Source organism: Ixodes scapularis, unplaced genomic scaffold (genome assembly GCF_016920785.2).
Source record: "Ixodes scapularis isolate PalLabHiFi unplaced genomic scaffold, ASM1692078v2 PGA_scaffold0__279_contigs__length_252992795, whole genome shotgun sequence".
NCBI lineage: Eukaryota > Metazoa > Arthropoda > Arachnida > Ixodida > Ixodidae > Ixodes > Ixodes scapularis.
Window position 1 is genome coordinate 249,948,928 of NW_024609835.1, and position 115,698 is coordinate 250,064,625.

The window sequence follows — 115,698 nt, forward strand, 5'->3', positions numbered from 1 at the left end:
AAAGTCGTCATGGTCGCACGTGATGCCGTCTGTTGCTTTCTGATCGGCCGGTCTGTGGTACTGCGACCTGCAGCACGCTGCCCAGCGATTTTTCTTCTTACACTTCGAGCAGACTTGTCCGTACGCGGGGCAGCGTCTTGGCTCGTGCTGCCGATTGCACCTCGGATTGTTCTGACACCATGCAACGCCAAATAATGAGAGACTCAGACGAGCAGCATTCCGTCTAACGAACGTGTTTAATAATGGCGTCGCTCTGGGCGCGTCCCAACGTGCTCCTGACCGACTGGCAGGCTCTGCCGTTACAGTAGTCACATGATGTCGATCGCTGTTGCTTGACGTGATGTTTGAAGAAAGCCAAGTCCGGGTGTAGCAGCGTCAAATCTATCGAAGAATGACTTGGCTACAAGTTGAAATCGCCGGGCATTTTTCGTCGTACCATGACTCGTCAGTCCAAAAGGGCGTGAACTCAGCGCCGCAAGAGACGGCTAGGGCCTGCATAAACTAAGAGCGAGAACCCGTAAGCATCCCGCCTCCATGACGGCACCGGAACCCCTATTTGTAGAAGTCCAGCCACGTAGAAGCAGCTGAAGATTCACCGTCGAACATATCTGGCGTTACGCTCTCTTCACGCCTACGTTCTTGCAGTCTCATAGTTTCTAACATGGTGGTCATGAACTGCCTCTGCTGTTCCATTTGAGATACTTGCATCTGTAGTAGCTGAGCAACAACCGATGTCATGTCTCCACCAGCCGAAATCACTTGACCAGAAGTAGTGGTCGGCTTCTGAAACTACTCCTGGAATCCCTGCACTCTGATGTTTAGTTTCACCGTCCGTTTTAGAAGAAGCTCTTTCGGCGACAATTTCGCTTTCCCGGCGATGAAGGAAATGAGTTCCATGTTGTTAGCTTCCCGGGCCTTTGCAACTGTTTCCTCACCGTCCAGCTGATAGCTCCCCAGTCTAAAATTCTCATTAGATTCCAATTGAAATTTCTAATAGACCGATCTCACCAGCCAGTTTGACTACGCCACCGCTGCCGCAAGGCATCGAGGGAACTTTAGTCTTTCTGCACGTGCGAGAACCTCGCTGGAGCTCTGCGCGTGTAGAGCACGAGACGGCACGAGCCGTCTCGTGCACTGCCGTCTGCCTCCTGTGAACTAAAGTTATGGTCACGCATGCGCCGAACTCTTGGTGAGATCGGTCTATTGGTACCAGCTAGGTTTTCGGACAACCAATTGGTCACTGTAATGGGAACCAATGGGAACCAACGGGAACCATTTGAAACCCATTAAGTTTCCAACTGGAAAATATTTTCCAACTGGTGAGACCCATTGGCCAGTGTGCTTCCAATTGGAACCCATTAAAACCGATTGGTTCCAATTAAAACCAGTTAGAATTCCAATTGGATCTAATGATAATTTTTAGCTGGGTCTCCAGTATTGGTTGTCCTTCTTCGCCAACCGTCAAAATTAAGTAAATTCACATCTTTCAAGTAATCCTGTCGATTGCGCCAAGTGTAACGATTCGTAATCGCGTCAAGATTAAAACGTGTTTTTATTCTATCCACCTCTTTATCCTCCTCTTCTTGATATATCCTGGCCTATCGTCGTCTTCCTTCTTGTCTGCCTCTTGGAACACTACATGTTTCACTAAGCATTTTTTTTCTTTTCTGTTATTATATGTTACGCCAACGTCATCTTTTTGTCACAAAGTGCACCTTTGTCTATTATTGCCCCCCCCCCCCCCCTACGTAATGCCCGAAAAGGTTTCTAGGGTAAATAAATAAAATAAATACATGCCACTACTAGAAGCTCGTTACATGGCACGTAAACAGCGTCTCGGTAAGCATCATGACCTGGGCCCGGGGAGGGGGGGGGGGGGGGGGGGGGGGGGGGCACGAGCCCCGATGCCCTTCCCCCGTAGTCTACGCCTATGCCAACACACACATGCTTCGGCATCTGTTTATCCCCCACTGTGGTTCCTCTCCCAACCCCCGGACAAGCTTTCAAAATACATGCCACTAAAAAAAAACGTAATGGCCGGTTTAGTCGGCTTTAGACCCATCGTAGACTTGAATGCAAGGCCCGTACCCGGCCCGGGCCCTTTGTTGTAATTAAAGGAAAATCCTCGTCGCCATAAATGTAGAAAATGCGGACACCCGAGAAAATAAAGAAGAGCAGGGCCTGCGTGGGCCTGCGGAAAACGAGGGGTCTTACATGCCGAAGAGGTGACTGGCGGGCCGGGCGCGGGAGCCCCGGACGGAGAGAGAGAGACGTCCGACGCAGTCGGTGGTTGAATCATAACTGTTTATTTAACGGTCAACAACGTGGGGTTGAGCGCCACGGGGACGAAACCCTGATAACACGGGCAATGGTGTAACACTGGCGCCATCTAGGTAGCGTGCGCGCAACAGACTGGCCTGGCCGGCGCGCGCGCTTCGGGATCTCGGGGCCATGTTCTCGTTAGCATTTCTACTCAGGGTTGCCAGGTTGGGCTATTAATAGCCAAATTGGGCTACTTTGTCATGCATTTGGCGTCGAAATTTGGCGGTTGGCTATTTCAAATCGTAACACGGCACGGTTTATTTTTTTTTTTTGCTTGGTTTAGAGTGGATGTACAAAAGACACTTCAGCATGGACACAAAGCGACAGTCCACTTCAACTCCACCTTTTCTGGGTTCCCGCTTTCAGGAATTTTCTGTGTGAAGATTCGTGAGCGTGATGCCAGAACCTATAAGCTCTAGTGAGCTACCGTGAAGTAGAATGAGCTCCGACGACTTCGCTTTTGTAGTAATTGTGGCTTATTTTATGCTCCCAAGTTCTTTCTGCTTCCTGCTGTAGTCTCTGATTTCCTCGAGTTTTCCACCATCCTCCTACAGGAAGCGCCTCATCCGTGGAAAAGTGATACCAAAGGCAACTCAAGACATCCTGCAGAATTTGATGTCGCCCGATAACGAGGGCTTTATTGGATATAGCAGAGGCTTTCCCACAAAACATGGAAGTTTCTTAAAGCACGATGAGCCATAACAAAAGACAACCGATTTGAGACAATGAATATTCCGAAGAAGGCCAAGATCAATGCGCAGGAACAGCCCTGTTTCCGTTACTATCTGAGCTTGGGGTCCATATATCACATGAGCGAATAACGTTTCAACGAACAGCGACATTTGAGCGATTAGACTTTGTAGCGAATAGCGGGGGCGCGCGTTAACACCCCCCCCCCCCCCCCCCTACGCCGCATCGCAGCGACAGTCTGCGGCGGCTCATTACAAAATTTGAACCTATTTGGACCACCCAAAAGCGCCGCTTCACGGTGTCTTACTCTTCGCTAAAGTGTCATTCAGTGAAACGTGGGCGTTCGCTAAAACGTCATTCGATCAAGTGAGTGCCTCCCCCGAGCTTGCCATCGCGCTCCCGACACTGTCCATGTTGAATGCCGCCGTGGAGAGAGTATTCAGGCACGTGCCCCTCACAAAGTCAGGCCTAGGGAAGAACATGTCCCTTCCGACTCTTCAAAACGACCTCTATGTAAAGTTTGCTTTCCTTGGGAAGAACGAGTTCTGTGAAGACATCGACCGTGCTGAAGAAGGTTTTGCCCGTTTTAACACGGAAATCATGTATGAGGCAAATAAGCCGGGCACGAACGAGTGCTTCATAAGTGTGTGACTGCAAAAATGCGTGTGGAAATCTTTTGTACTTTTGTGTTGGATATAAATTTGTTCGATACATTTCAAGATGTTCCAGATCTTGCAAGCTGCTCCAAAACCCTATCTATGCAGACGCAGTGCCTTCGAATTGAGCTCACACATCCGAGTGCACGATTTTTAGGGCTCTGCAGAATATGGCTACTTTTGGGCTACATAAATATTTTGCATTTGGCTACTTTTGGGCTACGCCGTCTGGCTTTTGGCGGTTTCCGCTAGAAAATACCTGGGAACCCTGTTTCTACTACCAACCACCAAGATCGCGACCTACAACCGCGTGACATTTCGACTTGTGTGACGTCATTTGTTGCCACTTCGGGACCAATTTGGATGTATGGGCAGCGCAGGACGCTAAACACACTATCCAAAAAAGCGCTCCAGGCACCATAGGAAGCGAGCAAGCCGACCGTGTCAGCCGTGTCGCGGCGTTCGCCTATTGTTCGCCGCGACCTGGCGGTAGCCGCCGCATGAGCATCGGGCAGCAATGGCGACGAACAGTACGGCGGACAGTGTCCCCGTCGTGATTACGACGGAATTGAAGGCAGTTACGAGTTCGGAAAGTTCCTTCGGAAGCCGGTGCCGCCGGCTCAGAATCGTCGCGAAGTAATAGCAACGAACAGCACAGAGGACAGTGGGCGACCAAGAATCCGGAAAGCTTCTTCGGTAGCCGGTGCAGAATCATCGGGGGGATCATAATGTAAAAACAGCGCAAACAAACACGGGCGAAGGAGAAGAAACACGCAGACGGTACTCTCTTCTCCTTCGTCCGTGTTTGTTTGCGCTGTTTTTACATTATGATCAACGAATACCAACTAGCCCAACTCTCGACATTAATTCATCGGGGGGAAGCAGTGGCGATTAGCAGCACAGCGGACAGTGTTCCCGGGGCGATTACGACGGGGTTTAAGGCGGTTACGAATCCAGAAAGCTTCTTCCGTGGTGCCAATTTGACGAAGAGAAAACTGTTTCATGAATCTGGCCGCATGTGCGGCGTGAAGCAGGTCCATTTCGACGGACAAGTGGATGTCACGGAGCGCCGTACTCTGCAAACAAAATTAAGCGCGCCCGCAAAAAAAAATTTTGTTGGCGTTCAGTGGACTGCGGTAATTATGTACGTTTATTTCTGAATCAGTTTGACCATAACTGGGCGCTTTTTTTTCGCGCCGTTCCGCGATTCTCTGTACTATCTTCCTGTAGGCTGATGGAAACATCCAACGGTAGGCTTAGGAGGGCGACCGCATTCCGCTTCTCGATTCCGGTGAAGTACAGGGTGTCACAAAAGAAAATTTACACGGTCTTTTTTACCGCAAAAATAAACTAGGCATCGGCGAACGCTCATTCTCCGCCCAAAGGTAGAGCTAGAGGTCACAACCAGATGCCAAAGTTTCAGCCCGATCCGATAACTTAATCAAAAGTTATAAGTGGTTTTCTGAAACTTTCAATGGGAAAATGGCGGCCGACGGAGTTTTCAAACACATGGGGCTCTATGGCACCAGAAACCGAAAACAGGCAAAAATGGGCTCCATTTTCCCATTGAACTTTTCAGAAAATCACTTATAACTTTTGATTAAGTTATCGGACCGGGCTGAAACTTTGGCATCTGGTTGTGACCTCTAGATCTACCTTTGGGCGGAGAATGAGCGTTCGGCGATGCCTAGTTTATTTTTGCGGTAAAAAAGACCGTGTAAATTTTCTTTTGTGACACCCTGTATTTGCTGCATACTTTAGAGTTTGCCTTCGGTATCAATGCTGTTTTTATCGTCGCTAGAAGAGAAAAAAAAGTTAATTGTATTATTCGTCAGCAGCTTAAACAAAGCGCGAACTGGAAGGTAAGAAACACCACTAACCTGTATGGACGCACAAGTCGTACCCAGGTCGCGCAGTACTCCGCCTCGTACGGCTTCGAAGGGACGATGTAGTACTTCGTGACGTGCGCGATCCTGCCGACCACGCAGCAATTGTTGCGGCTTTCTTTGTGAGGAATAGCTAACTCAGAAATTACAGCGCTAACCCACCTCAACGCACAACCAACACAGCGACTGGCAGAAGATGCCCGATGCAACGGACCCGTTTGCCGCTAGGGGCGCCCTGGTCGGGGCTTGAATTGGACCTATGAGAGCCTAACTAGGCTTTTTGCTCTAGAACTAGACAAAGTTAAGAGTAAACGAAAGGGGAAGCAAGGACATAGACCAAAAAGTTGGTGGGACAAAGAAGTGGAGCAAGCGATACAAAAACGTCAGGAAGCCTCTAGAGAACACAGGTATTCCAAGCGTAGTGGGGAGTCCGAAACGGAAGTAAAAAGAAAATGGGACAATTTTATAACATGTCGCCGAGAGGCATCCAGTTTGATCAATGCGAAAATTCAGAGAAAGGGTGAGGAATGGATGAGTAATGTAAGTAAGAAAGATAGAAACGCTGCCAGGAAGTTTTGGGAGCCCTTGAACTCACTCGGTGAAACAACGCAAGCTAGTCAGAGGTTCATACTCTCGCATCAGGGAAATCAATTAGAGGGAGATGATGCGATGCAATATATAGGAGCAGTGATGGAGGAGAAATTTCGGGAACGGGTACATGTGGAAGATAGGAGAACCGAAGGAAGTAGTAGTCCAGTTTGTGACATCGCGGATTTTGGACAAAGAGAATGGGAAAAGGCGGAACGAAGAGTCCCTAGTGGCACGTCGACAGGCACAGATGGTATCCCTATCAAGCTGGTGAAGAATTTGGGTCCTAAATCTAAGGCAAAACTAAGGGAGGTAGTGAGTACCATGATAACAAAAGGAACTATTTCAGATGAATGGAGGCTTAGTAGGATGAGTATGATATATAAGGGAAAGGGAGATAAGTCTGATATTAGGAATTATCGTCCCATAACCGTGACACCGGTTATTTACAGGTTGGTAATGCAGATTATAAAGAACAGACTGGAGGAAGGGGTAGATTGCGAGGGCATACTGGGCGAGTTACAGAACGGGTTTCGGAAACAAAGAAGGTTGGAGGACAATTTATTTTCTCTAACACAGTGTATAGAAATAGCGCAAAAAGAAAACAGACAGCTCTGGCTGGCATATCTGGATATCAAGGGTGCCTATGACAATGTGAACCAAAGAAACCTGTGGGACATAATGGAGAACTTAAACCTAGATGAAGGACTAACAGCACTAGTAAGGAACATTTACAAAGATAACAAGGTGATTATAACATGGGAAGGAAAGGCGACAGGGAAAATAGAGATAAGACGAGGCCTTAGGCAGGGGTGCCCGTTATCGCCTTTGCTGTTTATGTTGTATCTGAGAGGATTGGAGGATAGACTAGAGAAGAGTGGGCTTGGATTCAACCTTTCTTATAGTAAGCTAGGCCAAAAAATTCAGCAATCCTTACCGGGATTGATATATGCGGATGATATTGTACTAATGGCGAACAACAGGACAGAGTTGCAGGAATTAATGAGCATCTGTGGTAGGGAAGGAGAGGAATTAGGTTTAGTATTCAGTAGCGAAAAATCAGCAGTCATGATTTTTAACGAGGATGAAGTTGAAAGGCTGAAGATACAGAATATTACAGTTGAGAGAGCTAGTAAATACAAGTATCTAGGAGTATGGATATGTGATGGTGCAGAATATCTCAGAGAGCATGAAAAGTATATAATAGGTAAGGGCAACAGAAATGCAGCTGTAATGAAAAATAGAGCACTTTGGAGTTACAACAGGTACGAGGTGGTGAGAGAGATTTGGAAAGGGGTCATGGTGCCTGGCTTGACTTTTGGAAACGCAGTGCTATGCATGAAATCCGAAGTGCATGCGAGACTAGAAATAAAACAGCGCGCAGTAGGTAGACTGGCTTTGGGGGCACATTGCAAAACGCCAAACCAGGAAGTAGAAGGAGACATGGGATGGGCATCATTTGAGAGCAGGGAAGCGGTGAGCAAGATAGAATTTGAGGATAGGTTGAGGCAAATGGATGGGGAGCAATGGGCACGAAAGGTTTTCAGCTATTTATACATGAGGAGTGTAGACACAAAGTGGAGACAGCGCACTAGGAAATTAAGAGGAAAGTTTTTGGGCTATAGCGAAGATACGGAAGAGCAAGTCTCAGTTAAGAAGAAAGTTAAGGCCACAGAAAGAGATCGGTGGCTAGAGGGAATGCAGACAAAGACGGCTCTTGAAAGCTATAGATTAAACAAAAGAGTTATTGCCAAAGAAAAAATTTATGACAATTCTAGGGGAAGCTCATTGCTGTTTGAGGCGAGGACGGGTGTTCTGCGAACCAGAACATACAGAGTGAAGTACCAGGAAATTGATACAGTGTGCACTGCTTGTGGAGAGGAGGACGAGACGGCTGAGCACTTGATACTCTACTGTAAAGGGCTTCACCCTATGCCTACCGAAGACAACATAGATTTAGTAAAGTCATTGGGTTTTAGAGACAGCGAAGGGAGAGTGGATTTCAAGACTGTAGAGCTTACCAAGAATGGTGGCAGAAATCGAGAGAAAACTAGGTATTTTCTTATTCACTGATGGCAAGGGGGTTTCATAGCCTCACTTTCTTTGCACTGCGGAGTGAATATAGATTTCACAATAAAATATTCTAAGCTTAAATGGTAAAACAAAATGGCTAGGTGGCGTAAGCTACCGCCCGATCCAAAGGGCTCAGCCGTATTCATCCATCCATCCATCGAATTAGATCCGCACGGTTGAAGGCATGGTTGAAGGCCTTGGTTGAAGGACACGTCGTAGCTGATCGTAGCAGACGAACCCTCGCCGTCTGCTCCCGCTCCTCGCCGGAGTGTGGCATGACGTGATTGCATTTTGGCGCACGCTCGATTTTCTAGGTGCAGCGAGTGCATGCACGCGTGGCTGCCGGCGCTGAAACAAATTTGGAAAGTGCAACCACTCGTGGAGTGCCGGCCGACACCAACGTTATTGTATTAGCTCATTGCGAGTTCGTTTCACACGCACTGGCACCGTTCGAGTTCTCTCCCAGAATGCATCGCACTCGCAGAGTGTTGCACGGAGAACTGGACTCAAACGAACTCGCCAAATGCACCGAGTGCAGAAGACTGATGCTGCCGCCATCTATGTTGTAGAAAGAGTACCAACCTCAAACCGAAACTAGCGCTTTTCTGTTCGGAGCAACGAGGTTGGTTCGGAGTGATGTGTGGGAATGCGAGAGTGCAGTCACTACCAACGTTTATCTACAAACGTTGAACGCTGCAACCTGTAGTTTATAGTTGCGATGACTTCAAGCAACTCGGCTGCCGTATAGATAGTTACAGACAGCGTAAATTTCCGCACCCAGCTGTCTACAAAGCAGCATGGTTGCGATCTTTCAATTCTTATAACCGCTTACACTGAAGAAAACTGATGATGCTGTCCGAGCAGAAGCTTGATCTGCTTGAGCATGGTATTATACGTAAACTACTTAAAGGGTACGAATTAAAACTAGTCTGTTGGAATATCCAGCAAAACTTTCGTGGGACTTTTGATTTCGATCGTCATTACAGGTGTAATGATTTCGATTTCGATCGTCATTACAGGCCTTGGTGAGGACGTCGAGAGCGAGAGCTTTCTCGAAAAAAATACGACGGGGCAAGTTAGCTGACGTAGGTAAATGTTAAACATGATGATGTTGCCCAAGCGTCGGGTAAAGTCACTATGTTTAGCTTTCTTTGATGCTTACCGGGCAGTCAGAGGTTTCTGCTGGGGGAGTTTTGTCGACAAACGTTAAATTTTTCACCCGCACAGGGATGTTGATAAACATCTCGGGGGCCGCTGATGCGTTTCTTCTGAGCATTTCTTAAAATTCTGGTATATTTCAGCGTCAGTACGGCAACAGAGCGACTTAAAACCTGCAAATAAAGCACGGGTTGTCAATTGCTTCCTTCATGGAATAGCAGACGCTCACAATTCAAGCTCGCGTTTGATTTCGTTGCCCGCGGGACGCAATTTCTATCGGAAAATCTTTTTTTTTTTCTTTCGGTTCCGCGAAACATCGTAGCAGACGAACCCTCGTCGTCTGCTCCCGCTCCTCGACGGCCTCGTCGGAGCGAGGCATGACGGGATTGCATTTTGGCGCACGCCCGATTTTCTCGGTGCAGCGAGTGCATGCACGCGAGGGGTGCCAGCGATGAAACGAACTCGGAGGGTGCAACCACTCGTGGAGTGCCTGCCGAAACGAGCTCGCTTTACGCCGCGAGTGGGCACGCGTGGACACGAGTGCCGTGAAACGAACTCGCTATCAGTTACGAAACTGCTCGTAGACGCTGCGTGCGCGAGCAGTAACCTCCCCCATTCACTCACCACGACTCGCCTCCAGTCGTTCGACGCGCCAGTCGGCTGTTATGGTAACTGCAGTGTATTCTGTGGGATACGTACGTTTCGAAGCACGGCGTCTAGATGGCACTTCAGCTCTGCTCGATGCAGGCTCGATGGAACACACAGTTATGAAACAAAAATTTAGATGGCGCTTCCCACGACGGGAGGCGAAGGAAGTGAGTGAAGGGGGGGTACCCCCATAGTTTACCCCAACGTTAGTGTACCCCCTATCGTGCTATCGTGGGGGTTCCACAGTTGAAGTAATCTGGTAACGTGGGTGCCGAAACGAGCCCGCTCCACGCTGCGAGTGTGCACGCGTGGACACGCGTGCCGTGAAACGAACTCGCTATCAGCACCCTACATATCTTTTTTTATGCTACAGAAAATTGAAAAGTCGTAAGGCTTTTCGTAGGGCTTGCAAGATTTACAGGAATACTTTTACGAGCGCCATCCAGGGACGGCTACGCGAAGTAGTAAACGCGTCACGTTGGTTTTTTCGGTACCATACTCTCGGAATCACCCGACACCATCGCACTCTGCTGATTGGTTCCGGAATTCACCGAGGTCTTCCGAGCGCCCCTCGAGGATGACGTCGAGGTCAATGTCTGAGCGCCTGAGCTGCGCGAATAGTTAAAGCGGAGCCTCCGCAAAATTACCGGAAGCTCTTTATTAGCCTTTTATGGACCAGTGTTACTGTGGTGGTTCCTCGCGTTCTGGATTTAATTTTCGAGAAGATATTTTTGGTGTGCAAATTACGTGTGCTTGGATGTGATCGCTTGTGATTGGCGATGTAGCGGGAGAAACAAGTTCTATCTCTCCGTGGACTCTAAGCCTAAAACCTCACTGCCGTGCATCGCAGGAGCCTGATCGAGGATGTAGAAGAAAAAAAGAACATGTACATTTTGTGTTAAACCACCGAGTGAACTCTAGAATGAGTGGACGGCCCAGGACAACTTCCTTTGCAGAAGGAAACAAGCAACCCCAGCAGCCCAATTTTCTTGCGGGAGTTAAAGTCACCAGTAAGTTTCCCAACCCCGCTAGGCCTAGCAGCCGCTGGCTGCTTTGCAACATGGCCACTTGCATTCGCGTTGATGTTCCGTGCACGATGCCGCTTTGCTCCGCTGCTGTCTGCACCGGCAGGGGCCGCATTTAGGTTGGGCGAACTCGGGCGAACCCATCGGTGGCCGTGCTGTCCACCACTCCGCGCCGATCTCGAACCGGTGCTTGGCGGCCCGAGTGTGCGGTTTTTGCCTGGGCGGTGCATCACGATTTTTGAAGACACCAGCGACTAGCGCGAGAAAAAAGAGCCGTTCGAGCCCCCGCTAAGTCTCGCCATGTGTGCAGAACCAGGTCGACGTTCCCTCCCTGGCGTCGCAGTGCTAACGTAATAGCAGTTCTCTTCTGCGTCCGTCTTGTGCAACCGTCCGCTTAGCAACAGAACTGGGCGCTTGCTCAGCGACGCGCCTTGGAGGGACCATCGCTGGTCGAACCGACCGCTGTCGGCCCCTCGCGCGACGCAGCTGGCCGCCAATCTGCCAGATTGACGTCCTAGGGCGTCCTCGGGATCACTGGTGACGCGAGCAGGCGACTCCGAGGACGCTGTCTGACCTCCCTCTTTCACGGGCGCCTTGACCTCGCCTGGTCCCCTCGCTGCAGCCCGCCGTACGGCACCACTTTCGGAAGGCGTCCTCCAGAGCCGCGTGGCGTGGCGCCTGCTTTCACCAGTCATGGGCTTTGAAAAGGCGACCCAGCCTGGTGCGACTCGTGACATTTGCGAGGGGCCTGACTGCGAAGAGTGTGTCTCAACAGGGTGCGTGAAATGACAGACTGCCGTATCAACCTCCATGCGATGAGCATTGAGCCCATCTGGCAGCCAGGAGTGAGACAGGGTCTTGCCTTCCGCGCCTCGAGGACTACTTTGGGGCACACGCGTGGTTCCGACGTCTCTGGGCACGCGTGTGCTTGACGCAGACGTAAAGCCGCAGGCAATCTCCGTTTGGCAGCAGTGTTCCTCGCCACGTCGACTTGGAGGAGCCTCCGACACGGGATCCGTTCCGAAATGGTAGATTCCGTTGATGTACTTTGGAACTCTGGCCGTCACAAACTTGGCAGGGCTGCGCCGAGACTGCCCCAAGAGCAGCCCTTGGGGCGGCCTCCCGTCTGGGAGCAGCCGACAGTGAAGGCCACACTCTCTTGTCTCGCATGCCTTCCCACGCAAGACTCGGATCTGGAGCTCGCGACCAATATCATAAACGAGCTGGCCTCAGTTCCGGGTAAGTGGTCCACCAGGGCCCGGACCCGGCCACCAAGCCTGCTGTCGGAAAGAGCTGGCGGCCGCGTGGCACTTCGGTGCACTTCCCTTCTCTGTCGGGGGCCGACAGTCGTCGAGTCATAAGCTCCGGCCATCTAGCGAACGTGGGAGAGCAAATGCGACGTTGTCGAGAACCTAGTCGTTTTCTGCACTGTGTTCGGGTATTAACGCACACATGGAAGTGCCCACCTTTCTTGGCGGCTTCGGGCTGCGCTTGAACTGCGCTCGCATTTAGTGGCAGGCAATTGCCGTTCCATACGCTCCGCTTGGGGGACGCGCGTCGCAGAACCTTCCTCGTCGCTTGAGGACGTCTCCGCAAGCGAGACTCCTCGGAGGCTCTGCGCAGACGGCGTCGCCGGCCTCCCGCGGGGCCGCTGCACCAGCACCACAGCCCAACGAGCGGCGGTAGTCGTGCCGCTGCAGCCTTTAACGCGAGTGTGCCCCGAGCACCGGGGAGACCTTTTTCCCCCCACTCTGCAGCGTGCATTGCTCCGGCGTGGTCCTGAAGTGGCGTTGCTTTCTTGTGGCCCAGGGAGGCTCTTTCCCTAGGACCTGAGGGGAGCCCCCTCTGCCAGGCCATGGACACCCCTCTTGCTTCAGCGCACAGTAAGCGGCGTGTCGTGGTGCCCCTCGTTCCCCCGTCTGTGGCCGCTTCCCGCACCCTCCCCTCGGCACCGGTTGGCCGGCAGACGACTCGCTTGCACCCGTCGGTCTAACCGAGAATGTTTCGGCGTTGCACGCGACCACGTGTACTGCCGGAGTTTGCGTTGCTTACGATGGCCGCGGTACGCATTCTGAAAAGCGGGCGGTTTGGTCGTGCAGTTACCGGTCTCGCCGGCCCAGTGTGGGCTGGGGAGACTCCCGGTTGCTTGCAACATGCGGCGCCGGTGTCGTACGGCGGTGTTCCTCGGCTTCCCCGTGTTTCCCTGCCTTGGCACTCGTGGTTTCCCCTCTCCCGGCCAGCGTCTCGCGACCGTATCCCGCCGCGGCTGCACCACACTTCCCTCCCGTGCACTGTGGCCGGGGCAGCGTCTTCGCGGCGTGGAAAGGCTGTGGCAGACGTCCTTAGAAATGGATGCAGACGGTCGGCGACAGCCACTCGTTGAACTCGGCCAGGCTCTGACCGCACGTGCGACGTCGTCTAAGCCTGTCAATGGGAATCTGACGATAGTTGAAAAGCAGTGAAACAAAAGTTTGATGCCTCCCTTTTTTTCCCGTAAAACATTTTTTAAAACATGGTCCTCGTGCGTCGCAAAATAAATTTAGGTCGCAAAAAAAAAAAAAGATAGCGCAACATTTAGGTTGAGATATGTATTTGGAAAGCGAGAACATATTGCGCTTTTTGAATGGAAGGGGTGGAGAATGGGAGTGTCCAGGCACTCGGGAAAGTGTTCAGGGAGGTAACTGAACGGTAGCATATGTGACCTCTGTCATGGCAGCTCTTGGGTGGGGCGTGTGCGTAAGGTTGCATGCTCTTGGAGAGGGAGTGCCCCAGAGGCGTCCCTGAGCCCTGCCCTCTCTCCGCAAGGCAAGGATGGGGCCAAGGTGACGACGGTGCTGGCGACGCCCGGCCAGGGGCCCGACCGGCCGCAGGAGGTGTCCTACTCTGACACCAAGGTGATCGGCAACGGCTCCTTCGGGGTGGTGTACCAGGCGCGCCTGCTGGACACGGCTGAGCTGGTGGCCATCAAGAAGGTGCTCCAGGACAAGAGGTTCAAGGCAAGTCCCCCTGTCTCGAGGTTTACCTACGACGGTTGGAGGCCGCTTGTGCCCATGTCGTGGGCGGTATCTCGCAACTTTAGGGCGACGCCGGCCCAGGTGCCATCCACGGACGCTTTCTCTAGAAACGCCGGAGGTACGGTGGCATTGGAACATTCTTTGTCGTCTCGAACGTGAGACGTGTCCCGTCTCCCGTTGTGCCTGGTGGCAGAGGGTGGGAGCCCTCTGCTCTGCCGGGAGAGATTGTGCAGCCAAGGCACGTCTTTCCATGCTCGTGGGCTCTGCTGCTTTCTTTAAAGGCAGCGCCAAAATTAAACGAGCTGGCTCTTTCTCGACGAAAAATCTTCCCAAGTTACTGAAACATTGCGCGAGTAATCTTGCGTTAGGAACCTTTTCGGTTTTTGTGGCTATTCGTCTTGTTGCCGCTCAGGTCAGAATTATATCGCGCTAGAAACAATGGGATCACTTAGGTACAGCTGGAAATGCTGGATCTTTAATCGTACGACTGGAAGCTTCAGAATCCGCATCCGTGTAGGGTGGCCACATGTGAGATGCGGCAACGTCCGTAAGGCTCCTCTCATCGCTATTATTTTTTGAGGATCCGTAGGTGACATTTTTAGAACCCTCTGGAATTATCTTATCCGCTAAAATCCCCCGCGTCGTCATGCGAATCGCTAACATCTCTTCCGTAGAAACGCAAGAAAAAAAAAAGCTGCCTCAACAAATAATGTGCGAATGTGCGTGCAAAATTCTGCTTATCCAGACAAGAAGTAGAAAAAAGTTGCATTATGTGGGTTGTCTCGCGTAAAGGTACTGTACATGCTTACACTCTCGACGATAGAGATTGTCGGGCCACGCACAACAATTGATCGAAAGCAGAAAGGAGACTGTCGGGGCAGCCCCGACACTCGATGGAAAGTGGAATATATTTTGTCGGGTGACATGTGGCCTTAAAGGGTTAATGTTTCAGTATACAAGAGCACCATATTCCAGTATTAGTAGAGCTGGCCAGCGGGACAGAAATTTTTAGGTAATTTAGTATTTCCCGATGAATTGGGGAACTTTCGGGTAAATAGAATCAAGAAAGACTGCATCTGCCTGAGAATGGCAACCAAAGGCTACTTGGAGAATGTGTAAAACAAATCATTTGCGTTTTGCATGAATATGATTTCCTAAAGCTGTGTTGAGCTGGCGGACTAAGGGGAAGAGTCAGTTTAAGAAGCTGGCAGATGTTCAGAAAATCGGGTGTTGGTTGCTCTTTGCCTTTGCTATGGAAAGGAGAGCAAGTTGCAACCCATGCAGGCATGGTGGATGAAAAGGTGCAAAACGTCTCACACCCTCCCAACTCGTGTGCAAGTTTGAGGTCTCATATTTATCTGTTCACAGTATAGTTCAGATCCCTTAACCCCTTAAAGGCCGACGACCAGGCTCGGGATTCTGCAAGGCAGAAGATCCTCCTCACCCTAAGGGAGGAGGCAGCGGTGGTCAGGATAGAAGGGGGAGAGGAGGAAGCGAGGAAAAAGGGGAAAGAGCAAACTGGTCGTCGACCTTTAAGCTCTTTGGAAGAGCTGAGCTCGTTGGCGGCTGTCTGGTTAACCCTTTCATGGTCAGATATTCTGTCCAAAGACGCACCGAGTAAAAAAAAAACAACCACGGGTACGTGGTCCAGTTTTTTTACTCGGTGCAATAGCAAAGAGTATACAGTAGTTTATTGTCGCATAAAAAAAATGTAAGACATAAAATAAATAGCGCACATACTTCAAAACATCTGCGGCACACTCGCTAAAAACTGGACAAAACAAAAACGGCTAAAACTTCGATGCGCCCTCTCCGGAGACAGTCTAGCAGACGGTGCGGCTGTATGTCAGACTCCAGACTCCGAATCTAGCTGGTTTCCAGTTGCTCGTAGCATGTCGAGCTGTCATCCGACTCGGAGTCCGAGAAGGGTTCAAAGTCTGAACCCGAAGAGCCATCGCTCCAATCTCCGCAACGCTATCTCCGGAGCAGCCAGCACGTGCGGCCATCTCAAAAGCATCACTTGCGCAGTGCGTCCAGTTTCGCAATTTCAAAAAGGCTTGCTAAAACAAACACGACCGAAGTTATATGGTCGTAGTTCTCTACAAACCTACAAGATGGCAGCACGTCCCCGCGAACACACCCGTTCAAGCAGAGGCGCGAAGTTTTGAATAATAGTTGCGGACGTACAGGTACGTCAGAAACCACACGGGATGCTCTCGCGCTGATGTACAGGTACATCGGTGTCCATGAAAGGGCTAAAAGTGAATCAAACAAGCTTGGCTCAATCAGTGTTTTTTTTGGTAGCTCTCGATTTCACTGACAAGCTACGCTCGCCCAAGCGGTTGCGGCGTTGACCATAGATGGCAGCGCTTGTTTTATCTGGCGTCTTTCTTTTTCACCACCATTGGTAAGATAAATGAGAAGATACTCTGGCAACAGTCATTTAAAATAGGCGTCGCTAGCCAACAAAGCATGCAAAACTTCATCGCAAAAAAAAAAAAAAAAAGAAGCGATCGTTGAAGACAGCTTGAGTGACTTGGAAAAGGTTGGGTTTTGTTCGTCGAGTGAAGACAATGGTGACTTTGTCATTGAACTCGGCTCTTCGAGTGAATCCGATAACGACTACGACAACGATTTGGATGGTGGCAGCGACTTGGACTCCTCCAGGCAGTGGTGTAGAGTCAATGCAGACAGTCCTCCTCCATGCCTGCCTTGCTTCCAATTCCTGCCATCTCCTGGAAAAACGTTCCATGTTAAAGACTCAGAGGACTTACTTCAATGCTTCGAAGTTCTCCAGGACGATCAGCGTTTCGGTCCCTCCTGCTGCTGCAAGGAATTGTTCAGGAGCTAGAACAAAACATGTACTGGAGTCAAAACAACCTGGTGTGCACATCTGTATTTGGCGACACAATGAGTTGCGACCCTTTTTATCTCATTGCAAAGGTTCTGCGTTTTGTGAACAGTGAGACTCCAGTCGACCCTGAGAACCGCCGGCAACCCAAGCTTTGGAAGATATGGCCATTTCTTTGGTGCCTTAATAATTTGTTGAGCGAGACATATGGGTGGACGAGAGGTCGATGCTTTACATGGATTGTAAAGCATCGACCTCTCGTATTCTCATATGTTGTTCAATGTGCACTAGTTCCTATTGGAACGATTTATGTACCCCCCCTATGTAATACCCTCTCACGAGGGCCTTTAGGGGTAATATGAATAAATAAATAAATAAATGGATTCACCTGTGAAAAGAGGGAGCTCTTGTGGGAACCAGAGTACATCTGGAACCTTAGAGTGTATGCAGGCACAGACACAATTATTGCTCCACGACATGAGAGAGACTTTCACTTCCCAATGGGAATCCCAACGGGAATCGAGGTGGCTCTCAAACTGACGGAGCCTCTTGAGGGCAAAGGGCCTCGCAACTGACAATTTTTGCACATCCCCAGAATTCGTCGACATTCTGATGGAGCCGGTCATCTACGGAAGAGCCCAAGCAACAAGAAAGGACATTCCTTTCAAGAAGGCAATGCTAAAGAAAGGACAGGTGCATCCAGTGGAAGGACAAAAGGTTGATAACCCTCTAGAGCACTTGAGCACAGCGTCGGCATGGTGCGATTCCAAGATTCAAAAGGTCACTCTGTCGTAGAGTCTGCAACTACAACCACACAATAGGGGGGGTGGGCTTGCCAGATCAGATGCTCGCAACATATCCGGTTGCCCGAAAAGAGCAAAAAATTTACGAAACTTTCTTGGCAGTTTTTGGACGATGCTGAACTGAATGCATTTGTCCTGTACAAGAAGGATGGTGGCAAGATGTCTAATTTCAAGTTGAGGCTCTCACTCCTTGAGTGATTGATCACAAAGTACTGTGGCAGCAGCCAGGTGCTAAGGCCCGGTCGACCACCGACATCCGATGCGACCGGCACTTTCCTTTTTACCTGCCGCCAACAGAGAAGAAACAGAAGCCCACAAGGACCATGTGCAGCCAGAAGAATGCCACAGGTGGAGAGGTCTGCTGAGAAACGAGGACGTGGTGCGACGCCTGTAAAAGAGCACACTGCGTGATCCCCTGCTTTAAGGAGCTCCACACAGTCCGTAGCCTCAAATAAGGTGGCTGTACCATACTTGTTGCCAAAACATCAACGGGACTGCCCTAATTTACTGTTTTTCTTTACGCTCAACCCCAGAGGATGTAAGATGCTTAACACGTATGAGGAAAGGCAAGATGCTTTGCTGCGCATGTGCACAACTGTAACAAGGTTCATGTACACACAGAAATATACAGACTTTTGTGTAATGAATTTTAGAAATGCTACCTGTGATACTAAAGGAATGAAACCCTTCGATAAAAGAATATATGGAATTTTTAGGTCACTTAAAAAAAAAGTGGCACTTAAGGTGTTAAACGACGAGTGATCTGTTTTGAAGATGCTTTTCGATTCTCCACTGCCAAGTGCCCTTGCGACAGAGGGCGCTAAATTTATAGTGGCGCCGAAGAAAATGAATAATTCTCAAGTGCCATGACAACGCTGGCCATCAAAGGGTTAACAGAAACGTAAACCACAAGTTCGACGGTTATTTTTGTTGCCGAGGTATATGGCGTGCATGTTTGTTTGGTCTTGGTTCAAGTTGTGCATTTGTTTGCTGGCACATCAGAGGCATGCACTCGCATGCCAGCGAGTCGAATGCTCGTGCATCGCTCGTGTCTGGCACCGTGTTAGACCGTCCCCGCCGACGGGCAATCCTTGTTTGAACGTTACCATCCGCTTTGCGAAGGACAGGCCGGGAGACATAGTCCGCTTTTATCTTTGAATTTTCACCGTGGCAAAGGGTCCTGGCAGTGCCGTTATGCTGGCGTAAAGCGATAGACATTGTTGTCCAACTTTAGTGGGGACGTTCCGGGTGTTTATTATGCGGAAGGAATTTGGGGTGGGATTTGCGTGGACGGGGGACGAAGAGTGGGCCTGACATGTTGTTTCCTTCTCCCCACAGAACCGGGAGCTGCAAATCATGCGACGACTAGATCATTGTAACATAGTGAAGCTGAAGTACTTCTTCTACTCCAGTGGCGACAAGGCAAGTTGCACCTCTTCCCGCGTTCTTGGGTCGATCTCTGCCGACACTCGGTTTTTAGCCTCGCAGATGGGACTCGCTTTTGCGGTCGGCAGATGTAAGGTCGCCTTAGAGAACCTCTTTGAGGGGGTGTTTGGGCGTCAAGGTGTGGTCTCTGAAACTATGCGTTAGTCGTCCCCGTTGCCTATTGGGGCAAAACGGGCTCGCCAAGTCGTAAAGGGCCGCGGACGTGCCAGAAGATTATGGCGCATGATTGGCACCCCATTTGGGCAAGGACGGGAATCATGCACGCAGCTGTTCTTCTTCAGTCGTTGTTCCCTTTTCGTCCGACGGGCCATCCAAGCCCGTTCCAAGGACGAATTCTTTCCAAAAGGGAGGTCCCGTTCCCACCTTGCAAATGTCGTGTGCAGCACAGACCGTCTCCTGTGTGGACCCCCGAGATGAGCTTCCTATTTTTTTTCTGTACCGCCAAATGGGAGTTTGAACATAATAGGAATGTAAAGAGGTTTACTTTTTCTAGCTTCTAGAGTAAATAAGGTTAGATGAAAGTTCGAGCGAGGTTCAAGTTTTATGCCCGGAATTAGAAGATGAGCGGACGCCTGCTCGCTTAGTAGCGGGTGGAATATTTCTGGAATATATTGTTTTATATGAAACATACTGACTGCATCAGCAAAAATGTATATCTCTACTCTTACATCACGTAAATGCGAGTAATTTTTCCCTAAGAAGGAGCTGCGTGTACAAACTTTTTCTCTCAAAATGTTAAAATTTTTGGGTACAAGTGGAGGCAGTGAAACGTGGCCTAATTTTGCCTGAGGTTGTAGGCCATGTTTGGGCCGATGTGGTGGCGTCTGACTGGCTCTTGGTTTGCAGCCTAGCAGCGAGGAGGAAGAGGTTTTCACGCAAGCAGCCCTTTGCGGCGGTGCTGCGGCGTGCCGGCCCTCACCCCAGCTCCCTCTCTCTCTCCCCGCAGAAAGACGAAGTATATCTGAACCTGGTCTTAGAGTACATCCCGGAGACTGTGTACAGAGTAGCGAGGCACTATAGCAAGTCGAAGCAGACGATACCCATATCTTTTATCAAGGTGAGTTCCCCCGGCCATCCAGGCCGCTCTGCCCCATGACCTACCTTTTCAGCTGGTCGGAGTTTCCCTCCTTTCTGGCAGCACATAATTTGGAGTTTGTTCCGCAGTCTTTAAAGGGCAACTCCGCTTCATTTTTGATATTTAGAAAACTATGTAGCCCTCTTCAGTATCATATAGGAAGACCCCACGTCAAATATTACGATCTAATTCCGTTTATTTATTTAATAAACTGGCCGGCAAACCTTCAAGCGAGCCAAGTCGCCGAAATCTGCCAACTCTAGCGTGCGGCGCGAGGCGCAATCATCAGCGCAGTCAATGCCACGGAGTTGGAGCGGCCAACGTTGAGCCACTACGTCAGAGGCATGTACGTCATTCTCACGTTTTGCTTGTTTTTATTTCTCAGAGCGAAATGCAACGATGACGTCATGAGTTTCTCCTCCCGGTGTTGGCTGACCGGGCGTTCACGTGATCACCGTAACACGGATGCGCTACTTTGCGCTGCCCTGCGCGCTTATCGGTCTGTTTCTCCGCTCCACTTCTCTTTCGTCTTTTCCCTTCCCCCTCTCACCCAGGCCATCACCGTCCACGCCACGCGAAGCGACCTTCCCGCGTCCAATAAAAAAAAAAAAAAAAAAAAAAAAAAAACCTGCCCGCGTCGCGTGTCCTGTTTCTCGCTCCCTCCCGAACGTCGCAAGACCACGTGGTTCGACGTGACGCGCATGCCTTTGACGACCCGAGACCGATGTTGCCTGACGCAACCGAAGTTTCGGTTTCGGTATCTGCTGACGTTTAAATTAGGATTACACAAATAATATTCCACATTTCGCGAATCCGAAGACGTAGAGTTGTTTAGTAGTGCTTTGTGAATGTGAATCACATGGAAGCCTAAATTTTTCGGAATTGAGCGGAGTTGCCCTTTAAGCTTTCCCTCGCCGAAGAATGTCCCTCAAGTGGCAGCCAAGGACACGGCTTGGATGCGGTAAAGTGCTCTAGAAGCCTGTGGTCTGCGCAAAGACGTTAAATCTCAATCTAGCCAAGCTGAGGAGCTGCAAATCACTTATTTTAACTGAAAATGCCATTTTGCGGGCATTAAGCTCGATGTTTTAAAGTAACGACATCCAGAGATATACCGCGGTGCTCATGTGCCGAAAATGCGATTTACTTGCTTACGAATTTAGTTTGCCAAGACGACCCGCTAGTGCGTGAAGGAAGGCTTGGAACCCTCCAAGAAACAGGTTTTTTCTGACAATCGGTGCCCCTGTGAGAGCCAGCCGGGACATACCTCGCCTCAAAAAGAGCCTCGGATCCAGGTACCAATGATCTTGGAGGTTTTTCTCGGGGACCTGATTTGAGGGTGACGCAGAAGTAGCACGGCGTTTCTTTTTGATATCTAGCATCCCAGGTGTGCTTGCTGTATTCCCTTGTGCATATTATTTGCGCATGTACGCTCAGAGGTGACGCGTCAAGTAGAAAGCTGAACACCTCTCTGCCGTTGTTGTCTTGGCGGTGCACACTCTAGCGATACCCTGCCGTTAGGCCTAATGGGAGAGCGGGCTGCTACCGAACACAACCGGACCAAATGTCTGGTCAACTTCATCGGTGTCATTATTTTCACTGAACTGCATATTTAGTTTTTGTTTATCTCTTATAGACCGTTTTAAAGGATTTTGGTACAACTGAATACTGAATGAAATGCGGTGAAAGAGCTAGCGCCATCTGGTATAAACAACTAAAAGCCTAACCTTGTTTTTCCATAATAACGAAACTAGGGTCGCAAAATATTTACGCTGGCACACCAGCAACAGAGGCATTTTAAACCGTCCAAGTTATCCCTTTTTGCATCGATTATTTTAGGGGCAAAGCTCTTCAGGGTCTAGCCTTGTCCGGCGTCCGTGCTCACATCGATTGCCATCCCATCTGACTTCTTAAAAGAAGAAAAAATGTTTGCGCAGTCGACAGGATTCAAACCTGTGCGGGGAGACCCCAATGGATTTTTAGTCCATTGCCTTAACCACTCAGCCACGACTGGGGGACGAGGAGGGGGCTCTGAGATGTGGTAGTAACTCAAGAGCTGGGGATGTCATGGATGAAACGTTGCGTGTAGCCGCTTAACGTCTATACAGGAGAGGGCGCTGTGGTCAAATGCGTATATAATCGCGTTAAACTTTGCATGCTTTGGCTCAACGTTTATAGACGAGAGGGCGCTGCGGTCAAATGCTAAAAACAGTATCATCAGCACCACCAGAGCTTCACCCCAATCAACATCATTCACCACGTGGAGATGCGGTCATATTTTGGAAAATGCTTCCTTAGATTGGGTTGACGGCCAAATTTATTTTGTTATATCGAGCTCATAAATGCACGGAGCCCTATGCGAATCTGCGGGGAAGTTGGAATTCGTTTAATAAATGGGGAATGTTGTAAAATTGGGTTTCGTAAAATGGAGTTTCAACTGTATGTGTATGCTAGAGAGTGCCCCTCAGTGGAACGGATGGCTCTCTAAAATAGTTGGGGACAGCCGAGAGAGAAAATTTGGGTGCTCGAGGAAGCTCCGAGGGAGAGAACCCAGTTTGAGAACCCACGTTCATGGTTCCTTTCACCTTAAATAAACGCTAAAATGAAAAAAAGAAAAAAACTTCTTCTTAAAGGGCTTGATGAGAAGACATTTTTTTTTTTTTAATAACTTCTACAAAAAATATTTTTAGCAATATTTTTGTTCTTAGCCACAATATAAATGGAGGTAGCCCGTTTCAGGCCCCGGATGCGCTGTGTGGGTGCTTGTTTTCATAGCGGGACTGGCGTAAGCCCAGCATCCCGCGTCAACTATTTTGCTCAATCTGGCTCGATATGTTGGCTTTTGATGCCGAATAAATGTGTGGGTTACCGTCAAAGCAGCTTTGCTACTCTGAGAATGGTGCAGCTGTTGCGTTTGCAACCAGATGTAACTTACGCGAGTTAGAATTTGCGAGCCATTTGGCCGAAAAAAGTCAAGCGTTCGCCTCGCGTCAGGTTTGTCCAGGTATGTTTCCGTCATTTCCGAAGGCACTTATCTCTCAAGTTTTTAGCAATGCACCTGGCTTGCTGAAGGGAATATTTAATTATTCGTCGCGACGCTCACCCACCTCGCTCGCGATCGCTATGCAAAGCTGAAAGGCCGCTTTTTACTGCACGTCGACAAACGCTGACAGGCGCATGCATTAGAGTGTGGCTTGTGCACGATGCAACGTCAAGACGCCGTTTCACGATTCGGTCTGGCGATTGTCACGGGGGCGAAATAGTGGACAAACGCGACGGCAGACGCGGCCATGGCCACTTCTTGCGGACGTTTCGCGGGTGGTAGTGGAATGTGTTTATTCTAATGGCAGATGACGCCGTACGCTGCCACGTGTCTGCTCGTACGACTAGAAGACGGCTTAGACAGTGACTAGGGTTGTCTTTCAAATCTTACTCGAAGGGACTAGAGTTGCTCCGGTAAATTGCATCACGTGAAAAGACTGAGCAACGCTGGATGGGGTAAGGCTTTGGAATGGTACAAAACCTGTACCCTAGACTGAGATTCTAAAACGCACTGGACGTCACTATGGGGCGTCATTAGGCTTGTGAACACGATTAGCGAATGAAACGGCGAGGCTCGACTTAAATTGTTTTCCAACTAATGAAAAAACGGTTAAAGTACAGGCGAGCTGGTGGATTCTTTTGATGTTGCAACTTAACCCGAGACTGAGGTATGGAGTGGCAACTTGAGCGTAAAAGGGACGTCTCTTCTTCCGTGTCTCTGTCCCTTCGGTATTTAAGCTGAAAAAAAAACAAGAAAAATGTTTGTTTTCATTTTTGCGTTTTTTTAAGAGGATTTGCAGCAGGCGCCACGAGCTATTCTAGTCCATTCAGTGCCCCGAACAAACGACCCGAGAACGCACCTCCCGAAGGTGACGCAACGCTTGGGCGGCGTGGGATCGGCTCCTATCGCTCGTGGCATTGGTTGCAATCCGTCTCGGTGGTCAGCGTGGAGGCGAGCTTTGCCCGAAAAATGGCCTCGTACGTTTGTGCCATTATTTTGTGCGCCGAGAGGGGAGAACTCCGAGCTCCGGTTGGGACGGTGAGTGGGTAGACCTAGCGTCTCCACTGCAGCCGTTGAATGCTCGGGAACGCGAGAGCCCGAGAAAACGACCGAGCTGGGCGCGGAAGGGCGTGACGCTGGCAGCAGCAAGCGGGGCAGAGTCTGACGGTGGCCGGTTTGCCTTGCAGCTGTACATGTACCAACTGTTTAGGAGCCTAGCCTACATCCATTCCCTGGGAATCTGCCACCGGGACATCAAGCCCCAGAACCTGCTGCTGGACCCCGAGACGGGCGTCCTCAAGCTGTGTGACTTCGGAAGGTGAGGCCCTCGAGGGAGCTTTGAAACGTCCCGAGCAGGGGCATTTCGGGGAGTGTGGCGAGCGTGCACCTGCTCTGGCTTACACTCTGTGAGCCCTTTGGAAATGGCCCATTTCTTTGGGGGGGGCATTTATTCCGTTTATTGCATGCCCTTCCCTGCCGTGGCAAACGGTTCTTATCCAGACGAGAGGAAGCGGAGTGCTTCCTGGCGGTGCCGTGCAGCTCCTGTGCGTGTAGCACACGAGCAAGGCGGCTCTCAATAGTTGTCAGGATTCTTTCTTTCTTGCCAACGTTCAAGGAGGGTTTGGGAGGGGCTGGCTGCCGGTGTGGTTTCAACTAACCTATTGTCCGGAGGTTTGGGATGGACGACTCGTCCTAAAAATGAGTTTTACACCTGCTTGGAAACGTTTGTGTATGTTTTTTTGTTTTTTGCGGACCCAAAGATTTCTGCAGAGAGTGCGGTGTGCTCCTATGGAAGAGCTTTTATTTATAGAACCAGCATGGAGCGGAAATTGGAGAAAGAACCGGAAGCCTCTATTTGTCGGTCCGGGAATGTGCGAGGTCAGGTGAATTTTCTCATCTCCCTTAAGTGCAAGCTACAGTTTTGCACGGATCTTATCCATTGATGCTGGGGAAGAAACGTGCCACTGTGAAGTAATAACATTCACTGCAACCAGGCTGCACGATTGTTGGCCGGTCGCAGCATGCTAACCTTGGACGTCTGTGTGGGCAAGCTGCACGTAGCCGAGGCAGGTGTGCGGCGGTACACACTCTGGGGCTGCGAGGCAAATCTTTCCACGGGCCTCCATAAGCCCAGCAAAAGGAAAATGGCAGTGACTATGGAGCACCGCGCAGAAAGTGCCAATGCCGCGCAGCACTGTGGCATTTCATGCTGCGTACATTCCTAGGAGAGTGTCTTTCAACAGTGGCTTGGAGGTGTTGTCTTGCGGCGGAAAAACACAAACATGGTCCAGAAGCCAGGACTCGTCGCGATAAAACAAACTGCACCGGCATAAATAATGTAATTGGACGTCTCCCATACGGGGGATGCCAAGGTTGCAGAATTCCTGCCACCTTGACATTACTGGTCATGTTTACTGTATAGGAGACAATTAACTTGTTAGTCTTGTTGGGTCTATTGGTTTGTTTTACCGTTGAATAAAACACTATCGAAAACTAGCGATGGGGTGAAACTTTTTCCGAAATGGGTTTGGGGAATTTTTGGAAGAGTGGCAAGATCTCGAGTGTTACGGACAGATTTGGAGAGTTTGCTGCATGATATAGGTGCTTTTTGTAACTAGGAATCTTTTAAGGGGACACACCCCCTAGGGGGGTTAACTTTTGAACCCTTGGTTTAAAATTAATAAAATTTACAGGGTAGGCAGCTGGTCATGCTAGAGGGTGCAGAACAAAATTTCAGGCCTGTTAAATAAATGGGAAGGAAATTAGAGCAGATTATATCAATAACACGCCTACATAGTTTACTTAATCTATCTTCTGAAAACGATCAATATTTAAGGTCTTTATTCGATAGATATGCAGCAGAATGCCTAGAGGGTGCGGCTATGGAAAGTTTTTTTGTAAAAAGTCCTTTATTTCTTAAGACATTAGTAAAGTGACAAAAACATTCCATAGCCGCACTCCTTACTAAATTTCAGTCAGGAAAAGTGAAGAACGAGCCTTCCCTGTTTTGCCATAATCAAACGATAGAGTGACTAAAATGGAATTTATACCTAAAAAATGAAGCAGAGAAAAACATGTTCAAAGTTTTCATATCTATGCCTTTACTGTGGCACCTCTGTTAGGTCACTAGAACGGTCCAGCAGCGTACGTAGGACCTTCCTGCTGGAGGCGCTTCTGCTCAGAGGCCACTGCTTCCGATTTCCGTCGCTCGTGGGCCACTTTTGAAGACTCCAACGCTCTGGCTCGGGACCTGGCAAGTCGGTGCTAAGTTGCCTTCTTTGCCTGCGACTCGTGGTGTGTTCCAGCCTCCATCTTGATATTGAGCAGTGCCCTCTCAAAGCTCCTTGGTCCCAGATTGTATTCTAGAACTGCTAGTGCCACTGCAGTCTCAACAGTCTGGAGGGAGGCAAACTCCGTCTTCGGGCACTTCTTTCAGATCAGAGCATTGAAAGACTCGTTGGCGTTCTGGGTTGTCATGCGTGAGCACATGGCCAGCTAGTCCTTGTGTGTCAGCCGGTTGTACAATGGCACGAGCTCCTTGGCCCCATCTTTGGAGAATGCCGGCCGGTGAGGTTTTGCACCCGACGGCTTTGGAGCTGCTTGAAGCGCAAGGTGGCGGTTGTGGTGACAGCACGAATCCTCTCCCTTGGGGCACGCATTGAGGCTCTTCGTCGGTAGAATACCGTATTTATTCGAATATAAGGCAGTCACGATTATAAGGCGAGGGGAAGTTGAAGGACCCGAAGAAAAGAAAAAAAATCGTCATATTGCTATACTGAGCTTCGAATATAAGGCGGGGTATGACTTTGAGACTGCGGATTTTGGAAAAAAAACCTCTCCTTATGTTCGAATAAATACGGTACATGTGTAGCAGGGTTGCATACGCTGTCACATTGGGTGCATTCTGTTTTAGGGCACTGGCATAGTAGTTAGTCATTTTTTTCATTATGACATTTGTGAGCTTGCCTCGTCCCCCAAGTCCCTTCTTCGCCTTCTTCAATTTCTCCATACCTGCATATAGCCTCTTCGCGACGTGGTTCACGCAGTCTTCTTTGCTGGCGTCCTTGTCGTACAGCTGCAGCGCAGCAACATGGTGTTGTAGGCTTTGGAGTCGCCGTCGCAGGGCGTGGTCACGTATTGCAGCTTGTGGAGTTCCACTGACCGGCTGAAGATCGCACCTGCTGCCTGCACCTCCGTAGCGTTGGCCGAGCCGTCAAAATTCTTCTGCCATTTAGACTCGTGCCCTTTCATCCACTTTTCATGTCCGTCTGCGCCCTCCTTTGGTCCAATGCTGCAATCATGGCAGTAGTTACTCGCAACTTCGTAATTTAAAACTAGGCTCGTGTCTATCTCGATGGCAACACCAACACCCAAATGAGACATCTGGCCTCGTTTGTGCCAAGTTTCATCGTAACTTACGCGGACATCCTGTAGCTGGTCTTTGCCTTCCGAGGTCCTTAGCGTCTCCGCACAGTTCGTGCAGCCTCAGCCATCGCGTTTGCTGACGCCCATACGGCCGCGTCATGCGCCTTCGTTGCAATCTGATAAGATTTGAGGGTCATCGGCGGAGGTGCATTCAGTTCAGTAAAGAAACTAATCAGCTTCGTAAAGCCAATACCACAGTTCCGCGAAACAATTCCGAGCCGTGCGGCAAGTTCGTTCTGTTTGGTACCATCGATGGTCAACGAGAGCGGCGCGGACACTCAACGACGAATGTTAGGTGAGCTCCGGTACCGTTTTCTTGAAGTTCCAACTCACACGCTTGGCAAGTCGGGCAGAGCAGCACTTTAACCAGGCTTTGCAGACAAGCCATGTCCACCAAACGGTAGCAGGTCGCCCCTTCGCTGCAGGGCTCTCCGGGATCTTCGGTGCTACCGTCGCTTCCACCTGCCTCCAGAAAGCTAATCTTCCGCTCAAAAGTGGTAAGCGTATCCAAGTCGCAGAACGTACCACTCTTGGGTACTGCCACTGCTGCTGCAGGTACCAGTGGAACGGGCGATGATCTTGACGACTCGAGCACGTCGTCATTGGCGGCGGCAGCGATAGCATACTTTCCACCAAGCAGTCCTCGCGGTTTCTTGAACCGCGAGCGGCAGCCGAAGCTTTGACGCGTTCGCGACTTCATCACGGGCATCCTCGAAACGATCACCAAAAAGATCACCGAAAAGTAGATCGAATAGTTCACGAAGGAGACCGAGACTGAGACTGTTGAAGCAGTGAAGTAGGCTTCCACACGAGAACTATCATACGATGAGCGAGCCAGCGTGCGTGCGACTTGCACGGGCCAATAGGAGCTCGTGTTTCATTATTTTGGCCAATAGGGGTCCGTGTAGCATCTTTTTCTACCAAAATAGCATGAATTTCGACGGGGTTCAAGGCGTATTCCAGCGTGCTGGCTTACTCTCGAACAACGATTAGTATCAGCGCCGAAAATAGAAGAGTTCAGCTTTCTAACGAGACTACAATCGCCTAGCTAGGCCTAGCGTGCGCGGCGTTCTTCCCAGCTGAATAATGCAAACATTGCAACGCTCCGTGCTCTCGCTGCTCAACTCCCCACTCAGTCGCGTCACCGGCGCACTGAAAATAATTAATAACAAGATAACTATGTATCGGATACGAATGAAACTTTGTGGAAATACTCTTCAGGAGTTTGTGAACCTAATTAAAATATTTTTCAAAATCTACTTTTTTTTTTGTCAAAAATGAATTTTCTAGGCCGTGTCGCCCCTTAAACTGCTTGAAATAATTCAAATTTCAGGATGTATTTCATAAAATAAGCTTCTCTTAATTACTTCCCGACACTTGCGCAGCCAGCCGCGAGGGTAAAAGTGGTTTTCCGAGCTGGTGTGTTTTTATCTCGGTGGACGAGCCGCCCGACTAACGTCCTCCTCGCGCTCAAACAAGCTCCTCTTGGTAGGTGAGAACGGACCGTAACATGAATTAAAAGGTTACAAGGCGCGAACCAAACAAGACAAAAAGACATGTACGACACGGACAGACGCCAACTTCCAACTGATTTTAATAAAACACGAATCATCGTCAAACAGTCGATCCCAATTGCCTAAACACATGCAACTGATAAAGGTTCCTATCGCTCATTACACAAAGCCCTCAAGAAACACAATTTCTTTGTTTAGCACAGGGGTTCTCAAACTTTTTGGCCTCACGGAACCGCAGGAAGCCTCAAAAACTGCCGTGGAACACTCCCCCCCCCCCTCCATATTTGCCGACCGAGAAGCAACAGATGCACAATTGTAGGCAATTTTGCTTGTCTTGCTCCCCATATATCCCCACCATATCGATAGCAATGTCAGTGCAAAGTGAGATGAAGGCGCTTTGCATGGTCCTGCCGTGCAGCCTGCGGCGTGGGGGTTGCAATATGGGTGTTGGCAGAACCCATGAGACCAGCTCGTGGAACCCCTGTGTTCCCCGGAACCCAGTTTGAGAACCCCTGGTTTAGCGGATAAAGGGCTGGCATGCTTGTGCATCTGTCAGCCACTTTGTGTATACAGAAAGCATCGATTAATTCCCTTCTCATTCCCTCTCTTAATAAACCCTGTGTGCTTTAACAAAGGCTCGCACCCACATCGTTTGCAGTGCTCCGCAAGATGCCCACCCAAATTATTGCGTTCGCCTGGCTTGTGTTCTCACGCTCTTTCATTAAAGGAAACACAAGCTTGCCGTACGCAATAATTTGGGTGGGCATCTTACGGAGCACTGCAAATGATGTTTGTGCAAACCTTTGTTAGAGCACACAAGGTTTATTAAGAGAGGGAATGAGAAGGGAATTAATCGAAGCTTTCTGTATACACCAAGTGGCTGACAGATCCGTAAGCATGCCAGCCCTTTATCTGCTAAACAAAGAAATTGTGTTTCTTGAGGGCTGCGTGTAATGAGCGATAGGAATCCTTATCAGTTGCATGTGTTTAGGCGATTGGGATCGACTGTTTGACTATGATGCGTGTTTCATTAAATCAGAACTTGGTGCCTGTCCGTGTCGTACGTGTCTTTTTTCGTCTTGTTTGGTTCGCGCCTTGTAACCTTTTAATCATTATGTACCAGCTAGCCCCAACCAAAGTTTTATCGTAACATGGACATTCTTTCGGTCGTATCTGTTCATTGGTATTACATCCTAACCTGTGCGACGTCAAAAGAGAGGAAGTGACGAAGCACCGCGCCGTATCGTAACCAAAGTACTAGACCGAACCACATTCTGTGGCAGCTGCATTCTAATCCGGGACGGCCACCATCACGATACAAATGTATCCTATTTTAAAATACTCTTCGTATTTATAGTTTTCTACAATTTTTCAATTTTGTTCCTCTTTTTGGGGTTTATTCCTCGTATTGCGTTACTATGTATCTCATCGCAATTTTCGAGGACCTGGTAGGAAAACGTCAACGTTGAAATGTTGCAGCGAGTTAACAAAGAACGCATTTATATAGACAGTATTTTTTTTACACTAGCGAGCCCACCTAACCTGTCCTACAGAGTACAACCACATAGCTTTCTGGCCTCCACACTCACTACCTGTATTTCTACAAAATGTATTCCTGTCTTTTCAAATGCTTTTTTACGTGCTGCAAGTGTATTTCTGATATGGATTGCGATACCTTCTCATAAATGTATTTCGGTGTTCTAGATGTCCCATGTATCCCAGCGTTTGTATTTCCAAATACATTGTATGCCAAACCCCGATTGAATAGATGTGCCACACCATGATATTCTCTCTATCACATTCTGTGTAGGTTGTCTGGAATGTGTCTCGAAGCTAGCGAAACCCGTTTGGTGGGGGATCAGTGATGTCAGTTCTTCCTACATTGGAGGAACGAGAGGCTTTTATTTCCAGAAAGGTCTGGAGACGGAAAGGAGTCACGCTGTCACTGGTAGAAGATGCTGGCAACTGGCTCTTTTCTAGTTTTTAGAAGCATGAGATGGACTCGAAATCCCCCCAAAATTTAACGTTTGCATTCCAATCGATCGAGTTGGCCACTGTTGAAGCAAGAACTTCAAACACCGTAGTGATGTCGTAATGAAGCCTTCCGAAACTGCAACTTTAAAGGGGCACTGACACCCCAAAGGTCGTATTTATTTTTATTGTCTAAAACGATGCAAGTTGTAGTCATAGACATGCAAAAAAAACCGCATCGCGAAAAAAAATTTTCCCGCGCGCGCGCGCGCCTTTTTATTCTTGGCGTTTGATTTTCCCGCCTCTCGCCTCCTCGCTTCTTTTGATCGGTGACGTCAAAAATCACGAAATTTAGAAGCTTTGTAGGCGACATCTCTATAACATTTAATTACGGCAATCTTAAAACATGTTTTTTAACGCAATTGCGAACGCACTACGGCCCTTCTTTTTGAAATACCAAAAATCGGGAGTTCGTTGTGGTGCCGTCTCCTGGATTTGTATCCTCCAACGGAAAACAGGCGACACCGCTCAAAACCGGTCCGCCGCAACGCTACGCCGGCGCTAGCCGGCGTTCGCTCCTATCCTCCTCGCTTTGGGTCGCCATGGCAACAGCAGGGAGTGGTGACAGGAAAGTGGACTCTCAGGTCTCCTCAATTTTTGACGTCAAGGCACCGGCGCCGATCGCGCGGGAACTTCGAATTCGGCATTTGGAAATTGTTTTTTTACTTCACGAATACTGAATTCCCAAATCTCAAATTTTGAGGGTAATGTCCCGGCATCGTTTTCAATCGTTTCGGATAATAAAAAAAAATATGATTTTGATGTGTCAGTGCCCCTCTAAGAAACAACCCCAGCCTGTACCTCGGGTGTTTGGCCCCATCGCTAACGAAAATATGGCACTCAAATATTAAGAGTGGGCTAGTTAGATAAGCGTTATAAAGAGTAAATAGGGTGAAATAGCTAAATTGGTGGATGCTCAATTGTGGTTGTGGTGACCACTCTGTACGATTAACTAGCAAATGGAAGCCCACCTGCTACGTGACGAAAGAAGGCCTTTTGAACTCTTTTGAACATCCATAAGGAAAGGGGATAACCTCCCTCCTTCCTTTGGAATGTTGATCGGCTTTTCCCCAGCGCCCTTTGGTTAAAGATTGAGCTTTTGCGCACATTCCCTTGCCTGAGTTGCACCGACCGCAGGCACAAGATATCCACTCTGACCTCTGGAGTTTTGGTGGAGAGGGAAGCGTCCTATATGACAAATCTGTACAGACGTGCTTAATTCAGAGTCTGCTGCTGTTCCATTCCTTTAATGGGCAGCCGGTTGCTACAAAGCTTCCTGCCGAATCTTTCTGGGATTTATTGCCTCGGAGTTTTGTCCGTCTACAAGCTAGCAACACGAATGGCAAAGGCGCCCTCGGCATTGCCGAGGACTGTAATTCCAATCGATATCTTGCCTCGAGACAAGTGAGCGTATTCAATTCGGCGCGCTTATTTCCCTAAATTCATTAATATCCTAGAAAGCTCTTATTAGGTTGTCTACCAAAACTTGCGAAAGTTAGGGTCGTTCTCTACCAAGGCCGACGACACCAAACATCCTTAAAACTTAATTTTTGGGGACCTCTAAATACTTACAATTTAAGGTGAAAAATCCACCCCCTCAGATTGTGTCCAATACTAAACTCGGGGGAAACGCTACCAATAAAGAATCAAGAATGTTTGGGAATTGTAGAAGCCATTGAAATGTAAGAAAAAGAGAAATAACCCGAGTGGTTGGCTGTCTGGGCGTTCCTCAGAGAGGAGGTCTGCAAACTGAAGGCTCCGAAGGTGGCCGGATGCTGGGGCCCAAGTTTGTGAGAGCAGTCGCTGCTCTAGACGCAGGGTCAGGAACTGCAGGGTGAGAGGATGCATCCACCAAAAGGAAAAGGAACTGACTTCGTCCAGGTTCCAGGCTAACTGTCTCTGGCACACGCTTTTTTCTAAAGCCTGTCGTCTGCCACTCCTGGGTGTTTCACCTGGATGCACGGGGATCTTATTAGCGAAAGGAGAGAAGGAAACTGCACTAAAGGCATATAATTGCGCCGTATAACGAACCAAAAAGTATTTTATGATCGGTCGACCCTAATATTGGGAGGAAAGGAAAATGGTACGCATTTCACAGTGTCTCTACTTGCTGTTTCATCTTAGGTCAAAGCACAGTTGAAGGTTCCAACACATACAATCACACACTTTACGAAACACGGAACATTTGTTCGTTTTGGGTATGAAAGAACATGAATGTCGCAACGGCGCGCTCTGACGCTGTCTGTTTCTATTGGCTCACAGTCTCTTCGACGCTTAAAGTGAAGTATGAGGTTGCTCACCAAAAGAGCTGGGACAATGTCGGCGATGTCACGAGAAAAGTTTGCAAAATAGGGGGATGGCGGCTACTGTGGTAGTCCACAGCCAGGGTCTTTTACTCCCGATGAGATCACTTGACCGTCGTGTCTGGCAGATGCCTCCACGCCATGGCTACAGTGAGGCACTTTTTCCGCTCGCCACGACCTTCATCGCTTCTCGCCAGCAGGCTTACAGCAAGCTCCACCGCTTTGTACCAGAGTGCTAGGTGCAGCGGCTGGCACGATGAGCTCTGAAATGTTGCCTCTTACCTTCTTAGGCCTTGATCGAGGCTACGCCGAGTAGCAGAAAAATTGTTGGTCTACATCAAGTGTTGTGGAGAGGGGAGTGCAAGGAGCTTGCTTTTCCGTAAAGAAGTTCGACTGACCTAATAGCACGATGGTGGGAGGGAGGAATAGTTTTTTTCCCCTCGGGCAGATGGCGCCACTGAAGCTGAATATAGTGCAACTTTGTCGATGATTTGAGGTTTTCGACGCATTTACTTATGATTAGATTGAGTACATAATGGCACATCTTGCCAACCTATTACATTATAGCCACTGCGCGTCACGCCTTAGTTCCCATGGCCACCACCCCGCGGCCGCAAATCGCGAAATATTTGTTCTTTTCTGCGCTATTATGCGACGGTATAACAGTATTTCAAAAGAATGAGACGGTTTGTCCATTTCTTTTGGTAAGATAAATAATAAAAATTGAAAACTGACAATTCTTTCAAACTTTAAATTAGTGCATCGTCCCTTTAAAGATGGCTGGCTGACACATGGCTTGCCCATGCCGAAGACATGAAAGGTTCACCGCACAGATGGGGCTATGACGATACCCAACCACGATTTCAAATGAAACCACCCAGATGCCATTCTGGAGGTGTGGTGATGAGCAATTTTGCCCATGAATGATGTTGCGTCTGTATCAAACAGCCGCCAGCCAACCTTGGTAGTTAGCTACGGAGCGTGGTGCCGTCTCTCGCATGTCTATGGACAGCTTTGGCAGCCAAAGGCCCGAGGAGGGCAAAGCACTCGTTCTCCTTCAATGACAGTCTCTTTTCTGTTCTTTGTCTTTACCTACAGCATCAGCTGGGACTCTCCAACTTAGGGAAGGGACGGTGGTGTGTATGGGGGAACACTCCGTATAATTAGGATTGATAAAAATCGTAGATACAGCGGTCGGCAACCCGCAAAGCTGTTTTATGCGGTCCCCGGCTCGACAGCAGGAAAGCCCCCTACCACTTCACGTAAAATAGCTGCACCCTTAGTAGTTCAGGTGCGCTCTGGGAGTAGGGTGCTGTCCAAGGGTAGTTTTGGTTTCGCCGGTTTGTGCACCTTTCGTCTGCTTTCGTCTCTGCACCGCCGTTGCTCACTTCATCGGGGATTGCTCCACACAAGCACGATGCAACAAGTACCCTTTTCTTCTCATCGCTACATATCAGACACAGCAAATAACGAAACAATTACGATTTTGCCAGCTGGGGGAGTAAGTGAAAACACTGCAATGGTGCAAGTCAAGTGAACGCAGATAGACGTATGTCGAATGCCATGCCAGCTCACTGCATACATTTGTTTGCAACCTCGTGGACAGCCACTGAGACTGCTACTCCACTCTTATAAGACCCTCGCTCCCGTGGCCAATTACCTCGCTGCGACGTAGCAAGAGGCGCATGTTTGCGCTTGAACGAATCCTCGTACTAGGAGGTTCGTCATGTATTGCATTAGCCTCATTGAAAATAGCAGTCGGTGAAGCAAGGGTGTTATAAAACTGGCGTACTACTCTCAGTGGCTGTCCACGAGAATGCAAACAAATGCACGCAGTGAGCTGTCACGACGTTTGATGCACGCCAGTCTGCGTTGACTCGACTTGGCCGTTGCAGCGTTTTCTTTGTGTCTGATACGAAGTGACGAGAAGACGTACTGCATCGTGCGTAAGTGTGGAGATGATAGCAGACGACAGGTTGACAGTCTCCTGTGCCCAGAGTGCACCTGAACCATTAGGGGTGCTGCTGCTTTGCGTATTGCCCATTGGCGTCGTCCGGGTATTTGGGCAGAGTACCTCTTGACTTCCTTTTACTTCTTTGTCAGTTTGCGATTTGCCGTCCGGCCCCATCCGTGGCGCCTTCGTGACGACTGTGCCCGCCGCGGAAAAAGGTTGCCGACCGCTCATTTAACATGTTTAGACTTGTTGTTCTTAGTTTTGCACAAATTCAAAGTTGAGCATTTAAATAGCTCTTTTCAGACATTAGTCTAAAGCTTTCTTTTCTTCTTAAGAGCAGCTTATTGGCTGCATTTGGATGAATCATAATATGCTGAGTAGTGTCTAAAATAGAAAATGTTTGGCTCATCTCTCAAAAATGACCACTTTATCTCGTGGTACGAACAGAAAGAGTTCACCCGTGCCATTGAGCCCGTGGTTCGTGCCAGCCGCTTGAATGAGTTTCTAGCGTGTTTTCTCGCAAGTGGCAGTCGGTTAGCGGAAAAGGGCCCAAGCGGAGGACTGACCTGTGCCCTTTTCTTGCTTGCAGTGCCAAGCTTCTGATCAAGGGGGAGCCCAACGTGTCCTACATCTGTTCGCGTTACTACCGGGCGCCGGAGCTCATCTTCGGTGCGACCGACTACACGACCATGATAGGTGAGTGGCCGTCCTCTTTCGACCTCCTCTGTAACCCTTTTTCTTTGGCTTCTTTAGTAGTTTTCATGGTTGCCGCTTCATCCTCGCTCGGGCGGCCTGGTTTTGTTTTGCGTTATGTGCTGCCGAATGCCATGTCACGGGAGTGTATTGCTGCATTCTGCCGTGCAAGTCGGGCATTCGGACGTCGACAAGAGTCGCCTTCCACAAATTCCTGGTGACCAACGTACCAAACGAGTGGTTGCTGAACAAATTGGATCCTTTGAAATGAAATAGCGTCAGAACCATTGTGCTCCATTTTGCCCGAGGACATTCGGTGATCTTTATTTTTGCAGTGACAAACGCCCGGCTTTCTCCCAAATGTTTGTTTTTCCTCGTATATTTGATGTGTCAACGAAGCAATAAAGTTGCCGTTGAGCGAAAGGCGCAGCAACAATGTTACTCTCAAGCAGCTGCTTAGAAACTTTCTGTTGTTTTTTATTACGGGTAATAATACGGAGTTTTAGTAGACCGTGTTTCCCGCTCCACTAGCCCTCCGCTACGAAGAAACCGCCACTGCGCCTGCGCGCCGATGGTCTTGGCTGTAGAGTTCCGGGTAGCGGAGGGGCTTAGCGGAGCGGGAAACACGGTATACTAAAACTCGCTAATGTCTCAAAATGTTTTTGTCACGAAGCGTAGCAGATTTATTAGAAACATATGCTTGAGGTACTGCCACATTGTTCGCAAAGCATTTAAGAATTTGTTTAGTAAAGTGTCCACTATTCAATTATTAACCGACGCGACCAGACTATCTCCCAACTTTAGGCAGGTTCTGTTAAGTGTTAAAAATTAAACATCTTAATCGGTGCTTTGGCAAAAAATGGTGACTTTTAGAATAAGGATGTTTGGGAAAAGTTGTGCCAGCATTCCTCGTTTATTACCAACGATGGTCCCCAAGAAAAAAATAAGAAAAATGAAAGCCATTTACAACTCCCTGTAACGCCAAATTAGAGCACAGCTCTTGAGGAGGAGGAGGGAAGGGTACTGAGCGTCACGTGTTTTCGGGAAGGGGGGGGGGGGAGGGGAGGGGGAGGGAGGGAGGGAGGGAGGGAGGGAGGGAGGGAGGGAGGGAGGGAGGGAGGGAGGGAGGGAGGGAGGGGAGGAGGGAGGGGGGAGGGGAGGAGGAGGAGGGAGGGGGGAAGGAAGGGAAGGGAGGTCACGTGCATAGGTCGGCATTTTAGACCACCTTCATTCACCATCACATCACAAACAAAATCACGTCTCCGAATTCATTTGCCTTCACGTCACAAGGTACTCCGACCTCCCAAAGTCACACGGCCCTTCACATCCCGGCGTTCAACCGTGCCAAAACTTCATCCCCTTCACATCACGGCTTTCAAACTCCGCCGAGAATTCATCCCCTTCACATCATGGCGTTCAACCGCGCCAAGAATTCATCCCCATAACATCACCGCTGCCTCCGAATTCACGGAGTCATTCACCATCACATCACCAATTCACGAAATCACTCACTATCATTACGAATTCATCGGAATTCACTATCACAGTGATGTGATTGCTGCGCCAATTGCGCCAAACTGCACCTATGGGCTAACCTTGCTACATCCTGCCACATTTTGCCAAAATATCGGTAATCTGCGCCAAGCCTGCGCCAAAGGACCGATTTCGGTCATTTTTCAAAACCAAAACTAAACTGAGAACCGCAATTGGGCATGCGTGAGCTAGGTGGCGCAAGCGGCCTCCTGACACAAAGATACCCTGCGTCAATCGTCCATCCGGTTCCCCCTTGTATGGTTTTTCCCGCCGTCTCGCGTTTCGCGCCCTTGTCGTTTTGGGAATCTCGTCTCACGTCTTTTTTCTAATTTTTTCAACGATAGACGCGGGCGTGTGCGGACGCTCCGATGCTAGTGTGCCAGGTGCCAGCAATGCTGTCGTGCTGTGAAACAAAACCACGTTTTTGCGCTGCGAGAGTTACTTTGTGAGCTGAAATGCTCGCACTACCACAATCACCGTGGTCGCGCGACGTCGGGTGTTGCCGTCCCCATGTCACTGCAGATATGGCGCTTTCTAAACTTATTCATCGACATTCCTGTCTTTGTTTAAATCATAATCTAATACAAAAATCCTTCTTTAACTCAATGACTGCTTGTCGAAATATTGATTGCCTAGGTTTTTCTCGGTGGGCTTTCTTTCGAGAGAACTCTGGTACGTGAAAAATCTGCCACGATAGGAAAGTTGGTGAAGAGAAGTGAGCTAAAGCAAAGAAAGTAATGTCTGCACGCTGAACCCGCACAGCGCGCTTGTTTGTCTTGAGTTCAGTCGTTGCTCAAAGTGCTCCAAGAACTTTTTGACCCTGGCTGGCGATGTCATGCATCGATGCGCTCAGGTTCTTTTCTTTTTTTTCTGTGTTTAGTTTGTTCTCGCCTTCCGGCCTGGCAAGCACGCGCCGCTGGACTGTTTTTTTTATCGTATGCTAGACAGTTACATTTTGCATACTACGACTACGACAGATGCACCAGCCGGGACGCTTGCAATCCATTGTTTTACGTTTGCTTACTTTTGATGAAAATCTGGCACGTCAGGAACCAGTAAAACAGTAGCATGCATTCTTTTCGGAATTGCTCGGCAACGCCTACAATACACTTGTGGGATGTCTCAGCAGTAAAAACACAAACAGCGAGTTCCGACAGAACACAGCACAAAGTGCCTTTCGTTTGTCCACCACTTACAACAAATATTTGTATTTTTCTAGGAATATCTGCTCCAAAAGCCACTTTTGGTGCTCCGAAACACTGTTTTGGCTGCTCCAAAAGCCACTTTCGCTGCTCCAGAACACTGTTTTGGTTGCTCCAAAAGGTGCTCCAAAATGGCTTAGGCCAATCACATCACTGCTCTCACGTCATTAATTTCCTCCGAATTCACCATCACATCATGAATTCATCCTAATTCACCATCGCTTCACGTATTCATCCGAATTCACCATCACATCATGAATTCATCCGAATTCACCATCACCTCACGAAGTTATTCCGCATAATTCTCGAAATCATTCAGGTTCATTCTGACTAAATTCGACTTCACGGCTGGAAGCCTTTCCTGAGTTCGCTTCAACGTTCACTGAATGCCGAAAGGGCATTCGTTTTCGTCTCGGTTTATTAACTTCTACACAAAAAATTAATGAAATATCGACTTTTTCTTTCTTTCCAACTGACCGCAAAACAAGTTGCGGCGTAATTTCGACGGTCGTGATGTACCCTGGCATAGGAACCGGAAGTTCTCTCAGCAGTAAGAGAATGGGAGCGTTAGCGGCGGCGAGTTGGGGGTGCGCCGGTAGGTTTTACTGCGCTGATGTCACCGACGTATTTTCTGAATCGGCGCTTCTCATCGCCACGATAGCCATGGACACATCGCAGCTGAGCGAAATTCATTGAGATATGTTGCGCTACAGAGACAGCATGGGACTAGTCCCATACGCCGATACGCCTGTTGGGAAGTGCTGCGAGTTCTCCGGTGAACACTCCAGAAGCCAACCCAACTGTCATTGTTGGTAAAAGACGGCCCGCGCTAGTCATTTGCAAAGCGACGTAGATGAAAATAAATTGCCGCGGCGTTTTTCGCAGCCTCAGAGATGCAAGAGCGAGCTGACGTTAAAAAAGATACATTTGAACTACGACATTGTCAGCAAGAGCCACTAAAATACCTGTTCACACTCGGAGCGGACGCGCACGTTTGATTGAAGGGCTTTATTCGCGCTGTTGGTAAGCGCTTTGGGACCGTTCTTTTACGATTGCAACTCGATACTGATGTGACACTCGGCAAAGGAAAGTTGGACCGGCATTGCACGTAGCTCCCACGAACTGTTATAGCTTGACAGTGATGTGCAGTCGTGTCAGAATAAAAATGGCACACTAATAACAAAGTGTACATACCGTGTTACGAAGGTAATCCATACGGCAATTATTTGAGCTCCATATCACACAGAACATGGAGATAGAATCGATGAGAGTCCCTTTTCGACGGCAGTGTTCGTCACCACTGCCTCGGAAAACAAGGAGATGACAAGGGGAAGAGATTGACCTCACCTCTCAATCTAAAATTGAGGTCAGCAATCAAACTATAATACGGGAAGGGTCCACAAGGGTCACGCGGCCATATTCCATTCAGCACGCCTGCCAGTCGTGGGCAGACGGTCTTGGCCAAGTACCGTCGAAGCAACGCTGCGCTGGGTCAGAGTGCCTCCTAGGCCTAAATTTTGCCGAACTCGCTTGGTCGGGGTCGGTGGATTCGTGGCCGTTGTAGGTTTTCTCGGGTGTTTGTGGATCCAGCATTCTTGTTCGTCGTGGTCTGTTTCAAGTACTTTTTACTTTTAGGGGCGAAGCTCCTTGGGGGCTAGCCATATCCGTCCAATGTCTGGCGTCGGGTGCTCGTGCTCACGACCACGTGAGCACGTGCTCTTGTGCTTGTGTAGGGCAAAAAAAGAAACTACCGCATCTCCACGTGGTGAATGATGTTTATTGGAGTGAAGCTCTGGTGGTGCTTCTCTGCATAGACGCTGAGCGGCAGCATGCCAAGCCTTTCGTTTGTTTTCATTCATGTCAGAAAGAGAATGTGTGGTATGGAACGTGGTTATATACGCATTTGAGCATTTGACCGCAGCGTGACATGGATGAGAAAACAAACGAAAGGCTCGGCATACTGCGGCTCAGCGTCTACGCAGACAAGCACCTCCTGAGCTTCGCCCCAATCAACTTCATTCACCACGTGGAGATGCGTTTTTTTTTTTTTTCTTGCTGCTTGAAGTCGAGACGCGCGAGTAGAACAGGTAGAAAAATAAACTGTTCATTGGTCGTCGCGACACACGGCTCTGGTCGCGACCAAGTAACTGAGCGACGCTGTCGGACCTACTGTGCAGGCGCAGTAGGATCTTTTTCTTGCTTCGTTTGCCACACTATAGATGGTGCTTGGCTCTCAGCATTATCAAATTTGGCAATTTTCGTCATATCTCTAATTATGCTAAAAAATGTGGATCTGAATAATATTTAACAAAACTTTTAGGAAACATTCGCCGGCTATTTATTGTTTATGATTGCGGTGCTGGTCAGTTACCTCTTACCCAATAGGCGACGTGGATTTGGCTGACATGCTGCGGTTCCGCGGATGCATCGCAGTGAAAAGGCAGAGAGCTTTTGAAGGAAAGAAGGCACAAAAGAGTCCAGTTTTCTTTTAAAAGTTCTATAGCAAAGAATTTTTTTTGCTCCCTATTTTTGTGTTTTTGTGCTTCTTTTGACACCTTTTATGACGATTGGTGGATGAAATTCAATTTCAGAATCGTTCGATGGTCCTTTTAATCAGGGCCGTACCCAGAAAAAAATTTGGGGGGGGGGGGGGGAGAGAGGGAGGGGGAGGGGAGGAGGAGGAGAAGGTTTTCGGGGACAACGGCGGCCATTTTGAAAGTGTCTATTGTCTTATTTTCGCCTATGAATTATGTGCATCGGTGGCATATAATGGAGAGTTACAGCAAACCGGAGAACCGGTCCCGGTTTGGTACCCAGTAGCCGACCGGCGCCACTGCGTGTGCGCAGAGGTGGAGATTAAAATCGGCTGGCTGCCAGTGCACCGACCAGGGCCGTACCCAGAAAAAAAAATTTTGGGGGGGGGGGGGGGGGGGGGGTGAGAACCCCCTAACAACCCCCCTGGTTACGGCCCTGCTTTTAATAACTCTCAACAGATGCGGTTATACTCCGTCCGGCCTTACAACGAGGGCAATGCGAACGTTTTCTGGCGATGACGTTTCGGAAAGTAACAGGACGGTCGCGGGGCTTGGCTCGTGGCCTGCCCACGGACTGTTGCGAAGTGGAGTGTCGTCCCTTGGGTTGGCCGCCTGCACTCCAGGGGGCAGCGTGGACCCCCCCTTGCCCTCTCGCACTTTCTTCTCTGCTTGATACACTGCCGGTGACTTTGGCTGTGTCCTCACTCCAAAGGGGACTGGAGCGGGCCAGGTTAAGACTTGGTCTCGCGTAATAGGAGAACCAGAAACTGTTAGGTGCCAGCCATACGTTTTGCATTGAACACCATAACCCTGTTTGGAGCTTTGCAGTGTGCTTCTCTTTGGCACTTCTTTTGCGGACTCTCGGAATCGACGTTTTGAAATGGCTCCTAACTCGAGTGTGGCTCGCGAGCATTCTCGATGATGTGTTTGAATGTCGTGAATCCCCGTGAAGGGCCAAGCGTACAGTGGCGTAGGCAGAGTCCCTAACGTCCAAGCGTGGGGACCGTCTCGCAGACGTATGGTCGGCCGGCTGCGTGCTGGCGGAGCTGCTGCTGGGGCAGCCCATCTTCCCGGGCGACAGCGGGGTGGACCAGCTGGTGGAGATCATCAAGGTGCTGGGCACCCCGACCAAGGAGCAGATCCGCGAGATGAACCGCAACTACACGGAGTTCAAGTTCCCCCAGATCAAGGCGCACCCGTGGCAGAAGGTGTTCCGTGCCCGCACCCCGCCCGAGGCCATAGAGCTGGTGGCTCGCCTGCTCGAGTACACCCCCTCGGCCCGGGTGGGGCCCCTGCAGGCGTGCGCCCACGCCTTCTTCGACGAGCTCCGGGAGCCCGGCACGCGGCTGCCCAACGGCCGGGACCTGCCCCCGCTCTTCGACTTCACCGACCACGGTCAGTCTCCCTTTCCTCACCTGTCCGTCCGGGCTTCCACCCCAGTCTCGGCTTATGGTAACACACAAGCAATTGCAGTCGAATCCCGTTAATTCAAACTCAACGAGGACTGAAAATTAGTTTGAATTACCAGGAGTTTCCTTCCATAGAGACGCTTAGGATGGGACCTGCATGGTAGTTTGAATTAATGACAGTCGACTGTACTACAAAAGTAAGCATATTAAGGAATTTCATGTATTACAATAGTTGCATCATCTTGCTCCACCATCGATGGGCTTGCTAGATCATAGAACGAAAGGAACATCTTTAAGGGGAGACGCGGCAAATAGAATGTTGATTTTCGTCGAGACGTTTGATTTTTCTATAAATATATTCTGCGAGTTTTAGGTCTTTACTCTAACCACCTCGGAGACCAATACTGGAAAATCCCATGTGCACAGGCCCCTGGCAAGCTTGGAATCTCCGCTAGCAGACATACTTGTCGGAATCCATTGGCTTTGCCTATCTGCGCTCGAGGGAACCAACGAAAAAGCATAGTAGCATTTTTTTTTTCCTGCCTCGATTGTTAAAAACGATTTATCATTGCTTCGGTAAAGGATGTGTTCTTTCCACCAAATGGTTTTCTTGGCAGAAAGTTCTGTTTTTCTTTTTTTAGTCAGGAAAACATTGTGATGTCACAGTTTATGGAAGGCATGCAAGACGGTATCTATCTTTCCGGTGTTTCTTGAAATACTTAGACATCTATAACTCTCAGAACTTAGCTACAGCTACGGCTTGGCTCTAGTCTTCCAATCAATCAATACGTCTTACCTTTGGTGCTGACATTACCGCTTTCATGAATGTCTCGCTCATACCCGTCTTGCGGAGCTGTGACTAGAAGCTCCGCCTTCAGCTGGCTTCCGCAGCGCTTCAGCGGCGCGTGCCTGAGCGTTCACACTTGTGTTAGCAAGGGCCGAAAGCTCGCGCTGTAGGCGGAGGTTCTAGTGTCAGCTCGAGGGTGACCAAAGTATAAAGCGCGATACACATGCGCGTCCAAACTGTCCGATCCGACGTGCGAACTGCCGGAACGGCGTTCGGAGGTGAGGGTTTTCGTCGCGTCAGACGAGGGCTCCGTCCGGCGCCAGCGTGCGACCAACGTGCCAGATATCGCCACACCGTTGTCCGATTTTCGGAGGGCCGCAGCCAATGGCAGCACGGATGGTGCAAAGGTCATGTTGTCACATGACTTTCGGACCGATCGGGCGAGGAGGCGCTACGTGGCTCGGGGAAGCGGATGTGGTGGTGCGCGGTGCATCACGCGACGGCAGTCTTGGTTGTGAAGGAAACGGATGCCATTGAGTTTTCCCGCGCGCACAAAACGAGCTGCTGGTTTCGTGCGCTAAAGCAAGCCGGCCTTCTGGGACCGATCGAGACCGTCGAAACCCGAATATACTCCGTTTCGCCTTATGATGGACAGCAGGGGACGCTACGAGCCATTCCAATGTCATGTGAATGTCACGTGTACTTCGGGAGAGACACAGCAATGCGCGCGGTACGTAGTCACGTGATTTGTGCGCAGTGCTCGCTTCACTGGGATGGCTCCTAAGGTCCGCTGCAATCCATCGCGATTGCGTGATGTTGAGCAGAAAAGTAGCCTCACAGAAAATCTTTACACACGCCCACTTTAATAGAATGTAATAAAAATAATTTGTTTGTTTTAGAGTAAGAAAAACCAAGAAGGGCGAGAGAAGCATTTTAGTTTTCTAGGCTAGTTGGCGCGAGCTACCGCCCGTTATAAATATAGCCGTTAGCATCCATCCATCCATTTGGTAGAAGGATACCCGAAACTGGGGGGAGCTGAACGGAGCGACGCAACGACGCGTCGGAAACCATGTGTCGCGAACCGTCCTGTGCGGTGATTCGGAGCAGCCGTCTTCCCGACAGTTCGCACGCCAAATCGGACAGTCTTGACACGCATGTGTTTCGCGCTTAATCCTGCCGACACCGTCACGAACTACAACAATAAAAGGCAGCAGAAAATTTATTACAATATCTGCAATGTCAATATGCTGCGTAAAAACGATTGTACATATAAGATCCGAGGTCATTACAAAAATGAATGTACGCATACGCTTAATTGACCAGAAAAAAAGGAGTTTCTAAGATTCTCTGGCATTTCTCACTAATGCGACAGTAAGAGAGCATTATTGCGTGGATAAAATTGAAACTCGTTTCCAATTGTTCAGTTGATGGCTTACTTCCTTTACGTACGACAAATGCCAGCACTTGGAGGACAGTATTGCTACTCAGTCAGCCTTTCTAATTTTACTTCACCATTTTGTTAGGTTTATGCGCTGCTGTGTCTTTTCTTCGGTCTGCCGCCTTTCTGTTCGTCTTTTTTGTTCAGTTTATTTTCCCGCGGACACTGTGTTAGAGCCATTGGGCTGTTCATTTTTATTATTGCTTTGTTTTCTATGTTTTCGACTTTCTCTCAGCAGCTTCGTTGCTTATTAACATATGTCGTCTGCTATGTTATGCCCATACCCTTGATTTTGTGTCTTTGAACGCCGAGGCATTTGTGCCGTCCGCAATGTTCAGCGTACGCAGCAGATGAGCAGTTTTCCCCGAAAAACTGCTAATCTGCTGCGTAATCGCAAGGCAAAAAACAAATTATTTGTTGATCTCCAGCCGCCTGTGGCGGCTACGGGAACTAAAATGACGGCGTCTCTGGGGGTACGCGGAAGTCAACAAACCCTGTCTTCCTCCGCTGCTACACTCGCCGTCAGCCCCATGGTGAACCGACCTTTGTTTCCATCGCTCGCCGCTACCTTCGACGAGGCTAATCCTTTAGAAGTCGATAATCGCGGAGGAAGTGGCTGGTCTCTGAAGAGAGGACCCAAGGGGAAACTATGTGAACCCCCAGAGTATGTCACTCGAGAGTCGACGTGGAGAGTGGAGAGGCACTTTAACCTTAGATTTGTTTCTTTTTTTTTTTTTTTTTTTTTAAATAAAAATTAGCGCTTGCAAGAAAATGCGGTTTTCTGTTTTTCGTTCCATAGGTGACGCAGATTAATTTCCGCAGTTAATTGGCCAAAGTCTGAAAATCGTTGTACTGCCCCTTTAATGTGGGAAACTCGAGGAAGATTAGAAGTTTGTTCAACACCGAGGTACTGATAAACAGAAAAACAGCGATGATGGGTGAATTGTTGAGTGAATATGCAAAGTCTGAATTTGTGCGTTTACGTGTGAAGGAAACAAGTTTACATCTGTGTTAAGGGTTATTCACCATTTGTGGCACCAGTTAACTACCCGGTCAGTATCACTTTGGAGATGTAAGTGGTCGTCAGGGTTGTTCATCTTTCTGTACAGTACACAAGCGTCGACAAAGGGATGTTAGTGATTGCAGAAGACCATTAACCCCTTAAGTGCCGTGGACAGGCTCAGCTCGTCCAGTGGTTTTTTCGGTAGCCCTCAATTCCACGGAAGAGCTAGGCTCGTTCGAGTAGTTTTGCGACGCTGATCATAGATGGCAGCACTTGTTTTTGTTGCCAAATATTCTTTTCGCCTCTACTGATCTTTGTGTAATAAACTTTTCAAATTTTATGTGTAATATTAGAGCAGGGATGGGCAAAATACATGGAAATATGTATTGAAATACAAATACAAAATACTTCGTCAAAAATGTATTTAATTACAAATTTAATTACATTTCCAAAAAAGAATTTAAATACAAGATACAAATACAACCAAATGTATTTGGTCTCCTCCAAATACTTTTCCAAATACATTCCTCAAAATTTGCGTCAGCGACTTCAGGGCACCTGCAACGGGTTTCTGGGTATCTCATTTTAATTTTGCATCGCACACTCGGGAGTTAGTGTGCGAGGCTCTAGTAACGTAATAGAAATATAATCACAACAAAAATGTAATCAGCTTGGACGTAATAGGTGAAAAAAGTACAGAGCTTCAAGCGGCTTTTTTTGTCAATTACATTTTGTTATTGGCCTCGAGATCGACCTAGAGGTGGCGCTACCGTCGCGCTATCATCATCATCAAAGCGGGGATACGAGAACGGCCGCCCCATAGGCTCTCCACGTTCGCGCGCGAGACGGCGTAGATTCTTCCGTTTATTTTGTCGCATACTATCGGAGGGAAAACAATTCTTGCGGAAAAGGATGCAGTACTGTTCGGTGCTTCAGTGAAAATCGAATCGTGTTGCCAGCGTGCGGCCTAAATTTATATAATCGCTTCTGTGGGTGCGTCGTCTGTTCTACGCAGACGTTGGAAAGCATGGATCACCACAACTGATGCCTGTCTCCAGCTGAACTGTAATATTTATGTTAAATATTTGTTTCTTTTAAAATGAATGTATCGGTTCATCAACGTGCGAATTAAAAACAATAATAAATTCCAACCCAGATAACATAATCATAGAAGCTGTGAAATCGCAGCTTCTATGATTTTTTAACTTCTATAGCTTTTGCAGCAATATACATATTTAGAATAAAGATAAGTTAGCGCTGTATTGGAAATTACCATGCTATTTAGTTCCTCTGCCCTTTTACTGTGCGATAGTGTGTGTAAGTTTTTTTGGAGTCTGAACAAATTTACTGCGTTGCGATGAGGAGAGAGAGTCTCTTCCAGTTAAATTCTGCAAACTGCACGGTTGACAGGACAACTGAAACAAGTGAAACAAACTCTTCTAATATATCTGCCGTGACTGTAATAAACGGGTGTGACCGAGCAACGCAGCAATGTTCCTGCTATTAAATGCTTTTCTCGGTAGTGTGGGTTCACCCGCTTCAATTTTCCTGGTGAGGGCCACGGATGTCAAGAGGCTACTACTATAAATTTCTGGCTATATAATTGTAGCGGCAGCTCTCGGCAGCGATCTAGCGCTTGAACGGCGAAGGGCCCCTCGATGAGGTAGTCAAAAAGGACAGTGTAAATATTGTAAATAAATATGTAGAGTGTGATTTACCGAGCCTCTGCTCCTACATAATCTTGTATTCAAACACAGTAGACACTGCAACCCCAACAAACGACGCGCACCACGACAGAGACAGCATCGGCCGCAGCGATACTCTTTTACTGATGATGGCTAGCGACCTTTACGAGACTTTCCGATCACCCTCCGCCCTCACCTAACGTATATCGGGACTGGGCAGTTCATCGATTTACTTTCAGATTATTCAAGTAATGCTTTAATTGCAATTTTTTTTTTGCCAGATAATTGGAATCTTGTGCTGGAGAAAGTCAACAAGGAGTAAAAAATGCCTGATTTAATATTTTTCACATCTTTATTTCTTTTGTAGAACAGGCTTGCACGGTGAACCACTTCAGCGTGCTTGTCATTTCGCCGAGGGTGATTACACTGTTTAAATATAAATAATAACTAAAAAAATACTTCATTTTAAAAGGCTTAATTCCCGCGTTCATATTTATGTAGGACTCACAACGTAAAGTTTAGAATGGGAATGCAATATGCCATTTATGGCATAGTAAAACCAGTAAAAAAAATGTGTAGTTTTAACCTCTTTCACGCATTATGACCGGCGAAAAATCAACATACGGACTTATTGATTGATTAGTCTATTAAAGGATAGCGATCAGCCTGGTTAATTTTCTACTCAAACCACAGACCCACTCAAGATTCAGTGCTTTATGAAAGCTACGGTTTGTGCGAGATAACAAAAATATGTGGGACCAGCGATTGTATACAAACCAACACACTAAGATTATGGAAGCTTCCGACTTAATAATAATCGCTTTGCTGAATTTTTATCCATGGGAAACGATACAACACAACCTTTAGTGAGAAGAAACGGCAACAAAAACATAAAACATTTAATAAGGAATGTCAAGCTCAGCCTGAAACTGGCTTGCGTCGTCGAGATCCATGCTTCTGAGCGTGCCCGTAGCAGACGACGCACGGCGGTACCCCCTCTTTCGCGCGTTTCCGATTTCGGCCGCACGGTGGCGACACGGTTCGATCTCGAGGCGAATAGACCAACAAAGAACCGAGAGGACCAAGACGCGCAGCTCTAGCTAGAGAATTTTCTTTATTGTTGCAACTCGCACCAGTTACCAAATTCTGGACGACCCGCGCACCTAGAATGTTCCAGGAAAAAATATGGATGGAAATCAGGCTGGAAAGCATCACAAGTTGTCACAGGCACTTGTTTAGCCAGTCTGCCTGTGAATGTCGATTTCGTCACTATTCTTGCCCTGGACTAGCACCGTAATCACAAAGTCACTAAACGCTTGTGCTTTATTGAGGGACACTGCATTCGGTGCAGAACGTAGTTTTCTTCCTGCTCTGGACAGTGCCTTTAAAATAAAGCCGGAAGAGGAAAAGAAAAGAACCCGATGGCCGAATAAAGGATGGAGACTATATCTTACAACCACATGCATAAAAACAAGAATTGTCGTGACAATAAATTTGAGGGATGTATTTTCGCCCGCCAAATTGTATTTAATTACAATTGTATTTGAAATACCCACGTTTTAGTATTTAAATACACGCGTCAAATACATTACCCAAATGGTAATTAAATACAAATGCAAAACACACAAAGTATTTGAAATACGTATTTCAAATACTTGTATTTGAAATACTGCCCATCCCTGTATTAGAGGAATAACAATTCAAAATAACAAATATGGCACTTTTAGGTTACTTTTGGAAAAAAAAAAAAAAAATTGGCACTTAGGGGGTAATGTATATTAGAAATAGAAGAGGGCCAAGGGCACTACCTTCCGGCACCCTCGAAATTACATCAGTAAGCTCTGAGTAAAAATCACCTGCTGTGGTGAACCGCTGTGTTAAGGAGATAAAGTTCCGGATCTAGAAAAGAGTTAAGTCGTCAATGCAAAGTGAGGAGAGCTTAGATATTAAAAGGGCACTGAAGTCGATTCTGAGATCGTTCTTTTGTGGTGACAACTCAATCTAGACTCTCTAAGCATCCCAACAAACCCGAAACCACAACCGTGCGTAGCTTATTTCCTCGTTAAAAGCGTATTCAAAGATCGCGACACACCCTTTTTGGAAAAATTTTCTTAAAGTAAAGTGGTTGACAAAGCGCGCTTGTCGTCGAGTTGCAAGCGATGGCTTCGCCCGTGGAGAAAAGTAGGACTCTTATCCAGATGTGTACTTATCAGACTCTCTTCGAAACGAGTTATAATAAAATCATTCCGAATCTGCACATATCGTAGGGCTCTCATTGGTCCACACAATGTAGTCCGCGAGAAAAAAAAATCCACATTTTTTTATTGCCCTGAGATGAGTATGTGGTTTTGTAATATATGGCTTGGTATACAGTATAGACCACTTACAACGTAACCGCTTATAGTGCAGGACCGGGTAAAACGCGGCTTTTTTAAACCACCGGTTTGCCTCCCATAGAACTCCATATAACTACTTACCGCTTAAAATGCAGGCGCGCGAATGGGAACACCGGTTATAGTGCGGTTTCTGGAACAGCCCGCCGACCGACCGGCCCAGCAAGCATGCTTCCCTGTGCGACACTAGATAACGGCGCGAGCCGCAAGCGGCACTCGCGGGGCAAGGAGGTTGCTCGAAGAAGCGAAAAGAGAGGCTACAGTTGCCGTAGCGACGGAGGGACGCACGCACGTGTCGTTCACGTGCGTGCGTCCCTCCGCTGCGTTGGAAACAACCACAACGACAGACCAATCGCAGGTCGAGGAGAAGTGTTCTCGCGCGCGTTATGCCGGTCACGGGCTGGCTTCTTCTATCCGCAAACATGGCGTCGGTTGTGATGGTCGACTCATAGTGCAGGACCGGGTATAACGCGCTCATCGTTCTGCATAAAAGCGCTATCCTTGACTGGTGAATTTTCATTGTGTGTCGCTATGATAACCCAGCACGTACTAGAAGGGAAGATCCACCTACTCGTGCGGCGATGTCGTGGCGGCACTCTCAAGACGGCAGAAACGCCCGTGTCGTCATGTTTGTTTACTTCGACTACAGTGGTGCTTTATAAGCATTTGTGTTTTCGAACATCGCCCAGATTTCTCATTTGAAGCATTTCATGCCTGTGCTCAAGTTGAAAGTATCACTGGCGCGTACCATATGAAGGATGCAAATTTTCACGTGTTTTCATCACCGGAGAAAAGTGATTAGGGTTAGCAATCTTGAACGCTCGCAACGTCCGTCCGCAACCCGCGATGCCGTTAAAAGGCTGCGCCAGGCGAAAGTCGCTCATTTCTTTCAAAATGTATGACACACTTGAGGGAGAAGTGTACTAGTCTGGTGAAGTAAAGACTTTCCTCTAACTAAGCTTTATTTTTCATCTAACATAAAATAAATTCTTTTACAAAGGTAAGTTGTCTCATGGCATGTATTTTGGCCTGAAAAATTTGTTTTGGTTATAGCGCGGTACCGCTTATAGTGCGGATTTTCGTGACTCCCGCGACATATGTTATATGTGGTCTACACTGTATGTGAGAACTAACACTTTTTAAACAATATAAGATCAAAAACGGCCTTTTTCAAAAATGACTTCATGCCCCTTTAAACGGCAATGCGGCACATGGTCTAACGCTTTGGAGAAATCCAAGGAAATGGCGTTTGTCTGGGTGTTTAGGTTTATGTTACTACATATTTTGTACGTGAATTGAAGGAGTTGGTTGTCACATGAGAATCCCTTACAATATTCGTACTGGTATTTGTATATAAAGTTGTTTTGTTCAAGATGGGATACGGACATTTAAAAAAATAACATGTTATAACATGTTATTTTTAAAATAACATAATAGCTGTGAGAGAGCACTTGGTTGGTAATTGCTTGGTGAGCTTTCACTAGCACTTTTACAAACTGGAACCATCTTCCCGATCTTGCAGTCAGAAGATGAATCCAGTGATTGTGCAATTAGTAAGCAAAGTATATTTGATGATACCTCAGCAGTATTACGCATTATGTTAGAGGCAATCTTGTCAGTGGCCTCTGATGTTCAGATTTTAAGGTTATTGATGAGTTTTAGAATTCCTGCAGGCGAGATTGAAATGGGTTCCATAAAACGGTAGTCTAGCTCAGGTACAAACAAAATATCACTTAGGTCCTCACTTGTGCAAACAAATGTAAAGAAAATACTGAGACCCCGTTAGGCAGCTCGCGTCGTATATGAGTTGGCTAGAATCACAAATAAAGGATATCTTATCATGAGACTCGGTTGGCGATAAATTTTTCCGGAACTTAGTTGGATTATTTTTAAGTAGAGCAGGTAAATCACAATTAAAGTACTTTATCTTTGAGTCTTCTAGACAGACAATACCCTATATTGTTTTTCGCAGCTAGAGTATCTCGCCCACAATGAATGAGAATTGAATTGTTTTGCCTTTTGGAATAGTCTTTTCTTTTTATTATGAAGTGTTTTTAGTCCTTTATTAATCCAGGGCTGACTGATGTCGGAACAAATTGAATCGAGGAGAATGTAATTGTATGCACTCTGTTATTAGTATGCCATTTTTATTCCGACACGACGGTACGTCCACTCTGTCGAGCTAAAACAGCTTGTGGGTGCTGCGCGATGCCGGTCCTGCCTTCCTTTGCCGAGTGTCATGTCAGCATCGACGGTCCCAAACCGCTTACCAATTCGCGGTCCAACAGCGCAAATCCAACACTTCGATCAAACGCGCGCGTCCACTCTGAGTGTGAGCAGGTATTTACGTGGCTCTCGCTGACACTCTCGTAGTTCAGACGTGCCCACAGAATGCACTTTGTGGAGGCTTTCCTTTGCGGCCCTGTGAGTGGCACCACGCCGCTATAATGAGACCAAAGCGCCTTGGAAAAAGAAGTAAGGAAGGAAAGGCGGGGAGCGAGTGAAGAGGCAAAGATAAAGCAAGCCCCGGCATGAGCAGGCATTGAGCAGTGAAAGAAAGACCTCTCGGCTTTCTGCTCTCTCTCAGTCACTGCCTGCAGAGAGAACTGCTGCGTATTCGTCGCATCTGTTTATTAATGCAAAAGCATCAACTGTTTCATGGAGCGAAGCCGGCGTTGCCTGCAACGCGACGTGTGGCTCCTAGCAACGGCGTCATCGTTGCTAAGGGGCCAGATGAACTGCAGGTGGGGCTGCGCATATAGTAAGAACATGTACAAATTTTATCTGGGAGGTTCCTGTAAACCATGTAAATCAATGGCTTTCAAAAAAAGATTTCGTGCATTTCAGTCTGGGTGGGAATCGAACCCGGGCCCCCGGGGTGCATGACCAACATGCTGCCACGGCGGCTTCACGGTTCCAGCTGACTAAAGCTGTGCATAGTGCATCATGCTTTTGCATTTCCACGCATAAGCAGTCCTAAGTATCTGTGCTGAAATTTTTGTTTCTCCTCAGCCCCCCCCCCCCCCCCCTCACTTTCTCTGCACTGTTGGCGGCACTCTGCGGTTCTACTCTCCTTGTTTGAAAGAGTGGCGGCAGTTGCGATAAGGTGGCGGTGTGCAGGCCTGCTGAAAAATGACAGTCTGCAGCCATGTGCGCAAGCGAAATCAAATCATTATCGTTCGGCGTAATCGAGCGGTCAGTCAGAGCAATCGGCGGTCAGTTGGAGCAGTGGGCTGAGTTTCTGGAATATGGAGAGATGCTTCTTAGTTTAGTGTTGTCATTTTCATTATTTAACGCGATTCCATTTTCATAGCGCGAGAAGATAATACCTATTTATATTTCATTTTCTGTTTTAAAATTTACATTCCTTGTACAGTTCTTTGCTTACTTTTTTAATTCATTAGATCCAGCACACTGTTCACGTAAATTAGTGTGAACTTTCAGATTTTATAACTCGAGAAAAAAAAGATGTTCAATATGAGAAACTGTGGTTTATTGAAAGCTAAGTAGTAAACTGACAAGTAAAAGTAAACACAATACTGAGACATTTAAGTTTATTTACAAAACAGTTCTTCAATTTGACTAACTTTTTGACTGATCGTCGCATCACCGATTCCTGCAATCCGCACCTCATCCACATACGCGTACTGATAAAGTCGGAGCTTTTTTTCACTCGCGGAGTTTTGGCGGGAGATTGACTCGGAAAGGTGTTAAGTCTGGCAACGGTACAATGTTTTCTTGGTTTTTTATTTTTTTGTTTCTTGACGATTGAAATAAAAATGGCACCCCGTCGTGTTTAGTGCGTTTGCGGGTTCATTTTGTCCCACGATTCTTAGTTCCACGCGTGAAAGCAAATGCATAAACTTTGTCCGGATGACGTGACGCAGGTTCTGCTACTCCTCCGGGTCCGTTTTAAAAGCTTCCGTCTAAACTCGTCTAGCACGCCGCGATAATTCTTGCACGTCCAATCAGCCTTTCACCGAGCAAAACCTTTCTTGTGGCTGTGGTGTACTTGAGCATTGTGCACAGGTGCAGAGTGCATAAGCCATCTCCAAACGCCCCTCCGCAAGCCCGGAACTTTGTCGCTTCTACGCCAAAGCGTTCTCTACCAGGAAGCATGCCTGTGTCACTGCCATGCCTTGGGTTAGTGAAGCTAGTGGCGCTTCGCGCGAAGCCTTTCACAGTGTTCTGTCTCGCTCTGTACGTAACAGTGGCGTACGATTCTTCATCGCAGTAGCAAACGTCACTTTCTCTCTTGGACAACAATGTTACGGTGCAATGTTGGAGTTTCGCGGCACTGTGGGGTGGCGAACAGGTTGGGTCCGTCCTCACTTGCGTCTGCTCGTCGTCTCTCTCGCGTGCTTATGAGACGGACAAACCATAGACGTGTCGTCACGTGATTAATCCATCTGCGGTTCAGTTTGTCCTGTCAGTCTGCCATTAAGGGGAGATGCGGGTAGAAAAACGGCAATATTTTGTGAATTTTCTGACGTTTTTGTTGTTTTTGCATCCTTATATTTGATATATAAAAATAATTAGGGGTGTGCGAATAGTAGTTTTCGAATTGAATACCTAATCGAATTGAGAAAAAAAAGCCGAATATTGAATCGAATATCGAATAGTGGTTTTATTTGTAGGAATGTTTCAGTGTGCTGTGAATGAGGTTATTATATGTGCAGAGTATGCACCTGGTGCAGTACGTGCATCTTGTATGGAACAGGATATTAAATGTATAAAAATGCTGGTAAAAAAAAAGAAAAAACAGCAGCTACTGATGGACGTGGAGCACTAAAGATCCAATTTAATGGCGCAAACATAATCTATTTACCCTTAAGCGTCACGAAAAACCCAAAGTTACAGCCACGGGTGTCTTTTTTTCTCGTTAAAAGCACGACCTAATACCGGGACATGTTCTTTTTTTTATATTTGTAAATCTCAGAAAAGGGGCATTTTGCTATATTTAGTCTCAATTTTAAAAGGCAACTCCGCTTCATTTTTGATATTTAGAAAACTATGTAGCCCTCTTCAGTATCATATAGACCCCATGTCAAATATTACGGTCTAAATCCGTCTATATATTTAATAAACTGGCCAGCAAACCTTCAAGTGAGCCAAGTCGCCGAAATCTGCCAACTCTAGCGTGCGACGTGAGGCGCAATCGTCAGCGCAGTCAATGGACGGAGTTGTAGCGGTCAACGTTGAACCACTACGTCAGAGGCATGACTACGTCATCTCACGTTTTGTTTGTTTTTTACTTCTCGGAGCGAAATTGAACAATGACGTCATGAGTTTCTCCTCCCGCTGTTGGCTCAAGGGCGTCCACGTGATGATTGTAACGCGGATGCGCTACTTTGCGCTGCCCTGCGCGCTTATCGGTCTGTTTTTCCGCTCCCCTTTTCCTCTTTCGTCTCCTCCCCTTCCCCCTCTCCCCCGAGCCATCACCGTCCACGCCATGCGAAGCGACCTGCCCGCGTCGCGTGTCCTGTCCCTCGCTCCCTCCCGAACGTCACAAGACCACGTGGTTCGACGTGACGTGGCCATGACTCTGACGACCCGAGACCAATGTTGCCTGATGCAACCGAAGTTTCGGTTTCGGTATCAGCTGATGTTTAAATTAAGATTACACAAATAATATTCCACATTTCGCGGATCTAAGGACGTAGAGTTGTTTAGTAGTGCTTTGCGAATTTGAATCACATGTAAGCCTAAATTTTTCGGAATGGAGCGGAGTTGCCCTTTAAGGAAGCAAAAGGGCACCCGGGATTTTATTTTATATATATAAGCAAATAGCTGTTAAATCTTAGTAAACAAGCTTAAACAATATAATCTGAAGTGAGAAAAAAAAAATGTGGTTAGGTAGCCCAAGTCACGGTCCAACTGCCGCTATGCATTCATTCCTCCGTCCATCTACCCTGCTTTAGAGCCTAGATTTAAAAGAGGGAGCAAGCTAAACTGAAACCACGGAGACGGCTCCTGCGCAGATTGGTCGTAAGTGCGCATGTGTTGTGTTGTCTTCTGGAAAGATGGCGAGCAAACGGTAGAGCGATGACGCCTGCTCGATTGACGCTTTCGTCTTTTCGTCACCTTCTCGCAGTTTGTAATTCAAACGCGGCTATCGAAGGGTTGAAAACCCTCTCGAATCTAGGTACTCTATTTTTCCGTTCCGTTTCGTTCCGAATGGTAGGACCAAAAGGTGTTTCTCGCATGGTCTGTCTAACATCACGGCGCTAACATCGGGAGAAAAAACAACTCTTTTGTCACCTCCGCGCCCACCGCGCATCTTTGGCCGAATATATTGAATATTCGAGTGACCAAATACTAGGAATTCGGTTCGCGAATCGAATTATTTGGAAACTTACTATTCGATTCAAATTCCTATATTCGAGTATTCGCTACCCCTAAAAATAATTAGTGCCAGATATGATCACAAAATTAGTCAAATACACATTTGAAGACCTCTAGGCGACCCAGAATGGCATGAATTTGAGCCATTTTTCTTCGCTTGGTTCTTCAAGTTGTAAGGTCACTCGCCATCGCATCTACGTTGCCAAGTAGACCTAGCCATCTCCTCTCCAGTCTTTTGTAGCTTCAATTTCTTGCAGCAATTTATTAACGAGATATTATTTTCCACACCGCAAAAGCGTATAGCTACACAACTCTGGTGACATTCAAACATGTTTTTGTTTTTTACGTACTTTTGGTGCTTCTTTGCAGTTTGTGACAAAAAATTATGTTCTTACTATTGTCCTATCACAACCAAATTTGGCAATAATGTACTTTAGAATATGTAGAATGAAACTACCTAGGCTTAGTTAGAATGTACTTTTTTTTAAATTTATGAAATATTTTAGGAATGTTTGTTAGCCCCTTAAAATTGCATTTTTGCTATTTTTATTTGTTTTAAAATGAAAGAAGCATCGAACACATTATTTTTGTTCATTGCACTCAGTGGATTAAAAGGAGCAAATTATCTTACTAGGCTTTTTAAAGTGTGTTGCCATGCCACATGTGTGCACTAATACATTTTTTTTCTCCATGTGCACCGAACCTAAAAAAATGGACAATATCGAAGCTGACACCATATTTATAAAGAGAAGATTGAGCATCATAAGCTGTAAAAAGTTTATTTCAATATCATAAGTAATAAATAAATAAATTTCCCCTCGTACATGTCCCCTTGAAAGGCCCCTGAAAAGAATTTTTTTTTTTTTTCAACAATGTGGTTGGGAGACGCGTGTCAAAAAATAAACTTTACGTAAAAAAAAAACTTTGTAGAGCAATATTGGTGGTGCGAGATGTATTTTAAATTCTGCGTGCAAAGTTCATGACATCACGGAATGGTCATACACTCTCTCCACCTCAACGAGATGGTCATACACTCTCCTCCACCTCAACGTGACGGCCAAGCCGATCCACCTCTCCTCCATGCGCCCAAAATGCCGAGAGAGAAAAGAAGTGGAAAGGAGGTGACTACCAACGAATTCGCATCTCGCACCGTAAATCTAATTGTTTGTCTCGCGCGTCCCAAACACACTGTTAACAAAAACAACCTTTTTTTTTCTTTTCGGGGTTTTTTAAAGCCCAAGCACCCCGTGCTTGCAACCCCAATGAAATGTAGTAACAACATTTATTTCACGAGCGAAATGCCGTAACTTGACAAAAATAACAACTGTTAAGTTCCGAGTGACATTTTAGATTTGCTTGTCTACGAGATTCCAGCGATTGACCGGTTGAGTCCGATTTACGTCGAGTGGTCTTGTGGTGACCTTGGCCAAGAAGCAATTGTTGGTCGTGGCCTGTCACAGCCAGCAAGTTGTTTCCCGACTTGCTCGGTCTGCAAAAGGCATGTAAGGATGCTGCTTTGAAGGAAACATTTGAAATTGTGTCTCTGCAAGAGCACTCCAGCAAGCTTTTGAAACTTTACGGACGGAAATCGGCAACTGCGAGAGTTTACTGCCAATTTTTGTGGTGTACCATTATAATACAACATTTACGAAAGCTTTGTCAATTTTAATAGAGTCTGAAGGTGGGTTAATCGGTGCGTGCAACAGCGCAAAAAAGACAAGGACAAATAGACGAAAGACACAGCGCTGTGTTTGTGTCTTTTGTCTACTTTGTGTCGACGTTGTTTTTTTCGCATTACCTTTGTCAATTTAGAGGATTTTCGACTTCTCATTGGGCAATAGCGATACACTCTCTATATCATGCGCAATGCTGGGTTTACTGGAATAGTTAATATGTAGCCACCGTCGTCGATCACAAACCCGTGTGCGCGGTGGTGAAGTAGTGGAGGCTTGCTTGCGCGAGTCCCATATTATGCTTGAGTAAAGGCGTGACAACCTGTTGATAGTGAAATACATGAAATGAAGCATGGGTTTCTTGACGTGTAGCGACTGAATCTCAAGAAAACTTGAGTTACGGTAATCGGCAGAAAACTCGAGGGTAATATGTTTACTCTCTCTGACGAGCAGATTCAATGACTTGTAAGGGACTTTGTGTTCAAATGTATTTTTGCCAGCATATGTTACACATGGCAGAACATTTCAGAGTGTGTCTGACATACTTTCTAAGGGTGAAAGGAAATTGGTTCAACGTCCCACTTAAAGGTTGGGAGTGAAAAAAATGCCTAAATATTTTTACTCTCACCTCCTTTAAAACAATCTTGTTGACGCCGGAGCAAAAATCGAAAGGGCAGATTCACCAAGTAACTGTTGATCAGTTACGCAAGGGACGTCATTATACCAGGCGAAATCATTGATATAGACAGATTTCAATTAGAAGAGGCCCTAATGCAGATCTTTGTGGCACTTTGAGCCAACCAGCACTTCTGAAGAGGCAGCATTCCCAATAGAAACAAACTGTGATTTAAGGAATTAGTGATTCGGTCGGGTAAAAAGGAATTGTGAAGTCAAACTTTTGGCTTCAAAAGTACCCTAGAGTGTGAAACTTGATAGCTTTAGCATAATATATAAAAATAGCATCAACTTGACCTGTTTCTCTAGAGATGAGACTATGTTGTTGGTGAATTCTAGCAGTTGCGTTGTAGTTGAAAACGAAAACCATGCTGTTCCCTTCAAGATCTATATGTTCCAGGTGCTTACTAGAGGTGGATGTTAATGACCAACCTTAACTGAGGAATCTAACGCGCGCCTAATTCTTCACTTTCACGCATGGTATTGTTTGTTCCATATCTTCCGTTTGCAGCAGAAATTCGCTCAACGGGCTCGTCAACGAATTCAGTCTGCTTTTTTCTTTTCTACTTTCTGTAGGGGGAGAAATGGAGTAGCCTCAATTCTGTTTTTTCCGAGCCCTCGCGTCGCTATAGTCTCTGACATGTCAAGAATTGGGGGGAAGCTCCTCTCTCCACTCAAGCAGACGGGACGCTTGAGGCGACCCTTGGAAAGGGGAGTTTCCCCCCGACTAAAGGGGGGGTCGTCGTTCCGAAAGTGGCTCGCTCCAAGAGGTGCCCCCGTCTGCGCAGAGCTGTCGCTGCAGCCGCACCTGAACGCCACGCTGATCCCAGCGCACGCCCGGGCGAGTGGACCGGACCAGGCAGCGGCGGCGTCGTCTTCGCAGCCGGCCAAGCCCGCCCAGGAGTCGGCCACCCCGGAGGCCTCCACCTCGTCCACCGCGTGAGGGCCCTCCCTGGGCCCCCCTTTGAGCGTGTGTGTGCCGCAACTGCAAAGTGTGTCCTACGCAACAAAATAATGGATCCTAAGAAATCCTCCTTTATAGATTTTGCTTCGCATATATGTCCGCGTGTGTACGTCACAAGTGTGTGCCGCCGTCGAAGCTGGACCAAGTCGGCTCTTTTTTTCCCCCCGTCGTTGCGAGGAACCGCGCCCGTCGCAACTCCGCCGACGACGTGGAACGACGCGAGAAGAGCTCCGCTAGGAACTGCCGGTCGGTCTTCTCCCTTCTCGCCCTTTAATGAACTCTCCCGACCTCGGGTTGTGCGAGATGCCGCAATGAACGTGCGGAGGTACCTTTCTTTCCGCCTCGAAACGGAGTAAAGATCCTCGAGTTTTTTTTATCCGCGAGACGTCCCTGGAGTGTACATAGGACGGAAGCGTGGCCGCCGGGACGCCCCGCGGTCTGCGCGTGGCCCGTTGTAAATACCGACGGCGCTCCGGCCCGAGGGCCGAACTTACGTTGTGCGGTTAACCAAGTAGACGGGAAGAGAGTGCGTGGCGGTCGGGCCTCTGCCACGCGGGCGTGCTCCGTTTCCATCGTTTGATTTTGCTCGTTTGAGTGTTCCTCTGGCACGTGCCCATCGGGAGACCGGCGTGTCCCCCTCCCCGTGGGCAGCGATGCCCTCAGACGCCCCCGGACCGGCGTCTCCTCGCACTCTCGAGAAGCCGCGGCGGCAGCGCTCTTGTGGGTACTGGGGCAGTTCTGGCGCCGACTGCCCGGACAGGAGATTGCGCTCCCCCGGTGCGGCTGGGCATCCTCTACCCGCGCACCCCACCTCCACCGCCGGATGCACGCCGTTTGGCGGGGCTCCGGATGCTTCTGCGCACGGGCCCGTGGCCTTCCCCGGTCCGAGAGCCTTGTTCTCCTTTGCCCCGGAATTCACCGGAATCGACCCGTGGGAAGCGCTTCTGCTTCATCCCCCTAGTAATCCGGATCGAGATTTGCAGACCTTGCGCGTAGTGCCTGCGGCCGGAGGGAGTCGTTTTCGCTCGGGAATAACGAGGTTTTGGGGAGACGGCGTGTCCTTTTCAGGGACGGTGGTCCTTCCCCGTGGCTCCGAGTGCGAGCGCTTCCCTAGTCTGCGCCGGAAGTGCCCATTTGGGCGATGGTCTCTCGAGACCTCCCGAGCGGCGGCCGTGGGGCGGCCCCCTGTACAGTTCCGGTCGGCCGGTCTCCACGCCTCTTCCCTGGCACGCAGTCGGGCCGTCTCCCGGGACTCGCGACCCAAGTCGCGGGCCGGCACCTCTCTGCCGCGCGCTTTTCCGAGGTTGCCCCCCCTCCTCCCCGAACGGGTCGGCCGTACGCAGTGTCTGGCGGCTTTCGCTTCTGCGGAGAGGAAGAAAAGTGTACATACTGCGCACACAGACACACCTCAACGCATCCGCGTGTGTATGAGCTCACTCCCACGTGTGCAGAAGGAGCGTGCAAGTTGCGAGTGCGCCTATTTATTTGCGACCCTCGAGGAAGAAAATGGCGGCGGCAGCTCACTGGCACCCGTTCGCCTGGCCTCTGGCGCGACGCCAACGCCGGAAACGGAAAATTGGAGGGCGGTGCCGAGGCACCCCTCGCTCCTGCCCTGTCCATCATTTATTGGAGCGTCTTCTCGGAGAGTCGGGTCGTAGGAGGCCCGAGAGAGGCCCAGTGGAGACTCTCCGGGGCGGGCCGGGTGGGAGTGGGGCGTGCCGGGTCGTCCCTCCGAACGAGCTGGTTCTTGCCTCGAAGGGCTGCCACGACGTCTGCCTCTGCACCGCTGCACTCGAGGGTCCCCTTTCTCTCCTCCTGATTTGTGACTGTTGTAACGCCTCGCATTAGTTTTAGACAGTGTTAGCGTAAACCTACTGCAGTCTTTTGTGTAGTCAGCCAGCACTGGAAAACAAATAAAATTGTATGTAAAGCAAGCATTTGCCGGCTCACTTCCTGGGGAGTATGGACGTCTTTCGCGACAGCCTTTCTCTTCGTCGAACGAGTTGGGACCCCTTCCTTCGCCTTGTGCTGCCCTCGCAGGTCCTAATAAAGTTTGTCTCGCTGCTGCCAAGTTCATCGTTTGCTGTCAAGTAAGTCTCGTAGCTCTACTTTGGGCGGGAATATATTCATCTATTACATCTTCTAAATCCCATTAAGATTCGTCGCCTGTCGTAGAAAATTCCGAGGCAGAATAAATTCCGATAATACAATAAAGAGCCAAAAGTTTTCTCTAATAGTACGAGACCTGTTAACCGAATAGAAAGATGCGTGAGAGATAAGAAGAAATAAGCATAAAATTACGCTAGAAAACAAAAATGTATCGCCAGCGCAGTTTTTACACAAATTGAGCGGTGCTGTGCCATTTGCGCCATGAACGAAAGTCTGCGACATCTTGCGCCAAAGTGGCATTTTTTATAAGAATTGTGCCAGACGTCCGACGAGATAGGCTTTAAAGGACGCATACAAAGGAAAACTTTTTTTTTTTTTTTTCCAAACAGCCTAATTGAAAAAAGGACAAACAAAACTTTTTTAGAGCTATATATACGGCACGAAACGAATTTGTAGTTGGCGCCCGCAGGAGACCGCAGAAAAGTGGCAACTAGCAGTCACTTGACTCGCCACTAGTCTCTTGCTGCTCGCACTCTTTCGAGAGCTTCCTATGGGCTGTAAAAATCACTTATTGTTTTGTGTTGCTCTTTCGTTTTACAAAATGTTTTGATGTTTGTGAAACAAGTATAAGGAAAACGTCACTTCTGTTTTGACTCGTACGACACCAAACAAAAGCTTTGCCATCCTTTGTTGGAAAGGGCACTGTGTCGCACGTTTTAATTCCTAACATGACTGGAAGCGGTTCTTGGTTTTTGAGTGCTGCATGAAAATGCGATTGCCTGTAAAAGCGAAATAGGGCTTTCCGAGAAGAGGAGATGGATCCTCCTTCCTGGATGCAATGCTCTGTGACTGAGTTTCCTCTGTACAGAGTGTGGCTTATCTGCAGCTTATCTTTTGCCCTGAAGTTTGTACAAAAAAAAGTGAAAGCCGTTTACAAATCCCTGTAACGCCGAATTGGAGCGCAGCTCTTGAGGAGGAGTAGGGAAGGGTACTGAGGGGGGCACGTCACCTGTGGGTAGTCACGTGACCCCGGGGGTCACGTGATCTCGGAGGAGGGGTGGTCACGTGGCCTCAAAAAGGGGGGGGGGGTCACGCCCCCCCCCCCCCCCCCCCGGTTACGCCGACGCCGCTCAGGCTGGAAACCGGCCCCTAAAGCGCGATCCAAACCAACGCTTCTTTTTGCGCCTGTAGGTCGTGCGGCTGCGGATGTGACGTATTTTCGTGACGTCGCGCCGCTTCTTCGCTCCTTCCGGGCGCGCACAAGAAAGTTGGTTGATTTCAACTTCTTTCTCAACGCGCACAAAAACGCGCGGTGACGTAGTAGGGCGCTCCTGTCTCCAGGCCAATCGGTGGAGGGCAAGCTAGTTGCGGCTCTGCGTTTCTCGCCGTCTGGCTGCTCTCTCCTCCCCCCCTTTTATTCTCTTCCAACATGACAACGCGATCTCTCTCTTTCTCTCGCCGTCTGGCCGGCCAGTCTGTCGCAGTTGCACTTTGCTTGTGCGCTCGTGCCGAAGTTTCGCCCGTCCAAACCAAAGCGCACGGTTCTGACTCAGAAAGCGCGCCCGGAAACAGCAAAAACGCCACGAAATGCGTCACATCCGCAGCCGCACGACCTACAAGCGCAAAAAGAAGCGTTGGTTTGGATCGCGCTTAAGAGCAGCGCTCTAAAAGCTTCTTGACTCGTCCTTCCTTGTGGCCCTCACATTTTCATCAATGCATTCCAATCCAGGCTTCTGACACGGGGCAGCAGTTATTTAGAAAAAAAAAAAAGTTGATTCATGTTGGATTAAAAAATGCAATGATCAAAGAAACGCCGAGCAAAGATGTATTGCGCAGTTCGAGAAACAAACTGTTCTTGTTTCCTGGTCCTGCAAGCTTTTTGTGCTCCGCAAGAGAGCGAAGGTTCCTTCGCTAATCTTCCGGCCCACAAATTGTGATGCATCCAAATGGGGGGGGGGGGGGGGGGGGGGGGTACGCTTTTTGCAGGCTTATCTCCATCCACATGCTTGCACAACAAGTGCTCACTTGCTTGACCTTGAACCACTTCCCCATCTGAACTGCGCAGGCAGACCCATGCCCACCTTTCTTAGTCTCTTCTTTACATTTTTCGCTTCCCTCGCTCAAAGTTATGTAGAGGAGGAAAGCCCTGCAGAATCTCGAGTCTGATCATCCCACCTTTAACCCTTTGCGGTCATCAGTGGGGCCTGGACCAACATTGCTGAACCGCCGTTCCGGTCAGGTGTCCAACAATTCAATGGGCGTTGCCTAAAAATCCGCTTTTGTGCTTGTGACGCCATTTCTTTCAGGGTGTTGACAACATTTGTTTGGCTACTCTCTACTATGTTGCAGAGGGCAGCACAATATTAAGGCAGGAACACATTTGCGAAAAAACGAACCGGAAATCGAAGAGAAATCGGAGGCTGCGAAAATCGTAGCTTGCGATTTTCGGAAGACGAGCCACATGAGGTGGAATGCGTGGAGCGGAAATCGCAATGCACTGCGGTTTTCGTGCTCCGACTTCAGGAGGCTGTGCGGTAGTCTGGCGAACTGGCGTTTCGTGCCTCTTAAAAACCTCAGCTATTAAAACCTCGTTGAATGCCACGCGGGCCTTTGTACCACCACCCTTTGATAAAGACAGAAGGGGTTTTCTACAAAAGTTGAGACGAGAACGCAGGGATGGCAAGCGATGCTGCCTGCGCTGCTTCCGAAGCTGCGTGAGCCGCCATGTTGCGAGCCGATCGTCTCTTTTCGTTCCGTCCTGTTCCGGGCTTTCGCTCAGCGAGCTCCTCCGCCCCGAATTCGGAGGCGCCGTGCGAAAATATCTGGCGCTGCAGATCTTTCGAACCGCTCCCGATTTTCGGAAAAGGGGAGGAGCCTAGCTGCCGTGCGATTTTCGTGTGCGGTTTTCGCACAAAATTCGGCTTTTTTTCGCAAATGTGTTCCCGGCTTAACAGTGCAATACGCACTCTTTATTGGCGTTGCGCATCCATGATAAAAAAAAAATGGCTTCCTTTGAGCCGCGCGCGTTTTATCGAAACGCTTGGGGCACAAACTCCCGGAGAGCGACGATTTCAGTGAGGAGGTATGCCTCCTTCAAAAGGTGAAGAAATGTCCTTTGACGACACTGAGCTCGGTGGCGAAGAAGATGCTGCAGGAGATAGTGACTGTGGGGATGCTCCACCACATGCTTCTTCCTGAAGGCCATACACCCAAGGCCTTCCCAACTTTTTTGCTGTTCTCTTCATCCTGAAGCGCAGGTCCCAACCTCGAATCTCCAGTGTGAGCTTGACTACTTCCCAACTATTTTTTCCTAGATGAATCGAAGGAAGTTATTGTGCAAGAAACTAACAGGTGGGCTCGAGAAAAAATTGAGTGCCAAGCTCCTAGCGGAACAGTCTGTGTGGAGAAGCTGGGAGGACGTCTCGATGCCAGAGTTGAAAGCTTCTTTGGGGGGCATATGAACATGGCCCTAAACCCGAAGCCCAACATCAAGGAGTACTTTTCACGGCACATCCTGAACAAGATTCCATTCTTTGCATCTGTGTTCACACGAACAAGGTTTCTTCAAATCTGGACGCTGCACGTGTCTCCAAACACTCAGAAGCAAGGTCAGAAACATAGTGCAGTACGTTGAGAGAAAATGCAGAGAATGTTTCAAAGCTAAACCGAAGACCTGCGTTGATGAAAGCATTGTGGAATTCAAGGGGCGGGTGTCATTCGAGTGTTGCAGTCCCCAAAAACCGACGAAGTGGGGCCTTTGGGCCTATGTTCTGGCTGACCGACTGGTTACGTTTCAGCTTTTGTACCATACTATGGTAGGTATGGTAGCACCACCACAGAGTCTCTGCAGCCTGGATCTGCCGTTTACGTGCCATATCATCCTCAACCTCCTGAAGAAAACCAAGCATGCCTCGGGAGGAAGTGGTTACCGCATGTACATTGACTGATTCTACAGATGGCCGCAGCTTGCAGAGGAGTTGCTCTCCAGGCTGTGATATTGACCGAAATGGTATATCAAGCTAAAAATTGATGCCGCATAACTAAAAAAAAAAAAAAGTGAAAGGAGAGGGCGACTCTTACATGGCGTTGGCCTGGCAAGACAAACGCCAAGTCACTATGCCAGGATGTCTAGCGACCGGGAATTGTCGGGGATATTGTCGAAAAGCAAGCCCAGTCAGGAAAAATGAGCCAGAAATGCCATCGAGTGCCCCGAGCAAAGACTTGGGGGCAGAGAAATGGGGAATAGTGCTTGGAGCGGAGCGCAGGCTTTGCTTACCCGATGTGGAGTCTTTTACACGATGCAAAGGGAACAGCCGACAAATCCAGTCCAAGCCTTGGACTGGATTGGTGTGGATTCAGGGCTCGACACTAGGTTAGATCCAGTTATAGCTACAAGATTTAGTAACAAATTGGAAAGTCACAGACCCCAATCCAAGCCCCAAGCCGAAAGTATCCGAAAGTGTGCATCTGGCGGCTATGCTGCCATTCGGTTAGTGACGTGTGTGGTTGAGCGTTGTGTCTTCATTGTGTTTCCGGAAGTGGCGTCTTCACTGACAATGTCGGCGGCAAGAAGGTGCTTGCTTAATCTGGAGTGGACGAACCTGAATATTTTTTGAATATGCAATTTGGATTAAGCCCTTGTAAAAATGATCCTCACAGTGCCCAATGCTCAATGCCTTGTGTTGTAATGGCCTTATATATCTAACCGCCTCTACAGTGGTCAGGGAATTTCACCTGAAGTCGTCAGGGAAAACCTGGAAAAGTCGGGGAAATTCCAGATAATTTGCTAGACACCCTGCTACAGAGTGTCGAACCGATATTTTTATCGGTTCGGTTCGGGTTCGGGTTCACGGCTTTCAGTTCAGTTCCGGGACGCAAAAAATAACGGTTCAAACCGGTTTGAACCGCTAAATTGAGAAAATATTTTCCGCGTTGTTCTGTCAATAGGCACTATTTAGGCCGTGAAACTAACTGCTGTAAACAATCTGATTTTTGCGAGGACCTATTTTTGAGAATTTCGCGAATCGCCTACAATTCGCGAAAAATGGGTCCCGCGAACAATTTCGGTAAAATGTAAACACATTGAAATTTATATTGAGATTCCACCGCGTCGAGAAAATTACAACCCGCGAATTATTCCAAAACTTCAGCTTTGACCTAAATCGCGAAATATTAAGCCCACGAAAAATAAGTTGTTTACAGTATATAGTTTTCTTTTTTTATCGTTTGTTCAATCCAGTTTTATCTTTAGGTACCAAAATTATAAAATTCTCTTATTTATTCATACACAACAAGAAAGGAAAATCTGCATTAACATACAAAGCGTCGTGTTTGTACGACTCAACATCCCTTTGTTGACCAGAGTCACATACATCGTACCTGAATCGAAGTGTTATCGCGAAGTGAAGTAGGTTACCTAAAATACCCGTGATTGGTACAACTTTGTATCGCGGTATTAGATGTTGAATCGTGGTTTTGTCCTTGAACTAAGGAATTAATTACAGTGAATAAAATCCTGAAATGGGCACCTCGTCGCCATATATACCATAGAATCTGTTTTACGAAATACGTTTCACAATATATATATATATGATGACGAGATGACTGAGCTTAAGGCAATATAATTTTCAAAATGTCACGAAAGTCATGGGACAAGTCCTTCCAGTCTATATTTTATAGAAACACTAAGCGACAATCGCAATGCTTGTTTTTCTGACTAGCATTGTTTGCTCTCAGCACCATGATGCGGGTGACGAATCATGCGAAAAGGAGTGGCTGAAATTGTTCACTCTAACCTATGAGCACCTTCGTACTGAGATCGAATCTGACCTAAAACAGTGCCTACTCATGTGAACATTTTCTTATACTGGATAAACTGGCATAGCCTGGATGTTGAGGTTTGCTCTCGACAAAATGCCGGTCAATTTAATTTGCAAATAAGGATCACCCTCGCTAATTGATGATTTTTGTTAAATAGAACAAAGTGGTATTTCGTGCTCTACTCAATTCGGAAGCTACCTAATTGGACACTTTCTGAGAGTTTAAGTGTGCAATCATAGTTCCACCATTCGTTCCAGTAAAAAAAGGCGATAATAAAAACACATAAAAAACTTCTATATATTTGAGAAGTCATATATGCGTAAGGAACACATACAGTTATTTAAATTAGCTTCAAAATAAAAAAAAACACATTATTTAAAGCTTTTCCAAATCACCTATAACGTGTCTATAGAGGATAAAAGCGCCGAAAAAGATTTGCAGAACATCTTTCAGATAATTCAAAGGTGCATTTACTTATATATCTTGGAGGTGAGGATCTTCTATTTATGCCGCCAAATCTTCAGACAGGAATTAAGTATATTTTTATTATCATCGATAAATTTAACTTTATGAAGTTCACATAACCGCCTGAGACCGACACGGAAGGACGATACTCGAAAATACGCCAGCTGTTCAGTCTTCGGCAACGTGATTTTGTTAGCTGTTTTGTAGTGTAAAATACGGGGTTGCAGGGTATGCCAAAAAACACTGTGGTCACATGATATATCGGAAGGCAAATACACGAAATGTACAGTAATATGGAGATGACACGTAATTTTTTCTAAATAATCCCTTACACAACGCTTTACTGCAAAAAGAAACGCATAGAAATGCATAAAATGATATTCCTAATTAAACATAGATTCCGCGCAGGGCCAAACAAAGATTTGTAGAATCCTAATATAAATCACTTTTGGGCATCAGCTTGCCTCAGCTCGAAACGTCGCGAGATACTACCTCGGGAGGCTAATGTTATCTTAGGTTTTACGTGCACTTGTTTTGGGACCTTACTTCACGACTCTGTTCTTTATCAGTCATGTGCTCCAACATTTCATTAGGCTGCCATATCTCATCGCGAGACTGCTATAAATACTACACAACTTTACACCTTGGACGTCTACTGCTGGTGTTGCGAACGTCGCACTTCATCAGAAAGCTGAAGTATTTAACATGGTTTGCACGTGAGATTAATCGCACTACAGTAAAACCTCGTTATAACAAAATGGGATATAACAAACTAATGGATATAACAAAGCAATCATAATTCCCCTTGCTTGCTAGTAGGGAAGAAATAGACATTGGCTATAACAAACTAATGGTTATAACGAAATAATTATGATCGCTCCTTCAACTTTGTTATAACGAGGTTTTACTGTAGATACTGGTTGTCATTGCGAGTTGTTCTTGCTGAGAAAATCAAATCCGGTGGGGCAAAATGCACGCTGCAAACTTTTCGCGCTCAGTGCAAGCTATGTATTTGAGAGGCACACATTTTTCTTGTTGGTGCATCGTCGTTAGGAACGGCGCGAGTATCTGGCACGACAAAAACGTGCTTCAGGCAAGAGTGTTTTTACAAATAAAAGTTGTACCAACTACCCATCTGTCACTACCGTTTCCAGGCCACACGTTCTAGTCTGCGCCGAAAATGCAGAGCAGAGGAATCTTTACGACACAGTATGCTTTAAAACTACCCCCCTCCCCACTCCTTTTTTTTTAGTTGCTCCTCAAGATACTTTTTATTCCTCAGGGATTGCCTGCTCCGTATTGAGTAGTGTTCACTCGACAATTATATTTGTGTCACTTGTTAACAGTAATTCTTCCTTGCTTTTACTTTGCACCAAACTGTGAAGGTTAAACAAAATACAGGGCGGTGGAAACTTGGAGAACTTGAGAACGACACTCCTGTGAGACTTAGAGCGTTCTTCTCAGGTATCCCCCCCGTACACACCAATAGTTCCATGTGACGTCGGACTAATACGTCACATTTAGACCCTTTAACACTTCTATTCTCGGGACAACTTTCTGAGGCAGTTCAACAATAACGAAAACATGTTTGGGAGCCTCAATGCTGTGCATACATGTAAAATGGGTCGTGCAGCATTTTTTTTCCCTTAAGTTTAATAAATACCGCTAAGATGTAATCCCTGACGTTGATAACTTGCAACAGCATCCATTAGTTTGCTTCTCCGCAAAATGGCAGACAGTCGAAAGAAAGAAATGAAACAGCTTTCCCCTCCTCAACTCGCAATTAGAACTATCAGCCACGTGATCTGATCCTAATATATACACCGTCAGTGTTTATCATAGTCATACGCAGGGTTGGCAAAGCAGAGAGCATAGGCTGATCTTCAGATATAGTTTTAGTTGGGCTCTAATGCCCGAGCCCCCTCTAAAGCGACAAACAGAAACAAACGACAGCGGCTAGCCTTAAACCAGAGTATTTCGCTATTTGACAGGCTTAGTAGAATAAAGAAGGCTATGCTCAAACGATGGTACCATTGGCAGGCTTGTGAATGCTCGTGCTAACTTTGTGAGCACCGAACAACTCAAAGCCGTATAAAGGTACCATCGCGAACATGCTGCATGTGTCTGAGGCTTGTCGCTGTCGTTTGTTTCTGTTTCTAGCTCTAGTGGGACTCGGGCCCATCATAATCTTTGAGTTGAACACGAGCCGTTACCCAAATGTTTGGCGATGCTGGTTGTCACGAACCAGAGCATTCGACTCGGGATCATGACAATCAGGTACATCATCGTGTCACGTGACTCTCAGTGCGAAGTTCTGATGTCATGTGATGTCACGGAATCAACAACGTTAATAGATCTAGCGACGTCCTCAATTTGAATCGACTTAACGCGGTGAGTCACGTGATGTCACGGGGTCACGTGATGTGACATTACTTGACAGCATGTCTTGACATCATGACGTCACGTGACGATGTGACACATGGCTAATCATAGTGCCAATAAGAAAGCACCGCAAAAAACCAAGATTTATTATACATTGCAATTCTGTATATGACGACTTGGTCAATACGTAGAGGAATACACGTGCCAAATTTTTATTCCCAAATAATAAATTTGTAATACAAAAAAAAATACCGGGAACCATTTTGAATCGGTTACCGTTATATTTTTTTCCGGTTCAGTTCCAAGATGGCGGCGAAGATTTCGGTTCGGTTCAGTTCCGGTTCGGCTAAAAATAACGGTTCTGTTCCAGTTTTCGGTTCGGTTCGGTTCGGTTCCGGTTCGACACCCTGCCCTGCTATGCTGATCGCCATAATCCCACTACTGGTAGCATTCAAAACGCCGAGCATCAAAATACTGAATTATCGGAATACCGAAATTTACAACACCGAAAATGCAAAACATTGAACCATCAAAATGCTGGCATCACATAGTTATAGTGGAAGATAAAGTTTCTTGGCAAGATGAGTTTTCTTGGCAATGTGATCAAAGTTAGGGGAGAGGTTCCGCCGGCCGATGTGCACACACTTTCGCCCTCTTTTCTAATAACCATGAAAGGTTGTCCCCGAGTACAGCTTCCCTTCGCATGGTTCAAGCCTTCAAAAAAGGAAACATATGTTTCTGTTTATCTTGTCACATAGCAGAGCGATTCCTTGTTTTTAGCATTTCAGACATAACTTGTGTGCAATTCCTCGAAGGAAGCTGAGAACGTCGACATTGTCCCGGTTTTCGAGAGCCGCTGCCAAACAATTTTTGCGCAACTTTTGGTTCTTGCTTTGTGAGCGGCAATGTTGGCCTCTGATCGCTCCCTCGATTTCGTCTTTGACGCTAGCTTGCTCCCTTTTCATGGTGGGGATGAGCCGTAAGACACTTACGTGGTGTCCAACAACCAATATCTCCCATCGTCGGTGCCATGCCTCGACGGCGTTGTTGCCCCTTGAAAATCCGTTCTGAGCGAGGGCAAGCACATTCCAGAGGGATGGCGGGAATACTGGTGGACTTCGTATGATCACGGCGGTTTTACTTGCGGCAACACTGCGGCGTGAATTCCTAAGGAGGTAGGTAGTTGTTCTCCCACCATCGCAGCAGGTCGGAGGCTTCTTGCGGGAAGAGTGATTTCAAGGACGCATACGCATTTCATACTTCTTCGGTGGGCAAGAGCAAAAGGGCTGAAAGCTGCCTCCCCTTGATGGCGAAACCAGCCACATCATTTTTGTAGAGCACTGCCAGTCCTAGGTGCTGCACTCTCCCCCATACTGATTGGCACAAGTAGAACAGACAACCATGCACATCCGACGACAGGAGCAACGACCAAATAGCGTTTATTGTTGCCAATTCAAGGTCTGTACTCCCAGTTTTTGGATTTATAGTGGAAGTCCCATATCTGCGGTGAAGTTCAGCACTTCTTCGAAGAGTGCCTCAAACGCCATCTGAGTTTGTTGAGTGATTAGACAGTAAACAAAAAAGAACACATGGCCATGAAGATAACCGTGAATTGTGTATGACTGTTCGAAAAGCGGCGACACAGTTTTAAATGTTCTGTCCATGAGCCACATCGGAGCGTCGTTCAAATTCCTCAAGTTTTCGTCCGTGAAAAAAAATTGGGAGTCTAGCTCCATATGGGCGCTGGTGCAGTCTCACCGCAGAAACTCCCGGCCATCTATAGGCTGTTCTGAACTCGCCCTTGATGATGAGCTCCTGCATGGCAGACGGCTTCATTGCTTGGAAGGTTCTGCCTGAAGACGCTGCTACGTCTGCCGTGGCCTGCTGCACAATCTTCGCAGGTGCCTCGCCCAAGGCCGCCGCCAGAGCTTTGATCCATTCTTGAGTATGAAGAACTGTAACTCTGCAGTTATCTGGAGCATGGCTTGCGTGGGTCACTCACTGTCTTCGAGATAATCTTGCGATACCTCCTACAGGAAGGTCGGCAGTCATTCTGGCGTTGCATTGGCCTCGCTTCTCGCACCTGCAATTGTGTCTAGGACTTACTTTCTTGTCAAGCACGTAAACATAACCATCCTTGCAGCTACGTTTTGCTTTTCCCTTCTGGGAGCGCACCGCCAACTGCGTCTTCGTCCTTTCCCTCCGAATTAATGAAATGATAGCTGCTGCAGATTGATGGTGCTTCTGTACTCTGAACAGTGGGCAGCGCTGTTTGTTTCTGCTGAACAATAAGAGCTGTCCTGTCCAACTGATATGCCTTGCTTTAGGATATAGGTAGAAAAATACAAAATTTTACATCAGTTTAATCTACTGATACTGATTGATGCCTTTGCAGAACGAGTAAAACTAACTCGTGTCAGTGGAAAATGGTCTGGCGGAAAACGAGCAAGTGGTAGTCACTAAGCGTGTCATTTCTTTTTCATGTGGCTTTCGGCATCATGTCTTTTTGGCGTTTTGATTATTCGGCATTTTGATTTTGCGGCATTTCAATTTTTCATACCTTCGGCCTTTAATTCGGGCTCTTGATTTTCAGCATTTTGATAGGGCCTCCCACCACAAGGGCTGACAACGAACCAAGCACGAAGCCAGACTGTCATGCTAGAAAAACCTCGTGATATGCAACTACGCTCGGAAACATGGGTGCCATCGACAGGGCTGACCATTACATTGCTAGCTACGGCTTCACTATCTCTATCACTAGTGCACTCAGCGGTGTAGACTTTCCACTTTCCGGGGGGGGGGGGGTTGTGCAATTTTGGTACACCGGCAATTATCAGTAGTTAATTTTAGGGAGTACATTTTACAGCGTATGTATATCTTCTTCAGCTATCATTGTAAAGCAGTGCTCTTGGTCCATTATTTTTTCCAATTTTTGTTAACGACTTGCCAACAAATATTTTCTCACGCATGTGGCCCTTCGCAGATGACTTCTATCGCTTCATTGGGCGCGTTAAGTTGTGACTCCACGACTCCGGTACGGGTAACTCCGTTGGAGTCGCTACTAAACGGACTTTTGGAACAGCTCTGGATGGAGTAGGTGCCCTCTGTATGAACTTCCGGTTGTTTTATTTGTGTTTCTTTTTTTTTTCTTTTCTTCTCCTCTTCCTGGTGGGACATTGCAGAATGGTAGGCTGCTGTGGAAGCAGACCAGGCGGACGTAAAAGTGACTGATGCCGCATTACCTTCTCGCCAGAACTGGAGATTGAAGCTAACGAAAGCACGCTGGGATTACATTTCCCATGTATTTTGTCAATAAAGGCAACTTGGGCGTTATTTTGTTTACATGTCGCTACCAGAAGCTCGTTACATGGCATGTAAACAGCCTCTCAGTGAGGATCATAGCCCAGGGAAGCTTTTTGTGCGCGCGTACGCCGTGCTCTTCCCCGAAATTGCGTATTTCGCGACGTCGTGCTGATTCCTTTAGCCTTCCAGGCGCACATAAGAAAGTTGGATGATTTCAACTTTTACTGAACGCACAAGAATACGCTCTGTGACGTAGTAGGGCGCCCCTCTCCCATTTACTTTCCCGGCCAATCGGTGGAGGGCACTAGTTCCGGCTCCACATTTCTTCGTCGTCCGGTGCAGATGCTCTGCGCTCTCCCGAAAGCGCACTTGTGCATCGCGCAGAATCTATTGCGAATAAAAGTGGACGCGGTTACGACTTAGCGACGTGCTCGGGTAAGTGAAAAACCGCACTAAAAAACAGAATAATTGCTGCAAGTGTAGTAATGTGTAAAAAGAGAAAAATGCGTCACATCACATCACATCACGCAAGATCGCTGATTGAGTAGCAGTTACCATTGTTATAAAATCAAGAAAGGCGAGCAATCCGGCCGATCGCTCAAGCAATGCTCAGACCACGACCAGAACGAACGTGTCTGTTGGTTTCGTCCTGCGGGATCTGATGTCGTCGGAGGAATCGCCGCTGCGAAATGACCGGCCGTTTCCCGCGGAACCCACACCGCAGCCCAGTGAGTTGGACCTCACGCATCCAGCCAGCGATGCCCCGGCGAACCTGCCTTTAGGTCAACGGCACCTCATCCAACCACACCCTGCAGAATAGTTGGCCAGCGCGCGGTCTTATAATACCACATTTATGGCGACAAGGATGCTTGAGACTGTTCGCATGGTTGTGTCAATGTCTTCAGTGGTACCAGTTGCACCAATCTGGTCTGCCATGGATCCCGGGCCTGGTGAACCACGCGAACAATCTCAAGCTGGACATCATCGCCTGCCGTTCCAAAGCGTTCTAAGCAACAACGGCAACTTCCAGGAAGACTGAAAGACTACATACTTTCGTTTCTTATAGTGCCAATAACAGTAATACGTCTATGGACATGATTAACGAAATTGGACAAGATCCACAGATGTAATATATTTTTCCTCTCGCTTCGTTTAAGTGCATAACGCTAGTTTTAAGACATTATCGCAGTGCATAACGGAAGTCCTAGAGTAACTTGTAGTAACGTGCATAACGCGAGTCAAAGTGATTATTTAACGAAAAAGGGTACTAACGTGCCTCGTAAAGGCATTTAGAGGCAAGCGCTCAATAGTTTTTGCTTAATCTAGTTATTGATTACAAAGCATACGATGTCTAACTCAATTTTAAGTGTAAAAGTTGCATCTTAAGTTTTTTTAGGAATAGTTGACTAGTCTATTTTCAGTTGGTTCGCTCATTAATATAAAGAAAGGGAAAAGTATCAAATTAATCAAGTATCATAAATTAATGCACTGGTTATTAGGAGACATGTTTATCGCCAGTTAATATAAGAGAGTTCTCTTTCTGCGTTTCCATAGCAGCTAAGCCTTTTTTCTTTCTTTACTTTTTCCTCAGGCAAAATCGCTCTTTGCAAATTGTACAAGAAAAAAAAAAAAGAAAAATGCACCATCCCTGGACAACGCTGCACAAAGTCGTAGCGCGATAGGTTAAGAAACCGAATTAAAGAGCCTGGCCTCTCCTTGAATCACCCTGTAGAAGGTTCCCTTGCAGGCTTGCGCGCGCTCCGTCCAGTAAATTTTATCAGATCGAAGGCTAGCTACGGTCACGTGATGTCACGTTGGGATGATAAGTGAGGAGAGCAAGGAGGAAAATGAGAAAGAGGCGAGGCGTCAAGGGAGCATATGGCTTGTGGAGGCTACGCGGCTGACGTCATGCCCTCTCCTACCCTTCTATTCTCCACGGCGACTGGTGTGTTTAGCGCGCCCAAAAAAGTGGTCCCTCGATTTCCGCCTGATGACGTCATAAAAGTGTCATGCTGTCGCCGGTCGCGATCTTAGCGGCGTCCCAACAGCGGTGGTGTTGTAGCAGATGCCTGATCTGCTCCAAGTCGCTCTCAAGTGTGGCGGTCCACGGAAGTTTCGGCAGCCAGAAGTTGGGACGCCATGACGACAGCGACACTCGTGTTCGGTCGTGCTACTCGCAGCCTCCTCGTTAGCATTTCTACGACCAACCGCCAGGATCGCGACATGGACACTTCGGCTTCTGTGACGTCATTTGTTGCCACTTTGGGCACTTTGGGGGCTATGTTTGGGGGGATAGGACGCTAAACCAGCTAAACACACCAGTCGAAGACGCGTTCCAGGCACCATACCTAGGGTGCCTTCATGTCCCGCTTCGCTTGAAGGCACTCTAACCATACCTGGGTACAGTGTACTGTACCTGTACGTCAGTTGCTGCGGTCGGAGTATGAAACCGATGAAACTGAGAGAACTACTCCGGACCACCTCGACGCGCTCCGCCACTTTCACGACTTCAATAAAGGAGAACTCAAAATAATTCTACTTCAGAAGGTGGCGTCACAGACTTCAGCATAATATTTAAAATCATTTTATTAGTAAAAGTAGGTTTATAAATGAAAGCCACTATTTTCACAATTTACAGGAGTGACGTCACAGACGTCGCTGATTGTTCTTCAATGAGTCATCTTCAATCTAACATCACTTGCGTCTGTGGTTGCGTCATGCGTTTTGTGTTGCTTGAGTTGGTTGCGTGTTTTGAGCCGTTTGCAACGCGGGGTGAGATGCGGATATCGCGGTGCCTGTGTCTATCGGTGCTCAGCGTGGTTCCCTTCGTTTCCTGGCGGCGGCGGTAGTCGGGCACACGGCGCCACAGGCCGAGTTGCTAGCGCCGTGACCATGGCCGACGAGGAGCGGGCGGCGTGGGGGGCAGGTAGCGAGCTCCCGGCCGACCTGCAGGCGCCCGACGGGCCCGAGGTGCTGGACCTGTCCCGGCAGGGGCTGGACGCCCCAACGGCGGACACCAACCTGGCGCTGCTGGACGACACGGCGCGCGTCCGCGTGGCCCGGCTGCAGCACAACCTGCTGGAGCGGCTGCCCGACCGCGTCGGGGCCCTGTCGCGGCTGCACACGCTGGACGTGAGTCACAACCGGCTCGGTGCGCTGCCCGAGGAGCTGGGTGCCCTGCCAGCACTACGGGTGCTTCTGGCCGCCGGCAACCGCCTGCGCTACCTGCCCAAGGCCCTGGCCGGGCTAGCGGACCTGGAGGTGGTCAACCTCAGCGGCAACAGCTTGGACGCCCTGCCACCGCCTCTGCTCGCGCTCGGCTCGCTCAGGGCCCTCTACCTGGGCGCCAACAGACTCGAGTGCGTCCCCGAGGACATCGGCAAGCTGCAAAAGTACGCCTTCCTTTCTCTTGTAAAGAGAAACAGGTATTGAGATTTGCGGCGTCGACGACGCCGTCTAGCGGTGTAAAACTTGGAATACCGGCTGCTTCCGGCAGCACGGCTATGGTGCCTGGAATGCGTCAACGACTGGTGTCTTTACCGCGTCCAAAAAAAGTGTTCCCCTTGTGGTGTCCTGAGGACACAGAAGAAAGGGCCGACTATCCGTTCCAACGTTGAACGAAAAAGTGTTTTTAATTACAGTCATTGGTAGCCAGATGGCGTTATGGTCTATACACTGTTGCCAACATAAAAGCAGAACACAACATCACCCCCCCCCCCCCCCCTGAGAAACGAAACAACTAAGCGAAAGATAGCTAATTCATATGAAAGTCCTACAGACAAGAGGGTGACGGTGCCCGTCATCCTCTTCGGCTAGAAGATTCTGCGGCGCCTACACAGGCTAGAAGATTCTGCGGCGCCTACATCGGCTAGAAAATTCTGCAGCAACTACACAGGCTCAAGGAACGACAAGAGATTGACGGACACCGTCATCCTCCTGTCGACAGTCCTCTGCAAGGTCCGTCCGTCCACGTCGTTCCTTGTGCCTGTGTAGGCGCCGCAGAATCTTCTAGCCGATGTCTACCAACAGGACTTTCATCTTGGGGTACTTGTATTGGCAAACTCAAAACTTCCTGATGTTGTTCAACGAAGTCTGGTCCAATTGTAATTTGTATTGGCGTCACCGAAGCTTCTAGGCGATATTCCTCAACCGAGTCTGTGCCTCCTGAAACTTGACATGGCTTTGCCAAAGCTTTGAGATTCTCCCCGACGGAGTATTCGCCTTGGTTGCCCGACATAGCTCTCCTGGTTGATAGTTCTTGATCTTCAGGAATGGGTAGCAAGTGTAACAACCGTTCACCTCTTTCCGTGGCGCATCCCTCAGGCATAGCCACCAGATTGGAGGCATTCCAGCTGCCTCCGTCTTCCAGGCAGAAAGTGCCTGGACCCAACTGTTTGTGTATTTTCAGTGGTCAGGAATATGAAACAGACAAACCAGTGTCGACCAGAAACCGTAATGTCACGCTGTAAACGTTGATGTCGACGTAGATTCCTTTCTCGTGTGTTGTCAGGGTTCAGCTTCAGAAATGTGACAGAGTTTGTGGCCACCGACAATTCTTTTGCTGCGCGATTTTCCTGCTGACCTTCTTGCCTCCGCTTCGTCTTGCACACTGCAGCAAAGTGCCCCCTCTTGTTGCAGTTGCGACATGTCTTGTCTTTGGCCGGGGATTCCTTCGCATGAGCGTACTTAAACGCCCATGTCAACTTGCGCTATGTGTAGCATACCTTGTAGGGATAACCTAATCAGAACACCTGCACCAAATCGGTCTTCTAGTTGTGACACGTGACAATGGGTCGTGACAGTGAGTCTGATACCAAGCCCCTGCGATTCATGCTCGCAGTCGACAGACTTCATAAATAAAAATCCATGGGGAAAATGTGAAGCTCAACAACATTGCAGCCACACTTGCGCTGCAGCTTGTTGTGCTCATTGCATATTTTCCGCGGTTGTTCTATTAAAGTTATTTGTACACCTGACGATGACACAGTGATAGCCATACATCATAGTTTTCTGAAAGTGTAACACGATAAAAAGAAGCACTCGGAATTAACTCACGCACAACGTCCATTTCTAAGCCTTTTCGCCCATACCCTTGGTGGTTGCATACACTGTGTGAACGGGCAATCCAAAAATTCACCAGGTCAAAGGTAAATTAGTTGTGCGCTGGTATGAAGTTATGTGAAAAACGTCTCTATTAAAATGCCTGGTCAACTGTGTAGCGCCAGCAGCCCGGGGTAGAGCAGACGACGCAAAAGGCTGCGTGGGAATGGGTGGTTTACAATGCCTATAAAGATCTTCCTAATTAATGCAAAAGTGGATTCATATTATGAAATGTCCATTTAGTTCTATTTTGCCTTTTCTCTCCCGGATTTTAACCCTTTTAACTAAAATGCTTCTTATTCTTGGACTCGGACATGTGGTACCGATCACTTCCTTACACCAATATGAGCTCCCGAGTGCGTAATGCTCGTTTGACATGCCTGCCAGTTCCTGAAGCTTGCATCTAAACTAGTGCTGTAACGAAAAGCAAGTATAGCTCTTTCACAAAGAAAGACCTATTTCAGACATAATGAAGCTTGTGAAAACTACAGGCAACACATAAAGCTGGATCGAGTCCTGCATCTTTCCTTATGGTGGGTGGGTACACTCTATCAACCTGAGAAAAGACTGTGACAACAAGCTAGTCACTGGATTAACAAACTTAAATTGGTGTATCAAATACAAAAGATTATTGAGCAGACGATCACAAAATTTCTCGCCACATATGTATGGGCTGCCATCACATCCTCCCCTTTTTATATTTTAACACTGTTCCGCGTCACTATTGTTCCCTTACGTGATGCCTAGCCGGGCCTTTAAGTAAATAAGTGCAGCAAAAGAAGCGTCTGCCACGTCCGCTGCCAAGACAGCACGACGCAGCAGGGTGGAAATGGAGGGGCCACTTTTTTGGGCGCGGTCGGTGCATGGGTTGGAGACGTGTACAGACGGGGAGGGAGTGCCCTGAGCAGCGGGTCCCCACAGGCTGGAGGTGCTGTACCTGGGCGGCAACCGGCTGCAGGAGCTGCCGGCGGGGCTGGGCTCCCTGGGGCAGCTGCAGAGCCTGGTCCTGAGCGGGAACCGCCTGGTGGCCCTCCCCCCCTCGCTGTCCTGCCTGCACCGGCTGCGCTCCCTGGCCCTGCACGACAACCTGCTCACCACCCTGCCCCCCTGCCTGGTGCGGCTGCAGAACCTCGTTGAGGTGGGTTTTCTCGGGGTCCTCGGGGCAGGTGCCAGCGCCCCTCCCCTCGCAGCTCAGCCTGCGGGGCAACCCCCTGGTGGTGCGCTTCGTGCGGGACCTGACCTACGAGCCGCCCCGGCTGCGGGAGTTGGCGGCGCGCTGCGTCAAGATCCATCGGCTGCCCTGCGGGGAGGGGGAGCTCCCCCCCGCTCTGCTGGCCTACCTCGACACCGCCCGGCGCTGCGTCAACCCTCGCTGCAAGGGTGAGGCTCTTTTTTGCACCTGCAAAGGGGACGAAGCCAGGCTCTGGCACGAGTGCCCTCAACAGCGTCGGAGCGCCGCGGAAGCTACACTAGCCTCGTGGACGTGGCACGAAGGGGTTGGCTGCCGTACGGAGGGCGTCCTTGCCCCGTCAAGCGCCCTCGACCGGTGGCGTAAGGGGGCCGAGGAGCATTTTCTGCTTAACCAAGGTTTTTCTCTTGATTGGGATTTGTTATAGCGGGCTCAAATGTAATTTAGCTGCTTTTAGGATTCTGATAATATCAAAATGTCGGAATGATGCTAGTCTTAAGGGGGAACACTGGTCTTGGGGCTTTTTTTCTTATTCTGTTGAAACTGCATAAGCTTGTTCAGCTTTTTGTGCTGATTTCATAGATCTGGTTGTTTTCTCAGTCAGGAGAATTGTCCTCAAGCTAATTAAAACATGCCTGCCTTCTTTTGGACAAACAACAGGAAAAAAGTTGCTCAACAAAATATCCTTTTTAACACATGGCTAGATACTAGAAAGTGTAAAGCATACAATGTTGCAAGTACTTTTAAGATAAACCCCCTATTAGTGATTTTACCACACATTGAAGTTCAGTGCTCAATGCATGGCTAACAAGAAATAAAACAAAAAATCAAATAGAAAATTTTCTAGACTTTTATTAGAAAATCTGCTCTCAACATTTGTATGCTTCACACATTTAGCTACATATGTCAGGAAAGGTTATGTTTCTATCTGCTCTGGATGCTGAGATATCCCTCCTGCAAATTTTTCACGAGTCCAAAAATTGTCTTGCGAAAACAATGTTTTAGAATCCACTTCATCTCTCATTCAGCCCGCATAGACATTATTAGTTGATTTATAGCCCAAATATTCACCCACAAAATTAGAAGCCTGGTAAATTCAGAAGAACAACAGCCATCGCCATTTTCAAAAGAATGCAGTTTTAGGACGTTTTTGGCTCCAAGGACCCATGTCCCCCCTTAATGGATTTATATGGTGGTGTTCATTCCTCGAGGTTTTTTAAGGAAAAGAAGGCACCTGCTTCCTTTAGCTCTTTGCCACTACTAGAGTCGACTGCCTCTCTGCAGTTCTGTTCATCAAAGCCATATACTAGTGACTGTTGAGAAGTTTTTAACTTAACCTAATTACCCTAGTACAATTTTGGTAACTATATTTTCTAAGTTGCAGTGAAATGTAACTAAAATAGTTGGTTTCTGAATGACTTAAATTCAATTACAGCTGCTTGTGCAGTTGGTTTTCTCAATTTAGCCTCGATGTGAGCACTACTGAGTGGCCACCCCTACCTAAAATTCTGCCACAAAACGTGATTAAAATTGCAACGACCTTTCCCTTCAAAGTCGTATAATGCATAAAATGCTGTATTTAAGAGGTGATCACTTTAATTTGTTTAGAAGACTATATGCAGTATTGTCTAGTATAGGTTACGTGGCAGCAATATACTATACATATGTATATATATAAACATTGAGGGACGTCGATTTAAGTGATCCTAATTTTCCCGCTAAATTTAGCTGGGAAACAACATTGGCGTAATGTTCGCGTGATGTCAGGTTACATGACATCAGTTCTCCTGCATAATCTAGCGGGTTAACTGAATTTGTGTATTGGTCACTTCACATAAATTTAGCGGGAAATGCACAAATAGACGGACAAAATTTTGCTATGGGTGATGGCGTCATCCGCATTTCAAAAGCTTTCACCGCGACGTCATCAAATGAACGCCGTGACGATGCCAAGGTGTTTGTGTGACATCGTCGGCACAACGGTCGTGATTCGAATTGACGACTCGTCATGTGGTCGCACGACACAACGTCACGTGAAACCGTGTTATCACACGACACTGATGTCACGTGACCCGACGTCGCATCGTGGGGCGACGCTGTGTGTTCTCAATTGGTCGACGCCATGCAGCTTTCGGAATTTGGTGGCAGGGCGGTGTACTGTGCCGGTTGTGGCAAGGGTCTCGTGCGTTCGCACAACCTTTTCAATAGATACTAGAAAAGCAGTAAAATTGAACACGGGGCTGCAGAACTGCTCGGACGTCTCGTTGCACGTCGTGGTGGCGGCCCGCTTTTTTGTGTCTGCCGGCGGCGAATGAGCTGTCACAGCGGGCACGCTTCGCCTTTCTTCGGCCGATTGGGTAAAGGCTAGAGTTATCCCAAATCCTGCCTGGGGGCTTAGTGAAAAGCAAGAACAGTTCTTTCTCCATGATCGAGAAAGTTTTCAAGCTCTTCGACTTGGATAAGTAGAAACCACTGGGTCTCATTTTGGGAATTTTGCGGTAGTAATTAGATTTGTGCCCCTTATAGCCGATCCACATGACTGACAGAATCACTATTTTCGTCTGCGGACCGTGTATCGCGTGACCGTCACGTCACCGATTCCTGCAATCCTCGCTTTGTCCGCAAACGCCAAGACAGATAAAGTCCAGTGTCCGCGGCGTCTGCTTGTCGTATCCCTCGTGTGGATGTGCCTGAGAGACGGACAAACCGCGGACATGTAGTCCTGTGATCAATCCGTCCGCAGATCAGTCCGTCGTGTGAATCGCCTCTTAGTGTCATGGGTTGGTTTTCTCACGTCCCGCACGCGACACGCAGTCGGTGAACATTAAACCCAGTGAAAATTAAACCCAGTCTCTTTTCGACCTTTACAGAGGGGATTGCAGGTTGCGCATCCAACTGGAACTGACGTGCCCTTGTGACGTTGGGAACCCTTTTAGCCGACGTGCAGCGGTACGCTGGCACCTCTCCAGTGGAGAGCATTTTATCTCCACGCATTTCAGGGAAACTGGAGCTCTCTTTAGCAGATAAGGGACTGACGCCGCAGGAGATAAGGACGCGAGTGTGCGCAACGGAATCTTGGTTGCACACTTTCATGCAAACCGAGTCTTCGCCAAGTACCCCCCGCCCTTTACGGCGCGCTCGACTGTTGAGTCTAAGACGCGCGCTGCTGTCCACGTGGAATACTTGCAACATGCTGTTCCAGCATGGGGGCCATCTTTACGTGCAAGGTGTTACCAATGTAGGGAAAAAAAAAAGGGCATCTGGAAAGAAAAAGTTCCGCGGGAACCGCAGCTGACGGTTTGGGGGGTTCTAAAAGTTGCGCAGCACTGTTAAAAAAGACGAGTTTAGGCGTGTTTTCCTCAGAAAGCCGACCAGAGCTTTTGTAGCCTTTGCTCCTCCGCGTAGTTGGCTCCAGGCATTTCTACCTCGTACCAGGGTCCGTTATGCAAGTGTGCTTTCAAGTTTACTCGCTTTTCTACGTTGCCTACCGCACTCCAACATGAGCCGCAGGTCAGACTCGAGTGCTGCGTTGGCGTTTGACTTGGACTCTTTATTTGCTTATTTGTTTAATTTATTTCAAATACCCTCAGAGGCATTACAGAGGGGGTGTTTGTGAGTTGTTATATATCGCTCCAAAACTAGGTGCCGTCGCTGACGGTGACAATATTCTTCGGGAGGTCGTTCGAGACCATAATGGCGTCGGGAAGGGCAAAATAGAGGTAATCCGTCAAGCTGGATCTGGGCTGGGCGATTTTGCAGGAAGGATCAAACCTTGGAGAAACGTAATAGAGTTGGGCGGTAATCAATTTCCTGTAAAAGGCAAAAGCGGGAAATGTTACGATGAGTAAAAATATTATCAATGTTAAGTTGAGCTTTCATGGCAGACACTAGAGAAACATGAGTAATTTAACAGGATGAAACGATTGACTCGGTTCTGGACAGATGTAATTAGGTTTGCTAAAGAGAATTGGTGAGGACTGCAAATCGAAGCCACATATTTTGATTTTGGGTGGACAAGGGCAACATAGAGAAGACTTTTAAAGGTGCACTGACAGAGTCTTTATGCTCGCTGAGGTTTTTATTTGAACATGACCTATAACAGCCCAACTACCCAAAACACAAGCTGCAGCTCTAAGTTTGTTTTCTTTCCACTCAGAAACACCCGGTCAAGAATTAACCAGTTTCAGTCGCACTCAGCCTCTTTTTTATGGTCATGTGGCGTTCAAACTATGTGTACCAGATATATTCAAAATCGGGGGTCATCTAAGGCACACATTCAATATTAAAATAGAAAAGAATATTGTCAGGAATGACAAATCATGATGAGAAAACCAACCCACAACACTAATAGTCGATTCACACGACAGACTGATGCACGGATGGATTGATCACGTGACGACATGTCTGCGGTTCGTCCGTCTCCCAGGCACATCCACACGAGGGATACGACGAGCAGATGCCAGTGGGGATGAACCAAACTTGATTATGTGGATGCTTGGGCTAGTTGGTAATTCATGCTTGGATGGAACAGTGCTGATCAATCACACTCACAGGCACACAAGGAGGGAACAGACTCTCAGCGCTGACTAACAACTCAGTCCTATATTTCTTCTTCCTCAAACCGTCGTCGTCTTCGTCGTTAAAGGAGCTGTGCAACGATTTTAAAGTTGAAAGAATTGGCATCTTTTACTTTTGACATTGATCACCTTGTCACAAAGGACTGAAAACACACCTCCTTCCTTCGATATGTTGCGATTCCGCTGCATAATCGCGAGGCAAATATTAGAATATTCCTCGAACAGCAGCCGCGAGCGGCGGCCATAAGAAACATGCGGCATGATGTCAATGGGGGTCTTGTAGAAAGATAGCAACTTGTGCGAATACCTGCTCGATAAAAGGTAACTTTTCTATAAATCTTGTCGTTCTAACATAAATATAAATGCGTCAAAAACCTGGTATCATCGACAAAACTTTTATTATACGGAGTTTCAGTGGCGCCATCTATCCCAGGTCCACAAAACCATCAGCTCTATCTGCTACCGTGAACAGCCGCCAGAAGCCAAAGGGGGAGGGGGACAGGGCCAGACGGGTATGGCCGGACCCCGGATGACACTTTCCTCTTTTCACCATATTGTTCGCGCTGCGTCCACCAGCACATGGTCACGCGGTCGCGAGCGGATGAGTTTTCGCTGCTCACAGATGGCTCTGGAGAGAGAGCTTCACCGGAACCCCACCCCACCCCATTGACGTCACAGCGCACAAGACTCGCAAGATGGTGAAGAAGTTGAGAGCTGCCGAAAACCTCAATCTTTGTCCATTTTTAAAATAAAAACTAGGACATGTAGGCAAAAGCGGTTTTTGTTCTTTACTTCAGCAAGGTCGAGACACCAACTCCCAAATTATTTAAGCAAAGCACTGAAACTGTTGGACCGCTCCTTTAAAGAGAACATGTTAAATTTTAAACACCAGAAACCAAATAGCCAAAAAACATTAATAAATAAATAATAAATAACTAAATAAGCATTTTGGGGCAAAGTTGTTCCCAAAACAAAATAGAAGGTTAGCATCGCAGGTGTCGGATGTCGGCAAAACAGCAGGATTGAGCGCTGGGGCGAGACTGACCCCCGCTCTCAAGCCCATATGTGCCTGTGTGGGTTTCTGGAACATTCGGCGTAGAACGTTCGGCGCGTAGCACATCCGTACCTCGATCAGATGACAAGATTCTCGAACTTGTGAGAACGCCCAATTGAGAGAATAAATAAAGGATGCGTAGCTCTCAAAAATCGAACTGGGGACCTCCACTTGAAAGCCAAGCACGGTAACCACTCGGCCACGCGTGCACTCTCTCGGCGACGCGCGTGGCAATATAAACTTCATTTTTGTGGGCAGTCCAAGAAGCTGCAAATAAGTTGATGGAAAAGAAAAGAATTTGCACATATCACAGGACAGGAGGTACATGCACTCATGATTTTACATACTGCTACTGGACGATGTGATGGTGGCGCACAACGGACCAAAGTTGCGACGGGTGTGTGGTCGCTACTTCGTAACTATCATTCGTGGTTCCAGCCAATTGATCTGCAAGTGCAGAACATTGAACAGAAGGGATATAAGCTTGAAACAACCGTGCAACAAACGGTTCACGCAACTTCACCGTTGTCGTCGTCCGCTTTACACGCCGGAGTAGCGGAGGAAAAAAAATGTGGTCGGTTATAGCCACGTGACTTCCAGCCGTGAGCTTCCGTGCTCGTGTTTTGGTTTCAAGCATTTGAGTTTTCTTGGTTTTGTTAAAAATGTATGTTACTCTGCAGCAAAGTAAGGATTGGGTAGTCTGTGTGGGGATTTCTGTGATCTCCCTTCCCCGATGGCTGTGATAACAGCCGCGGGTCGGAACGCTTGGTCTCCTTTACCGTGAGCTCAGACCTGTTCGTGAAGTGGAGGGTCCCTTTCTAGGAGGGTACTCCCCTCACTCTCTCATGGGGTGACCTCTTTCCGCTCTCCCGCTCGAATCACTGCTGAAAGGCAAGGAGGTCTTGTCCCTATTTTTCCCGCTTTTGGGAGGGGGACTCGCCCGTTTACTGTGAAAAAGGTAGGGTTTATATCGGCGACTTCTCCGATGCTTCCCCGATTCTGGCTCTCCGGAACCCCGTGTCTGGCTGGAAAAACCTTTTCTTACCTTGCCAGCGCGGGGGCATTTTGGATGGGGACATTGTAGTTCTTTTAGAAGAGTGTTACCAAGAGTAAATACCCTTGGACTCTGTCCTTACTCTGGTACATGTGTCTTCTGTTCTGTTATATTTTAAGAGTTAGACAAGACAGGATCATTGGCACCGATGGAGACGTCTACTGAACCGACCCACTGTAACGTAGCCCTAAACGCCGTCTGTATTGCTGCGCAGATGCGAGGACCACGCTACTAGTTTTGACATCTCCTTTGAGATTGCTTACGTTGTTGAGATAACCCTTTGGTTACTCCTCAGTACATCTGTTAGTAGCTACAAATCCCGCACCTGACACTCTATTAAATTGCCTGGCAGAAAATGATATAAAACATCTTGGGCGTTGTCAGTGTCACTGACACATCAAAATCATATTTTTTTTTATTATCCGAAACAATTGAAAATGATGCCGGGACATTACCCTCAAAATTCGAAACTTGGGAATTCAGTATATGTGAAGTAAAAAAACAATTTCCAAATGCCGAATTTGAAGTTCTTGCGCAATCTGCGCCGGTGCGTTGACGTCAAATATTGCGGAGTCCTGAGAGTCTACTATCTTTCGCGACTCCACGCTGTTGCCACCGCGACCCAAAGCGAGGAGGAAAGGACCAGGAGAGATGAGGGCGGAGGCGGACCTTGAAAAACCGGTTTGTTCGTCCGGTTTTCCGACCCACCGATCATCCTCCGCTCGTGCGCCACCAAGTTTTCCGAGGGAGGGTACAAATCCAGGAGCCGACATCACACCGGACTCTGATTTTTGGTATTTCAAAAAGAAGGGCCATAGTGTGTTTGCAATTGCATTAAAAAACATGTTTTACGTTTGCCGTTATTAAATGTTATAGAAATGTAGCCTACAAAGCTTCTAAATTTCATGATTCTTGACGTCGCGAATCAAAAGCGAGGAGGCGAAAAGCGGGAGAGGAAAACGGCAAAAATAAAAAGGCGTGTGCGCGCGTTAAAAAATTTTTTCGAGATGCATTTCTTTTTTTTTGTGTCTACGACTACAACTTATATCGTTTTAGACAATAAAAATAACTATGACCCTTCGGGTCATAGTTCTTTTTATGCTGGCGGGTGCCGCGCGAACAATATGGTGAGAGAAGGAAAGTCTCATCCGAGTCCGGCCATACCCGTCCGGCCCTGTCCCCCTCCCCCTCCGGCTTCTGGCGGCTGTTTGCGTCACGCAGATAGAGCTGACGGTTTTGTTTACCTAGGATAAATTGCGCCACTAAAACTCCGTATAATAAAAGTTTTGTCGATGACACCAGGGTTTTGACGCATTCATATTTATATGTTGGAGCGGCAAGGTTTATAGAAAAGTTACCTTTTATCGAGCAGGCATTCGCACAAGTTGCTATCTTTCTACAGGACCCCCATTGACGTCATGCCGCATGTTTCTCATGGCCGCCGCTCGCGGTTGCTGGTCGAGGAATATTCCAATTTTTGCCTCGCTATTACGCGGCGGAATCGCAACATTTCGATGAAAGGAGGTGTGTTTTCTGTCATTTGTGACAAGGTGAACAATGTCAAAAGTAGAAGATGCCAATTCTTTCAGCGTTAAAATCGTTGCACAGCTCCTTTAAGGACAGGAGAGGCGGACAGTCGTTGTGGAAATATCCTAATCTGCAGGTTGCTGAAGCTGATAGTATTAATATGAATATGCCAAGAGAGATGAGAAGTAATGTGGACCCCTAAATAGTCGAAGCATAAGCAAGGGTGTGAAGAGTTAAATTCGGTTGGGGATAAGAGGGGGAGAAACACATGCATTTACATTTATTGATAAGAGGCCACATAACACCAGTCGGCTATTTTATTGATGTCATTTTGTAATGTCAAGAAGTCATCAGTTATTTTCCTATTCATGACTGATTCATGAGCAAAGAGAGTAAATCTTCCAAAGAAAAATATTTAAGGCATAGGAGGGCAGTTGGTATATCGCAGCTTGTATAATATTTGCGCATGCCAGAGATACAAAATCATTGGTCATACGAGTAAAATTGAACAAAGTATGGTACATTCTGTTCTGAAATTACGAGGAAACACCTCCTCAGACTGTTATCCGCACAGGGCTCTACTTATAGGTTTGTATGAAGATTCTACATCAAATCTAAACTTTTTTTTTTTACACCGATAATTATTGTTTTTTATCGTCCGTACAAGACTGGCTGAGGTCCACCAATTTAGGAAAAATAAATGGGGAAAAACACGCGCTTCCTTATAAATAAATGATGGCCTAATTATAATCTGAGCCCGGAGCCAACTGCCCCCTGATTCGGCAAGAGGCCACCCGGAGTCTGCCGCAGTGTGGCATCGGTTCGTCGTCACGCCCTAAAAGCGTCGCTGCACTCAATCGATCAAGGGGAAACGTCGGCTGGCTTCAGACTGACATTCGGAAGGTGGTTCGTTGCCATGGAGTCTGTAGGAGACGGGTTGTGCAGAACGGCACTACGGCGAGAGGTGTGCGTTTGGACCTTTTCGAAAAGGGTGAAATGCGAGCAAAACGGGAAATGTGAACCTAATGCGGACCACCAATTTTCTCCCGCACCCAATATTTTGACAAAGCGGAGAGCACATTTTTTTAGAGCGCGGCTCCTAGGCACCCATTTCTGGCCTTAGCGGCGTCGCCGTCACCGCGCGTTGCATTATGGGACATTGATCATAAGGACGTCACGAGTAATGTCGCGAAGGTCACGAGTAATGTCGCGAAGGTCACGAGAGGGCCACGAGTGACGTCATGAGGAAAAAGGGAGAGGAGGAAGGGAGGAGGACGGGAGGGGGAGGAGGAGAGGCATGCCCTCCTTTTTGTACCCTCCCCTCCTCCTCCTCAAGGGCTGCGCTCTGATTTGGCATTGCAGGGAATTGTAAACGTCTTTAACTTTTTGGTTCCGGTGACTGGCCTTCTTTTCTCGGAACGAGGGTCCTTGGACTGGTCGGGTGCATATGAGCGTAAGTGGCCGGAGGAGCCCGGTATCCCCGGTGTGATTGCCGCTCCCTGCGCAGGGGTGTACTTCGATGCCCGGGTGGAGCACATCAAGTTTGTGGACTTCTGCGGCAAGTACCGGCTGCCGCTGCTCCAGTACCTCTGTTCGGCCCAGTGCAGCTCGCAGCTGGCCGGGTCCGGCTCCGAGTCCGAGGCGTCCGATGAGGAGGGCGGCGTCGACCCGTCCCGGCTGCGCAGGGTGCTGCTCGGCTGAGGAGCTTCTGTACCCCCCGCGCCTGTTTGGGACGCCCTTGCGGCCTCAACTGCTTGGGTCCCACACACCCGTTTGTCCCTCCGTGCTCGCGTCTGGTAAAGCCCTTGTGAGAGCGAGTTACCACAATTCTCTATGCCACCGTCATTCCTCTCGACGCATTGAGAATAGAGTTTGGTGTTATCGGCGTAAAATTTTTTTTTTTTCATACTACTTTTTTTTTGGATATTTTAATTTTTTTGGTGGGTATGCTTACCACACTTTTTTTACTGTAAGGATCTAGTAAGCATATGGTAAATGAGCGGGTGTACTGGATTTTTTAACGTTAACGGTGATACCTGCGGACCTTCTTTGAGCGAAGGGCGCATTATCTTTTTAGAAGTGCCGGGTGACTTTCCATAGTTCTAGCCATTAAACAAATGGCACTCTTTAGGAAGGTGTTGTCATGGACAGTATGCAACGGGGCCATTTGGCAGGGTATTCAGTTTAGCACCTTGAGCAGCACAGCTTGCTAGGTATGTCCTATTATTACTAACCATTTTTGGTAAACATTGAATTTTTTCAGTCGATGCGACTAACCTGCGCATAAGCCACTTCCTCAGCTTCCAGGGTTGTCCGGCATATGGCGTAAACTTTTATGCGCTTGCAAACAAGGTATTCTGACAAACGAAGCTGCGGGATGTTCTCGGCAATCCTAGAGTTGCGACGCAGTGGAAACGCGTCGCAACTCCAGGGTTTGTGCGATCTGTCGGCGCTGGCAGCCAAGATAGCGTCCCCAGGTCTTGAGCATTGGGTTCTATTCACAATTCACCTGGCTCTTTTGCGACTGTCACGCTGGCAGGGAGTGCCACCGCACCTCTTCCTGTTCGGAATGTCACTGAAATCGCCGCTGCATTCACTCGGGACACGTGCACTGTGCGAGTGTCCCAGAAATGTGGTTTTCTACACATTACACACACAGGTGACGCGAGTGTCCCAGAAATCTGTAGTTTTCTCTGTGTGCGGCCCCAAACTTTTTTTTTTTTTGGAACTGCAGAAAGAAGTTTGCGCAGCATCAATGAGTACAACGATGATCGGCGCTTGAAGTGGACCCATTGTCCGCATTTGTGAACAGAATAACGCTGCACATAGATTTCGTCTGGTGCACGACCACAGTGTGCACTAGGATGACTGAAGACTGATGTTTTGAATTTTGCCTTTGTTTTAGTGCTGTATTTTATGCCTTTGGAACTTTCTTTGTTTGTCCAACGTCCTTGGAACGCATCCCACGAGACGTCGGTTCTGTCGGTGCGGCTAGCTTGTGGACAGGTTTGAAGGTTGGCAGCTCCAGGCCCATCATCTTCTCTTAGCGGGAAGGAAGGTGCCGGAGCAGGAGATTGAAGAAATGCGTGAGGAGCGTTCTGCAGAGTCAGCGGTGAATTGCGGCTGCTGACTTGGCCTTCGTTGGCTTCGTGCTTCCCTGGCACCCGATCAAAGAGCTTGGGGCTGATCCGTTCGTCTTCCCATTTCCACTGCTCAAGTTTCAATTCTCAAGTTTGCCTTAAAGTGCAACATATTTTCTACACTTTTACACTTGTTTTTCGCTTTAACTGCCATTATTTTTGTTAACTTTTTCATACAGCAAGTTTGTGCAACAAATACTGTTTGAGTTCGCTAGTTTTTGTTAACATAAGTGCCTCTAGTCTAGTGTTACTAAATTAACATAAATGCCTCTACTGTTATTCAACGATTCAGTCTGAACAATAAATCCGCCTTGCAGATGTGTTGTTTGGACTCTGTTTTATTTCCATTTATTTGTAAGAATACTTGTGCAATCTCGTTTCGGACTTATAGCTGCAAGCGGACCTTTCGGTGCCCTCAAGGCCAATCTGTTGAGTCAATGTATAATGGGGGAGTGTACCGTGACATCCCAAGTTGTCGCCCACCGTTGTGCCACCCGAAATTCATAAAAAAAGGGGTGGGCCATGTCTAGGTGGGTAAGCACTAAATGTTTAGAAAAAGCTGAAAAAAACACCAATTTTTCTGTAAGCATCTAGTGGGGCTGCAGAAGGGATGCATTAAACTAAAAACTCTGATTACTTTCATTGTTTTACGCAAGAAATGCTCATGAAAGAATGTTTTACTGACGCAGAGCTTGTCGCTTGCATACGTGTGATGAACACCACCGATCAGCATACAGAACAAACGTTTGTTCCATGACTGCACGTTTATAACCCCGCTATGTTCTCTTTGTTCGCAAAAGAAAAAGTTAACTTGAATGATAGAAAAACCAACCAGGCGCAACGAGCGAGCGGGATGAAAGAAGTGATGAAGAGCGGTGCTGGGGAAAAGCGGGAAAGCCGGCGTGGGTGGCACCACAAACATGGAGCTCGGAATGGGACGCATTGCAAACGTCTGTCTGCGGCGATGCAGAAAAGTCTTTGTTTATCTGTTGCCTTTGCCTTAAAGATTGCACAACCTTACCGACTGTGGTCGCGTTCTGGGAGGAGCGGGTTTGCGATGACCTTGTTTCGGTCGAGACTGACTGTGACCTTACACTCCACGGCTACATTCCGGGATATGGGGCATTCTCTGACCTCGTGATCCCTGAATGGGTTACAGTTTTTTTGACCGAACAAACTTTTTGGTAAGAAAAACAAAGTTTCATTTTGTTATGTTATCATGTTCCTTTTTGCATGCATGTACTCCGACTTCGGAGTCCCGGAAATTGGGGAGGAAATGCGTGAATGAAGTGAACTGTCTTTCCCTCTTTCATTTTACTTTGTCACAGACAACCTCCAACCGCGGCCGCGCCAGTCGGGTAGAATGAATGTTCGGGGGTCGCAGAGTCTGCTTTGGGGTAGGGGCGGCGGATCACTCGGCGTTTTTTTGGGAATCTATTCGCCCGCAATGCGATGAATCGGGGATGTGGGATGACTTGGGATATTATGGTAATTTGCCATGGAATGGAGTGGTACGGTCTCTGTAGAGGGCGTGCTAGCTGAATACTAGTGCCCTCTCGTCTCGGGCGGCTACGTCTCGAACGCTAGCCTCCACTGCAGGGTGAAGCCTACCAGTACAGCAATGTCGCAGTTGCACCTTGCCTGCATCGTGGAATATGGAGATGTCTAACAAAGTATTAGATTGTTATTAAGAAGCAACTCCTCTCAATTCTAAAAAAAAATGGAGTTGCATATTCTTTGTGTTGTATCTAGGGGTTTGTATGAGAACTCAATTTGAGTGCTTGTTTAATTGCCCATGTATGACCAATAGAATTCAAAAACTTGGTTAGAAAACGCGAGAGGATGTTTCAAGAAGCATTGGACGATTCCCAAATCGCACCCATCGGACGCCCTCAAGCTTTGTTAGAGGTTTTTGTGGTCATTGGACCTGTAAGAGCAGCGCTGCACCGTGGGAGTATGGTGTACCAGTGAATTAGATCGGGCCTGTACACGAGCACAAGAGATTGGCAGAAAATGCCACCGTTGAGTCGGACTGGGCTGCGTCGGCAAGCTTCGCATGGCGTCCTTTATGGGAACGTTCGGCCGGGCTAGGCGTCGTGCTGGAGCGATGCCAATGGCGCTGCGCCGTGGCTCTAATTCACCCTAATGCGGCGTTCGCTCGTCCCGTCGCACTGCCAGTTGCAATGGCGAAGACAGAGTTGTAGTATTATTGCGGTCTTTTGTGCGTTGAAGACCGGTGAATATTTTTTTATGTAGGCGAACCTCCGCAAGGGAAGGTCGCCCGTGTGCCAGGTCTTCGGTGTGGAGGAGATAATCCGGGCATATGAACATTTATCGGCAGCGAAATGCATCTCGCAAGTGCAAGACGACCTATGACATCTGCCTCAAGATGGCATCTCACCACGCGTTTTAAAAAGGTGCGCTCAGGCAATCTCGCCCTATCTATACTTAATTTATACCCAGTCGCTGGCTACGAGCGTTCTACCAGATGACTGGAAAGTTGCTCACGTTGTACCTATCCACAAAGGCGGTCCGAAGAAGGATGTCTCTAATTACAGACCTATTTCATTGACGTCTATTTTATGTAAGATTATTGAACACGTTTTTTTATTCACAGATAGTGTCTCACTTAAACGCAAACAATTTGATTGTCAGTGAGCAACACGGTTTTTGTAAGGGATTGTCTTGTACAACACAGCTTGCGGAATGTTTTCACGAATTAGTATCTGGTATTGATGAGCGCAGACAAACAGATTGTATTTTCTTAGACTTCCGTAAAGCATTTGACACGGTTTCACACTCGCTTCTTCTCCAGAAACTTAAGATATTTAATTTAGATTCAACTGTTATTAGGTGGATTGAAAGCTATTTGTCCCAGCGGCGTCAATGTGTGGTTTTGAACGGCAAGCAGTCTGATTACGTTGATGTTACATCTGGAGTCCCCCAGGGCTCCGTCTTGGGACCCCTTTTGTTTTTAATTTATATTAACGACATTTCTAGCCAAATAACATCCCGTATTCGACTGTTTGCTGACGATTGTGTTTTATATAGAAGCATTATGAGTGAGCATGACGCAGAACAATTAGAGAGTGACCTGGTACGTGTTGAAAGCTGGTGTTGTAAATGGAAGATGAATTTGAATCCAAAAAAGTGTGTCCATTTAAGTTTTACTAGGAGTAAGAAAAAAATCGATACTCAGTACAGTATAAATAATGACTTCATCAAAACAGAATGTACGTACAAATATCTGGGTGTTATATTATCGAATGACTGTTCATGGAACGCCCAAGTCGATGTTAAGGGCCGGCAGGGCATTAAACTTCATTCAGCGAAATTTAAAATGTTCCGAAACAAACTTGAAGAAAACGGCATATCTGACATGTGTTAGACCAATTCTAGAATATGCATGTGTTGTATGGGACCCTGCGCAGAAGTATCTAATTGAAAAACTAGAAAAAATTCAAAATAGGGCAGCGAGGTTTGTTCTGGGACGATATGGGCAAAAGGATAGTTGTACTGACATGAAAAGAGAATTAAATTGGGAATTACTCTCAGCGCGACGGAACAAATTAAAACTGAAATTTTTGTTTTCAATATTTAATGGTCGACTGGGCATTAACAAAGACGATTACCTAAAGCAACCGCACTATATTTCAAGCCGGACCGATCACTGTTTTAAAATACGAGAATACCGTGCCAGAACAAACATGTACGCTAATTCTTTTTTTGTCAAGACCATCCAACAATGGAACAAGCTGTCGGAGGAACAAGTGTGCTCTGCAACCGAAGAATTGTTTTTTTCACGTTTGTAACCCCCCTGCAGTAACGCCTTCGGGCAATGCGGGGTAACTTATGAATAAAGAATAAAAAAAATACTATTTTTTCCTTTATGGTTTTGCTCGCTCTTGAAAGTCGCAGCAATTCGGACAAAGATGTGAATGTTACATTTAAATTGTGTTCCCATGCGCGACTGCACTGTCGCACACTGCTTGAACACGGGCAAGTACTCTTAGAAAGCGGCATGCCGTGGCTGTTTTAATTGATGCGAATGGGGTCAATCACAATGCGTGCTCAGCCAGACCGCATCACTAATCGAGCTATAAAAAAACTGAAGTGGGACGTGAATATGGCCACCGCACGTCTGTTTCCAGGTTTTTCGGGGGGGGGGGTCGAACAAAATTAAAATCTTTTACTACACTCTACACCTTGTGTTTGCGCATATGTACCGCTGCCGTCAAAGTGGTATGTTCGTAATTCACTCCCTTGCATCAGTAACCCACTCATACTTTTCCGAGTAAAAAGAGTAATCGCCAATCTACTTAAATTTGCACCAATACTTATCATAAAAAAAAAAAAAAAAATTTAATGTGACTTTAGAATGATTATTTCGAACACATTTGCAGGTGACTGCACAATTTTTCTTGCACAATTTTTCGTTCTGTTTGTAACTACCCCTGTCCTCCGCACAGGTGGCAATCTTTCCTGATTAATCTCCCAGGTACCAAATAAAACTTTTCGGGAGACACACATTTACCTTTCTGTTTAATATGATGCTGTGACATTTGACTACACAACATCTAGTGCCCTGCCCTTTGACCTTCGGTACATTACGAAGCGTAAGGTCAGCAGGGGTAGTTGCAAAGGCACCAGCCTTTTGCGTCGCCTGCTCTACCCCGCCATCCCATTCGACTCACTCCCCAACAGTATGAGCGTAATTGCGCTAACTCCATCGCTCTCTGCAAGGTGGCGATGTCCTGGGCTAGCTCGAGCCAGGCCGTACGTCTGGCTCGAGCTCGAATGGCAGACGTGTTTTCGAAAGCTCCCCGAAGCTACATACTTTTTCTGTTTTCTTCTCCTGTTTAGCTGTGCATGGGATAGTGACGGTAGTTTTTGGTAGCGGTAAGAACGATGGGATAGTTTTTAGTTATTTGTTTTGTAGCCAGGGGAGTCGATCAATGGTGCGACGTGACTGGACCACAGGCTTTTGTTTGAATGGTTGGCAGGGTGGATAGCGGTGTTGTTTAGAACAGACACGTGGGGAGAGCGGCAAATAGGTTTGCCCATTTCATATATAGAGTAGATATAATGTAAAAAGGGAGAAACATTGGCTAGATTTGAAGCAGCAGACCACGTGGTGTACCTCGTGGTCGAGGTTTGTGCCGTGTTGGGCTAAGAGTCGTACAGGCAAGGTCTTCAGTGTAGCCTCTGGGAGTAGGGAAGAATGGCAAAAAAAGAGCATTCAGGTACAGAGCGGAAAGCAAGCTGGGTTAATATGGTATAAACGAGACTTGAGAGTGCTGAGGAAGCGGAGGGAGGAGGCTCTATGTAGGCTATGTGTCTAGACAGGATGAAAGCCGACAGCATGACCATGGTAATGCGCATTGTTGAACTGGATAGTTAATTGAGAACGGAAAAAGACTAGCGACGAGCACTGGAGGGAAGACTAGAGAACATAGAGGGAGTTGGACAGAGACGGTTGCCTCGAACGGTAATGACAAACAGGCTAAGATGAAGCATGACAACAAGGTGCGGTCTGCCACCAGCGTGGGCAATGGTGATAGGGACAATGGCAGTAGTGCACAGCAGTGCAAGGGCATAGCCAGGGGGGGGGGGGGGGGTGGCTTACGGGGCTTCAGCTCCCTTCCCTTCCGGAATCTAGCGGACCCTATAATATACACATGCATTTTGACCCTCCCTCCCCCTCCGCACCCCAAGTCATGGACATCCGAGGCACCTGATAGCCAGGAATATTCTTTTTAAGGGGGGGGGGTGGGGGGGTGCCCCCTCCCAAAATATTCCTGGCTATGCCACTGCGGTAGTGGTAGACAAAGCTATGCGGGGGCGCTGATGCAGTGAACCAGGCAGGACCCTTGGCGGGGAAATCGAGCCCGTCCGTCCGGCCGTGTGGCAGGTTTCCGCAAAATAAAAGATTGAGGTGTGGCACAACGGCCATTGAGCGTGGACAGTCTGTGCTACAAGCGCGGCACTAGGATTGCTTAATTTTGAAATCAAAGGTGCACACATCCGACTCTTCCGAACAGCGAAGGAACTTCATCGAACGAATCACACGAGTTCTTACGCAAATAAAGGATTCATTGAAATATAAATTAATATTCGCCCAAATATAACTATATTTTAGCCTGAACCCAGGTTTTCATAACACACCACTGACACAGACCCAGGGCCAACCCTAGGGGTGCGCGCCCAGGGCCCTATGTTGCGCTTTTTGGACTCCCACGGTGACTAGGGAGAAGGAAGTGATGTCAACCATGCAGTATAAACGCAGACTGGATGTTGATTGGTAAGAGCCGCTGATGACGAATTTCCGCAGAAGAAAACAAAGTATGTTTTCATCTGTGGAAATTTGTCATCAGCCACTCTCACCAATTAACATCCAATCTGCGTTTATACTGCGTTGTTGACATCCCTTCCTTCTCCCTAGTCGCCGTGGGAGTCCAAAAAGCGCAACATAGGGCCCAGGGCGCCATCAAACAAAGAATGCCACAGCACCCATTTTTTTTTAAATTTATTTGAACACGGCACTTGACACAATGCTATATGCTTGACTCCCGTATAACAGAAAGAATAAAACAGAGGGAGGACGCAGAACAGTTAGAAGAAATGGAATATGATGTTCCTCTGCATATACCGCGTGTTTGAGAGAAATCCGAACCCGGCATTTCGTACTGCAAAATTAAACTAGAGATTGCGGGAGCTCCAACTCATTTAAAATGTAGCCCAAGCCGTTCGAGCAAGATGTCGAAGTCTGAGGACCAACCGTTATCTTATTCAAGTTATAAGTGATTTTCTGAAAAGTTCAATGGAAAAAATGGCGGGCGACGGAGCTCTCGAATGGATGGAGCTCTATGGCTCTAGAAATCGAAAATGGGCAAAAATGGGATCCATTTTCCCATTGGAATTTTCAAAAAATCCTTTATAACTTTTGAATAAGATAACGGTTGGTGCTGAAACTTTTGCATGATGTACAGGGGGAACAGCGCACCCGCAAAACAGTCACTCAAGTCAACACACACACAAATGGAGACACTTACGCAATGCTGACTGACAACTCTCTGGTATATTTACACTTTTTTCTCTTCTTCTATTTGTATTATAGGCTGGGACCAGGAAGAATAACTGGTCTTTTTTCTTTTCTTTTAATATGAAGCTAAATTTAAAACTATACCTAAATTTAAATTAATCTAAGGCTAGGTAGTCCAATTATTTTTGTGATAAGGTTAAAGGCGGAGTGCTAACACATCTGTCGTTATGTTTTGTGATATTCTCTGCCTCGATAATTTCTTTTGTGAGCTGATTGTGGTGCTTGCAAAGCATGGCGCAGTTACTCAGCAGCACTGAGCAGCCACAGTCTCGACAGTGAATGCCTAAATATCCGGAGTCTTTATTGGTGAATGTGTTCTTATGTTCATGAAGGCGTTAGGAGCTAAGAAGATGACTTCCAAGTTTACTCGGTTAGCTATTTTCTTCAGTCTGTGAGGAAAATTACGAATACATGGCATTATGATGGGTTTCTTTGTTTTGTCCGAGCTTTTTTTGATAGCAAATGCCTTACCTGCTTTCATTAATGAGCTGCTTGGCCACTGTAACAAGAATGGGTATCCTGCTTGCTTTAGTCGAGAGACTTGCCCATCAAAGCTCGTTGGGATGGAATGCGAGCAGGATTCTGTGAGTGAGTTTTTGAGGCATAACCGCACAATGCTCCTTTTAACGAGTTTTGAATGCGCCGAGTTGAACGGTAATGGGTTTTTTTTTCCCTGGGCTCATAGGACCAGCATAAATGGTGGGGCAACATAAAACGTTGAGGATCCAGGAATCTTAAAGGGCACTCGTTTGGAAGTTCGTAATTGATGTTCGTAGGGCTCATGCAGGCTTTAAAACTGTCGAGAACGTCGGCGACCATGGTGGTAAAGTTGCAATCATCGGAAGCTAGAGCGATTGAATAATCATAGACGTACCGGAACATTCTTATAACTTTGGAGGTGTCTAATGATTCTTTTAACTTCCTGTCGTGGTGCGCTAGATAGAGATTGCTGACACCCCATCCCATCATTGTGCCATGTATTAATTATTTTTCTCCCGGACTGAAGAAAATAGCTAACCGAGTAAACTTGGAAGTCATCTTCTCAGCTCCTAACAAACTTCGCAGCGTGTGCAAAAAAAGTAAATTCCACACCAATTACAACTGTCGGCTGCAAAAAGAAGCATAAGAACACCTTTGTCTCTTGTACAGAGAAGGTGGTGTACTCCTCTCCCCTCTCTTGTGGAAAACTCTACATAGGCCAGACCAGAAGCCGTCTTAACGATCGCCTTCGTGAACATAAGAACACATTCACCAATAAAGACTCCGGACATTTAGGCATTCACTGTCGAGACTGTGGCTGCTCAGTGCTGCTGAGTAACTTCGCCGTGTTTGGCAAGCACCACAACCAGCTCACAAAAGAAATTATCGAGGCAGAGAATATCGCAAAACATAACGACAGATGTGTTATAGCGAGTTCGTTTCACACGCACTGGCACCGTTCGAGTTCTCTCCCAGAATGCATCGCACTCACAGAGTGTTGCACGGAAAACTGGACTCAAACGAACTCGCCAAATGCACCGAGTGCAGAAGACTGATGCTGCCGCCATCTATGTCGTAGAAAAGGTACCGACTTCAAACCGAAACTAGCGCCTTTCTAGCTGTTCCGAGTGATGCGTGGGAATGCGAGAATGCAGTCGCTACCAACGTTTATCTACAAACGTTGGCAACTGCAACCTGTAGTTTATAGTTGCGATGTCTTCAAGCAGCTCGGCTGCCGTAGAGATAGTTACAGACGGCGTAAATTTCCGCAACCAGCTGTCCACAAAGCAACTGGTTGCGATCTTTCAATCCTTATAACCGTTTACACTGAAGAAAACTGATGATGCTGTCCGAGCAGAAGCTTCATCCGTTTGAGCATGGTATTATGCGTGAACGACTGAAAGGGTACGGCTTAAAACTAGCCTGTTGGAATATCCAGCAAAACTGGGACTTTCGATTTGGATCGTCATTGTGGATTAGATATTAGCCTTGGTGAAGGCGTCGAGAACGAGAGCTTTCTCGAACAAAATACGACGGGGCAAGTTAGCTGCGTAGGTAAATGTTAAACATGATGATGTTGCCCAATCCTCGGGTAAAGTCACCATCTTTAGCTTTCTCTGCTGCTTATTGGGCAGTCAGAGGTTTCTGCTGGGGGAGTTTTATCGAATAATGTTAAATTTTTCACCCGCACACCGGATGGTGATGGACATCTCGGGGGCCGCTGTTGCGTTTGTTCTGAGCATTTCTTTACACACTGGTATATTTCAGCGTTTGTACGGCAACAGAGCGATTTAAAACCTGCAAATAAATCACGGGTTGTCGATTGCTTCCTTCGTGAAATAGCAGACGCTCACAATTCAAGCTCGCGTTTGATTTCGTTGCCCGCGGGACGCGATTTCTATCAGAAAGTCTACTTTTTTTCCTTTCGGTTCCGCGACACATCGTAGCAAACGAACCCTCGTCGTCTGCTCCCGCTCCTCGCCGGCCCCGCCGGAGCGAGGCATGACGGGATTGCATTTTGGCGCACTCCCGATTTTCTCGGTGCAGCGAGTGCATGCACGCGTGGGGTGTCAGTGCTGAAACGAACTCGGAGAGTGCAACCACTCGTGGAGCGCCGGCCGAAACGAACCCGTTCCACGCTGCGAGTGGGCACGCGTGGGCACGAGTGCCGTGAAACGAACTCGCTATTAGTACTCCGTCTTTAACCTTATCACAAAAAGAATTGGACCACTTAGCCTTAGATTAGTTTCAATTTATGTATAGTTTTAAATTTAGCTTCATATTAAAAGAAAAGAAAAAAAGACCAGTTATTCTCCCTGGCCCTAGCCTATAATACAAACAGAAGAGAAAAAAAGTGTAAATATACCACAGTTGTCAGTCAGCGCTGCGTAAGTGTCTCCTTTTTTTGTGTGTGCGTTGACTTGAATGACTGCTTTGCGGGTGCGCTGTTGCCCCTGAACATCATGAGCAACCAACTCGCCCCTACCTCCGTGTTAACTTTGGCATCTTGCTTGAACGGCTGGAGCTGCTTTTTGACAGAATGTGAGCTCTCAGAGTTAATTTTTGCGATGCGAAAAGTTCAAAGAGAGCCACCACGGGCGCCATGATTATTTATGGCTTGGCGCAGAAACGACTTCAAACTAGGCTATTACGTTCCAAAGGTGTTACAAAAAAGCAGTTTTAAACTGTCACCCAGGTATTTTATTAATAGCATGGATAGTTGTTAATATTATTTTATAATCTACCAAATATAAAATAATATCTTGACTCTTTTAAGTAATGAGAGCCCCCCACCACGCACGAGTAATTCGGCGCTCCAGTACAAAAGTCTGCAAAGTCTAGAGCACTATATAGCTCCTACGGAGCAGAGTAGCGCAATCCTTTGAACTCCGTGTTTTGCCGACAACATGGCCGACAGAGCGGCTCGGCGCGAGTCACGTGGTACTCAGGGTTCCAGGAGGCGGCCCGCCCTATGGGAGAACACATGGAGATCGATACAACACGGCTGATTAAAAAATGAACGGCGAGTTCACACTTTTCAAAACTAGCCTGTCATGAAGTTAGTAAAGCACTAAACACTTTATCAAAGTTTTAATAATATCGGATGCGTGTGCAAATTTTGAGAAGGCAATTTCCAAGGCAATGGCGTTTGAAGCAGACGATTTTTGCTCGCAGCGGAGATGGGCTTTTCGGGTTGGCCAGAGCGGGTCACGTGAATGGTGTGACGTCGCCGTGTCGTCTGCTGCATGATGCCGCTCAAGCAATTTTTTAAAAAAAGTCAGGTCCTTTCGGGGCACAAAACTTAGCGCAAATTATTCTAAAATGTTCCATTATTATGTCAAAAACGATTGCCATTCCGTACATTCCCACATTACTGAAGAAACAACGATTTTCTCACGTTCTCCATGCATTTCTGACCGCAGTTGGAACCTCCGGGCGTTCGCCGCTAGTCGCCGAGAGGCGGCGTTCTAGATTGCGCTACTCTGCTCCGAAGGAGCAAAGTCGACTTCAGCTCGCTACCGTCGCTACTGTCGCTACTGCAGCAGCAGCGCTGACCAGAAGCGCTGACTGCGCTGACCACAATGGCACTGACCGTGTGTGTGTGAAGGGTGGACTGGTGGTGGACCACGGTGATCACGGTGTGTGGTGCGGGCTCAGAGCTTCCCCAAGCTTCCCCCTGTACCCGTGTTGTGGAATAGCTCGCCCACCCATCATTTCCTTCCAGTGCCATGTCTTCGGAACCAGACGGCAAAGGTTCCGAAGCTATCAACGGGTGCGCTGTGCGGGAGCGAGCGGACAGCAAAGTGGAGTGCTTGGAAGATGACAGCGGCACGAAAACGCTGGACCGTCTCGACGTCGCCAACAGACTCGAAAAAGGTACCAGTAGTTCACCCGCGGAGAAAAACAAACAAGTGTCGCCTGCAGCAACGTCATTCGCAAACTGCCCCACTTTTATATCTTTGGTGGGGTTTCCAGATGAGTCGCTCAAGTACGATCCTGAAACCATGGAGAAACTCTCGGAGGGGCTCCTCAAGGAATACGTTGCCGACTTGAAGCGAGTTCGAGCAAACTTGGCGGATCTGACGTTCGTATAGTGGATCTCCCTTCTTCCTCACTTGCTACTCATCACCGCCGAGAAAACAAAGCATATTGCACTGAGTGCTGTACTGCGTACAGTTCCTCGTATGGTAGAACCGTCTGCAGAGTATTAAGCAAAGAAGCTCAGGCGTCATCAGGTGTATGAGCATTAAGGCATGACCACAGGCCCAGTCAAGTTGTTATTCCAAAGCCTTTAGTTTGCCGCTCACTTCAGTTTACAAAAATTGTCCAGAAGCCGGGAGACGTCCTACCTGAAAGAAGGACACCACCTTTACATAACAGAAAGAACAAGTTCATTAAATGCCTTTCATGCGGGAGGCATCATCAGCAGTATAGTTACAGGGCGAGTGTGCGGGTCTGACTCAACACGTTGAGTTAAACCCGTTCACTCGCTCTGTAACTACAGATGGTGCCTCCTGCATGAAATTCGAAACTTTTAATCAACTCTTCTTTTTCTTTTATGTAAAGTCCATGTCCTTATTTTAGTTATTTCTTCAATTTACCCAGAAATAAAGCATCAAATTGCATTGAATAGAGTGAACCGCCACGAAAGATGTTTTCATTGTTTGTTTTCATGCAGGAAGAATCAGCACCTCCTGATTGACACGGTACAACAAGAAAATGGAAGGTTTTCGGAGGTGCAGGAGATGTACAACATCGAGGATGTGGTGAGTGGAGCGCTGTCACTCGGCCATTGGCCACCCTCACGATCCCTCACAGTTTCAGAGAGCAAAACTCTACCATGCCAAGCTGGTGAAGATAAAAAAGGACATGGCAGACCTCTACCAACGTTCCAAGAAGTTGAAGGTTCGTAATGCCGGCGTTCCCCTGCCCCTAGGGGCTGTAGCAGCCTGTAGCAGTCTTATCCAGGTCTGACATACGTATCTGCATGAGGGTTGTTGTCAGAACCGGATCTCACTCTAAAATCTGCCGTAAGTATTGATACCTGCATGTAGCGATCTCAAATTTGGTGAACTCTTACATGAATTTTACCTTGGGAAATTTCAAAACTTGGCTCCCTTCCCACGAAAAATTAGACCAACACCCTTGCCATGGCTTATGGCAGATGCAGAAGACAGTTGACCTACGGTTGGGTTTGTGGAGGCATCTCTTGTAGACACGGTGAGCAGACAATGATGTCATCTGCTTTCAAACGAGTATGGTTGCTTGCTCCACCTATCGGTTCATGACATAGAGTTATTTTAATGTACGCTAGTGTGCGGTTGCAATTCGAAGCAGACGGCAACCAGTCGGAAGTAGACTTCTGGTAATACGTTTTTGTGGGAAAAAGTGAGTGCATTTCCTCACTGCGCTCGATATACGTAAGAGCAAATTCCTTAAAACATTTCTCAGTCATGCAGATAAAAATATGGGTCAGTTTCTTGGTTTTCTTTCAAATTCATGGCATTAATACTTAAACAGCTTCATACATGCATTTATGTGCACTGTCAGACACTGTTAGCGCGAACACGGCGTCGGCACTTTTCAGCCTGGGGCATATTCATGCCGAACGAACGGAGGACAACTTGAAAATCAAGAGAAGGCGAGAACTATGCAGTAGCACTGGGTCAGTGACTCCCTGTGCATGTGGACGATCAAAATAAATTGAAGGCCACATAATAAAGTTGGATTTGCAATAAATAAGTACTGCTTTATTCTTTCTGCTCATGAATGTGTGCAAAGATTCTTGTTCTGCGTTCGTAAACATGACCCGCAGCACGCCCAAAATCTGAAAGTCTGGAGAAGCGAGAAAACGAGCTTTGATAAAAGCTGCCAGGCATAGGAAATAATAAAAAGAGGCATTTCCTAGCCCACATACTTTGTTCTTTATTACTTTGTTCTTTATGTTTTAAATGTTTTTAACTGCTCGTAAAGTGCTCAAGAGACGGGGTCATTTTCATACAGTGACAGGACTGGCATATCAGCATGTAAAAGCGTTGCCGAAATTTTGGCTAACTTTAAACTCGCTCTACATTCCTTTTGATTGTTATTTTGCTTTGAATCGTCGCTTGTTTTTACACATCTGCTATGGAACAGAGGTTTGGGCTTTAAGCATAGTGAAGTTTAAAAGCGTTCACTGGTAAAGAGAAACACTCTAACTAAAGCAATTACACTTTTACAATGATAATAAAGGTACATACTATTTGGTACAACCGAAATAACAATGCCGATGAGAGAAAATGCACTTGCATTTTCCCATAGGAACGTGCAGGAGCACCGCAAAAGTGGACTGGTTGGTTGCTGTCTACTTCATTTTGCATCCTGGAAGTAGCATAGACACTAGCGCCAGTTGAACCTCTAACTTACATTATAATAGCTCTATGGATGACACCCCAAGCGTAACCCTAGGTTAACTTGACTGTCTGCCTCTGGTTCTAAGTGTGGCAAGGGTGTTCGTCTAATTTGTTGCAGGAAGGGATTTGAAATTTCACGAGGTAAAATCCACACCAAAATATATTCGATAAAAATTTGAGGTTGCTACGTGCAGGCATAGATTTTTCTGGTCGATTTGAGAGAAATCTTCGCTATGGATAACACCCCATACATGTTGCACACAATCAGAGATGCTTGAATCCATACGGCATCACAGAGTTCATTCATGGCGCATGGATGTGTGCTCGTCATCTTGTGCTGGTTTTCTGGACACAAGCATAAGGGCTGCTAAAAGGGGTTTCTCAAACTGCTTCCATTAACATACCTGCCGAGTTACCCGTATTACCCGGGTGACTCCCGAATTTTGACCAATTTGTGCGATTGCCAGAAAAATCTCCCAAGAAACGCAAATCCCCCCCCTTCCCTCCTCGCACTTAAATAAGTAGTTTTTGCCGTCGTAACAAATGGCTGCTATGATAGTGAGGCCTCGCTGTCCTTCGCTAGCATGAGCAGTGCAATATAAATATAATGAAGTTGTTTTTATTTACAATTGTTATGAATATTTCTTTTTAAAGGGCAACTCCGCTTAATTTCAAAAATTTTGAGATAGTGGCCGATTTTGCTTTTTGAAGCACTCAAAAGCAATCCCCAATCTTTTGTTTCGCGAAAAATAAAATATTTTTCGTGTAATTTTACTCCAGCCATGAGCACAAACTGAAACCGAAACGGTGGCAAAGCCGGACAACATTGTATATTCGGCATCACTAAGCATGTACACCCACGTGATATACAAGGGGAAGAAGGAGCTCCCTCTTATCAGGATCCTCCTTTGTGCCTCCTGGATTAGCACAGGCGTCGCTATTCTCTTCCCAGAAGATTATAGAAGATTAACCTGTCACTCAAAATTCTTACAAAAGCAGGTTCCCTCTCCTCCTTTTACTTGGTGTTCAAAAGTATGCGATGTAACACAAGCCGCGCTCAACGAGGCGATCGGCTTATCAGTAGTATCAATAGTCGAGCGCCGGCCGGCCGAGCGCGTCACTCACGTCTTTCACGGCGCTGGCGCCACCCGTGCTCTCCCCGGGAAAAAAAAAAAAAAAAAAAAAAAAAAAAAAAAAAAGCTGTACATGCTTGGTGACGTCGCGGACGTGCCGGGAGAAGGAATTTGGAGGAAGCGGAAATGCAGCCGGGGAGTGTTGTCTGGCCCGCACGTCTCATCCAAAACCAGCGGATTCGTGCTTGTCAAACTTTGACAGCGATTTTAATGAACTTCTAGGTGGAATTCCGTCGTAATATTTGTCATGGGGGTTTTGTAGATGATAACAAAGAGAACTGTATAGTTTTGCACTACTGGAAAAGAAGCGGAGTTGCCCTTTAAAAAACCTAACCCCCCCCCCCCCTTGCTTAGAAATTCTCCCGGATTTGTTTTTTCCGAACTTGGTGGGTATGCAATAAAGGCTTACCCACAGATTTCAATGTTTTTTCCCCTGCGGAACTGTAGATTGTGCTTAGCCTCTATTAACAGCGTAAGAAACATTCGATTACACTATATAAAAAAAACTTGGCTTAATAATCTTTTTATGCCTAGTTTATCACACTTTCTGCTCACTTGATTTGTCTATAATAAGGGGGGACCAAACTACGCTAAGCTGTTTATTATCCAAAACCTTTTTCTTAGCTCTTTGTGAGCCATTTAGACTTGGGTCTGAGTTGCTCAGCTGCGTGTGGTACATATTAATGCGACCGTAAATTGAGCGTTTCTCTCGAGGTCTGTGCATCCAATGTTTTGAGCAGCTCTAGCGAGAAGTGCCTTGGCAAGCTGAGGAACACCACGACCGATACTGTTGCGGAATAAAGTGAAATAATGTAGGAATGCTGGCGACATTTGAACGAAAAAAAAAAAGGCAGCAGATACTTAAACACGGTTGGTTGCTTGCAATGTTAGTTTGCTCCTCCCGTTCCAGCCTATGGTCTGCACTGACGCCTGTTAAAGAGAGTTTTACCCAAAGTATGATTTGTACTGCCTGAATGTTCAGGCGCTGTAATCAGTTGCTTCTCTAGAGCTCACTGCTTGCCCAGTGCCTCCCAGGTGGGAGGCGTAGGGTCGCCATAATTGCTGTTTTTCGCGTCTCCAGCACTTGCTCAGCAGAAGTGGAAAGGGCCTTGTGGGAGGAACTTGTCCTGCGTTTCCTAACCTGCAACAGACTATAAGGAGCTTTGTTTTGTGTTAGGCATAGCCTGGGGGAATTTGGAGGCAATTGTGTACTGGGCCGCGAGTCCATTGACCGAGGAAGGATATTACAAGTTCTCCCCATTATCCCTAGCACCATTTCTTTTCATTTTCTTCGAAGATATGAACATATCCACCGCTTGCACCCACATGTGCCTGCTGTAGAACTTTTCGCACATATTCGGCTCTCAGTGTTGGCTATTTTGTGCTTTGTTGCAAAGGCCATTGCCCATGACTTGGTCGTGCGTCTGCACCAACATTGCACCAAAACTCAGTTTCATTTCGATAATAATGAAAATATAAAATATAATAGCTCAGCACCCAGTCGGATGATTACAATATACTTACGCGAGTTTAAAGAACTTTCGATTATTGCCTCGAATAACATGCTATTCGGTTGCATTTCGTATCAAAGACTGACAGTACTTGGAAGTTTTGCGATCATTTTCACATTCGTGGTCTGTTCTGGAGGGTTAGTTAAGTTTGTTGAGTGTGTTCCTCACTGGTGTACTGCAGAGGAGCGACATCTGCGGCTTATATACCATATGATAAACTGCAATATCCTTGCGGTACCTTTTTCTAATTCGAGATTTAGCGAAGATACTTTTGTATTGCAAGATTTATATGCACTCTTTTGTAGCTTTATTTTTTAGGCAAACGTTTTTGTTTAGTTATCACTTTTGTATGGGTGCGAGTAAATTAGAATTAAATTGGCGGGAGAAGTGGATGAAATTGTAGGAAGAACCTTATTGAGTTCGGCAAGAATGTTTTTAACCCTTTGTGGTCATGAGTCGGGCATGGGCCGGCATCATAAAAGTGCTTTCCTGGTCATATGTCGGGTATTTATTTACCGTATCTACTCGCGTATAGGTCGACCTGTTTTTCAAAAATCGCCTCATCAAAACTGGGGGGTCGACCAATACGCGAATCCCGGTATTATATTTTTCAATTTTTTTTTTTTTTCGGGGGTCCCGAAGTTAGGGGGTCGACCTATACGACGTATCGACCAATATGCGAGTAAATACGGTATTTATTTATGCACATGTCTACATCACCCAAGGGGCATTATTGTAGGGGGGTTACATGAAAGAAAATACATGACAAACAAGTTAAATAACAGAAAGGCCTAAAGCAACGTAGAAGTTCCAGATACCTATTGGAAACAAAAGTTTTGTAAAACTGAGGAGAACATGTTTTCAGGGGAATTGACAATTGAGCTGTCCAGACGATTCCACTCGGAAATAGTATGGGGGAAAAAAGAGTGGGCAAAAACATCCGTTGGGCAGTTAATTTCTTGAACTTTCATCTGGTGATCCATTCTTCTTGATACATAATTTGGTGCCCGCATATATATACTTTTATCGATTCCGGTTTGGTCAGCATATATATACTTTTATTGATTCCGGTTTGATCATTATAAATAGCGTAAAATAGCTTTAACCGTAAAAATTTTCTTGTTTGGCAAAGGAGACTCCATTTAAGTAAGCTTTTTAAGTTGGTGATGCTCGAACGAAAATTATAGTTACTGGTTGCAAAACGAGCTGCACGGTTCTGGATCCGTTCCACTTTATAAATTAAATTTTGAAAATGAGGGTCCGTAATTTTAAATTTTGGAACCTCTCGCGCTCTTTTAAATGTGCTCTTTTGCCCTTTCTTACTGCATTGGTGGTGCTGTCTCTCAGAATGTTCTTTTTAGCACTTTATTCTCGTTGTTCGAGTTTCTCTCATAGAAAGCTAAACTGTTGGTGAGCAGAAGATTTGAGCACACTTTTGATTTCACTTGCACGACAAAGCATGGCCTTGTTTTTGCCAGACACATCTTATGGACATTTGTTACATTGTTTTTTTGAAAGTGGAGATGATCTTAGCTATGATAATGTCCCTCCTTCGAACAATAAGGAGACATCCTCTGCCGAGTGCAGTGCAGCTAGCGACAAAGATGAAGCGAGTGCACAAGACAGTGGCCTCCAACCTGCTTTTGAAAGTATCACACATCGCCCAAGTTTCACTCTAATGTAAGAAAGCAGATGCGCCCCAAAAATAAATCTTTTATGTTACGTTTGTATGGGGAGTCATTTTTGTTTTTCTCGACCCTTTTTCGTAAAATACTTCCTGATCTGAACGACCGTGGAGTTTGTTGTGGCATCTGACTGCAAAGAGGTAAGAAGGTATATTAATCGTTCACATGCCAATTTTTGTTATGTTCTATATATAAAACGTAATTGACGTGCCTAATCAAATGATGCGCTTTTTTCTTTATCTGAATTATAAGTTGCAGTTTTATTATAACCTCTAGAACTTGAAGAACATGTTAATTTGGGTGCACAAGATTATTGTATTCTAACAATATTTCAATGGGATTCAGTACCTAAGATTCCCATTCGGAGCAGTTTGTGCTGTCCTTCATCAATCATCTTGTGCTGGTGCTTCTCCACCCAACTAAACGCTGTTTTTTTGTTACAAGGAATCGCTTCTGCCGTAATATAGGGGCTATCTCCACTTTTACACTGATGGCTCGAAAACGTTGACCTGTGTAGGCTGTGCAGTTTACTCTGTCACTTTCAGTAAAGTTGGGCAACTCAACCCTCTAGCAACTATTTTTTCTGCTGAATTGTTTGGTATCCTTATGACTGTTCAATGTATTCTAGAAAATACCATTAGCAAAGCAGTTCTGTTTGTTGATTCTCGAAGTGTTCTCTTGGCTATTTCATCTTTAGCAGACAGCAAGAACGCTCTTGTGCAACAAGTTTGTGTTCAGATTAACAAAGCTTTCCATCTAGGACAACTTATGAAATTCTGCTGGGTGCCCAGTCATGTGGGCATTCCCGGTAGTGAGGCTGCAGACCACCTGGCACTTTCAAAAACTACACGGAAACGTCTTTTGGCCTGCCACACTAAGACCTTAAGCCCGCCTTAAATAGATCAATTACAAAGTTATGGCAGCTGGATTAGGGCACACAGATCGATAACAAACTTCATGTTATTAAACCCAACTTGGAAGTATGGGAGAGTTCCTGCCATAAGGATCATCGTTCGGAAGTCCTTTTGTGGCGCTTGAGAATCGGTCATTCCCGATTTACACACCCGCACTTTCTCTGCGGTGAAGATGTAAAGCCTTGTGAAATGTGTGAGAAAATGTTAACTGTCCTTCACATCCTGTGGAATTGTCAATTCAGCCTCGAAGATATCTTCCTAAACTTTTCAAAAACCATCTTTCATTTCATCCTTATTTTTTGCTTCTCTCGTTCTAAGTTTCCTACATGCGATTGGCTTTTTGCCTCTGATATAGCTGGATAACTAAGCTTAGACCTAACTGCTAGGCTCTTTAAAATAACTTTCTTGGCGCATTATGGCCAGAGTCACTCTTGCGCCATTAAACCCCAAACATCATCATCGCTCCTGCCGTGCAATCAATGCTAATAAGAGGTTGCACGTAAGTGAGAAAGCAAAGTAGACATTGCCTTTTAGTTGGACAGGCTGACACGTCAATCTTAACATAATCTGTGCGGTGGTACGAATAAACATTAAGCGTGCACTCATGCTCCCAACATTTTTTTTGCTGCTCCAAAATTGACTTTTGGCTGCTCCATAAGCTGCTCCAAGGTGACTCTGACTAACCGCGTCACTGTAGGAGCTTTGACGGCTTCTGGAGCACTGTGCAAGATACACTAGCTTCAATGGTGTAACACAAAAAGTTGACGAAGAGTGCAGTTGCCTGGGATAGAACTTTGTAGCGTCTAAGCATGGAAAATACCCACCGTTGCAAAACTTGGACCAAGCTTTTTTGATTTGTGTAGTCGCCATTTCATCCGTCGACGTGAAACTCGGCATATTCACAAAATGACTGGAAGCAGAGAGTTTACTGGAGCCAGTACCATATGCCGTTCACCCCTAAGCTGTTTTATATAAGACATACAGATGCGTAATTTGTGCATCGTGATAGGATTATTGCTGTGTGTGTAATGAAGAGTGTTGGCACGCAGTGAGTCACGCAGTTTCGCCAATTTTGTTATTTTATTTTAAACGCCGATAAAATATGCGCTGATTAGTGCGCAGTGTGGTTTGTTCGAATATACATTTCTATGTATTAAAAATGTTAGCGCGGTGTTAACAAAAATTGCCGAGCGACTTCAAACATCTAAAAAAAATGTTAGCTTCTTCTTTTTCTTGCGCGGTTGGTGGTGCGTGCTATTTTGCGCTCTGACACAGAATGTGGTATCGATAATTTACAAGAAAAGAAATGGGGAAAAAGGAAAGACGGCACCAAGTCAACTATCTGGCTCCGAATAACAAGCCCCCGTTACTCCAACGGGCCCCGCTACGACGTATATTGCAGAAAAAGAACCAATGAAGACATTCCTTTTTGTCCATAGCCACACTCGGGGAGTGGCTTTGGGCGATCAAAGGGAGGCTGTCGGTTGGTTTGGCGAGCACATAGCTCTCACTGCACGATCGACTGGGGGGCGAACGGAGTTCCCACTCGGAAGTGCCGGCAACGAGGGTGATGTGCCGTCCCCTGTTGCCTCGCAGAAGCGTGCTCTCAAGCTGCAGCAACAAAAGCAGAAGGAGGCCCTCCAGACGGCGCAGCAGCGGGAGCGGGAGCTGGAGCGGGAGAAGCAGCTGCTGGCCAAGGTGGCTCTCAGGTCGCCACAGTCGTAGCGGCACCCGCAGCTCGGTCCGTCGCCTGCGCTTCTGCCGCCGGGACGAGCGGAGGACATGCGGACTGTCGATCGAGATGCACCAACGTGGTTGCAACCGTCTCGACAAAACTCGTTGCTCGCTGCAATGTGGCGGCCGAGAAACGTCCGCTGCCCCGTTGCTTTTCGTCCAAGGGTCGCGTGGAAAGCCTTTTATGAGATCGGACAAGCATAGAACTGGGATACCTCGGCCGAAGGTTTGCGGTGACAAACCGATTTCTGATTGCACACCCAAGTTTTGTTGCCCTCGATTTAAGCCGCTTATAAAAAATTCCCCGGTTTACCGCTCGAATTGATGTGTTGCGCGCACGCATTCTGCGACGACGTTAGTTTCGACAGCTGCCTTTGCTCGGAAGAGAACGACTTAAAAAAATCTGGCGATCGCGTAGTTGAGACTATTGCGCTGTCTCCGTTTCAGTTGTGTGGGATCTGGGGACGAGCGGCTTGGTCAGGATATTTGGGATGACTCGCTAATTGGCTAATGCTGAATCTTCGCTTGGCTGTGCCTGGTGCTCTTTGACTGCATGTGCCCCGCTGTGACATCCGGAAGCATTGGCGAGCCAGATTAGCTTAATACTTTTGTGTCACTATTTTCGAAAGCAGTCATCAAATAATGCAAGTTTGACTTCTGAAGTCTGGGAGAGTGTTTGTAGGCAAGACATGATGAACAGAACAGCGCACACAAAGACAAGGACAGAGAAAAGGAACATGCAGGACACACAAGCGCTGACTCGCAACTGAATTTATACACAAAAGAAAGAAGAAGAAACCGTTCTGAAAGACACGCAGGGCACGCAGTGCTTATGACACGCGACACAACACCATCTAACTGCAATGTCTTTGCCCCATAGTCCTTTCTAAAAACAAGGTTTCAGTGTTTAGTAGTGTCACTGATGGGTGGCTGACGCAGCAGTCCCCCAGGCTGTTGATGCAATGTGCTTCTAAGATTTCGCGAGTTGTGTTGTCTCGATAGTGTCCAATTATTGTTGTGCCTTTTAGAATCGGAGCACACGAGCAGGAATTGCAGTGAACGGGAAGGTGACCACCCACCGTAGATTTTAGCGAACGATCATGCTCGAGAAGGCGATCGTTTAGGCACCGTCCGGTTTGGCCCACATAGCTTTTACCACACGTTAATGGGATTTTGTACATCACGCCAATTGAACATGGCACATAAGGGTGGCTGTGGCGTTTCTGGCACTTGCCTTTGTTGAGGTTATCCGCTATCGAGCGAACCTTTGAACAGATTTGCGCCGTTCTTTTTGGAGCCGAAAACACCACAGGCACATCGCTGCTCTTTTTAAATTATGAGAGGTTTTGTGCATGTATGCACAAAACCGCTGCTCTTTTTAAATTATGAGAGGTTTTGTGCATGTATGGTACAACAACCTTTCGTTTCTGTGGATCTCGAGGTTTCTTTCTCCAAATCCCTTTAGTCTTGCGTACTAAGACCGCCACCACCTCGTTTAAGACCTGTGATGGAAAGCCCGACTTTTGGAGTCTCTCAACTTGAGCATTAAAACTCTCACGAACAGTGTGAAAGCAGGACTTCGTAAGTGCAGCCCCAAGTATGGTAACCGCAATCCCCCTTTTAACAACTTTCGAATGTGCGGATGTGTAGTGAAGGATGCCCTTTTTTCACCTAGGAGAGAAACTCCAGCAGATATGGTTTGTATGAAGAGATAACGAAAGGTCCAGGAACTGTAACTTTCCGTCCGAAGGTTTTTTCAACAGTGAATTTAAGACCAAAGCCGCACCTGGAAAATACCCTCATAACCTTATCAACGTAATCACCTTCAACAGACTTGGGATACACTAGCAAAAAATCGTCAACGTATCGGAACACCTTTGACACTTCTGATGTGCTAAGGGCACCTTCAATAGCTCTATCAACACTTGCTAGAAAAATATCACTAAGAACGGCGGCCACTCATGATCCTATGCACATTGCATCAACAGCCTGGGGGACTGCTGCGTCAGCCACCCATCAGTGACACTACTAAACACTGAAACCTTGTTTTTAGAAAGGACTATGGGGCAAAGACATTGCAGTTAGATGGTGTTGTGTCGCGTGTCATAAGCACTGCGTGCCCTGCGTGTCTTTCAGAACGGTTTCTTCTTCTTTCTTTTGTGTATAAATTCAGTTGCGAGTCAGCGCTTGTGTGTCCTGCATGTTCCTTTTCTCTGTCCTTGTCTTTGTGTGCGCTGTTCTGTTTATCATGTCATCATACCAACTCGCCCAACTTACTACACTTCTGCAGTTTGTAGGCAAGTTTTTTTTTTAATGGTGTGTGAAGCAAGATTTAAAAATCTTTAAACATGGTGTTGAGACAGCATGCGAGACACTTTCTGCTACCGGGTCGTTTATTTGCAGAGAAAAACGGAGTGCAACCAGAACCAGAGAGCCAGCACGGAGAAATGGGGCATCAGGAACTTTGGCCTCACATTCAATATTTTTGGGGAAATGAAAATTGTGATGCTTGAATTCTGTTACTTTTATTCGTGAAAATGTGCCCTAGGCAGTTTATTACTTGTAACATACTCCAGTGCTCTGTGGTCACTGCGTGTGACTGGGGGAAAAAGAGGAAGGGAGGCAGTCTCGAGCAGAAAAAAACGTAACATTTTATATTACTTTATTTAGTTGGGCCCCTGTAGGTTGCATCGGTAATAATTTTGGCACGCATAAATACCTCATCGGAGGCCTTTTAAAAAGTTCCCTATGGGATTGAATCTGTCGGAGTTCTAAAGGAAACAGTTTGTTTGCAACATGTCATCAGTGTTAAGACTGGCGTGTCTCCACACCATCTTGAATTAGTCTGTTGTTGGTCGGTGGGCTTTTGAGTTGTAGGTAAGAAATCGCAACCTTGATTGTGGAACCTAGGTTGTGCCTTATCCAGGAATTTGGACAAAGCCTCGCAGTACCTATAAGTACATGGACTTCAACAGAAATAGTCCACTGTGCTCGTTTTCACCTCAAGGAAAAAGGAAGCTTTGTTCATACGTTGTGCAAAGTATAGTTACAAGATTTGGTTGTCGGAGGAAAAAGCAATGCTTTTGGGGTTAATGCACCTACATATACCTAAATTCTCTACATCGGGTCGGCAACCCACGGCCCACAAGAAGGAAGGACTCCCCATTGGCATTGTCTGGTGTTCCCATACT

At 47.3% G+C, this 115,698-nt stretch overlaps 3 protein-coding genes, 1 non-coding gene and 1 pseudogene across 6 annotated transcripts; 3 read left to right on the plus strand and 2 right to left on the minus strand.

The window, feature by feature from the left end:
• The first annotated feature begins 10,548 nt into the window (after positions 1 to 10,548).
• On the plus strand, positions 10,549 to 61,771 carry LOC8033523 (glycogen synthase kinase-3 beta). The gene is made up of 8 exons (XM_029988419.3): positions 10,549 to 11,031; positions 13,852 to 14,042; positions 19,053 to 19,136; positions 20,107 to 20,217; positions 24,463 to 24,593; positions 36,092 to 36,198; positions 42,479 to 42,859; positions 59,661 to 61,771. Exons 1-8 carry the CDS (start codon positions 10,944 to 10,946, stop codon positions 59,813 to 59,815), a joined length of 1,248 nt encoding a protein of 415 aa, XP_029844279.2. The 5' UTR covers positions 10,549 to 10,943; the 3' UTR covers positions 59,816 to 61,771.
• Trnaf-aaa lies at positions 22,165 to 22,246 on the minus strand. The gene has a single exon. It is a non-coding gene; the product is annotated as a tRNA-Phe (tRNA).
• On the minus strand, positions 60,210 to 61,253 carry LOC115327398 (annotated as a pseudogene).
• A 14,469-nt stretch (positions 61,772 to 76,240) lies between the features above and the next one.
• Positions 76,241 to 91,874, plus strand: LOC8033522 (leucine-rich repeat-containing protein 58). 2 transcript variants are annotated; one of them, XM_029988418.3, is made up of 4 exons: positions 76,245 to 77,307; positions 79,937 to 80,153; positions 80,206 to 80,395; positions 89,924 to 91,874. In XM_029988418.3, the coding sequence occupies exons 1-4, from the start codon at positions 76,808 to 76,810 to the stop codon at positions 90,115 to 90,117; spliced, it is 1,101 nt and encodes a 366-aa protein (XP_029844278.1). In that variant the 5' UTR covers positions 76,245 to 76,807; the 3' UTR covers positions 90,118 to 91,874. The 2 variants fall into 2 exon arrangements, with proteins under 2 accessions (XP_040356842.1, XP_029844278.1); XM_040500908.2 differs by having other exon boundaries at positions 76,241 to 77,307; positions 79,937 to 80,395.
• A 10,801-nt stretch (positions 91,875 to 102,675) lies between these two features.
• LOC8033520 (biogenesis of lysosome-related organelles complex 1 subunit 6) lies at positions 102,676 to 113,225 on the plus strand. 2 transcript variants are annotated; one of them, XM_029988415.2, is made up of 6 exons: positions 102,676 to 102,776; positions 102,863 to 103,014; positions 103,114 to 103,222; positions 103,817 to 103,904; positions 103,957 to 104,043; positions 112,370 to 113,225. In XM_029988415.2, the coding sequence occupies exons 2-6, from the start codon at positions 102,867 to 102,869 to the stop codon at positions 112,496 to 112,498; spliced, it is 561 nt and encodes a 186-aa protein (XP_029844275.2). In that variant the 5' UTR covers positions 102,676 to 102,776; positions 102,863 to 102,866; the 3' UTR covers positions 112,499 to 113,225. The 2 variants fall into 2 exon arrangements, with proteins under 2 accessions (XP_029844275.2, XP_029844277.2); XM_029988417.2 differs by lacking the exon at positions 112,370 to 113,225 and adding an exon at positions 104,726 to 104,880 and having other exon boundaries at positions 102,676 to 103,014.
• The last annotated feature ends 2,473 nt before the right edge of the window (positions 113,226 to 115,698 follow it).

Coding starts and splice junctions, on each gene's coding strand:
- LOC8033523 (XM_029988419.3), top strand. CDS start 10,944: ATGAGTGGACGGCCCAGGACAACTTCCTTTGCAGAAGGAAACAAGCAA. Junction 14,043..19,052: donor TCCAGGACAAGAGGTTCAAG/GCAAGTCCCCCT, acceptor TTCTCCCCACAG/AACCGGGAGCTGCAAATCAT. Junction 20,218..24,462: donor TACCCATATCTTTTATCAAG/GTGAGTTCCCCC, acceptor TTTGCCTTGCAG/CTGTACATGTACCAACTGTT.
- LOC8033522 (XM_040500908.2), top strand. CDS start 76,808: ATGGCCGACGAGGAGCGGGCGGCGTGGGGGGCAGGTAGCGAGCTCCCG. Junction 77,308..79,936: donor GACATCGGCAAGCTGCAAAA/GTACGCCTTCCT, acceptor GGGTCCCCACAG/GCTGGAGGTGCTGTACCTGG. Junction 80,396..89,923: donor CGTCAACCCTCGCTGCAAGG/GTGAGGCTCTTT, acceptor CTCCCTGCGCAG/GGGTGTACTTCGATGCCCGG.
- LOC8033520 (XM_029988415.2), top strand. CDS start 102,867: ATGTCTTCGGAACCAGACGGCAAAGGTTCCGAAGCTATCAACGGGTGC. Junction 103,015..103,113: donor CGCCAACAGACTCGAAAAAG/GTACCAGTAGTT, acceptor TGGGGTTTCCAG/ATGAGTCGCTCAAGTACGAT. Junction 104,044..112,369: donor AACGTTCCAAGAAGTTGAAG/GTTCGTAATGCC, acceptor GTTGCCTCGCAG/AAGCGTGCTCTCAAGCTGCA.